This window comes from Equus quagga, chromosome 6 (assembly GCF_021613505.1).
Source record: "Equus quagga isolate Etosha38 chromosome 6, UCLA_HA_Equagga_1.0, whole genome shotgun sequence".
NCBI lineage: Eukaryota > Metazoa > Chordata > Mammalia > Perissodactyla > Equidae > Equus > Equus quagga.
In genome coordinates this window covers 132,483,331-132,627,194 of record NC_060272.1, presented here as the reverse complement: position 1 = coordinate 132,627,194, position 143,864 = coordinate 132,483,331, and the positions used below count along the sequence as shown (strand labels likewise).

The 143,864-nt window shown below is 47.7% G+C and overlaps 1 protein-coding gene across 2 annotated transcripts; it reads left to right on the top strand.

Annotated features, from left to right (window-relative positions):
- The first annotated feature begins 34,304 nt into the window (after positions 1–34,304).
- On the top strand, positions 34,305–129,091 carry LOC124241139 (tyrosine-protein kinase SYK). Of its 2 annotated transcripts, XM_046664747.1 has the most exons (14): positions 34,305–34,575; positions 72,875–73,330; positions 75,524–75,684; positions 89,523–89,661; positions 93,238–93,319; positions 93,691–93,740; positions 95,386–95,454; positions 103,912–103,999; positions 105,369–105,546; positions 109,250–109,459; positions 110,415–110,604; positions 120,505–120,645; positions 121,286–121,398; positions 127,386–129,091. In XM_046664747.1, the coding sequence occupies exons 2-14, from the start codon at positions 72,917–72,919 to the stop codon at positions 127,456–127,458; spliced, it is 1,908 nt and encodes a 635-aa protein (XP_046520703.1). In that variant the 5' UTR covers positions 34,305–34,575; positions 72,875–72,916; the 3' UTR covers positions 127,459–129,091. The 2 variants fall into 2 exon arrangements, with proteins under 2 accessions (XP_046520703.1, XP_046520704.1); XM_046664748.1 differs by lacking the exon at positions 95,386–95,454.
- Positions 129,092–143,864: the final 14,773 nt, after the last annotated feature.

Genomic DNA, 143,864 nt, shown 5'->3' with positions numbered 1-143,864 from the left:
TTTATTGGTCCTACTGTGTAGCAAGTAAATGAACCTGTGTTTGGATCTGGTAACAAGATGTGGTAGGCAGAATAGTGGCCACCCAAAGATGGCCACATCCTAACCCTTGAGAGCCTGTGAATATGTTACATTACATGGCAAAGGAGAATTAAGTTTGCTAATCAGCTGTCACTAAGATATGTGAAAGAGTGGAAGAGAGAGGCAGCAGGGTCAGTGTCAGAGTGATTTGATGTGAGGAAGATTCATCCAGCTATTTCTGGGTTTGACAATGGAGGGAAGGGCCATGAGCCAAGGAATGTAGGTAGCCTCTAGAAGCTGAAGAAAGCGAGGAAATGGATTCTGCCCCGTAGAGACTTCAGAAAGGAGTGTTACCCTGCCAATACCTTGATTTCAGCCTTGTGAGACTCATGTCAGACTCCTGACCTACACAAAGGTAAGAAAATAAATTTGTGCTTTTAAGCCACCAAGTTTGTGATAATTTGTTGCATCAGCAATAAAATTTAAAAAAAAACTAATATAAATGTTGGTACCTGGATATAGGGAGCTGCTGTAACAAATACCTAAAAATGTGGAAGTAGCTTTGGAATTGGGCACTGAGCAGAGACTGGAAGAATTTTGAGGGACAAGATAGAAAAAACTTAGATTGCTTTGAACAGACTTGTAGAAATACAGATGTTAATGACTCTGCTGGTGAGGAGACAAAAGGAAGTGAGAAGTATGGTAGAGAAAACATATATCATCATGGAGAATACTTAATCACCTTAAATAGATTCTTAGTAGAAATGTAGATGTTAAAAGGACTGCTGGAGAGGGCTCAGAAGAAAATGAGGAACATGTTATTGGAAACTGGAGGAAAAGGAGTTCTTATTGTATAGCGTCAGAAAGGTCAGCTAAATGTGTCCTGTAGTTATGTGGAAAGCAAAACTTGTAAGCAATAAACTTGGATAGTTAGCTGAAACTTCCAAGCAACGTGTTGAAGATGCATCCTGGTTTCTTCGACTTACAGTAAAATATAAGAGGAAGGAAATAAATTGAGGGCAGAACTGTTAAAAAAAAAAAAAGGATCCAGAGCATGATGGCTTGTGAAATTCTCAGCTTTTCAAAATTGCAAATCATGCTAAATTAAGTGATTCACTCTTGGGAAATAACTTGGGAAATAACTATAAAGTGCTAGAGAAAAAGTCAGAGGTGTGGCTGGACATCCTTTTTCTGGTAGCCAAGAAAGATCTAAAGGTCAGAATATTGAATCACACAAAAGACTTTTTGAAGAGATTGAGAGTATGACTGATAGAGCCCCTTAGTCATCTCAGTGGAAGCCAAAAGTAGAGATGAGATTACCTAGGAATTATCTGGGGAGGAGCCTCTGTTTAAGAGAGTGAATCACCATGGCATACATGAGAGACCCATGAGGTTCTTGAGAATTTTATATCAGTAGAAACACAGCCATCTTGGACCCAAAAGTACAGAGAGAAAGCAAAATAAAGGGTTGATGGACTCTTAAAATTCTACAACCAGAAAACATGCTAATAAACTTGTTCAGCTGCAAACATGTGCTACTCTTCATGACAAAGAAAGAATGACTCAGAGGGCAGATGGACAAGCCCAGAGGGTGGACCTGTGACCCCAGAAGGAAGAGCCGAGAACTACATATGACTCTTCCCAGGTCTTGAGATGGAATGGAGTTTGCCAGGCTGGGTTTCAAAATTGCTTAAGAACAGTTACTCACGTTTCCTTCCATTTCTCCCTTTTTGAATGAGCATGTATATAACTGCTATCCTATGGCTATCCCATCACCATATTTTGGGAGCAGATAATTTTTTTTCCTTTAGTTTCACAAGTCCACAGTAGGAGAGGAGTTTCCCCCCCAGGATGACCAATAAGCAGAGTCTCACCCATACCTAATTTAGATGATTTAGATGATGAAATTGGGGACTTTTGAGCTAATGAGGCTTAGATGAGATTTTAGACACTGAGTTGATACTGTAATGGTCTGAAAATGTGGGGGAACTTGAGATGGGGTGAATATACTTTGCATGTAGGATTGACGTGCATCTAAAGGGGCCAGCAGGCAGACTGTGTGGTAGGCAGAATAATGGCCCCCCTCAAAGATGGGCATGTCTTATTCCCTGGAGTCTGAATATGTTGATATCGCATTTCTTAATCTCAAATTTGTGTGTCCGATGTACAGTAAGCCAATCACTGAGACATCGATGCTTGCAGGTGGAGAAAGTTTTATTCGAATTGGCCAAAATGAGAAGGTAGAAGGATATGTTCTCTCAAATCCACCTTAATAAGAGAAGAGAGCAGGGGGTTTTTTAGAGCTAAGAGGCTTGGTAGGAAGAGTTTTGGAGAAACAAAGGGGTAATCCATGTTTCTTTAACTCCAGATAAGCTCCTGGGCAATCTGACTTCTGGGCATCAATGGCAGCTGGGAGCTGGTTATCTGGTGATGTAACTTCCTTGAAAATATTCTTTTCTTCTGTAAAACAAACTTATAAATCCTTGTGACCCTTGAGTCACCCCTCAGGTCAACAAGAATAGAGCAAATTGACAAGATTAACTTCTTTTCATCTGTGTCTGTGCTGGGAACAAGGTCAAAATGTAATCTTATTGACTATTTACAGTAACCCTCAGGTACCAGGCTTCAGTGTTATGTTAAATGGCAGAGGATTGCTAAGTTTGCTAATCAGTTGAACTTATGATAGGGAGAGGATCCTGGGTTACCCAGGTAAGATTAATCTCATCACTATTGTCCTTAAGGTGGAAGAAGGAAGCAGAAGAGTTAAGAGTCAGAGTGATGCGATATGAGAAGGATTCCATCAGCCATCGCTGACTCTGAAGATGCAGGAAAGGGGCCAAGGGATGCAGGCAGCCTCTGGAAGCTGGGGAAGGAAAGAAACACATTCTCACCCTAGAGATTCTAGAAAGGAATTGGTCCTGCCCACACCTGGTTTTTAATGTAGTAAGATCTTGTCCAAGTTCTGAACTGTAAGGCAATAAATCTGTTCTCTTTTAAGTCACTAAGTTTGTGGGAATTTATTGCAGCAGCAATAGAAAACTCACACACCTTATCTTTGCATAACTGAGAGGCTGCAGACTGCCTCCTCACAGAACAGAGTTCCCAAGGTGCCTCTCCAGCCCTGCCTATGGAGAGGCACCTGGCAGATAATTTAGACTGTGAAGGGGCCCCTTTGTTTAAATTTGGAAGTAAAGTGATTATTTTCACCGGTGTGCACAGCTTCTGGTTTCCCTACATGTGCGTACATGCTTATGTCGGGGTGGTGCAGCCTCTTTTTTGACTAAGCCTTGAAAAGAAAAAAGAAAACCTTGAGAGTTGAAGTCCAGAATTCCCAAGTTTCAACTTGCTGCCGAACACCAAAATGGAATTTTGCTTCAAGGGAACCTGTGATTCCGCTGGCCCTCCTTCCACTGTGACGGCTGCTCAACCACTTAGGACGGGTTATCATTTTGTTCTGAAAACTTCTTTGTGAGCATCTTCAGCTGAACACACAAAAGCAGCCCGTCCTCACCATCCTGCCTCTTTGCATCTTTGTTATTCAGATTATTCAAGTGGGCAGAAAAGAAGTATTTACTCCTCTAAAAGGCAAAACATTTGCATGGTAAAAGGATGGAAGCCTTGTTATTAACATCATAATGTAGAATTGTTCTGCAAATATAAGTGGAGCTGTGAATCTAGAACTTTGTGGGACCTTAGGGAAAAACCGAGAAGTTCCTTCTTACGAGAAATGTAGCTTACCAGAGAAATTAAGGGACTTTTTTTTTCAAAAGTTTTGAATACAAAAACATAATTGACAGTGATGAAACTCTACCTGGGTTAGAATGCAAAATGTAAGAAATATTAGGAAAAAAACTCGTGGCTGCAAGCACCACTAGAAGTTCTCAGTTTTTGTTTTTTATTGGAATAATTAGGAGCTACTTGTAAATGAGCCTAAGTTGAGTAAAGGTAACCAAAAGTTCGGTCTCTGAACCTGATGCCAATCCAAATAATGAGAACAGAGTCTTGAGTGGAAAGGAAGGGCTTTACTTTGCCTGGCAAAGGGAGAAAGCAATAGCTAGTGCCACAAAAATTTGCTAGCTCCCCATTAAGAAACAGGTAGGGATTTTTATTTGGAGTTTCAGGTAAGGGAGAGAGGCTGTAGCCTTTCTGGCCAGAGTTTTCCCACCAGCCTGCATTTGGCCTTAAGAGGCTGCCGGCAGGGAGAGGGGAATGGTAAGACAGGAGGATTGCAGGTGGGCATCCTTGGCCATCTTGCCTTCAATGATGGATGGTGGATTCTGGCGTCAGAGAGCCGAGGAGTTGAGATCTGGGAAGCCTCAGCTTTCTGACATTCTCTAGGCAACACTTTCCCTGTGGTAGACTGCAAGGATGCATGATTAGCTAAAATTGTAATGTGAGCCCAGTGCCAGATCACCTGAGTTTTAACAATTTGTAGCTTCTATTTGGTTGTAAAGCTCAGGGAGGCAAAAGTTAAAGAGACAAATATTTACATATGAGTGTAACTAAAGAAGCAGAGAAAGGGGATGAGTGCTTTTGATTTTAATCCCATATATGCTGGGTTCAATGTAGGGGAACCCATATCAGGGCTGATATTAACTAAGAGCCGGTAACATAAAGAGTGTTGAGACATAAAGTCTGGAGAGTCTCAGAGCTTCTTTATGAGAGCATGCTCCACCGAATCATTTTGGAGGAGACATGGAAAGAGGCAGAATTAGGGAAGGAGGGAGCTGTGGGAGGGTTATTTCAGAGGGAAATCTTCCGAGGCATTTAATCTCAGAGAGAAAGGGTAAGGAGACTCAATGTTGAGTCTGAGCAAAGGAGGAAGAAATGGAAAGAGAGAGGAGGAGAAGGTGAGATGCAGGAAGCAAGGAGCCTGGCAGCCATCTCATCTCTAAGCTGCAGACCCCCACTAGGGTGGTGGCCCCGTCTCCCAGCCCGGCCTCCTGTCCAGCAAAGTTTGCTGTCCTGCTGTTTCACTGCCCAGATTGAGGTGGGGACTGAAAGATGCTAGGAACAGCCTTGACATGATGGGAGCAGGGCCAGGGGCCCCTCCTTTGGGAGGTGTTAACCTGGAAGGAAACACTGTCAGAGCTTCAAGGACAGTGGAAGTTTATTTCGTCCAGTTAGTCTGTAGGCTGGGGAAGGGGACCCCACCCACCCAGGGGGTCCTGAGTGCGAGTTCTGAAGGGGATGGGGAGGGAATGGATTACGTACTCTGAAACCACGGCATTGGTTCAAATTCCATAGTGACCGTTGACGAAAAATGGGGTCTGCAGGCCTGGTCCGGCGGTGTGACCACTGGTGTCACTCTATCTTCGGCTTTATTTTAATCAACATGCCAGGAACATTGGTAAAAAGGTCAGTTGTAAAATGAAATGTCACAAGTTAGGGATCAATGGTTACATAGACATTGCTCAAGTTTCCGTTTCTCCTGAGAAACTGACCTGGGGTCAACTGAAAAGAATTTAGGCCTCAGTCAGCAAGAGAGGGTCTGTTTTCTTTTAAAAGATTGGCCCTAAGTTAACATCTGTTGCCAATCTTCCTCCTTTTATTTTTCCTTCTCCCCAAAGCCCCCCTGTGCTGACACTGGGCTACTGGGGTAACCCAGCACAGTCTCCCTGACTCAAGAGCCGCGTCTGCCAAGTGCCCTTGCCATGGAGGGTGACGTGCTCACAAGTTGTGAGCATTGATGCCGATCTTTTTGGGGACCATTATTCTGCCTACAGCAGGTAAGAAAACAAAATGCGAATGTGATGAGGCTGGATAAAGTTGGTGCAAAGACATGGTTGGAAGGAACCGAGCGGGAATTCTAAGAGTGCTGGCCCCACTCAGCTGGGAGGGGGTGTGCAAAGTGTGTCTGGACGTACATTTAAATGGACCAAACGAGACATAGAGGCTGGAAAAGTTGCTAGAAAACCAATAGAAAAACTGAAATAATTCATGCCACAATTGGAAGGAGGCGAGGACAGGTAAACAGCAGGTAAAAAAGTGAGCTAACACGTCATCATTAAGAGTGTGAGATCAATGCCAAAGTATCAGGGAACAAAAGGAAGAAGTCAAGAAACAGGGCAAAACTACACATCCCCCTCCTTGTGTCACAAGATCCCCTCTCTCCCTCTCTCTCTCTCTCTCTCTCTCTCTCTCTCTCTCTCTCTCTCTCGTTTTTTTGTTTGCTTGTTTGCAGTTCCCTTTTGCTGGAGTCAAACCTCCAGAGGGAGGAAGCGTCTTCTGGGGTTCCGGCTTATTGACATTTCCCCTCTGGCTCTCCCAGAGCAAGACTGCATCTTCTGGAAATGGAAGGAGCACAAGTCTATTGGGGATGCTCTTCCAGGGGCCTCTGCCATCACGTTTGGCTCCCTCCTTTCAAGTCCTCGTTGGTGGGCCCTTTGGTGAAGAGAGTTAAGCACACCTGCTCAGCCCACCGCACTGAACCAAACATTCTGGACGTGCAGCTGTGCCGGCGTGCCCCTTGCAGACAGCAGCTGTGTGTCACTGCTCCGCACCTTCATGCCCTGTGCTCTGCGGGGACACCTCCAGCTACGGGAAGCAGCTCTTGAGGCTGTACTTTAAAAAAATTTTCCTATTTGTATGCACTGGTTTGATTTTGAAAAACTACGAGCACAGATGTTTTACTGGAGAAAGAACTATGTAAAAGACATCATTGGGGGCATTACTGGAAAGGGGTTGAGCATGAACAAGAAAAAGAGGAACTAGGGAACTTCTGCCTCTTGTTACATTTCTCCCACTGGAAACTGAAACAAAGTGGCAGAAAAGTGGTTACAGACCTGGGACCTGCCACAGGCAGCCTGGGTTTGAGGCCCATCAGGCACCACCTGCACCATCCTTAATGGAAGCAACACACTTACGATGATGCCTGGCATGGAGTAAACCATCAGTCAATGCTGTTAGAGAGACACGGTCCAGAAAATCAGTGGAGTAACTATGACCATAAATAATGTGTTCCCCGCCCCCCCCCACCAGCAGCAAAGTGGTCATCAAAGGCAGCAGGCGTTTGAGTTCTGAATGCAAGCAGAAGAGTCTTCCCTCCCTCCAGAGATGTCCGGGCAACTGCGTCCCGGTCCAAGAAGGTGGGCCACGCAGGCGAGAACGGGGACCACGTGTGCGGAGCAGGGCCATGGCTGCCGCAGCCAGCAGCCATTCCCTGGGCCAACAGCACAGACGAAGGTGGCTCCAGGATCCAGAATCAGGCGCGGACGGTGGAGGAAGGCGAGGCCACTAAATGACCACCAAGGCCCTTGGGACATGAGGAAGAGGGTCTGGAGTGATGTGACCCGGACCCCACCCCCTAACCACTGGGACAGGGGAAAGCTTCCTGCTAGAGGATGCAGAGACCCTGATAACCTTCTTCAGATTGTCATTTTTATTAGTGTTTATTTAACTGATGCCAGCTCTTATTCCAGAATGTGAATTTAGTCATCCCCAACAAATCCTTTGATGTCTTCAGAAAGTCCCAAGTTACTGTTGGATGTGGACACTCACAGCCCTGACATCCTCTTTCTCCAAGAAGCAGAGCTGAGCCCCCAGAGGAAGGCGTTTATCAGCCAAGTGCAAGGCCCCCCAGGGGAAGCAGGGACGTGAGACAGCGAAGGAGGGGACTAGGAGGCGGCAGTGGAGGGGTGTGAGGAGGCCAGATCACTGCGGGACGCTGGAGCTCCAGCCCTCCAGGAAACTGGAACCCGCACCTTCGAGGGGCGAGGGGGCTGGGCGTTCCACACCAGCCTTCAGTCCCGCTGCAGACACTGCTGGGGCCATCAAGTCCCGGCACGCGTGGATGTGGACAGTGAGGCCTCCTGCGGTCTAGCAGAAGGCTGTCAGGCAAAGAGGAGATGCAGCTAGAACTGGGGTGGAGCCCACAGGCCAGAGTGTTGGTGACCCACCAACTGCTTCTGCAACACTTACGTCTAGAGAGAACATTCCGGAACCCACCACAGACAGATCCAGGTAAAGACCACCCCTTCCAGAAGGGGGCTTGGATATCAGCCTCACAAGCCATGCTGGTGCTCACCTCCAGGGCGGGAGGAGTAGGAGGAGGAGCAGAGCTCTGCAGGCGACTGTCTGAGGCTGAATCCTGCTCTGCCGCCCACCTGCCAGTTCCGTGACCTTGAGCGTCTCTTAGCCTCTCTGCGCCTCATTTTCCCCTCTGTAAAGGGGAGGCGATGACAAGACTTCTCTGGGAGGGTGGTTGGGAGGATTTAATGTATTCATACAGATAAAGCTCTTAAAAAGTTCACGCCATAATAAGCGCTCAGACATTTTTTACTCCATATCTTTTGTGAATTGCCTTTGTTTATACACACTCTGATATGGTGGGTGCTCAAAGGTTTTAACAATAATTTCCTCACTATAACTAACCCAGAATTGGTGGAGGCGTTGCTGTGAAAATGAAAACAAGGTGCCCATGGTATCGTGAGCTGGTCTCCAGAGAACCCGGGGAAGGCGTGTGGCCCATGAGCAGTCCGGGGAGGTCACCTGTAGAGTAGATTTGTCACCCAAAGAGCCTGCGACGAGCTTATTATGGGAATCTGATATTCAGTTTGCTAGCTTGTAGATATAAAAGAAAATAATCTAGAAAAAATAAGGTTTTAAAAACAATGCGTGCGAAGTCTTTAAATACGTAGTTTTCCACACAGTTGACCATATGCATGCTGGCAATAGTGAGGAGGATTTTAGGCTGGTTACTTTTAAAACTACAGATGAGAAGCAGGCTCCGAGGACTGGAATTTTGCTTGCCCTTTTGAGACATTTGCGTTTGTGAAGGAAGGGGGGATGACCTTGTAGGGACCTGAAATTGGCCACCCCAGGATATGACTCTTTGGCATCGGGATTGTTTTGGGCTGATTGCTTTTCATAAACTGGTACAGGGAGGGCAGCTCTGGGGAATGGAACTTGCCCTTGTTGGGACACATTTACATTTGTAAGGTAAATCTCTATCTGTAAAAGGTGCCTCCCTCTCTGTACCAGGAAGAAGAAGAGAGATGACCTTGTCCCTAGAAACTCTTAATGGGGAAGGCAAGAACTTAAGTTGGTTGCTGTCTGGCAATCTCATGTAACTGATTTAGGGTGGTGGCTTCTGACCTTTCTAACCTTTGCTTAATCCGATTTGATTCTTGTCTAAAAGTCATGGGATCACCCAACGACCAGACCCCACCTGCACTGGTACCATTTTAACTTTTTTTTCATGTTCTTTCCTTTGTCTTCGTAAAGAGATGACTCACATACCTATGCCTTAAATTTAGCCCTAACCCTCAACTCGGGGCAGCAGCAGGAGCTCTGCCTGACCATGGGCCCTGTCCCCATGCCAGCGGGGACAGCAGAAGGGGCGACAGCAGAAGCTCTGACTGCCCATGGGTCCTGTCCCCATGCTATTCCACACTATTCTCTAAATAAAAGAGCACTACTGCCAGATCTTAAGAGTCTAAGAAATCTTTCTTTCAACTCCTTGGCTCACCGACCCCACATCAATAGGGCATCCCTGTGCTCTGTCATTAGCATCACCGTCAGTTCCAGCAAAGCTGAACTGGCTTCTATTCCAGGCATGGTAATAACTTCCATAAAAAGAGGTGAGAAAAAGCACAAAGCTTTTATCACGTTTTCTCATGCATGGAATAAAACGAGAACTCTATTTTTTTAACGTCTTTCTAACACCTTCCAAGGAGCAATGTTCAAACTGTGCCTCCTAACAACATGGGATTTGATCTGAATCTGTGGCTGTGCACTCTTCAGAGTCCTGTCCAGGTTGATTCGGCCGTTTCCGGCTGAGACTGGTTTTCACTAGAAGTGTTAGATTTCGGCCCGGCCTGAGCCCACACTGCCCTCTGCTGGACGCCTGAGGCCAAGTCAGGCAGGGAAATGCTCCCAAGATCTAGTCTTGATTTTTAATAAAGTTTGTGAAAAGTAGACCGGAGAGCTGCAGGGCAAGCGAAGTGAGGCTGATACAGCTGCACAGTCGCTCGCTCTTCAGAGGTAAATATAGGAGGCCAGTGGTACATTTGGAGCTGGAGGGACCATAGGGGTTGCAAGGATCGCTGGGTCCCAGCACGGCCGTCCCGGCTGTGCCATCTGAGGCAAGTTGGTCAGTGCTCTAAGCCTCAGTATTCTCAACTGTGAAATAGGATAATCCATAAGGCTACCCAAAGGTTACAGAAGAAAATATATGCAAAGTCGTTCTTGGCAGAGTGTGACGCTTCATGTATCAATTATCATTGGTTATCATTCTTACCTCAACCTCCTCCTTAAAGAAGCAGAAATTCCAAAAACTTGATCGAGGGTCCCAATGTCATATGTCTGCTTAGGGATGGAGGAGGGGGTAATCCCAGGCCAGAGCCACCCCCTTCCCCCAAGCGTCCTGGGCTCCAGTGAGCTTGCACCCCCCGCCCCCCACCTTGTTGCTGGCTCAGTGGACACCTGGTCTTGACCTCTTGCCTGACTAGCCCCATTGCCCCACACAAGGGGATGTTGCCTCCTCCCCAGCAGGGCAGTTCACCAGGAGGTCCTACAGGGCCTGTTCTGCAGAGGGCAATGTGAGCCTAGTGCACTTCTCCAAGTGGGGAGAAAATTCCGTATGTCATGAGCAATGGGGTTGAGGCAGTGGGGTCCGGGAGCAGGGACCATCAACTTCCTGAACTTACTGAACCATAGGAAAGTTCATTCGTTCATTTCGTATTCATTTATTCACAAGTATTTACGAACACCACTTGCCAAGTAAGTCTTCTCGGCACTCTCATTGAAGAAAAGAACAGAGTGTGACCACGAGGCTCCAGATGGGCCCTGCAACGCCCTCGAACACCTGGTGGGTGGACCGGTTCCCCTTTTGTGTGGTTTGTCGCTCCCCCAGGACTGTGACTGAAACCCCTACTGGGGCATTCCCATAAGATCCTCCTGATGACCAGCAAACAAGGTTGAGCAGGTGAGGGTTCATCTTGACTTAAAACTTTATGCCACCAAAATAGCACATGAGCTAGCAGGGGCCACCCAGGCATTGTCTCAACATCATGGCCATCCTTTCAATAGATCCCACAGGCGTAGCCACCACCGAGCACTGGGCCCTCACAGCACCTGGGGGTCATTGTACAAGTACGGATCTAAATCACCGCCACCAATGGGTTTGGGTTGGAATTCCAGAAATATCTCCAGCTGGGCCACCTTCAGTAGACTGTTTAATCTTTCCTGTCTCCAACTGCTCATGGATTATGGGAATGATGATATTTATCTTGAAGATTGTTGTAAGAATTAGAAACAGTAAGTGTCAAGCCCTTGGTTGCCTACATAGAAAGGGCAGTAAGTAAGTGACAGCCAGTGTCATTATTTCACAGCTCAACAAAATACACATATGGGCTGCGTATATATGAGTCTACATACACACATTCATGCCTAGAAATATGTGCATGCCGATTTCTGTTTCTGAGGTGTCAAATATTTAGTCTAATACTAGAGGAGGGGAGAGAATGGATTGCAAGGGGTAAATAAGTTTACTTAGCCAAATGAAAAATAAAAAAGATACTCCTTTGGGTCATGAAGACAGCTGCTGTCTCATCTCTTGAGACAAGAGAAATATATTTTGTGGAAAGCTGTGAAGATAGGCATTAAATAAAAATAAGATTTAAACTTGTTCTGAGGGATGAAATCAGTGTTTCTCCTCAATTGTTTTCTTAAGTATCCTGAGGAAATAAGAGAGAAATCACATCTGTGAGTATGTATTTTAGCTCGACTTGCTTACACTTCTTCAATGCGGGAAGTGAGAACCATGCTGTAGAGAAACACTGCTACTAACACACTTAGCAGCCATGGCCTCCACACCCCCAAATGGAGGTATCATTCAGTAGCATCTGCGACTTTCAGATGGGGAGTGAAGGCAGATGGGAGTTAGAATGACAGCAATCCCAGGCGTGAGGTTACCAGGGAATCCAGCCTACCATCTCAGGAGCCAGACTGTAAGGTTCTACCACTCCCTAGCTGTCTGACCCTGGGAAAGTTCTCCACCAACCTGTGCCTCGGTTCCCTGTCCTGTAAAATGGAGATAATAGCACCTCAACCTTATTTCAGGATTAAAGCAGTTAATACTTAGAGAATAGCGTGTAGTTAGCACTGCTGCTGAAGTAACGCTTTTGACTTTATTGGTATTTTAAAGGCCCTTCAACTCAAAACAGACCCCAAGGCCTCTTGGAGAAGTCTTACTCGACAATGATAAGGAAACTTTCCCAATCAAGAGCGTCTATGGGAAACCTATAGCTAGTGTCCTATTTGATGGTGAAATAGTAAATGCTTTTCCCTAACCCTGGGAAGGAGACAGGAGAGTCCACTTTCACAAATTCTATTCACCGCTGCATGAGAGTCCTAAGCACTGCAAGAAGGCAAGAAAAAAATTTTTAAAAAAACCTATAAAGGTAGGAAAGGAATAGATCAGGCAAAAATTGGGCTGCCATTGGGCAAAAAGGAAAACTGCCTTTATTTGTACTTGACATAATTGTTTACATCAAAAATCCTAAGGCGTCTACCAAGAAACTACTATAACACCCAAGTGAATGCAGTAAGGTCTCAGGACACAAAGTAAATCTACAGATTTCAACTGTGTACCTAGGCACTATCAACAAAAATTGGGAAACAAAATTTACAAAAATGTACACCATTTTACAATAGTATAGAATGCTTAGAAATATATAAAGAAAGTTGTGCAAGACCTGTACACTGAAAACTACAAAACACTGCTGAGAGAAATTAAAGAGGACCTAAATTACTGGGGATAGACTATGTTCATGGATTGGGCGAGTTAATATTGTGAAGGTGTCATTTCTGTCCAATTTGATCTACTGCATCAGTTCAATACTAGGCAAAATCCAAAGGGGATTTTTTGTAGGAAATAATAAGCTAAATTCTTTTATGGACATGAAAAGGACTTAGAACAGCCCAACAGTCTCAAAAAAAGAAAAACAAAATGAAGGAATTACAATGCGTGATTTGTCTTACTATAGTACACTGAGCATGCAGCATGATATTTGTGTAAAGATAAGTAGATCATTAAAAATGAATAGAAAGCCCAGATATATACAGTTAAGCAATTTTTGACAAAGTCCTCGAAGCAATTCAAAAAAGCAAAAGAAAATCCTTTCAAGAAATGATGCTGAAACAACTGGATATTTGTACAGAAACAAAGAACACTTCAACTCCTATCTTACAACATAGACAAAAGTTAATTCAAGACAAGTCGGAGTTTTATTAAAGCTAAAAGTTATAAAGTTTCTTAAAAATATAAAAGAATATCTCATGGGGAGGCAAAAAGTTCTTAGACTGGTGAAAAATAGCACTCATCTTAGAATAAGAAAATTCATCAATGTGACTCAGTCAAAATTAACAACTTCTGGGGGCCGGCCCTGCGGCCGAGTGGTTAAGTTCCTGCGCTCCGCTTCAGTGGCCCAGGGTTTCGCTGGTTCGGATCCTGGGTGTAGACACGGCACTGCTCATCAGGCCATGCTGAGGCGGTGTCCCACATGCCACAACCAGAGGCACTCACAACTGGAATACACAACTATGTACTGGAGACCTTTGGGGAGAAAAAGAAGAAGAAAAAAAAGAAGATTGGCAACAGTTGTTAGCGCAGGTGCTGATCTTTAAAAAGAAATTAACAACTTCTGCTTATTAAGAGACAACAGTAAGAAAATGAAAAGGGAGAAAATATTTGCCACATGTATATCTTACAAAGGGCTTGAATCCAGAATGTATTTTTAAAAGTCCCACAAGTCAAGAATCAAAAGATGAACAGTCTAATATTTTTTAATGGAAAAAATATTGGACAAGCACTTTATAAAAAAAATAATGGAAGAGTCAATAAGCACATAAAAATATGTTCAAAAATCATTGGCTATCAGAGCCACTAAAATCACAGTGAGATATCACTACATCCCTACAGAATAGTCGAAAGATAGTCGGGAAACATCATGCGACGGCAGGGACGTGAACCAACTGGACTCTGCACAACGTTGTACGTAAAATGGCCCGACCACTTTGAACTTTTTTGGCAGTTTCCCTTAAAGTTAAACAGAATCCATAATTTGGCAATTCTACTCTAGATCCCAGGAATTTACTAAAGATGAATAAAAACATAAATACACAGAGGAGACTCATAAGAATATTCATAGCTGCTCTATTCAGAACAGCCAGAAACTGGAAGCAGCTCCAATTTCCATCAATAGGAAAATGGACAAATGAATACACATCCGATAAAAATAAATAAAAAACATGGATGAATCTTAAGAGCATGAGGTTGAGGAAATAAAGCCTGACACACAAGAGTACATGAGTGGATGGTTTCATTTAAATAAAGTTCAAGAACAGAAAAAACTAATTTAAGGTGATAGAAATCAACACTGCAATTGACTCCGGGTGGGTGGAGATTTGCTGCAATGGGGCAATTTCTTGGCGGTGGAAATTCTCTATATCTCCATAGTGGTGGTGGTTAACCAAGTACATACGTTGGTATACTCTTGTCAAAGCTAATGAAAACACTCACATGAGGTTGGTGCATTTACTGTATCTGCATGATGCTTGAATTTTATAAATAGATCAGGGTCAACCCAGTGAAATTAAAATTTTACAATGCCATAGTTTTCTATGCCTAATAATTTGGAAACTAGTAATCAGATGAAGTCCCTCCCTTCATCAAAATCTTCCTTTGGCTTCTCTTTGGCTTTGTAATAAAATCAAAGTATTTACTGTGGTTTACAAGGTGGGCCTAGTCGGGTCTCTCTCCTTCTCTCCACGCTCATCTCCATTACTCCCCCTCAAGCTGGCTCCATCCCATGCACCCTGGCTTGGACATTCCCCGTCCTTAGCACTTCCCTTTCCCTCTGTTTAGGACACTCTTGCTCCCCATCTTCCTGTGGATGATTAGCTCATGAGTCTCTACGTTCATTCCCACCCCAGTTGTCTGTGCTTCACAGATGCCTTCCCCGACACTCTCTCTTCTCTTCCACTGTACATAATGCCTCATAACAACTAATTCTACCTGAAATTAAACTGCATATTTATCAGCTTACTTGTCGATGGTCTAGCTGCCTGCTCAACTGTTAGCTTCTGGAGACAGAGACCTTGCTTGTCTCGTAACCCCAGGGCTAGACGTGCCTGGTACAGGGTAGACATGGCATACATACACACACGTCAAATAAGGAGCATGGCAGAGTGATGTAATGATAACTCCCCATTGGTTTGTTAATGTAAAGTACTTATGTTTTCTACTGGAAAGCTGAGATGTTGTACAAATACGTATGTATACGTCCCCGCAGGTGCACCTCTGTTCTCTGTTTCTCCATAAGGGGCTTCCACTTTTCATGTCACAGAAACGTACTACAGACTAGATTACACAGTGTTTTGAAGATAAAGAAATGTGCCAAGTTCATATCAAAGTTCAGCTGCTCTTAACCTCGACAGGGAATAAAAACATTTGTTGGCTAAGAAGTATCTGACTTGGGTCATTTTTCTTGAAAAATAAAAAGATTGTTTCAATTATATCTCATCTGAAAAATAAATAAGTAAATAAAAGGGAAAAAAGGATGGTTTAATTTGTAAGAATTCATCTAGGAGAGGCCGACCCTGTTGCCGAGCGGTTGAGTTTGTGCGCTCTGCCTTGGCAGCCCAGGGTTTCACTGGTTCGGATCCTGGGCATGGACCCAGCACTGTCCATCAAGCCATGCTGAGGTGGAGTTCCACAGAGCACAACCAGAGGCACTCACAACTGGAATATACAACTATGCACTGGGGGGCTTTGGGGAGAGGAAGAAGAAGAAAAAAAGGCATTCATCTAGGAAAGTTAGGTGGTAAGTTGTAAAGAAGCTGCAGGTCATGGTAATTGGCCTGCTGACTAGCTGATCCAGAGTTCAACCAGCAAATCTTATCAACCCTACGTTAGTAATAATGTCCCTTGTCAGCAATACCCAGGATATTTTCCAAGGCAAAAGTTATTGGATTTCACAAAGAAACAGCATGCTTTGAAATAACACTCCCAAGGCTTGATAGGAATATAAGAAAATCTAGTTTCCAGGCACATTTCCAGAGAGATGGGAAAATAGCTGTGGAAGGTGAGCTACAAAGGTGGCCATCATTCTGATCTGGGTGTTTCTCTGATCTCACAAGAAGAATGATAATGAGCTCTCTTCCCCCAGCTCCTCTTATAGCCCCCAACACGCACCCTGGACCTCAAGAACCCTTTCTGGCTCCTGCATCCCGATGGAGGAAGTAGACTCCTGGTGTGTGGTGTGCTTGGGCCCAGGGGTCTCCCCCGGTGAGAGCCGCAGCCCACGAGGGTGATGAGCACCACGGTGACACACCTCCACAATAACATCCTTATTATTTGTTGAACTAATCCAAAGTGATTAGTCTGTGCTTTGAACTGTGAAAATACATGACAGATGTTCTGAAGCAGTTGTACGCTTACTCCTGGAAACTCTTCTCTGGGTTGTCACGTACACACTCTCGGGTCCCCGGAACGTTTAAGAACAAAATTGGGAGACCCGGGTTCAAATCTCAGTTCTACGACTTCCTGCCTGTGTGACCTTGGGCACGTTGCTTCACCTCTTCTCCCTCAGTGTCTTCATCTATAAAATGGACACAATAATGGTACCCACTGTACAGGCTATGTTGCAGAAAAATTAGATAATACATATCAAGGATTCAGCAAAGTGCCCAGAGCTTCTATAAATATTTATTTAATATCTCTTATAAGCACAGGGCTACGTTAGGTGCTCCAAGAACAATGAAAAGAAGGAAGTTCCCTGTCTTGAGTAAAAAAAGCTGTAGAAGTTGCTATGTAGGCTATAAAAAAAAGGGAAGTGGCATCTAGGGAGGTATAAATAGAATAAAGTAATACTCATTGACATCAGGGATGTCACACAAGTTACCCCTCTTAGTTTTCACAACAGCAAAATATAGTGGCATACTGTTCAGGACACTCTCAACTACTGGGGAAGTAAACCTAATTCAGAATGGCTCGAAACAAAAAGGAGAGAGGCTGAGGAACGGAGCGGGAAAGTGAGAGACAGAGACAGGCAGAGGGAAAGGAAGTGTTGGCTTCCACAACCGGAACACAAGGTGGAGGCGGGGGTTAGACGCAGCCAGAAGACCCACAGGCTAGGTGATGGTTTTCTCTCTCTTTCCTGCTTTATTCTCCCAGATACATTCTCCTCTCTTCCTTATTTGTTGGTCTCATTCCCTCCTACTTCAGACAGGCTTTCTCTGTAAACCAAGAAATATGGCTCTGGAAGCCCCAGGGCTATATCCTCACAGCTCAGAATCCAACAGGAGGAGAGAACTTCCTTTTCCATGATTCCTATGTCAAATCTCAAGGAAGCATCTAAGTGACCCTAATTGAGTCCCATACCCATCATTTGCCCAGTCATTGGGCTCAAGGGCATGGGGTGCCCTATTGGCACTAGAAAAAGAAGAACGAGCCAAACCCAAAGTTAGCAGAAGGGAGGAAATAATAAAAACTAGAGCAGAAACAAACAAAATAAAGAATAGAAAAAAATCAACAAAACTAAGGGCTGATTTTTTGAAAAAAATCAACAAAATTGACAAACCTTTAGCTAGAATAAGGAAAAAGAGAGAAAACTCAAATAGATAAAATCATAAATGAAAGAGGAGACATTACAACTGATGCCACAGGGAAAAAAAAAAGGATTGTAAGAAATTACTATAAAGAATTACATGCAAACAAATTAGATAACCTAGGAGAAATGGATAAATTCCTAGAAAAATACAACCTACCAAGATTGAATCATAAAGAGAGAGGAAATCTGAACAGACCAATAATGAGTAAAGTAGTTGGATCAGTAATCAAAAGCCTCTCTAAAAAGAAAAGCCCAGGATCAGATGGCTTCAGTGGTGAATTCTAGCAAACATCTAAAGAAGGACTAATGACAATCTTTCTCAAACGCTTCCAAAAAATTGAAGAGGAGGGAATACTCTCCAACTCTGACAACATAAGCATGGCCTCTGATACCAAAGCCAGATAAGGACACGACAAGAAAAGAAAACTACAGACTGATATCCCTGACGACTATAGATGCAAAAATCCTCAACAAAATACTAGCAGGCTGAATTCAACAGTGCATTAAAAGGATCAGACACCGTGATCAAATGGGGTTTATCCCTGGGATGCAAGGAGGGTTCAACATACACAAATCAATCAATGGGATACACCACATGAGCAAAATGAGAACAAAAGTCACATGATCATCTTAACAAATGCAGAAAAAGCACTGACAAAATTTAACTTCCTTTCATGATAAAACCACTCAACCAAGTTGAAATGGAAGGAAATGATCTCAACTTAATAAAGTCCTTATATGAAAAGCCCACAGCTAACATCATACTCAGTCAACAGTGAAAAACTGAAAGCTTTTCCTCCAAAATCAGGAACAAGACAAGGGTGCCCACTCTCCCCACTTCTATTCCACAAATACTGGAAGTCCCAGCCGGAAATCCAGAGTCTATGCCCTTGACTATGCCACTACGCTGGTGACATCAGTCTCTAAACTAGACTGTTGTGACAATAGAGGGTTAAGGCTTAGCTCCAGAAGGCAGCCTTAACCTCCAGGAGAAAGGTCTTGGGAAGTGAAATTGTTAATCATTATGAGAAAGAACTTTATAAAAATTGGAGTTCTCAAAAGATGGAACGGAGATTCTAGGACTCCTCGATCTTACGTGTAGCCCCCTAGGAACAAAATCACCAGATGCACCTCTGGCTCCGTGGATGGAGCAAACAGGCCCAGAGCAGAGCTGGGTTTCCAAGGGGACCCCACATGCACCATGTGGGCACAAACACTGCACGCAGAGTGCCTGCTGCCTCACAGAGCTCGGAGGCGACCCTGCTCTGCTCTCTAAGAGAAGCACAAATTCCAACAGGAGCCAGCTCCTGGGAGGCTGGGCTGTGGGAGTTCCCCGGGGAGGTGGTGCCTCCCATGAAGCCCGGGCTGGCCAAGGGGAGTGGTTTGGAGGCAGAGTGAAGGCTGCGTTTTGCTCCCCTGACCCGCACACCACGTTTCCTGGAAGCAGAACCATCGTCCTAAGCAGAACCATCGTCCTGAGGGAGCGTGAGTGGATTCAGCTGTCTCTCCCCACGGTCATTGACAGAATGATGTCGTCTGGAAACATTAGAACATGTGGTTTCTTCAAACCCGGTTTCCCCCACTGTCTTAAAACGGGAAACGACTTTAAATGCAAAAGCATACGCTCGATGTGAAGGCTCAGCTGGCACGAGGAAGCTGAGACGCTCCCTGTGGTGTAACTGCCACTTCTTCTGAGAGGTTTTCGGGGGGATTTGGGGCAAGTGTTTAGGTTTTTGGCTCCTGACTTCAATTTCCAGGCTTCTGCAATTAAACAAATGCTGAAGATTTACTGGCCCTCCTGAGACTGTTCTGAAGGGGAAACACCACCAGCTATGACGACGGGGTCAGCAAAGCAGTGGGGCCAGCGGCCTCCAGGGTCACTGATGCTCCCAAGGTGAAAGGAGGGGATGTCCTGGCAAAGCCAGCAGCCCCACCCATGGGTGCTCACCTGTCTCTCCCACCACAGCCTGCTCACGGCTCTTGACTTTGTCTCTCTTCTCTGATGGCCACCAAGCCCCCGCCAGGTCCCTGGTTCTCAGGACAAGTTAAACCAAGCCACCAGTGATTATATTTTAAACCATTACAATGATAGACTCTTTGTTTTTCCTGCTGAATTAGACTGCCACAGAAGGGAGTTAATCTGGAATTTAAAAAGAACTTTCTAATTATGAGAGTTTTGAGTCTCTGAGAAAAATTATTAAGAGTTTCCTTCTGCCAATTGGGGCTGGGTGTCTATCCAAAGACCCTTGGTTATCTAAAACCGCTTAAACATAAGCCAGGGAATTTTTTCATCTCCTTCTCTCGTGTGGTTTCTATGTTACAGAATCAAAGAACATCAGATCCGAGAGGAAGCTTCAGAAGCAGGAGGTCCAGTCTTCTCACTGTGGAAGACTGAGTGTGGATGCCGTGTTGTCGGCAGTGAGGGTTAAACGTGAAAGGACACTGAGGGTGGCGGTGTGGGATCCTGCACCGGATCCGGAGACAGAAAAAGGACACCAGTGGAAAAGCTAGTGACGTCTGAACGGAGTCTGCGATTTAGGCAACAGTATATACCGGTGATGACTGTTTCGTTTTGTTGGACGTACCGTGGTTATCTAAGATCTTAACATCGGGGAAGCTGGGAGAAGGATACATGGCGCTATTTGTGCCATCTTTGCAACTTTCCTGTAAATCTAAAATTATTCCAAAATTAGAAGTTTATTAAAAAATAAAGGACTGATTTCCACGTATTAATATATTTCTCTGAGTCAAATGTGTTTTCTATATTGAATAATAATACATTTTTGATCCTTTAATATGTGTTTAAGTCAGGATCTCCATTCAAGATTTCCAAAGACTAAACAAATCAGCAAACGTCTTTCTCGTTGTCATCCATTACATAAAGTGAAATATTTTAAAGCAATTAGAACCTTTATATAAGTTTAAAAGGATGTAAAGAGAGCATGACACATCCATATAAAAAATGACGTTTGTAAGAAGCACGCGCCATAATTTTTTGAACAGCAGCATGCTTTTCAAAAGTTTACGTAGTAGCAAAACCTCCAATGAAAAGGAAACAGAACTGTCTGCTTGCCTTTGATACTTGTGTGTTTCCTTCCTTTCCTTATTGTATGTGAAGGAGCAAGAGTTGGCAAGCCTGCAACAAATATTTTGTATTTAGTATAAGATTTAGTGTAACCCAAGAAATAACCTCTGGCTTCTGGGGGGTGGCAGGCAGGGGGACCGGGTTCCTGCAAGGGTCACATAGCAGAAGGCTGGAGATGGCAGGCTTGTGACCAGAGGCAGCCTCGGTGGGCTCTGAGGGCGAAGATGCCTGTGAGGCTTTTTTCCTGATGGTGTCCGGGGTAACCGAGCTCAGTCCTGACTTTGGGGCTCTGACTTCGGGTAAGGGGTACATGCACTGTACAGAAGGATCATAATTCTCTTGCTCAATAAGCTCCTTGAATAATTTAGATTATCTATGTCAGAGGTTGGCACACTTGTGCGGTAGGGAGCCAGACAGTAAAAGCGTTAGGTTTTACAGACCATACAGACCACTCTCTGGGGCAGAGTCTACTTTGTTTAATCTGTATGTGTGTTTTAGCAACCCTTTAAAAATGTAAACACCCTTCTTGGTGTGGGAGGGCATGTAAAAGAGGCCACTGGCCAGACTTGGCCAGCGGCTGTGGTTCGCCCATACCTGATCTCTTTGACAATATCTTAATTTTTATTTTTTATAAAAATATCTCCAAGGAAGAAAAGAATTGAAAGTCCCTGTTCAAAACCTTTCCCCGAGATGACAAAATGTTTGCAGATTTGCAGGGCTATTTCACGGGCCAGGGCTCAGTCAGACAGCGGACCTCTGTGGGGTCCTGGCCGGAGGGCTGTGGGTTTGCGGGGGTCTGTGCAGAGAGCCAGAGGGCCACAGAGCACCAGCAGAGGATCTTCCTCACGGGCACAGAGGGTCCGAGAGCTCGCCAGGCTCTGAGGCTCCAGTACCCGGAGCCTGGAAGACTGGTGGCCTTCTATCTCAGGCACGACTGAATCTGGAGGTGGTCGCCTGACGCTTGCTCCCCTGAGCTCAGTGGCCAGCCACCTCCCCAGTGTCCCCTCCCCTGCCTTTATGCCCCTCCCCTCACCACTCTGCTTGGACAGCACATCCAGGAAGGGCCTTCCAGCTCTAATCCCTGCTTCTCCTCTGAGACCACCTGGACCATGAGGACCTGAGACCAGGCAGACTGTGGAGGGCTGTCCAGTCCTGACGGACCACCATCGGCTTCTCAGCGATCATGAGTTCCCTGAATGCTTTGCTCGCTCAGGCTCAGGATGCTTTCAGCACCCAGTGCAGCCTCTGACAAGGGGAAGGATACAGAATGAGGGACGTGTTTTGGAACGCCCCAAACACACCTTCCAGGTTACTGAGGTTCATGCCCTTCACCACTGAGAGCTCTGGGTAGCTCCTAGTCACCCGGCAAGAACTTAGGACACGGACACATCCCCTGTTCCTGCTGCTTCAGGCTGCCCATCCTCTGATGGTGACCACAGACATTGCAGCTCAAGGGTCCCAGCCACATCCTAAAATTAACCTTCTCTAACACAGAAAGGTAGAGTAGGGAATGTGTCTACACACTGCCTTACAAGCTATAGTCCTCTTAACTGTGGGAGAAACAAATAGCAGGAGCCAGCGAGTACTTAGGTGTCATGTAGTCTGTGTATCTGTTTTATTTAACAGAAGTGTCACTCTGATGTATACTTGCTATTAAGAAGTGTCTTCATGTTGTCAAACGAAAGGGGGGAAAGCGAGTTAAATCAGTTACTCAAAAAGATGTGGACGACAGATCAGCCTCTGAATTAGAACGTGAGCTAACATAAACACATTCGACACCATAGTTTAAAGAATTCATCATGAATATATATGTGTCCAGCGGCATCTGGGAAAAGACAACAGGGTGTAGACTGATCTGTGATTGCTTTTCAGCTTCTAACCCTGCTACGGGTCACCAGGAACATCAGGAAAATTTAACACTCAAAATGGGTCACTGTTGGGGCCGGCCCCGTGGCCGAGTGGTTAAGTTCCCGCGCTCCGCTGCAGGCGGCCCAGTGTTTCGTCGGTACGGACATGGTACCACTCATCAAGTCACGCTGAGGCGGCATCCCACATGCCACAACTAGAAGGACCCACAACTAAGAATATGCAACTATGTACCTGGGGGCTTTGGGGAGAAAAAGGGAAGAAATAAAATTTTTTAAAAATGGGTCACTGTCAGAGAATTGTGGTGTGTCACCATATCAGACTCACTTCTCTACTCAGCGGCCATGACCTGGAGGACCATGTCCCTCCGCTTTCCTCCTTTATCCCCTCAAAACAGAATCAGAGAATCTGTGGTCATACACAAGTGTTTTCTCAGTCTGCTGATAATAACAGTAAAAATCCTATGATGTTGGGGAGGGGCCTTTCCCACCAAAGAAGAGTTTTTCAAATCTTGAAAAAGAAATACAATGAAGCAAAGTTACAAAGCTATAGCAATTAAAGTAGTAATGTCCCAGCAAATTAGACCGATGAGTGAGACAAAAGAGAAAGGCCAGGAACAGACCCACGTGCTCATGCAACTCAGCATTTGATGAAGTTTAATTACAGACCAGGAAGACGACAGATTGTTGAATAAACTGACTAACCATTTGGAAAAGAGACTGACTGTCTATCTCACTCCTCAGGACCAAATAAAATTCCGAATGGATTATACAGATTTAAATGTAGAAAGGTGGGAACATTTTTATAGATTTGAAGATAACAAAGTCATTAAAGCTAGATGTCCTAAGTGATTTTTCTATATAAAAAAGTGAAATACTTTTGGCGTAAATAAACAAATGAAATATAGAAACTTGAGAGACGAAGAACTGGACAAAAGGTTTACAACATAATTAAACATAGACAGGAATAAAGTTTATGATCCACTAAAACTTTTTATAAATCAACAAAGAAAAATCAGAATCTGGTGACAATATTGAGAAATGTAATGAAAGGCGTTTCACAAAAGAAGTAAATATGAATAGTCAACAAGCATGTAAAATGACATTCAATCACCCTGGATAAAATGATACAAATTAGAAACAAAAAGGAGATTTCTTTCTCCTCTTGGACTACATGGGATATGAGCATCGACAGTACTTGGAGTTAATTACTCTCTCTCGGGAGCAGGACAGGACACCCTCGCAGACTGCTGGCTGGCACCAGGCCCTTGCTTGCCCATGTGGCACCTGTGTACCAGGAAGGCTCGGGCGCCCTTCCCCTGGGCAGATGCAGCTCCACACACTGCAGAGTGTGGTCTAACTTCTGTGCCACCTGACCCATGCCGGGCGCCACCCGGGCAAGGTGCAAGGATGAATCTGAGCCCCATCTTTCCAGGGCGCAATTCAGCCACAAGCACCACAGATTAAGCTGCATCCTCTCTTATCCTCTATCACCTTCTAGGAACTCAGCCCAGAAAGATCCATCAAGCATCAAAAATGTATAAATAGGGGTGTTTGTAGCTAGGTTGGCCATAAGAGCAAAACCCTGGAAACAACTGTGTATCAGTCAGGGATTGGTTATAACCCATGGTTCGCATTCAAGAAAATACTATGCAGCCGATAAGAAGATGGTATAAAAGTATTTCCACTGCTTGCTATTTAACCCAATAATTAGGTGACACAACAACAAATATAACAACACTTGTGTTTCTATGTCTCTGTGTGCAGACAGGTGACTAAAACCACAGGAAGAGAAGTTTAAGAGTAATTGGCTCTAGGGGTGCGATTTGGGGGGACTTCTATATTTTACCCTCTTTATTAAAGTTTCTATTGGATATGTATCATCTTTGGAAAACCGGAGTTCTTCATTGAGCCAGTTCTACTTATAAATTCTGTCCTCATTATCCCCATCCGTCTAGGGGCCCCAGACTTTCCTTGCAATCTATTTTCTCTTTGACTGTTTTGACTCAAATTAAAGAGCCCCCGTTCAGAGAGGAGCCTTGAGGGCCCACAAGCTCCAAGGTCAAAGTGTGTAAATCGCTTTGGTTAATTACTCCTTTCTTCAATTTCTATTTGGCATCAAATTTTACAGCAAGCTGCATTAATAATGACAAAAGGTACATTAATTTGAAGATACATTAATTTGATGCACAAAAAATACATTAATTTGATTTAATTTTAAAAATAAATACAATTTATTTAAAGTAAAAAAAACACAAAAACAGTTCACCCATTCCCACCTCCTACTCCCCACATCTGGCAACCACCAACCTGTTCTCTGTTATCTACGAGATTGGTATATATATATTTTAGATCCCAAATATAAGAGAGTTCATATGGTATTTGTCTTTCTCTGTCTGTCTTATTTCACTTAGCATAATGCCCTTGAGGTCCATCTATGTTTTTGCAAATGGCAAGATTTCATTCTTTTTTATGGCTGAATAATATTCCACTATATTGTATACCAGAAGTTCCTTATCTATTCATCCATAGATGGACACTTAGGTTGCTTCCATGTCTTGGATATTGTGAATAATGCTGTTGGGAACATGGGTGTGCAGATGTCTTTTCAAGTTAGTGCTTTTGTTTTCTTTGGATAAATACCCAGAAGTGGAATTGCTAGATCATATGGTAGTCCCATTTTGATTTTTTGAGTACCTTCCATACTGTTTTCCATAATTGCTGCATCAATCTACATTCCCACCACAGTGGGGATGCAGTGGTGCACAGGGGTTCCCTTTTCTCCATATTCTCACCAACACTTGTTATTTCTAGTCTTTTTGATAATACCCATTCTAACAGATGTGAGGTGATATCTCTTTGTAGTTTTGACTTGCATTTCCCTGATGATTAGTGATGTAGAACACCTTTTCATATGCTTGTTGGCCATCTGTATGTCTCGTGTACCTGGTGGTCATCTTTATGAATGAAAATTTTTGATTCTTAACTGAGTTTCAAGGTGGTGACACCAGCCCCAGATCAAATCTGAAAATTCAAGTCAGTCAAGGTTTCAAACATTATCAGTGGAACAGATGTATAGGTAAGCAGGAAGTGTCCATTAATGGAACTGAAACACATTTTGAGTCAGAAAATATAATTTCTGTTCTTTGTTTCTAGGCATATTCTTTTCTAGGTGCACTTAAAATACATTATGATTCCCAGGGTAGTAATATGTAATAGGATTTCACACCAACACACTTAATGTTACACATTAGAAGATTCTCCTAAAATAATGTCATATTGCTCATCGTTAGTTACTTTCTATTTAACTTAATTTCCCCCATGAATCATTCACTATCCCCCTAAGATTACAAATAGACTTAAAGAAGCAAAATCCACGTGGGTACAGTTAAAAGAAAAGTACAGGTGCTCTGTCAGACGTCATCAACCCTGTAAGTCTGATTTCCACATCGAGGATGGGCATTTACAATCTCTAGTGCACGTGCCGAGGAGGCACAAAGACTACCTGTCTGGTTGGGCATGAGCAGACTGCTACTGAGACTTCAGCCCCAAAAATATCAAAGTCAGGCGGCCTGTGTCCTTGGCCCTCTTCCCGCCTGGCTCCCTTTTCCCTGGAGTCCTTGAAATCTGACTAGCCAAGGCTCTCTTCCCCCACACCCTCCTGCCTGTCCGCCCTTCCACAGAGAGGCACAGGCTGCTCCCTGCACCCCTACCCCCTCCAATAAAACCCTCTGCCTTAGGTGCCTCAGGACGAAAAAGAAGAGTCAGATTCTAGAATGAGGAGGAGGAGGAGATCGGTAGAAACTTTCTCCAGTGAAACTATTGTTTAAGTGATGAGAATTAATATATATATATACACAAAACCTAACAATTTCAAATCTCTGGAACTTGTTCTAAAGACATAACAGCAAATAGAAAAATATTTATTCAAGAAAACCGTGAAATCTCCGTAAGAACAGGAGAGTGTGTGTCATCTGAGCTACGACCCGCTTCCATCTCCGCCCCAAAGCTCAGCAGGACAGAAGCCCTACTCTGTGTGGTTGCAGCCAAGAAGGGGGAATCCCTCTGGCCAGCTCCCAGTCTACAGCTATGGTTTCACCCAGAAGGGACAGGCCACTGGCATCTCACCCCTCCCACTGCCAGATCCCTGTTGCAGAAGTTCCCCTCCAGGAAAGTGCATTCAAGAGAACTAGGGCTTCCTCCCCCCACCCAGCCCCACTTGTAGGGCAGAAGTTCCTCACGGAGAAGACCAAGGCTACCGTCCCCACCCAATGCTCTGCTAAGAGAAAGTGTCACTCTCAGAGAAGCAGGCCACAGGCCCCAACCCCAGCCACAGTGCAGGAACACAGGTTCCTCCCAGGAGAGGTAGGTTGTAAGAACAGGGAGCTCCCCTGCTCTCCCTAAGGGGGCTTATGTTAGTGTTATCAGAATAGAACATAAGGATGTTTGCACTTCAGAATGCTGTTAAAAACGGAGGTCTTGGAGGTGAGCAACTGCAATGAGGCTGGCAACTTGATAGTACTAGTGGCAACAAGCAAAACATAGGCCAGTTGTAAGATTAACAGAGAGAGCCAGGACAAGTGCTGGCTAAGAGGTGCGGTCCTGGGTAGGAAACAGCCTCAAAGACCAGCAACACCTGTCCTGCAGAAGACCAACTTTGATTGGATCAGACAGTGGAGCAACTTATACCCCAGGCATTGTTGAAAGCAACAGAGAAGTCAGCAGGAAATCAAAAGAGGCTAAAAACTTAGTGCACTACCAAGAGCAAACAGAGAAGCCCCCCAGGGAGAACAGAGAGAGAGAGAGAGAGAGAGAGAGTGTGAAAGAGAGCCCCACTCAGACCTCAGTCATTCCCGGTGTCAGAGATACTGTCCCTCACCCAAAGTTGCATCCTTGGAGGGGAAACATCAGAGGCTGCCCAGAGCAGGGAAATGGTCCAGCCAAAACACTAGAAAGATGCACAAGCAAACAAGTGAGCATCAGAAAGCCCTTGGGGAGAGGCTCAGTCTCCAAACTTGCTATATGTTACCTAAAATGTCCAGTTTTCAACCAAAAAGGGAAAGTGTCAGTGTGCACAGGAATAGAAAGCAGGCAATAGAAACGGTCTTTGGAGAGACCCAGATGGTGGATCCAGTGGACAAAGACTTCACAGGGGTTACTGTAAATATGTTCAAAGAAGTAAAGGAACCATGCTAAAGAAATTAAAGATCTAAAAAGGATGGACCATGTTCATGGGTGAGAAGATTTAATATTAAGATGTCAATACTCTGAAACCGATCTCCAGAGTCAACACAATCCCTATGAAAATCCCAACTTCTGTTTTTGCATAAATTGGCAAGCTGATCCCCAAATTCTTATAACAATGCAAGGGAACTATAACAGCCAAAACAATCTTGAAAAAAAATAATAAAGTTGGAAGACTCAAACTTCCCAATATCCAAGGTTACTACAAACCTACAATAATCAAGACTCAACAGTTCCTGTGTAAGAATAGATACACGGATCAGTGAGATGGAATTGAGAGTCCAGAAATAAGCCTTTATATTGATGTTCAACAAAGGTGTCAAGATAACTAAGTGTGGACAGAATAGTTGTGTCAACAACTATTGCTGTGCTGGGACAACTGGATACGTGCATGCAAAAAACTGAAGTTGGACCTCCGCCCCAAACTATAGACAAAAATTAACCCAAAACAGGTCTGAAAGATAAACGTAAGGGCTAAAACTCTAAAACTCCTAGAGAGAGACGTGGTAGTACATATTCATGACTTGGCTTAGGCAGTGGTTTCTTAGAACACCAAGAGCACAAGCAACAGAAGAAAGACTGGATGAATTGAACTTCATCAAAATTAAAAACTTTTGTTCTGCAAATGAGACCATCAAGAAAGCAAAAAGACAGGGGGCTGGCCCTGTGGCCTAGTGGCTGAGTTCGGCATGCTCTGCTTCGGCACCCTGGGTTTGCAGGTTCAGATCTTGGGCACAGACTTACGCCGCTTGTCAGCCATGCTGTGGTGGTGACCCACATATAAAGTGGAGGAAGACTAACACAGACGTTAGCTCAGGGCTAATCTTCCTCAAGAGAAAAAATAAAGGAAGATTGGCAAAAGATGTTATCTCAGGGCTAACCTTCCTCAGCCAAAAAAAAAAGTGAAAAGATAGCCCTTAAAATGGGAGAAAATCTGCAAAACCTATATCTAATAAGGGACTTGTATCCAAAATATGTAAAGATAAAGAACTCTCACAACTCAATAATAAAAAGATAAGTGAGTCTACTGAAAAGTAGGCGAAGGACCTGAATAGACATTTCTCTAAAAAAGATATACAATTAGCTAATAAGACATCAAAAGATTCTCAGCATTATGTCATAAAGGAAACGCCAATCAAAATCACAATGAGATAGCAGTTCACACGCATGAGAATAGCTATACTCAAAGTGACAATAGCATGAGTTGGCAAGGATGTAGAGAATTGGAATCCACCCACACTGCCAGTGGGAATCTGAAATTGATGCAGCCACTGAGGAAAACAATCCAGCAATTCCTCAAAATGTTAAGCATAGAGTTATCACAGAACTGAGCACTTCCACTCCTACTTCTATATCCAAGAATAATGAAACATACACCCACATAAAAACTTGTACACAAATGTTCAGGGCAGGATTATTCATAGTAGCTAAGAGTAGACATCGATGAGTGGATAAATAAAAGGGAGTACGTCCCTAGAAACGGTCTTTATTTCACAAGAAAAGGAAATGAAATACTGATATATACCACACGAATGAAACTTGAAAACATAATAAATGAAAGAAGTCGGTCACAAAGGGCAAATATTCTATGATTCTATTTATATGAAATGTCCAGAACAGGCCTATCTATCAAGACAGAAAGTAGATGAGTGATTTCTGAGGGAAATGTGTATGTTGGGGGAACTCTTGGAAAGAGGGGAGAATGAGGAGTGACTACTAATGGGTACAGGGTTTCTTTTTGTAGTAAAAAAAAGTTCTAGTATTGATTGTGGTGATGGTTGCATGACTTTGTGAACATTCTTAAAATAATTGAATGGCACACTTTAAACAGATAAATTGTATAATATGCAAATCATATCAAAAAAGATGTTAAAAATTGAAATGCACTTCAAAAAAAAGAATTAAAAGATCTTGGTATGAGAAAAGCCATTTTCTTGGAGTGATTTTCATTAAGACAAAAATAACAGCTTGAACTATCTTCCAATTAAGTAATTATATTTTTAAAGAGGGGTCAGCTGGGCAAATGCATGGTCCCCCGTTGAAAGATAAGAAAGGGGAGACATTTTTGAGCATAGATTTTCCCATCCTTTTTAATCAATCTCCAGTGCTCAGGATCATGTCTGGCAATAAAATACACAATAACAATTTGCTGACTTGAATTTCATGAAAAATAAGAAATCAGAGGAGCAGACAGGAGACCTGACTTGCTCGGAGCCACGCACCCAGGAAAGGAGCAGCACTGGGACAAGAGCCCACGCTTTCCAACCCCTGGCCCATGTTCTTAACCACTGGCTTTAGATGCATGTGGTCTAAGTTCAAATGCTATCCTTTGTCCTTAAGTAACTTTTCTCTTTTACTGCTCAAAACCTCGCTGACAGCAGAAAAAGACGGAAGTAGGTAAAAAGTCACTTTCAAATCCCAGTTGCATAGGCGAGGGAACCCAGCAGCCCAAGGAGGCTGTTCGTCCTGCCACATTCTGTGGCCTTTTGGCAGATAGATAGATGTGACCAGGCAGTGGGAACCACTAAGATAAAGCAATTCCTCTCACGATTCTGTCAGCGATGCTGCTCTATCAAGATCAACTTGCCTTCATAAGACAAGATATGGTTGAGTTGTCACATTTTGTAAAAGGTACATCTGTGCTTTAAAATGATGGACTTTGTGTTGTGTGACTTTTATCTCAGAATAATTTGTACAAAAGTACCCCTGATGCTGTCCCAGCTCTGGGGCTTTCTCCTTCGTGTGCCAATGAAATTACGATCTCAATAGCTGCAGTCAAATATTCTTTTACTTGCAGCCTGAAGCATCCTATCATATATCATGTGAAACTTGGGTATCTTTAATTTGAAAGAGATGAAAAATGAGGAGCTTGCATTCCACATACTAAAATGTACAATGTACATTCTATAGGAAAAAATTGGTGAGGCATTAAATTCTGGATAAAGTGGTGAAATATTCAAGGACTATCTACAAAAAAAGAACCCTCCCTCCCCGTCTCCCCAAGAAAAAAGGGAAGGGCGAGAAAACAAAAATGTCCAAGTTACCAATTGCAACCAAAAGGAGAAGCACTTTAATGAGGTAAGCTTTGAGAAGTGCTGGCTCATATAAAAAACGGAAGCTTGAGAGCATCCTGATGGGGTCACGCTCCCACCTCCCAGAAACCATATCTTATGAGTCTACAAATTCCTGACAATTCTCACTCAAATCTCAAGAGAAGAGAAAGGAGTAATTGTTAATCCTTAGCTTTTCCCGTTTTTGCTGATGGGGTCATAAAAATGGCTGCGGTGGAGATGAGGGAAGAAAAGAATGGCCGCAACCTGGCGATACTGTTGGGAGCATGAGGACTCGAGGGACCCACAGTAACTGGGGGACTGAGCTGATGAGCAAAGGGGCCCCCCAAAGAGTGTGGTAGGCTCTCCGCTCTCCCTCTGCCAGGAGGAGTGAGCCCTCCCAGCTTCAGCCCAGCGTCCTGTGGAGGCAGGAGGCCAGTGAGCACAGCACCACTCCGCTGGGCCCCGCCTGCAGAAAATCAGGCTAAAGCGAGTCCTGAGCCTAAACTGTAACCCAAAGAGGGAAAGAAAACGGCTCTGATATAAGGATCCAGGAGCTGTCTCCCACAGAGGAGCAGAGCAAAAAGGTGTGGAGAGAGCTGCCCAAGCGTGGGCAAGGTCAAACAAGGACCTGGAGCTATGCTGAAAGGGATGAGACGTCAGGACACAAACATAGGGGATAAGGATTCAGAAGGGTTTGGATTTCTCAATAGCAACACTCGCAGCAAGGAAACAATAGAATAACGACTTAAAAATTGTGAAGAAAAGGAATTTCTGAGCTAGAATTCTATACAACCCAAACCATCAATCAAACTGGAGGTTACACTCTTTTGGGATATGGAAGGTCATTTTTCTTTTTTCTTTCTTTCTTTTTATTTTTTTCCTGCTTCTTCTTCCCAAAACTCCCCAGTACATACTTGTATATCCTACTTGTGAGTGCCTCTGGCTTTGCTATGTGGGATGCCGCCTCAGTGTGGCCTGAGGAGTGGTGCCATGTCCGTGCCTAGGATCGGAACTGGAGAAAACTCGGGCCACCGAAGTGGAGCGCGAGAACTTAACCACTCGGCCACGGGGCCGGCCAGGAATATGGAAGGTCTTTAAAAGAGCTACTTGCATTTCTCAGGAAACTCCTGAAGATTGTGTTCCACCAAAATGATAGAGCAGACTGAGGAAGAGAAAAGCATGGAATACAAGAAACACAGACTCCAAGATACAAGAAAAGTGAAAGAAATCCCAGAGCAGAAGCAGAAGAAATGAATCCTCAAGAAACTGTAATCACAGGTTGACCAAAATTGTGCCCAAATTTCCAGCTCAAATTCATATCACCTTGGGGGTCCAAAAAAACCATAAGCTGAGAACTTAAATTGTCCAACCACTAGTTGCACCTTAGGCTCCTGCTAGAAGCAAAGGCAAATCTGCTCTGAAAGAAAATACCCTCTTCCTAGGCCTCAACAAAGCTCCACAAATAATTTTTCAAGGATGATGAGTGATGCACAGTCAAATGTGACCAAGAACCTCAGGAACCAGCACCAGGAACGAGCACCAGCGGAACCCTCGACAACATAAGCAGACACCGGAGACTTCGCAGGGTGCGATTAAGACAGCGAACCCAGAATATAAATCTATTTACTATTTTTTAAGAAATAAAAAAATAGCAAATCTACAGAGAACAGGAGACTCTCAGGGACCGTCGAGCGTCCCCGAGACGCTCCGGGTGCAGCGTGCTGGGAGGCCTTCCAGGACTCGGCAGGGTTACGGCTGAGATTCATCACAATGAGAAACAAAAAACCCCACGGCAAAGGGAAGCGGCACACGGGCCCACGAAGAAAGACTGGGAGAAACGGGTCGACTTTTAGGAAGATTTGTTTCTAGGTATTTGTGTTTGTGTTATGATTTTTTAACATTAAAGAAAAATCATTGCAAGCATCCTAATTCACTATTGATGACTCTAAGGTGGGAAAGACCACAGCAGTGCTAGGGGGGGCTTGGAGAGGGATCTAGAACTTCTCCTCCTCTCCATTAGCCTCAGCTGAGGAAACGTGTCACCCTAGCAAACACAGGACAGGTCCACAGGTGCCCGCTGCCCTCAACCCGGCCAGCTCAGAAAGCCCTGTGTGTACAGACACCTGCGGCCTCCTACAGAGAACAATGGCGATTTCGCTGGCTGTTTGAAGCAAAGTTAAGTCCAGTGGTTAACAAATATAACCATAATAAAAATCCTTCACTAGGCTTAAAAATTTGAAGGCAAAAATGAATGGAAGAGAATGTCCAAGTGGGAAACACGGAGGGGCCTGGCAGAGGGTCCACAATCCCGATGACTGTATTTGTCTCTGTGACAATTATAGTCTAACACACTTATATTTTATTTTGGGTCTTGTATTTTGGCTCGCAGTACAGGTTTTTAAAACAGGCACTGCCAGCCAGTGTTCTGAGAATGTGAGGGTCCAGAAGCTGTTTTACAGGAACATTTTTTTTTTGAGGAAGATCAGCCCTGAGCTAACATCTGCCGCCAATCCCCCTCTTTTTGCTGAGGAAGACTGGCCCTGAGCTAACATCCGTGCCCATCTTCCTCTACATTATATGTAGGACGCCTGCCACAGCATGGCCCGATAAGCCGTGCACAGGTCCGCACCGGGATCGGAACCGGGCACCCAGGGCTGAAGCAGACGTGGGAACTTGACCACTGGGCCACCCTGCCGGCCCCTACAGGAACATTTTTAAAGAGAACCTTTCAAGAAAAAAAGGCGGGAGGGGAACCAGGTAGGTATTTTTAAACCATTTTAAGGACTACAGATAAGGAGTAAACTTCTTCTATTCAGATCCAGACGTCAGAACTGGTTGCAGGTACAAGGAAGCGAGTTAAACTCGCTGTCAAGAGCCTCGTAATGATGAAAGCCCTCAGAACACGGCCGCCTGGGACAGGCTGGGCCCACCCAGAGGTGCGCCAAGAAGTCTGCCATCCACCTAAGGCAGAGGCCACCTGGCGGATTCCTAGGGCCTCCTGGTCACCGGTCAACAGGGGCGTCTTGGGGTGGCGGCTGGGAATACACTGCACAGTGAACACGAACCTCTTCCTGAGCAAATGCACAACGAAACGGGCGCGCCCCCCTGGGCGCCTGTCGGGCCTTAGAAGGATCCGGCTGCAGGCGAGGCGGCGAGAGGTTCCTGCTGTTGGCAGTGCCCCCTCCTTGCATATGGCCGCCCTTCTGCGCCTGCGAGGAGATCAGAGCGACCCCAACTGCACTCCCCTCTGCCCTCACGCCTCCCGCTTCCCAGGCAACCCACACCGGCCTGGTCCCCGCGCGCTCCGGCCACCGCTGCTCCGCCCAGGGCGCACGCGGCGCTGGGGCCGCTGGGGCCATCGGGGTGCTGGGGGTGCACGGGGCTGGGGCCGCTGGGGCCATCGGGACGCTGGGGGCGCACGGGGCGCTGGGGCACTGGGGCGCACGGCGGCGGGGCGGGCCCGGGGCGGCGGGGCGCGGCGGCCGGGAGGAAGTGCGGGGCCTGCCCGGGCGCGTTAAGGAAGTTGCCCAAAATGAGGAAGCGCCGCGCGCTGGGCGGCTGAGGCGACTCCGGCGGCGGGAAGAGCGAGGAGGAGCCCGCGGCCCCGAGCTGCGCCCGGAGCTGCCCGCGGACGCCCGCCCGGCCGCCCGGCGGCCCCGGAGCCCAGCGCCCCGCCCTCGCCTCACCTGGCACAGGTAGGATTGGCCGCGCGCTGCCACCGCCTGGCCGGCGGGCCGCGGGGACGGAGGACCTGTGGGCTGGCGGCCAGGGGAGGAGGCGGCCGTACTCCTGCTGGGCCCGTTTGTGTGCGCCCAGCACCCCGGAGCAGGGACCCCAGGGCCTTGGGCCTCTGAAGTCAGAGGGAAAATGTGATGAGCTCATTCGGATAAAAAGATGGGTTGTGCCAGCTTTCCTCCTAAGCCTAGTGCCCCCAGGGTTCGGCTCCCGGACGGGGCGCGAGGGCCGGGCCCGCCGGGCACTCCAGGGGCCCCCGAGCGCGCCAAGTGCGGAAGCGGCGGGTCCCGGGAAACGCGAGGGGCGTCCGCGGGCACAGGAAGCTAGATCTCGGAAAGAAGGCGTTTTCGTTTGGCTGAGTCTTACATAAATCCATTGGAAAATTCCACTGTGTTCAGCGAAGTGACTCGATGGAGAAGTGTTGCATGCCTGCAAAGGTTTTTGTATACATTTCTTTTCCTACAGAAAGCAAGCAGTTACGTAAAAACACGAAACTCTCTGAACCACTGCTAAAATTTAGCATGATTCCTCTTTGTTTGACACATTTTTACAGTAAAGTAACTCGATTAGCCGGTGAGTGACTTGGAGAGCAGGGAAGTTTCGTGTAGTAAAATGTAAATTTGAGTTAAATATTTTTTTAGGAATGTGCTCCAAAACCTCAGACCCACTTACATAACTGTACAAATGCTTTTCATTTTTCTGTTTGTTTGAATGTTCAAGAACGAGAAAGATAAGCGTTGGAGAAGTTAGAGTTTGAATCTTTTTATGCTGGAAACAGTGTCGCAGGTTCTTTTAATGTTTGCTTGACTCCCCTAGATTGCATTGTACCCAAGTAAAACTGTTGACTGGGGGAGTTGCTCTTTTTCTTAAACCCTGAAGAATTTCAGCCTGTATTTAAACAGTTGGAGATGCCTCACATCTGACTCTTCATGTTAAAAAAAAAAAATCACGTGGTGCCTGAGAATTTCTGGAAGAAATGAAATTTATTCTAGTATCTGACTTCTTTGTTTTAGAAACAACAAATTCATTGTTCTTACGAAGGCGGCGTTTTCATTAAATGTAATTAAATTCATTGATGTGTGTCCCTCTGGTCCCCTACACCTCCCCCCGCCCAAAACAAGGTTTTAATACTTGTAAAGTATTAGATGTTTTAAGTGAGAAATCTTGTCTGCTGAATTATCTTATCAAATCACTTTATTCTATCTACATCATACATTTGATGTATTTAGAGAAATTTGGCAGTAAAATAGAAATTGATTTGTATTATTCTCTGTATTTGGAGTGCTTCCATATGTAGGATTTTGTAAATAGTCTTAATAACTGGAATATTTTTAATGTTTTAAGCTAGGATAAAAATAAGGTGGATACTTTAGGTCTCTACCATTCCTGAGGGGTGAAATTGGCAGAAAGATCATTTTGCTAGATTTCCATTTCAGAAGTAATTCGCCATAGCCTTTTTCAGGCTCATGTTTAATAATCTAAGCTCAGGTCTGATTTCTGTTTTTAAACCAAAGACCTCTTAGTAGGATATCACGTATGGAGCACATAGCATGTCCATGATCATTATCCAAAACCCTGTGCCAAGATATGTTTTGGAATTCAGGATTTTTCAGATTTGGAATTCAAATTTAGAATCTGAATTTCAGCATTGCGTGTGGAGGGGTGTGCATGCATGCTGACGCGGCTTGTGCCATAGCCCTTCAGGACGATCTCAGCAGCATCCTGTTCTGCTTCTGCACTGACAGTGTGAATAGTCTCGCTAAGTGGAGTAGAGAGAGACTATAAATAGCTGTGTGTCAGCTTCGGGCAGATGTTGTCACTAAATGAAGTTCCCTAAAACTTAGCAAAAAGGCTTGTTTTTCAGAGCCTTTCAGAGTTGGGACTTAGGGACTCAGCCTGTGTTAGATCCCGTTGAGCTACCATTTGCTTTTGAAACCAAATTGCGTTTCTCTTGCCAGTAACTCACACTGTCGCAGACTAGATGGGCAGTTGCCCCTTCTCAGGGGCCCTGAAATGGCAGGACCTCACTGACTTTTCAGTGATAATGACCCAAATGCAGATCCTCCGAGCGGGAATAGGATGTTTCGTCCCGTCCTTCCTGAGATTCTTTCAAACCGCAAAGTTCCTCACAGAAGGGGTCTTGTCCCCGCCCGCAGCTGCAGTGTGTCCTGGGAGAAATAGTTCCTGTTCCCGTTGTGTGGCTCTGTCCTGTCCGTCATCTGTGCCCACGGTGTGGCGGGCTCCTTCACAGTCTGAGCTCATTTGACGTTCTCTGCTTTCACTGTAGAGATTTTTTTCAGTTATCTCTGAACTCACCTCTTCTCTGCCGGTTTGTAAGTTTTAACATTTTCTTCCACTTCTAGATTAGATTAGCTGTAAATGAATGGAGAAAAAATTATGAATTTAGGCCTTTGGGGGAGAATTTTTTAAAAATGTCCACCTACTGAACTTTTTTTTTCTTTTAAAGCAATTGAAACCAAAAGGTAGAGTCTTAAAGAGAGATTGGAGTTGAATGGCCTGACTTATTTACGTCTTGTCGTCTTCCTCTTCTGCCTTCGATTTAAACAAGTTGGTTCTTTTTCACTTGGAAAAAGAGGTGGTTTTTTGTTGTTGTTTTCTGTTTTAACCGAGGAATTGTGGGAAGATAAGAAAAAACTAGGCTGATTGGATTTTAAAGGAAAAGTTCATTCCTTCATTTTGATATTATGTTAGAAGGGAAGTTTTCTATTAGCTTATAATTGGGTCTGACAAAACGTTAGCTTGCATCAATTTGAAATTTCTTTTTGCCTTTAAGAATTATGGAAGGCTTGCCCGATGAGTCTTGAAAGGTGGTTGAATTGGAATCTTGAGTGCAGTTGAATTTGGCCAAGGCCAAAGATGCCAGCAGAAAGAAGAATATTTAGTTTACGTGACAGTTGGTTTAATGACTCAAAAATGACTATCTCTTGGTTCTTTTATTTCTGGGAAACCAAGTGTTTATTCTCGGAACCTTCCAAAGGCTGATGGTGGCAGGAGGGGGGTGAGGATGACTTAGAATATTGGTGATACCTTGATTGCTGAGGAGGGTGTACTGAAAGCTCTTATGATGGCTAGTACTTGGTAGGCAGCATCCTCTGTCCTGGAGGTACCTAGCTCTGACACTGGGGTCCTGGCTCCTGAAGCTGGTGGCAACACCCCTCAGCGCTGTGCTGGAGCACTGGAGGGGAGCACGGACGTGGGAGGGTGCTGGACTTCCAGATTGGCACGCTGAGTGCAAGATGCCTTGATCTGAGCGGAGGCTGATGCATCAATGGGGGAGTGTAGCAGGGTGGAGGAGGACCTAGCGCGGCATTGTAGGAAAAGCCGCATTTAAATATTGGTTGGTTAGTTATATTCCACATGGCTACAAAGAGCATTGGAATGTCCAACATGTGACCTTGTCCTTTTTCTCTCCATCTGTTTGTCTTCGTCGATAAATCTGCATTCTGTCCAGGTCATTCTGACAATTTATTAAATCTATCCATTGTGGTTAAGTTGTCACGGAAATGTTTTGGTGCAACCAAAGTTAATTTTTCTTTTTATTTACTTTGAATTTATAACAATACCTTCCCATCCTCTAGTACTGCTCCCCAAAAGTAATGTTTAAAATTTTTTTTAGCTATTTCTTCTAGAATTCTCCTCCTTATTTTCTGAAAATATGCTCCTTTGCTTTTTTTTTTTTTATGTATCAGTTTTAAACAGTGTCTGCTGACTTCCTACTCCGAGAGAGGAGCACTCCCACACCCGGGATGATCCTTCTATAATGGGGGTTAAGACGCCATTTGGTGTCTACTGTGATCATGTTTGCTGTGGAAGCAAGGCGCGTACTCCAGCTCCACCTTCTTCCTCGTACCCCGTTGTTTTTTCCCAGAGTAAACTCTTGATGCTGTGTTTGCTCACTTGGCCTTGTACCTATTACTATGATTGTCTACTGACCGTCTGATATTAAGCTGAAACCCCCCTTGACTCAAACCCCACTGAGTCAAGATACCAAGCCATCTATCAGTTTCATTCTTCTCTCTTTTTTTCCTGGAACCCTCCATCTTCTTGCTGCGGTCTGGCAGTTTCTCTTCAGTCTCGCTACACACGTGTTAACAGCTGAAGTGTGCTTTGGGGAATTAGTTGACTAAATGCATCTTCTGGGGTCTTAACGTACCTCTTCTCAGCACTCAGATACCTTTTAAATCCATTGTGAATCCGTCATCATGATTGTTGAAATATTCCCCCCCAAGCTCTATATTTCTACATTATTTATTTATTTATACATTTATCATTTTCGTAGCATAGGACTTTTATAATTTCTTCCATCGGGACCCATTCTATATCATGCTTAGTGAGAGACTATTTTTAACTCCCATTTAGCAGTGGGCATCTACATTTCAAATCAGCCTCAGTGTCACCTCTGTATGTGCTGGACACTCAGGTTTTGTTATCTGATTGATGGGAATGTGTATTTTCCCGGGGATGAGGAGTCCACAGGCCTTTCATTGGACAGCTGGCCTGGATGCCCTTGATTCCCGAAGCAGGCACTGTGCGATTTTTAATGGTATTCCCAGGGAAGCCTTCCTTGCTCAAGGACTTGAGAAATGCTGGACAGACGGGATAAAGTGAGTAAGCGGGATGGCTGTTGCGGGCCTCTCCAGGGCCGCTGTGCAGGTGATGTTCACAGGGAGGGCGTGTCAGCGCCCTCTCACACCTCCGTGATGCCACAGGATGAGTTTGTTCTTGGAGCACCTTGGGGACCAGAGCTTTTGAAGTCTGCTGGGTGACCTCCTGCTGCCCCCTTACAAGATCTTCAGGCTTTGCTTGGGTGGAGGCAGAATGCTGTGGTTATTTTCGTCTTTTTCTTTTTAACATATATTTTATTATTTTTATTTATTTATTAATTTATTTAATAATGGCCCTGAGCTAACATCTGTCGCCAACCTTTTTTTATTTTCCTCTTCTCCCCAAAACCCCCCAGTGCACAGTTGTGCATTCTGGTTGTATGTCCTTCTAGTTGTGCTGTGTGGGACGCCGCCTCAGCATGGCTTGCTGCGCAGCGCTAGGTCCACACTCAGGATCTAAACCCGTGAACTAGCGAAACCCTGGGCTGCTGAATCGGACGGAGCGCACGAACCCAGCCTCTCGGCCAGGGCGCAGGCCCCAGTTGTTTTCATCTTAAATGCTAAGAATGTTTGAAGCATTTGATTGCTATAATGCCTCAAAGCCGCATTTACTGAATATTTTTATTGACAGTGGTTGAGAGCAGGGGCTGAGGTGCCCTCGGGCTCAAATCCCACTCTGTGTTTTTAAGCTACTCTTTGAGTCTTTGTCACTGGAGCGATCGCAGGGGGGTTCACTGTGACGCACACTGGAGACCATGCGTGCAGTGCCATACCTGGCCTGTGGGAAGAACTGACGTCACTGCCACGGCCTCTCCCAGGTGGGTGGCCCTGGGAATCTGCCACCGCAGTCTTGAGTGGGGGCTCATGACAGCATTCCCAAAGGGGTCAGGGATAAGTAAATACCATTTCTAAAGTGAGTTTCTCTCACCTCCTCTCATTTTCTTTTTGAAAGTGTTCAAGTGTAGGGGCGGGCCCGGTGGCGCAGCAGTTAAGTTCACACATTTTGATTCTTGGCGGCCTGGGGTTCACCGGTTCAGATCCTGGGTGTGGACATGGCACCACTTGGCAAAAGCCATGCTGTGGTAGGCTCCCACATATAAAGTAGAGGAAGATGGGCATGGATGTTAGCTCAGGGCCAGTCTTCCTCAGCAAAAAGAGGAGGATTGGCAGTAATTAGCTCAGGGCTAATCTTCCTCAAAAAAAAAAAAACCAAAAAGAAAGTGTTCAAGTGCATAACTGATGCACAAGTACAGATCCATTAGTGAAGAATTCAGATGGGACAGGCAACACTGAAACCCTCCTTAACCACCCCCCTCACTCCCCGCCATGGGAGGGCAGTTTGGTGTATTTTTCATCCTCTGCATTCACACATGTGTATGTGTGTGTTTCAGTAGGTACAATGTTGGGGGATGGGTGTCTTCTTAATACTAATAACATTCTGCAACTTTCTTTGTTTAATTGACAGCATGCCGGTGATGGGGGAGCTCTTCTTGTCAGTGATCATTGCATTTTACTCCACAGAGTAGAAAATATGATCGTTTATTGATAGACATTTGGGATTTCCCCCATCTTTGATATTATAAACACAGCTGCGGTGAATGCACCTTTCCTGTCCTTCTTCCCTCTTTTGCCCTTTGCATTGTGTTTCATGCAGCCATCAGGTTAATCTTTATCTCAGGAAAGATCTTTGATCCTCTCTGTCCTGTCAGTCAGTCCATCTCTTGAGTCTTTGATATTTTAGCAAGCGCATGGTTGATTTCCAAGGAATGTGGTTAATTCTTTGTTTTTTAATTCTACATTAGGCTCCTGAATTTTGGTTGCTGGTCCCCCTGCAGACATTCTCTTCTTGCTCTGTGACCTCTGTATCCCTTGCATTGGCTCATCTGTTGCTCATCTGGTACCTTCCTTCATGGGGTGGCTTTCCTGATGTGCTGATATTTCCAGGAGGAGTGCTGGTCTTTTTTTTTTTAAGTGCCCTGGGAGTTAGTCTTTCAGGGCTGCATTTGTTGTGTGGTCCTGTCCCCCAGGAGCCAGGAGGAAGGTGAGAGGCATGGGGCAGGATGAGCCGGGGCCCAGCATGTGGGGTGCACATGCGGCCTGCCCTGCCTCTCTGAATGTGTGTCTTCTCTGCAGAGGCTTTCTGTTCTCTTAGTGGTTCAGGCAGCTGCGGAGTTGGAGAGGCTTGGCTGCCTGGCTGCTCCTCCACCACGCCACCCAGGCTCTGTCGCTTCCAAGGCATCACACCCTTGGGACTTCTCCCCCCTTCCCAGCCGGCCCCTGCCGCCTGCACTCGGGCTGCGGTTTCCCTCTTCAGTTTGAGCCCATCCTGCTTTGCGGCTTTCAGGGAGAGCGATGGTCCCCAGTCCGCTGGCGGTATGCTTCCTTTGCTTCCAGCGTGCTCATGGATGTATATTGTGTGTTATTGTTTTTAATGCTCTTTCTTTCCTTTCTCTGCATTTATAGCAGCCGCATATGCTTGGAGCGGAAGTCCACCACTTCCTTTCTTTTTTTTTTTTGAGCAACACCAATCAGCTGATGGTCATAGCTGTGAAGCAAGTGACAGTGAGAAGGAGGGAGGGGAGCTCGCTAGAGCTGGGCTGGGTCACAGGCTTGGGGCTTCTTTGGTCTTTGCTGGGGCCCTGGGTGCTGGGCTGGCCATCCTGTAGCTCAGGAAGGAAGTGTGTCTAAGGAGAGGGCTGCAGTGTCAAGTTCATACTGATTGTTAGGAAATGGCCAGTCCAAAAGCATGAAATTCTTGGAAGCATTTTAAGGACGCGTAGGGTGTGAGAGGCGGAAGGGGTCTTAGGACCACCTGATTCAGCCTGCTGAGAGGCAGTGACGCCCACAAAGCTGAAGTGACTTGTCCAGCCACGAAGGGGTGGTGCTGGGATTCAAAGCCTCAGACATAGGTGTTTCTAATCCGGAACAGAATTCTCACCCGCGACTCTGATGAGGAGTGTGAAAAGGCTCTGCTGTCGTCCTACTGACGAGAGGGTTTCGAGTCCTATCAGTGGGCACCAGGACGCCAGAGAAGGCGGAGGCATGATCTGAATTTGACTTGTCAGTTTCCCTCTTTTATCAGTTGTTAGAGAAAACTTACTATCTTTAATAGCTTTGTGTTGAGAAATTAAGCTGATTCCATAGGAATTGGATGAAAAATCCTTCATCACTGGGAGGTTAATAAGAGAACATCGGATGCTGTTGTGTATGTCTCCTTTCAACCCAGATGGAGCTTACGTCCAAATTCACCACCCAAAGTGAACTAGAGTCCCGTTTGGATGGAAGGATGCTCCAGGCCGTCGTTCACACATCAGGCCTTCATCTCAGAGACTGTCCCCACGCGGGGCAGAATTGCTGCTCTCTGCATGCGTTACTGTCCGAGGGCTGGGAGGGAAGGTGCAGGGTGTCCTGAAGGGTTGGAATAGAGCAGGCGGAGAAGGAGAATTTCAAACTCAGTTCCATTCCTTTGAGGAACCAGTTGTGACGCAGGTGGGATTTCAGTGGTTCAGTCGAAGAAAGGCAGCTTGACAAGTGTGGAGAAAGGAGGCATTCTAGAAAGAAAACAGAAAAGTCATGTATGATTTCCCCAAAGGAGCTACCAGTGTCTGCGAGATATTTCTTCTAGCTTATCTCCTCTAAGAAAACTCTGGAAACTGTGTCAGTATCCATTAATAGAGGAATGCTATAGTAGTTTGTAAGGGTCTCTGGAACAAAGTACCACAGACTGAGGGGCTTAAACAGCAGACATTTATATCATCTCACAGTTCTGGAGGCTGGAAATTCAAGATCAAGATTTGGCAGGGTTCTTTTTTTTCTGAGGACTCTCTCTTTGGCTTGTGCTGGCATCTTCTCCCTGTGTTCCCATATCGTCTTCCTTCTGTGTGTTTCTGTGTCCTAATTTCCCCTTTTTATAAGGACATCAGTTATATGGGATTAGGACCCACCCTAATGACCTCATTTTAACTTAGTCACCTCTGTAAAGACTCCATTTCCAAACAAAGTCCCATTCTGTAGTCCTGGGGGTCAGGACTCCAATGTATGAATTTGGGGAATGTGAAAACTCAGCCCATAACAGGTGGTTAAGTGAAGTCTGACCTCTCCTCACAGTGGCTGTGCTGTGCTGCCAGCAGGAGCATGAGGGAGCTCTCTGGGCATCATGATGGAGAGATGTCTAAGCTGAAGGGAGCACTGTGCACAGATGCTTATGGAACATTGTGTGTATAAGCACCAAACCAAACTCAGCAATTAAAATGCTTAAGATGCAATTTTTCGTCTACCTTAGATGGTAAAAAAATTTTAAAGGAAACTTATGAGAAGGGCCAGAGAACAAATGAAAAATAAAGGTGATAAGCAAAGGCAAATTCCACAGGATCTTTAGGCAAAGCTACAATGGATAGCAGAGCAAGTCTTTCCCAAATTACACGTGGAAAATTAGTGCAAGGCAAGGATGGCATCTCCCCACAGTCAGGGGAGGGAACGTGGGTTCTTAATTAATGGTCTTGGTAAAACTGGCTGATAATTTGGAAAAAATAAAACTTTTCTCTTTATACAAAAACAAGTTCCAGGTTGAACAAAGAATAAAAATATAACAGTGAAATTCTACAAGTACTGAAAGAGAACTCAGGCGAGTTTTTAAATAATTGAGGGGTGAAGAAGACCTTGCTAAATATGATAGAAAATATGAAACCGTAATAGAAAAAGCCCGATGAGTATGATTTCCTAAAATTTTAAATCCCTATGCAAATAAAAAATATATGTAAATAAGTGAGGAAAAAACCCATAAGATATATTATTTTCAATGCCTGTGGAAAAGGACCAATAGCCTTAATATGCAGTGAGTTCTTTGAAATCAATGAGAAAAATAAACACAGTCCAATAGAGAAATCAGTCAAAGACACAAACAGGCAGCTAAAAATGCCAGTGAACCCAAAGGGCAGGAATAGGCTCTGCCTCTCTGTAATTGAGCGTTGATTTAAGGGTTTGCTGTGGGCCGAGGGTGGGGAAGCGGGACACTCCCCCACGAGGGCCCTGGCAGGGCTGTAGGGCAAGAGCTGCTGACATTTAAACACGTATGTGCTTTGACTCAACAATTTCACTTATGGGAACTTATTACACACATAAATTGACAAACATGGGGAAATATATATGCATACAGTAATTCGTTGCAACATTTTATTTTGTAATAGCAAAAAGAAGAAAGGAAAAGAGAAATGCATATCAGGAAAGGGACTGGTCAAATAAACTACGGTGTATCTGGGCAGTGGAATCCCGTGTGGTCTTTTTAAACATGTGGAATCTTTGTGGACCAAGATATAAAGATGTCCAAGTTATATTCAGTGAAAAGGCAAGATACGTTACTCTATATTTTTTAGAAACAGGTACGTACACATAACGATCTGGGCTACTTGCGTTATTCACTACGTATAGAAGCAGGTCGGCCTGTACAAATGTTTGTGTGTGCACGCATGTGTGTAAATATGCAGAGCGGTCTGGAAGCAAAGTTGCAGACTGAACAACATTTATCTGGGGAGGGCAGTAGAATCCATTTGGAGAAAAAAGTGAAATGTGCATTTTCACTCTGCATACAGAAGCTTGCAGTGATCCTAACACAATAAAAAGCTTTGCTTGAGCAGGGGAGTAAGTAGGATGAGACCAGGAAGAAAACTAATTCAGAAACAAAGCATCCATCATGGCTGTTAGGCCCATTCTGTCTCCTACGAGGAGCTGGGCCTTGAGAAGTCGCGTGGCTTGCCAGAAGCTGTGCAGCCGAGGTTCTCAAATGGGCCTGCACACGGCCGTCCCCTGAGGCTTGGCTCACCCACTGATGCTCGGACCGCCTGGAAAGATTCTGATGTGTCTGGCATGTGGCCTGCCTTTGGACATTGGTTATTCAGGCCTCCCACCCTTCCCCCACCGCGGGCAGCGGCCAGGCTGAGAACCACTGGGTTAGAACAAGTTTGTAGGAGTTTATAGCACACGAGCACATCTTTGCAGCCTGACAAAGCTTCCACCAAATTTGAATTTATTGGTTTGCTGGGTGTGGTGGCAGCTGTGTGCCTTTGATTGTAGAGACTCTGAGCATGTTAGATGTTAGAATGGTGCATCCCCACTTGTGTGTGTGTGTGTGTGTGTGAGAGAGAGAGAGAGAGAGAGAGAGGGAGAACTCACGTGCCTGCCTTTGAGTTGCAAACACCCCGATCCTCGGGAGCCTGGTTCCTAAGGTCTGAGGTCTGTGGGAGTTTAGGAGGAGGCGTCGAGTGAGAAAGCTCAAGGTGTGCACACCCTGTGAGACTCGGGGGAGAAGAATGCACGTGAAATGGTCCTCAGAGAAAGAACGTGTGCGCTGGTGTGATAGAAAACCCACCGTAACGTTTCCTACGCAGATGCGGAAGTTGGGATGGTTTCCATCTTTCAGATCCATGTCCAACATTGTTCCACTGACTTATTTTCTGTCGGACAACTTGCCATCTGCCTGTTTCAGTGAGATGGTTTTTCTTGTGAGAAGGATGTGAATAGTTTCGCTCTGGCTTGACCACTGGGCCCACAGTTTCTTGGTGTCTGTGGCTTGGCTTCTGGGCCTCACAGGCCACAGCAGATGGGAACGTGGGGGCTGCGCTCTCTGTGGGCCATTTGGGGATGGTCTGCAGCTGTGCCTGCCCCTGCCTGACTGTCCGTCCATGCACACACGTGGGAGCGCTGTGCCACACTCACAGGGGAGCCCCAAGGGCTCATTCTGTGCATCCGTGTGTATATTTATCATCAAACTTCTAGGACATGGCATTGATCTCTAATGGTCCAGTTCCAAGAAGTGGCTCCAGAGCCCCTGTCTGGGGCGGCAGAGGGGCGGCATGGTTGGCGGAAGCAGACCAGGCATCAGGTCTGGCTGCTGTCACTCCTTGAAACTGCTTAGGTTCTCGCTACCTCATCCACAACAGGAGGCCGACCATCCCCGCCCCAGGGTGGTTGTGGGGCTCCGAGATTCTCCATGCAGAGCTCCAGGCAGACTGGCTTGCACAGATGAGGCCCCTGCAAAGTGAAGGTGGGTGGGTGCACCTGGGCATTGAAAAAGGGGTCTTTTAGGGGCAAGACGGTTTTAGAAGACTTTATGGGAGAGTGACAGAAACAACAGTGTCGCTTGATGGAAGCAAACTGTCTGTTTCCTGATGATGCGTTTGGGAGCCCTGCTGGGTTTTAACAAGCAACACTTAGGGAGAGTGTTTTCCTCAGCCGTCTGCTGTCCCCTGTCACTGGACAAGGACACCCTCTCAGGGGATCACGGCATCACTCTTACCCTGAAGTGCTAAAACACTTTGTGATGTTATTTTGGTCCTTGTCATACTCTTTTAAAGTGTCTAGGCTGTGCTAGGGGCCGGCCCGGTGGCTCAGTGGTTAAGTGCGCACGTTCCGCTTCTGCGGCCCGGGGTTCCCTGGTTTGGATCCTGGGTGAGGATATGGCACCGCTTGGCAAGCCGTGCTGTGGCAGTCACCCCACATATAAAGTAGAGGAGGATGGGCACGGATGTGAGCTCAGGGCCAGTCTTCCTCAGCAAAAAAAGGAGGATTGGCAGTAATTAGCTCAGGGCTGATCTTCCTCAAAAAATAATAAAATAAAAATAAAGTGTCTGGCTGGAGACCATGCCGCGTGCTCTGTGCTCCCAGCGTGGCACCCTTTCTGCGTCTGTAGGCACTCTTAAAGTTCCTTCCTTACATTTCAGCCTATCAGATATGACTTGGGTACAGTCAACTGGATATTGGGAGGAAAATGTGTCTCCCCTAACTAAAAAGAAAACTAGAGCCCTATGTTTGGGCCAGGTAAGGGAGACATCTGGAAGGGAGACGTATCTGGACCACACAGCCTGCTCCTTGGGGTGAATTTATAAGATTCCCTTTGTCGACCTGCAGCCCCATTATGTCGGTCCCAGGGGGTTGCTGCGTGCTGCTCCACCTCTGACACCTGGCCCAAGTGAGGACACAAGGCCTCTCCCCAGCTTCCCACCAAGGATCTAGAACTGAGCTGTTGCATAGGTCGTCACCAGCTGCATGTGGCCAGTTACATTTCAAATACCTAAAATTAAGTAAAATTTAAAATTCACATCTCAGTAGCCACATTTCAAGGGGAGTAGCCACACATGGCTCATGGTTCTGTGTGGGGCAGAGCAAAACAAGCATCTCTATCATCACAGCACCATCTGTGGGGCAGGTCTAGAATGTCGTGTTATTCCTGAGCCCCAAGCCATCCTTCCTAGGAGGCAGAGGTGGCACCAGCTTCCGCCCCTCCCACCTCTCCTACCTCTGACGCTGCTGTGTGAGGAGAGTGCATGGTAACATTCGCCACTTGTCCATATGTGGACCCCAGGTGCCTCCTGGTTCTTTAAGGGGCTCTGACCTCGGCAAATGATGGTGGCACTAGGACCCCCTCGCCCTTCAGATGAGACCTCGAGTCTTGTTCACAGATCTGACCTGGCCCTTTCATCCCCAACACACTGACAGTCTCCTACTCAACACAGCAGCCTCCCCCAACACATAGACACACACACACAGATGTACACACCACACATATGTGCGTACACACAGGCATGCACCCACATGTGCGCATACCACACACGCACAAGCACACATGCATGCATGCACACATACCATCCACATGCACAAAGCATGCACACACAGAACACACACACTTGCACACGCTCCACGACCATCTAGCTTAGTGACAGGTTAGTCATGAGTCACATAGGGACTGGAATGGTTCCCATTTGTGGCCTTGGAGCTGTCTAATGGGAACCCAGCCTTGGAGAAAGTTACTGATTGATGTGTCCTTGGATTAAGCACACTTGCTGCAGTATAGTTTCTGTAAGAATAAACTAGTTTTTTTGTTCAAGAGGACTTTGAGGTAAAGCAGAAAACATTAGTACTTGTCCGTTTCTCTGCAGTTAAAAAAAACAGTATTGTTTTCTCAGAATATTTGGAACCCAAGGTTCTGTCCATTTGAAGAGGGAATATGGTCCTTATTAAGGCAAAATGAAGGCAGTGTAATGCTGATCGCATGCCCTTGCTCTGTCTTTTCAAATACAAGAAAGCAAGACTTTTATTTCTGGGAATGTGCACCCTGGGCTCATCTGGGGACTCTGAGGGCAGTGGAAGAACCCCGGGCCTGGCTGAGAGGCAGGTGCATCCTGTGGAGGCAGCCCCCGGGGCCTGTGACGGGTGGAGGGCACGCGCGTGGGCCCGCCCCAGCCGGGCGCCTGCACTGTCCCCTAGGCCCCAGCTCTGCCTCATCCCTGTTCTGGGCGGTGGGTGAGGGCTGTGCAGCGTGCTGTCTCTGGAATTCCTGTGCTGCCTAATTTGACTAGAGATAAAATACCACAGGAGAAGCCATTTGGAAGGGTTTGCGAATTATAGAACTTCCTTTCATGATTCAGCCCGACATCAGGAAGTGTAGCAACACGCACTCTTCCTAAAGGCACTCTCGCACCCCAGCAGCATGGCCTCGCGATTGACAAGAAGGGACACGGGCAAGATTCTGTCACCTGAATTACTGAGTTAGCACAATCCATAGACCTGAAAATAGAGTCTGTGTGGGGGGATTTATTTAACTACGAGTGTGTCCTGAGTGATGCCTTCAGTAATACTTCTCTGGAATCCTAGGTAAAACTTCGAATTCTTCACTCCACTCTGCATTTTGCCCTCAGTTCCACAGCCTGGTGGCCGTCACTTCAGTCGTCAGCTCTGTTTGGGTTAGAGCCCCGGAACCTTCCATGGAGGCAGTGATTCTAGAGCCGTGAGCTCTGTCCTGGCTACGCGGGAGAATCCCTGGGAGAGGTGGTGAAAGTGCTGATGTCCGGGCCCACCCCAGGGCGCTGAGTGAGTTTGGGGTAGGACGCCAGCACCGGACTGTACTTTAAAAACAAAACGTCCCCAGGTCACTCTCACCTGCAGCGGTGGTGGAGAACCACTGCTCTGGTCTAGAACTTTCCGTTGTTTTGCTGTTCACTGAGCTTGCTAATGAGAGCAGTCCTCTTGGGTTTAACGTGCGTGAGAAACACCTGGGGCACCGTGCAGGCCCCGAGGCTCTGACTCGCAGGCTGGGGTGGGCAGGCGTCTGCATGTTTAAGAGGCACCCTGAGTGATTTGGAAGCAGGTATCTAGAAGGTGAGCTGGCCCTGGTCTGGCCTTCTGATTCCTGGTCGAGGCATCTGAACCTCCCCACACACAGTCATTTCAGTCCACGTGCTGAAATTGCACTGCTCGCCACCAGCCCGTAGCCCAGCTGGACCATTTGTCTCCGGGTTGCACACGCTTGCCCCCTCTGGGGACGGTGCTTCCTGTCTGCTGGCTTGGAGTGAGGCCGAGGATAAGTCTGAGGTCCAGTAATTTCCTTTCCTTTATAGGCCCCTGGATGAAAGGATCCAAGAGAAAGTCCTCGTTTATTTCTGGAAATTAGTTTAATTATAACTCTAAATATCTTTTCTACTCCTTTATTTAAATTCTTTACTTTAGGACACCGGTCTTGCATGTTTTGGATCTCTTTTGCCCTTCTAGTACATTTCTGTTGAATTTTTTCACTCTTTGTTAATTTCCATTTCATTCTTCTCAAGCTTCCCCAGCCCATCCATCATGTTCCCTACAATGTTAATGCCTGTTCTCTTTTTGCTGTTTGAAACAGCAGCCATGATTTCTCTCCTGCTTTTCCCCTGATCTCCTGCTTTTTTCTGATGACTCTTCTTGCCTCCCCATCTCCTGGGCTAACTTGCCTATCTCTGGTGTGAGCTACTGTTGAATGAAGTGACTAGTCTGTAAGTTCTTTGCTTCCATGGCTGTATGCGTGGCCCTGATTTCATCTGCTCCTTGGGACAGCTTTCTGGTGACTGCTCTTTATGTGCCATTTGTTTCTTCTATTGCTTCTGTCTTATTATTTTAGTGTAGTTGTGTGGACCTGGAGTGGGTTCCTCCTCTTGGAAATGAATCATTTTCGGGAGTGGCCCAGGACGTGTTCCAGCCTAACAGAGCATTTGTCACGTCTTCAGCAATGCTGTGTGCATGTGTATGTGTTTATGAGGGGTAGAGAGAAAGAGTTGGTTTAAAATTTTTTCTTCCTGGGGAGGCTGCTAGCCATTCAGAGTCTCCGCTCCACCCTCAAGAAGTGGTTGGCTTCCCCACTTGGTTCTACCAAGCAATGGCAGAACCCTGAGCTCTGCAGGCCGTCTGAGGTCTGCCGCTGCCCCTCGTCCTTGACCACTTCCCTAAGGGGCTTCCTGCTCCCAGAGTGAGCCTTCGCTGCATCTGGCTCTGCTGCCCTCAGCTTGTTCAGGGTGACAGTGTCTACTAGCTCTGTGGCGTTTCTCGTTCTTGTTGTTGGGGTGATTTCAGAGAGAATGGGATCGTGACATCTTCACTCTGTCAACACCCAAGCTATCTGATATTTTGATATTTATCTTACAGAACAAGTTAGCATTTGGCATTTTCATTGAACAACTCAGTTTCTGCAGGAACAGTTAAGAACAAACAAATAAACAGAAAACAACTTCAGAATGACCAGGAAAGTTCATGTGGCACTCTGCACTTCTGCCAGCCTCTCTGATCTACGTGGCCAACCAGGGCTGTTGTGTTAGCTGGTTCTTTGATCTGTTTGTTATGTTGATTTATTGGCCACTTCCTAACAGCTAGTAACACTGCTGGCTGCTGGGGCCATTGCAGTAGCACTCGAGTTATTTGTGATCAGATTGAAAGAAAGAGTGGAGCCCAGCACCAGGCCTTGATCAGATGTAACCTCATTTATTCTTCACAGCAACCACTTTTTTAGGGGGGACATTTAAAAATACAGAAAAGTGCAACAGCACTTATAATTAACAAAGATTGCAATTTTACTGTTTTTGCTTTTTTTACTCCTAAAGGAGGAACATTCCAAATAAGGTGGAAGCTGTACCCTTTTGGTGCAGAGTGATTTGCCCGGGGCCACAGAGCTGGTGAGCGGCAGGGCTGAGGTTCGAGCTCAGGCTCCTCTGGGTGCGAAGGCTGTTTCTTCTCTCATGCCCTTTGCTGTGTTGCTCTGTGTGCACTCAGTGATTATGTGCGGTAGCTGCGTGGCTTGTCTACAGCAAATGCAAGACTTGTATCAGGAAACCAGACAGATCTTCTCATACCATGGGCTGACTTTTGGTGTATGTAAATAACATGTACCTTTTTGAGGGTGCCAGGACGCGTTTGTTAGAAAGACAAACAGGGAGATGCGGTGATCAGGGACTGAGGCTAACTGAGATATGAGTTTTCCCAATATTAGTATCTATTCACCCTTGTATTGATTGTTTCCAATAACCTGTACTTTCCCATCTCGTTGGTGACCATCAAGGCCCCTTGTGAATATTCCAGAAGTCACTCAAAATGGATAAAGAGTGAATCTGAGACTTACACTTAGCATTCTCGTGTAAGATACTGTCCTGTTGACCCTCCTTACTCGCAGGTTCTGTGTTTATGAATTCACCTACTCCCTAGAACTTAGTAGAGACCACAAAATCAACGCTCGTGGTGCTTCGTGGTCCTTTGTGGACACACACACAGCAGCCAAGCATCTGAGTGACCCGGCGAGGTGTTCCCAGCGGAGGGTGGACAGGTGTACTCTGCCAAAGCGTCCTTTGTGGGTCACCTGAGTGCCACGTTTTTTGAATTTTTGTGCTTTTTGTTGGTGATTTTGCTGTTTAAAATGGCCATCGAGTATAGTCCGAAGGGCTGTCTGGTGTTCCTGAGGGCACGAAGGCTGCGAGGTGCCTGATGGAGAGAACACGTGTGTTAGATGAGCTTCGTCCAGGGTGAGTCACAGCGCTGTTGGCTGTGAACTCAATGTGTGTGAATCAACAATGCACGTTAAATAAGGTGTCTGTGAACAGAAACACGTGAAACAAGGTCATGCGCGGATCGTCTGATGAAAATGCTCTGACCACAGCCTCTCGGGAATCTAAGCTGTCCTTCCCCAGGAGTGATGGCTCAAAATTCACTAGTTCAGTGTTCAGGGCAACTTTATAGAACATGATTACCACAAATAACAAGAATTGACTGTATTTTGTTTCTTTCTTGTACAAAGCAGAGAAATAATTTTTAAAACCCAGTTAAAGTTGATTGTTTTTATAAGAGACATGATTTTGAAACAGATGCACTATTTTATAATACGGTAGACACCTCTCAGCTTTGCATTTCGTGTTAGTTAAATCGGCCGATTTGTCTCGGGCTCTTCCTGTGGGCCTGGCACTGTTTGGGTCCCGGGAGGACCTCAGTGAGCAGGTCCAGAGGGCAGACCACAACCGTCAGGATTAACACCAGCATCGTCAACTTGATATTTCTGTTTAAACTTGGCAGCAAGTCCCGTGAGTTCTCAAAACACAAATTTTCTACTGCTCACACAAGGGTTTTTCTTATGAAAGAATAATTTTTTATAGCTAATACTTCTAAATAAATGTCTCTCTCATAACCAGAGACTGATTTTATGGCAGGTTTCCTTCTAGCTGCACAAGCTGGAGACTGGCGATGATGTGGTGTAACGCCCACCCCCCAAGAGGTCGCCATGGCTCACGGTGTTCAGACCCCAGGTCATCACGGGCCGCGTCGAGCGCAGGCTGACTGAGCAGGCTGTCAGCCAGAAGGCCCTCCTGCCCAGCAGGATGAAGCAGGCATCTTCCTTCGGGGGGGTCTTTACTGTGGGGTTGAGTCGAGCAACTGGGGCTCCTGTCTGGATAAAACTGCTGTCACATCTCAGCCACTGACTCACTCATTTATTATTCATTTGACAAGTGTTTATGGACCAGATAATGACATCTGAATCATTCCTTCCTTCCTTCCTTCATTCATTTGACATGGTTATGGACCATCTATTATAGAGTAAACACGTCTAATTACTTGTTCATTCATCTGACAAATGTTTATGGACCATCTGTTATAGAATAAGCACCAGGTGAGGGTGAGTGAAGAGAGACACAGCCTTCCAGTTTCAGCTCCAACAGGTGAAGAGCTTAGAAGTTGTCAATTCCATTCTTATAAGAATGAAAAAGAAAAAGCTGGGCTAATGGAGACTCAGTGACTTTCCTAGACCATCAGAGAACCGAGGGCTCAAGGCAGATTGCCACCTGGAAATCTGGAGAGATCGGCACATCCAGAGACACCAAAACCTGCTTAGGTGAGCAGAAGCTGCTGGCTCCAGAAACCGACGGGCACTCTTCAAGGGTCAGGTTGGTGAAGTTCTGGAGGCTGAGTGGTTTTTTTTTTTTATTTTTTATTTTTTTTAAGATTGGCACCTGGGCTAACAACTGTGGCCAATCTTTTTTTTTTTTTTCTGCTTTATCTCCCCAAACTCCCCCTGTACACAGTTGTATATCTTAGTTGCAGGTCATTCTAGTTGTGGGATGTGGGATGCTGCCTCAACGTGGCCTGACGAGTGGTGCCATGTCCGCGCCCAGGATCCGAACCGTGGGCCACCACAGTGGAGTGCATGAACTTAACCACTTGGCCACGGAGCCGGCCCTGAGGCTGAGTGTTTTAAAGAGAAGCTTCAATGGATCAGTCCCAGGAGGGTCTCCACTTTCTTGGGCTTTACTCTGGAAACCTTCTTTTGAGGGTACCTAGGATCTGTTCTATCAGGTGTGGTAAGACATGCAGACAGAAATGACTGCCATGAAGGAAGAAGTTTTATACTCACAGCTCCCTAGAAGCAGGAGGCGGGCCACGCAGGGCCACAGGGGGCAGCACCAGGGCCGGTCAGGGGGCAGACGGAGAGGAGGAAATGTGGACAAGAGCCTTTATTGTAGCTTCTGCCACAATAAAAAGGAAGGAACAGGCAAGACAGGGGGAACAGGCTTGGGATTGGCTAGTTGGAATGATTTCAGCTGGCTCTGGAGCACAGGCACTGTCCTTGGTTGTCTGGTACCTGGCTCTGGGGGTCTTGGGCAGGGAGATAGTGGCCTGGAGTGTGAGAGCAATAGAAGGGGTGGGTGGGGGATGGGTTGGTTTGGATATGAAAGACACGCTGGTAGGAGAGTCCTTTACTCTCTGCAGAAATTGGCTGGCCCTGGGAGGGGCAGTCTTTCCAGGGTCAGCAAGGCCCAGATGTCAAAATGTCAGAAATACAGAAAATTAAAAGGCATGAATCATAGAAACCTCAGCAGGTTCTCATGGTAAAAATCTGAGAAAGAGCCCCCGTGACTGGCAGGGCGAGGGGAAGAGTAATTATTGTGAAACACACCCAGAGGCTTCTCTGTAACAACAGGCTCCTCTCCAGGGAAGGAGCCGTATCCCAATGATATCCCAGCTGGAGTAAGGGAAGTCCTCTGCTCCAGTACCCTCCTGACATCCTGTGTCACTTAAAGGACAAAACCCCCACAACAGACCCATCATCAGCAGGGGTTCGGCTTCAAGTAAATTGATTGGAACGTGGCAGGTGGGGAAGGGGTGATGGGGCTTGGAGAAAACAAAGCTATACCACTGCAGATGCACTTGTGAAGGTCACAGCCCCATAGGCCAGGCTCCTGAAAAGATGGAGAATTACCCAGAATGTTATGGAAGGCTCCCCTTCCCACATACCTTCCCACCACTAACAGGGAATTATGGTTGAAAGAGCTGCAGGACGTACACACTTTCTGAGAAAGAGTATTTGGGGGAAGACCAAAGTCAACAGAGGAGACAAAACAAGTCACAGGAATGTGAAGTCTGGCACCTGCAGCTGCAGAAGCTGCAAACCCCTACACAGATTGAGGTAAATCCTCCCACTGGAGGCCTGCTTACCCCAGTGCGTGTTACCTGATGCAACCTGTCCAACTGTCAACCAAAAAAGTGCAGGATCGGTCCAGAAGGGAAGAAAAATTACAGTCACACAACATAGATCCAAGAAGCTCACAGAAAGAAAACCAGAGACAAAGAGAAAATCTTGAGAAGAGCCAGATGCAAAAATAAAAACCCCTTATGTACAGAGGAAGAAGGAGACGGATTATAGCAGCCTTCTCACCACAAACAGTGCAAACCAGAATTGCAGCAGTGAAATGTTGAAAGTGTTGAAGGAAGGGGGAAAAAAAGCACCAACTTAGAATCTTATATCCAGCAAAATCATCCCTCAAAAGTGACGGAGGGGGCCACCTGGTGGCGTTGTGGTTAAGTTCACTCACTCAGCTTTGGTGGCCCAGGGTTCAGGGGTTTGGGTCCTGCATGCACACCTCTGCATTGCTCATCAAGCCACACTGTGGCAGCATCCCACATACAAAATAGAGGAAGATTGGCACAGATGTTAGCTCAGGGCCAATCTTCTTCACCAGAAAAAATAAAAGTGAAAGAAAGATAACTTTCTTAGATAAACAAAAACAGAAAATTCACCACTAGCTGACTGACCCTACAAAAACACTAAATGAAGTTCTTCAGGCAGAAAGAAATGATATACATCTGAAACTTGGATTTTCTGAAGAAAGGGAGAGCATTGGAGAAGGAAAAGGACAAGCTAAAGTGTTTCTTATTCTTAGTTGATCTAAAAGGTAGCTATTTGTTTAAAACAATAGGAATAGCAGTATATTGGATGATTAGAGTGCATCAATAAGTGAAATGAATGGCAGCGTTGTCATAAAGGGTGAGAGGGAGGAACTGGGAATACTCTGTTAGCAGGTGCCTGTGTTATATGTGAATCATGATGGTGTTATTTGAAAATGGAATTTAGATTTTAAAATGTATATTCTAAACTCCAGGGCAATCTCTAAAACGTTTTTAAAAATATGCTGGGGGGATATAAAATGGAATCATATAAAATGCTTGATTAAAACCAGAGAAAGCCAAAAAAGAGGAGGAAAAAACCTAAAGAACAAATGAAATGAATAAAAAAAACAGTTAAAAACATGGTAGGTATTAATCTAACCAAATAATCACTTTAAATGTAAATGGTCAAAATACATCAATTAAAACACAGAGTTTGTCAAAATAGATAAAAAAATAAGGCCCAACTATATGTTGTCTACAAGAAACTTACTTGAAATATAAAGACACATAGATTAAAAGTAACGGGATGGAGAAAGATGCTAACATTAATTAAAAGAAAGCTAGAGTAGCTATATTAATTTTAGACAAAGCAGACTAAGAGAATAGAAGATTACCAGGGATATAGAGGGATGTTACACAATGATAAAGAGATCAACTCTCCAAGGAGATATAACCATCTTAAACATGTATGCGCATAGCAAAGAGCATCGAAACACACAAGGCAAACATGATAGAATCAAAAGGAAAAATAGACGTCTACTATTAAAATTGGAGATTGCCATCACCCTCTGTCAGTATTTGTTAGAGTAAGGAGATAGAAGATCAATAAGCTTATAAATAACCTGAGCAGCACTGTCAATAACTTGATCTGTTGACCTTCATAAAGTATTCAATCCAACAACAGAAAAACACACGTTCTTCTCAAGCCCAGATGGAACATTCACCAAGACGGAGTGCATTCTTGGAAAATATATGTTAACAAACTTAAAACAATAAAAGATCGTACAAATTATGTTCTCTGAGCACGGTGGAACTGAACTAGAAATCAGTAACAGAAAGAAAGCTGTAACATCCCCAAATATTTGGAAATTAAACAGACTTCTAAATAACCTCTGATCAAAAAAGTCTGAAATTTTAAAATATTTTGAACTGAATAAAAATGAAAATACAACTTACCAATTTGTGGGATGCAGCAAAAGCAGTGCTTAAAAGGATATTTACAGCATTAAGTGCGTATCTTAGATACAGGAAGATATAAAATCAATAGCCTGGGCTTCCATCTTAGAAAACTGCAGAACGAAGAGCAAATTAAGCCTAAAGCAGGAAGAAGAAAATAAATAATTAAGATTAGAGCAGAAATCCTTGAAACTGAAAACAGGAAACCATAGAGAAGATCAACAAAACCCAAAGCTTGTGCTTTGAAAAGATCGATAAAATCAATAAACGTTTAGCCAAGGTAAATAGGAAAAAAAGAGAAAACACAAATTACCAATGATAGAAATAGAAGAGAGGTCATCACTACTGAGGCTGTGGACATCAAAGGACGATAATGGAACCCTGTGAACAACTCTATACTCAGAAATGTGATAACTTAGGTGAGATAGACAAATACTTGAAAGACACAAACTACAGAAACTCACAGAAGGAAAAATACCTGAATAGCTCTGTGTCTTTTCAACTTAATTTGATAATTAATAGCCTTCCCCCTAAATAGCACCATGCTCAGATGGTTTCATTGGTGAATTATGCCCTACAGTTAAGGAAGAAATTATACCAATTTTCAACAATTTTCTCTTCCGGAAAATAGAAGCAGAGGCATGGAGACATCAGTGTGAGCTCATGTTTACATTAATATAGCTACAGATGGATACGTATGGAAATACCTTAGCTGTGTGCACATACACAGGTTAAGTGTACACACATGTATCTCCTTGCTCTGTCATTGGAAAAGGACTGGAAACAATGACACCATAGTAGCAATGAGCACACCTCGTCTCAGATCTTGGTTTCTATGACCATTTTCCAATAAAAAGAATAGAGATGTGATAGATTCCAGGACCGGAGCAAGAAATATATAGGATAAGTCTGGAGTATCTCGTGGTGCCAGAAGTAAAGAAGTGCACAAAAAACAAAAACAAACACAATGATAGAGGTGTGTCAAAAGGACACAGAAGCCAGCTGAAAGTGGTCACAATGGCCAAGCTGGGACAATTTGAGCAACAAAATTAAGTCGTATTGGATTTATAACCCAATGTATAAAACAAATGTCCTCGAATCCTTCTTACATAAATAAATGGTTGAACATATAAATAACGGGGAGGGGAGACAAGTCTACTCTGCAGAAGAATTCCAAACAGTTGCTGTAGCGACCCCACCCTCCCGGAGGTGGAACATACCCCCTCTCTTGAAGTGCGGGCCACGCGGGGTTTCTGCCTTCCGATGAGGATGGGGTGGAAAGCAGATGGGGCAGGGGAGCAACTTGGCAGTGGAGAAACCTGACCTCAGAAACACCACCTTGGGCGGGTGTCAAAATTCACATCAACAGCAACAGGTCGTGTCGCTAGCATGCACCCTTGGTCAAATGTGAAGAGAATGGCACTTCACCCCGTGCGCTTCCTCCCTAAAAAACACATAACCCCAGTCTAATAACTGTGAGAAAAACATCAGACAAACCCCAGTTGAGGAACATTCTATAACATTTCTGACCAGTATTCCTCAAAGCCGTCAAGGTCATCGAAAACAAGGAAAGTCTGAGAACCTGTGAGAACCAACAGGTGCCAAATACAATGTGGTATCTTGGGGGATGGGGGTCCTGGAAGAGAAACAAAGACATTAGGTAAAAACTAAGGAAATCCAAAGAAAGTAATAAAGTATGGGCTTTAGTTAATAATAATGGGTCACTCTCAGCTCACTAATGGTGAGAAATATACCATAGTCATGTAAGATGTTAACAACAGGGGAAACTGGGTGTGGGGTATATGGAAACTCTCCACTAGCTTTGCAATTTTTCTGTAAATCTAAACACATTCTAAATTAAAAGTTATTTAAAAAGTAAAAAGTAAAAGAGAGAAGTAGACACAATCTCTCCCCTCGTTGGGGAACCAGCCATGCATCAAATTATCACACACATCTAAACAAAGGTGAATTAAAATTAAGTAGATGGCTCCACCACCTACTCCTTGTGTGTTCTTCTGGAAGTAACTGACCTTCCTGAGCCCGATGTCCAGCTCTGTGAACTGTGGGTAACGGCAGCCACTACCTGTGGGGATGCTGTGCAGGTCAGCCGATGCCCTGTGAATGAGTGCTCATGGAGTAGCTGCTGCTTGCTTCCATCCTTGTCATCTTTGTCATCATCGTTCTCAGGGACATCCTGGCCTGCAATAACGATGTGTACCTAAACTGTTTGTGACTCAAGTTTATCATCTGTAAAATGGTCATGCTTTTTGCATAGAGCTGTCATTTTTGCAGGTTTTTGGTGCAGATTGGCTGTTGTTACCTTTCTGAACACATCCTTGTGCGTCTCCTAGCCTCACCCCAGTAAACCTATCCACCAGGCTCATTCCACCTTCAGGTACTGGAGATCATGCCTCTCCATCTTGAATCTCCAGTGGTGTCTCTGAGTGAAGCCCGGCTGGGGTTCCCCCTGCTCCTTTTCCAAATGTGGGAGATGTCAGCCTGGAATGAGGAATTCAAAAGTCTGCTTACTTCATAGAGTAGTGGTAGATGCTAGATGAGTAATGGGAGATGATGAAGGGGCATCTCCAGTCTCAACTGGAGGGACCTCACCAGAGCCCGTCTCTAAGTTGTGTCTCCTGCTGGGACCACAAGTGGCTGTTTGCCAGGAGATGTGGGATCAGGGTCAGGGAGAGGGGGCACACCTGCTCTGACCCTGCACCTCAGCCTTTGTGCCGTCAAGGCCATGGCTGCTCAGCCTCGCCAGCCCCTGGCCCTGAGTTTGCATCTTGAGGTCTCTGGTGGAGCCTTTTCTAGGATTCCTTTCCTATTCAGTCCATCTTCTGGTAAAATTGGATGCTTATAGTGTCCTAAGGTTGATTTTTCCTTAATGTAAAATAACGAAGAAAATTCTCGTATGCCCTACCTGGCGATTCAAGACCCAGTTTGTTTAGGGAGATCTCCTGGGAAAGTGTGTTTCCTGGCTGGCGCTCTTAGACGCGAGCCTGTTTTGGTGGGACCCGTGTCCTTGGGGTTTTGCTTCATTTGAATGTGCAGTTAGAAGACGCCGCTTCCTCGGGGAGCTGCGCTTCTGCTTTCTGCTGGTTTTGCACGTTCGCACTGGAGGAGAGGCCACTTGCCTAATTACAGATGCGGCAGAGGAAGTGCTCCGGCTTGCAGGGGCTTGCCTGCTGCTTTCTCTCCATTTCCGCTATTCTCTTTTCAAAATACTTCTCTCCATTTTTGTGGGCTTTTTTCCGTCCCACACTCCATGTTGTCCTGGGCTTCTGATCCCAGACCAGTGTTTGAATCCAGGAAAGGAGGGTAGGTGAATGTGTAGGAATCAAGTACATTCAGAAACCGTGACCTCAGAACTCTCTACCCGCTGTGGGTGTCCAGAGAAAGGACACTCTACTCAGTTTGGATGAGTTCGTGTCTGTTTGTGTGTCTTCTCTCCTCTGCAGCTGGCACTATCCCGCTGAACACAGGCTAAGAGCTGGGGAGTCAGGCTTTTGCCATCCTGGTTCTTGCCGCAATTACCATGTGGCCAAACCAACTTTCCCCTTCTGCCATCTACTTCACGCATTGGGTATATTTGTGTCACAGGTCTGTGAAATCTAAGGACACTATCATAAGCTTCTGTAGTATTTTGCAGTCATGAGTCACCCATGATTATTCTTTAACTGACTTGAAAAAAATGATGGTGATTTCCTTATATGTATTCAGTATAACTTTCTGTAGATTTCTTAATCCCCCTTCAGTACTCCCTTTTTGTTTAGATCAGGTGTTTTGGTTCCTCCAGCAGCTGCAGGGTCCCTGGAAAGGCTGTGTGGCTGCGGTGGAGGGATGGGGCCATACAGCAGTGCCTGGAAGCTGCAGACCCTAATAAGGCACCCACGGAGCAGAAGGAGAAGCAAGTCTCTGTGAGGTGACCCGGGCCTTCCTGGAGCCTCTGTTCTCTGAGAGCAAAGGGCCTTGGAGGGTCATCTGGAGCAGGACCAGGGGAGCTCGGTGACTTTGCCGCCTGTCCGTCTCCCTGTGTGGTCTGCCCCTGTGAAGAGAAGGCCAGTGAGAGCTATCAGCCGCTTTCAGTCTGAGCTCTCCTGCCTGTTACCTTGTCCAGAGGAGAGTGAGTGATGAGGTGGCTTTTGGGACACAGTGGGTGAGATTCACTGGAGCCACGTCCTGGGACCCACTCAGGGTCATCCCAGGCCTCAGCCCACTGGCTGCAACCCCACCCTTCCTCTTCTGCTCAAGAGAGCGAGAGGGACATCATGCAGTGACACTGTGGGTGTGACCCCCTGTTCACTGGTTCTTCACTGCAGCTAGTTCTCTTTTTAATAGCCAGTCCCTCGTGTGCCCTCGTGCATGCATCCCTCTTGCTCATCGTGAGCACACTTTGTGAGGGATGCAGGGCCTGGGTGGAGAAATGGTACAGGAGTAGCCATCTCCCCTGTGGGCCCGGTTTCGACCCACCCCCTGACTCCTTTCCCCCCTAGATCCTAGAAGTGGATGTGGTCAACTTGCTTTACTCTCTGCCAGTGTCACTTGGGGAGTGAAATATTGGATTGGGGCAGAGGTTCTCAAATGTTAGTGTGCTTGAAAATCGCCAGGGAAGCTGTTTAAAATCTAGATTTCGAATCTCTGTGCTGTAACCCTGAGCTGGGATGGGACCCCCATTTCCAGAGCTGAGTCTGGGGTGGGGCTCTGAGGGCCACACTCAGGAAGCAACGGGCATTGGTGAGCAAGAGCTCCCACCAACAAGCTGAACTACAAGTGGCTTTGGCCATTCACACTGAGCGGCAAGGAGAGGTGTAGACAGAGGGACCCAGGATTCTGACAGTGCTGGGGATGAGAGGGGCGCCCCTGAGGCAGACCCCTCCTCCCACGAGCCACTCCTGCCTGCGTGCTGTCGGGAGGCAGGGTTCACCTTCTGTCCCACACGGCACCCGACAAAACGACTTGCTCATAGTAGATGCTCAGTACACGTACTGAATGAATAAACAATTTGTATTTCAAAGTTAAATTCGTTTGTTGGGTTGGTTGATTATTCATAACCAAATATATTGAGTCACCATTTATGTTGACATCAAGGCATAATGTCCGTGAATTGTGCTAATTCTGTTGAAGGAGAATTATTTGATGGACATAGAAAAGAGATTCTTGAATCTTTCTTGTGGAGCCTGAAAATGCCCTGGCATTGGCTGAGACACGTCAGTCTTTACTGGATGTATCTTCAAGACTCGAGTTCTGAAGCTGCAGCACGAGAACTCAGTTGGGAAGGTTTGAATGATGTTTCCAAGTATTCGAACATCCCCTCTATGCCTCAGAGTCAGTAAAGTCATGTTCTCCAGCCTCAGATTTACTTTTTGTTCTGGAATGTGTGTCTCTATATCCTAAGAGACTCCCTGTGCTTTCCCACTAATGCCAACCCCGGCCGGGCGCCATGCGCTCTGTTTCTCCATGTTTCGGCCACAGGTCTGTGTTCATGAGTCTTCTTTGGCTCGAGGGCATCCTGCCACAGAAGGCAGCCCCCATGGCCCTTTGCAGACCCGTCAAGGGCGGGCTGGTGCTGTTAGGGGTGGTCTCGTTGTGTGTCCCTCTGCCTGGTCACTTCTCTGTAACTACTCAGCCAGTCCCTGATCGGCCCATGAAGATCCATTCTCCCTCGAAGCCAGGCTCTTTCCGCTTTCTTATGAAAATTAACCGAACCCACAGATGAACTTTTTCCTTTTACTCAAGTTCTGACACTTAATTTTCTCAGCTTCAAGCTGCAGAGGAAATACCCAGGCAGTTTTAACAGGGCTGCTTTGCATTGAGGTGCTTGCGCGGCCGTGCGGCTTTGAGCGTGATACGCCGGGATACCTTTGTGCATCTTCCTGATTTTGTTCCCCTACATGGTAGGGCTATGGCAGAAGTTGTCCCCACATGTTGTTTCCCCAGAGTGCTCTTTACTTCTGCCACCGCCACCTCAGTCCATGTTATATGGGGGTCTCCGGGGCCCAGTGATGCGAAATCAGCCACCGTAACGTGCCGCGCACTGTTGGAAGCACTGTCGCTACAGAAGGTTGAACGGGCTGCACCTGCAGGAGCCATGGGTCGATGGGTCTGAAGAAAAGCAGAAGCCTTGAATCACATGTCTGGGCCTCCAGTAACCAAGACAGATAGAGTTTAAAAAAAGAGGTACAAAGGCGTAAGCTACCTCTTCTGGTTCCACGCCAAGTTTAAAAACACTGAAATGGGGGCCGGCCCCATGGCCGAGTGGTTAAGTTCATGCACTCCACTTTGGCACCCTGGGGTTTCACTGGTTCGAGTTCTGGGCGCAGACATGGCACCGCTCATTAGGTCGTCCCACACGCCAAAACTAGAAGGACCCACAGCTAAAAGAAAATATACAACTATGTACTGGGGGGATTTGGAGAGAAAAAGCAGAGAGAGAGAAAAAACGGAAGATTGGCAACAGTTGTTAGCTCAGGTGCCAATCTTTAAAAAACAGAAAGCTTTTAAAAACACTGAAATGCACACAGATTTAGAGAACAAGGATAATACATTTAAGAGTAGTCTTATGCTGAGCAAAATTGTGTATCTTTATCAATGAGGTCGGTGGAGAGTAGATGAAAATCACATACAGTCGATCCTCATTGTTCACGGATTCCGCATTTGTGAATCTCCCTTCTGGATAAAATGTTTTTGCAGCCCCCCATGTCCATACTCAGTGCACTTGTGCACTCGTTTGTGGACGTGGGCAAAGTGGTGAGAATTGTGAGTCACCCAACATCTCCGTTCTCAGCCCACGTCAAACAGACCATGCTCTGCCCATGTCTCAGCTCATACTGCAAAGAAGGGTCCATCCCATTGTCTATTCAGTGCCATGTTCTTTGCATTTTTTGTGGGTTTTGTGGGTGATTTTGCTGTCTGAATGGCTCCAAGCATAGTGCCCAGCACTGCCTACTGTTCTCAAGGGCGAGAAGGCTGTGCTGGGCTCATGGAGAGAGTATGTGTGTTAGATGAGCTTCGTCCAGGATGAGTTATAGCGCTGTTGGCCATGAGCTCAGTGTGCGTGAATCAACAATACATGTTAAATAAGGTGTCTGTGAATAGAAACACACATACAACAAGGTTATATATTGATCAGTTGACAAAAATGTCATGACCAGAGGCTCACCGGAAGCTAACTGTCTTTCCCCAGGAGCCACGGTTCAGTACTGGAAAAGTCATGGTTCATGGCAACCTGATGGAACATAACTACCGCGAATAATGAGAATTGATTCTCCTTTTCTCATGCATAAGGTGAAGAGGACAGAGCCAAGAGTGGTAGTATTGCTGAAATGGAGGGAGGAGAAAGAAATGACTGTGAAGGCTGCTGAGCTGCAGTGTTGTCAGTGACAGTAAATTAGTCTGAACTTGGGGATCTGTCCCTGATCCTGCTTCCTGGGCTCGGGTGTTGTGAGCCTTGCTGGGCATGGGGGCCATGCCTCTGGGCATCTCCCCAATTGGAAGAGGAGATAAAGGAAGACGGTGAGGCAGCAGTGTCCAGGTGCACCCTGGGCACGTGTAACCCAGCTCCCTCCTTCCTGACCCTCGAGGTTGACCTCCTCCTCCTTCCTCGTACCAGAAAGTTTGATTCTGATGCTGCCAGAGTACAGCCTCTGCTTACCTTCTCTCTCCCCAGATTTTGGGGCCTTGTTTGTCAGCTAGTCACTTAAATGTTTTTTCATCACCTCTGCGTCTCTCCCTTGACCCTGTTCCGCAGGCTGTGTAGTTATCTGTTCCTATGTAACAGATTAACCTGAACTTAGTGGCTTTAAACAACGATGATCATGTCTTATCTCCCATCATGTCTGTGGGTCAGGAATTTGAAGTGGCTCAGCTTGGCTCAGGGTCTCCCACGAGGCTTCGGTCAGATGGGCTGCATCATTGGAAGGCTCCATGAGGGCTGGAGGACCCTCTTCCACGGTGGCTCCCTCTGGGCTGGCGAGTTGATGCTGGCTGTTGGCTAGAGGCCTCATCTTCCCAAAGAGATGCTTGAGCATCCTCATGACATGGCATCTGGCTCCCCACAGAGAGAGCTATCCAGAAACCAGAGGTTGGGGAAGCTGTAAGGGCCTCTGTGGGCTGGGCTCGGGCATCCCACGCTGTCGCGGGCAGCCGGCCCTCCATCAGGGTGGGAGGGGCTGCACAGGGTGTGGGTACCAGGAAGTGAGATCAGAAGGGCCGTGTCACATGAACATGCTAACCCTCCACCAAACTTTGCTGGGTGAGACCTGTTCTTAGGGTGGCCTGTGCTCTAGACAGCAGGGAACAAAATGGCAAATATTCTTACCCTAATGCGGTGTCTATACTAATGGCTTTGGGGACAGAGCAAAGGAAAAACTAGAAGGTTATAAAGCTGAGGCGGGTCAAAGAGTGGGGTGGGCAGGCGCCAGGTGGGCATGCAGAGCTCAGCTCCCTTCGTCATGCTGACTTCACTCCGGCTGTTCCTCTGCAGGGGACCGAATTTCCTCCTCCCAGAGCGTGGGGTCCTGACAGCTTTCTCAGCCACTAGTCTGCTGTGAGCATCTGTACCTAATTTTCCCCTCAGCCTGCCCCCAGAAACACGACTGTTTTTTCAGTTAGCCAAATGTTATCTTAAAACCTTGTGTTTATGATGGCAAGCATGAGCTATCCCTCTTAATCTTTGAAATTGCCACTTGATAAGATAGAACCACATAAGTGATATTTTCCAGGCTGAATGCATTTTAAAGGGCAAAGGTTGTGCAGGCAACCTTAGGTCTGGGACGACGGATGTGGACCATGAGAGTCTAGTTGGAAGGGGGGATGGCACCACGTTAGGAAGTGCAAAAGGACCCAGTACAGCTTAAGAAAAAGCTGCGGGAGGCATGAGGATGCTAGTTGGCTAGGATGGGGCCCGTCGTCAGTCACAAGAATCATTTCTGCAGGCTCCGGGAGGGCCGCTGGAGGGGCTCCTGGGGGAGGACCAGGGAGAATCAGACCCAGAGAAGAAATAGGCTCTTTTCTAGAGGTGACCCCTCAGAGTGCGCTGAATGCAGGATGAAGCCAGACTGGCACAAGGCAGGATTTTGAGGTAAGAAAACATGTCTCTGGTTCTCCATTATCCTCGTGGGAGTGTACCTATCTGGGGCTGGGGTGGGGGGGTGTGCACACACATGCACGCGTGCGCTTGCTCTCTCCTTCCAAGTGCAGGCTGCCAGTGCCTCTCTTCAGCATCCCACCATGACCCAGTCCTTCTCTTTTCGATTCAGAGCCCCCACACTCGAGGTACCAGTTGCCATGGGCATCCCTCCACACTCTCCATTATGGCCATGACAAGTTACATCAACTTTGGTAGTGCTGTCCTGCCTTTCACAGGTGTAGAACTGCGGCACTCATGTGTGGGTCACGCGAGCTGGGATGGGATGCCAGCCCTCCTGACTCTCGGTCTCTGCTCTGCACCCCCAGCTCTTGCCTCCAGGGCTGGTGCCTGCTTGCCTCCGCTGGGCTCCACGCCCTTCCACCCTTCCTGTCTGTTGCTCAGAGTGATGACTGTAATAAATTAGATAAGAGATATTGGAACGTCTAATTTGTTGGCAAAGATGCTAGAGCAAGGGCAGGAATGCATCAGATTTATGGGCAGGCCAAGACAGCTAACACACTGGTTTCCAATCAGGGCACATCTGGGGACACTGCTCCCAGGGAACATTTGGCAGTGTCTGGAGATGGTTTGGGCTTGTCACAACTGGGGATGGGAGGTGCTACTGGCATTAATGTGGAGGCCAGGGATGCTGTTAACCAGCCTATAATGGACAAGACAGCCCCCGCCACAGAGAAGGATCAAGCCCAAATGTCAGGGGTGCTGAGGTTGAGAAACCCGGAGCTAACATAATGAGAGGTGACAGATGGAAATGGGTGAAGCCAACAGCAACAGTGTGAGGGGTAGTGCAGCCGTCTTGGTATGTAAATCAAGGGTGGGGGATTTGACTGCAGGTGAAAAGGGAAGTTTTTCATTAGCCAGAAGCCCAGCGTGGATGCTGGAGAGCTGAGGCCACCCATGGCGGCATTTATGAACAACCAAGCACACACCCAGGAGGGGCCCGTGTATGAGGGTGTTTGGATCCCGGGAGTGGCGGCCTCAAAGCCAGCTGCACTTTAGGAGGGTCCTGGGCAGAATGGAATTGTGTGGGGCCCAGTGACCAGGATAATGTACGCTCTAGAAATAATGTCCGGTGAGGGGGGATGCACGAACTTGGAGCAGAGCTGTGTGTGTTTGCTCGCTGTTCTGGGGCAGCAGAACTGCAAGTATTCTGTGTCTGTGGGCAGAGGGAGGAGAGGCAGGGAGTCAACCGAGAAAGCCTTTGCTCCCAGGTGCGTCCGTCTCACTCTGGAACAGGTCTTCTTAGGCAGCCGTGAGCTCCATGCAGATACTGTGCTCTGTGGGGGGCTGGGGAATCCAGAAGGAGGTTGGGATCTCCTGGGTTCTTTGCCTCCGGCACTGTGCTCTCCACCCAGGCGGAACAGCAGCTGTGCATTGAGAGTTTGTTACGAAAGCCGTGTGTGTTCACTATGGAAACTCCAAAAGGGACCGATCAGCATGTTGCTATTTAACAGAGATTCTGCGAGCCCCTGGGAGGCCCCTAAGTGTCGGGGATGCAGGTCAACACTTCCAGACCTTAGAGCTTCCAATTTAGGGCCAGAGAGGCAGCTTGTGGTGAACACGGTAAAGGAAATGAGCCCCTTTTGTGAGATAAAGGGGGACCTGAAGTCACCCTGGACTCGGCCATCAGCCTACACCCGTCTGAGGAGGTGACATGAGCTGAGACCACAGGCCTGAGAAGGAGGAAACCAGCCAGGGGAAAGTGCCATGGCCAGGACAGGAAAAGTCCTCACACATCAGGACAGGAAGAAGGGCCGAGTGGCTGGGGATGGTGAGCGCTGGCGTCAGTGGGCAAGGTGAGGTCAGAGGGCTCCAGCCAAACCAAGCAGACCTCGGAGGCTGGGGTACAGAGTTTGGGATGTGACAGGGAAGGGGAGATGGCTTACCAATGTCTGCCTGCCTGCTGTGTAGGCAGTGGACCACAAGGAGGGCCAGGTGGACAGGAAGAAGACTCCCATCTGAGAGTTGGTGGGCCTTCCACCAGGGTACCATCAGGGGAGACTGTGAGAAGTCATGGCTTTGGCATATGTTTAGAGGAAAACTGATGCGAGATCCCTGGAGACCAGCTGGCCCAACCTCCTTCTAGATTCCGCAGCCCCCAATGGAGCCGGTCCCTGCATGGAGCTCACTTCCTAAGGGAACTCGTTCCATCGTGGGATGGACGCATCTGATAGGAAACACCTTCTTTTCTGACCCAGTGGATTAGATGTGCCAGATGAGTCACAGGGAGGAATCCTGAAAGTTTCTAAGGTCTTGTCTGGAGCCACTGGTTGGAGCCGATGTCATTTGCTCGGTTAGGAGGGGCTGCGGGAGGCGTGAGCATGAACTATCTTCCGGAAGCCCAGTTTTGGGCATGTGAAGGTTGAGCTCCCTGTTAGACTCTCAGGTGGAAACGTCAGGAAAGCAGCGATAGGATCAGGAGCTCAGTGGAAAGAGGAGAACCCGGGGTCCGTGGGCAGGCAGGTCGTTGGTAGCGGGGGTCCATGTGGAGGGAGAAGATGCAGCGAAAGACCCAGCGCTGGGTTGGAGATTAAGTGAAGGCAGGAGCCAGGGAGGGGAGAGGGGGACAACAAGGAGCGGAGATGGACCAACCGACGTGGGCTGCGTCTGGGGCTGCCAGGAGGTCAAGCAAAAGAGGGCCAGAGGTTGGTGACATTGGCAAGAGCAGGTATGTGGAGTGCAGGAGTGAAGACTGAGCGGACGACGGTAGGTGGACGAGCAGAGGAGCAGTGCAGAGGCTTCAACAGTAAAAACAAAAGAAGTCAGTAAAACCGCCCCAGGCCCTTCTGTTCTACCCGCCATTCCTTCAGACTTTCCCTCCTTCTTTGTCGCTCTCGTGTGTATATTATTACGTATGTACATTCATATAACCTTTGTGAACAAAACTGGATTGCTCTGTATGCATTATTTGGAAGTCTGCTTTCACTTAATAATACCTATTAATCAACAAATATTTTTGACCTTCTGCCGTGCGCCAGGAACTGTCCCGGGCGCCGAGATAGGGCAGTGAACAAAGGCACCGATTCTCGCCTCCCAGAGCTGGCTCTCTGGTAGGAGGACCGGGATGAGAATCAAATTCAGCAGTAAGTTACGGTGTGTTAAGGGATCGTTGTCTACGGAGATAAGCTGTGCAGAAAAATTAACCGGGAACAGGGGTCTCCTGCCCCCGGCATCACACGACATTACTTCATGTCATAAAACGCTCCTGTATTACGAGGTGCACATTTAATCTATGTCGTACAAAGGCCCCCAAGAGCAAGTGATGTGCAGGGTTTTGAGGAACTCATCTGGCCTCACCTTACTGGAAAGCTACCTGTGCAGATGTGCAAGGCTGAGGGGCTGGTGGAGCTTGGGCGGAGCTGGGGGGCCTGGTCTGTGGTGACCAAAGCCCTCTTTTGTTTCTCAGTTTTGAGCTTTTGAATAAGGAGGTTTCACACATGGAGAAAAATAACCGGGAATGTTGAAATGGAAAAAAAAAGGTAGCGAGTTCTAGGCACCGTGGAGGAGAAAATTATCCCGGTCGGTGGGTGTTAAACAAGAGTCTGAGCTGCAGACTTCCCCTGGGTTCCGAGGGAAAGGCAGATGTAAGCAGCACCTGTAAGCGAGGGCCGGGGGCTGGGGGTAGGTGGCGAGTTGATGGGTGTGGAGGAAAGTGCACAGTCAGGGAGCCGCTGTCTGCACCTGTCTCAACGGTGATAGGAGTTTTGGGATGGCAGCTGTGGCCCAGACTAAGGCCGAGTGCAAGGGCGGAACTCGGGATTTGCCCTAGTGAGTGACAGCTCGCATCTGAAAAACAAGGCTGAGAGCAGCGCTGTGGTGACAAGGCTCTGTGGACGGCAGCTGGAACGGAGGTGACCGTCTGTCACCATGGCCTGTGTTGTGTCTAGTAAGTTGGAGAAGGCCCTAGGTGGGTGCCAGTGGGAGCCAGTCCTGAGAAGGCACCAACAGGGCATCCCAGACGTAGTTGATCCCCAAGTTAAATAGCCTGAGAATGTGCCCTAAGCTGTCCTTGCAATAAACCATTTCTACTGTTAGAATCACCGCCGCCACCACCAGCCAAAAGCATCTTCCCCCGGCCCGCACCCAGTGTCACCTCAGCGCAGGAAATCACACCCTCAGAAAAGGGCCATGGCCGTGGCGCTGCTGACATGGAGCACAGCCAGGCCCTTGCCCTCCCGGGGAAGCCGAAAGGTGCCACCTGCTTGTGGATGAGCCAGAATGGACCGTCAGAGCCGTACGGGAGCATCCTGGCCTGTGTCTGGGGACCAGGCCTCACAGGCTGCCTCCTCACGCCCTGTCTGGTGTCACGTCCCCTTCGATATGGGATTCACAGCAGAGGGCCAGCACCGATGTAGATATTAGTGGCAAACTGATGACTTTTAAAAATGATAGTTGTGTTGTTAAGATTTATATATTAAAAAATATTCAACGTTTAAAATATTGTCCTTGAAGACTTATGGTTTTAATTGAGGCCAAAGGTGGGCAGCAGCCAGGTAAGGGGTCCTGAGTGTAGGAACAGCTGACAGTGAAGTGTGTCTGAGGCAGGCCTGCAAGACAGTGCACCCCAAAGCAGAGAGCGTGTGAGCAAGAACACTGGAGAGGGAGAGCTGGGGCACCCCTGGGTGTGGTCCAGCGGGCCTGCCATGAATGAGGCTGACAGGCAGGGAGGGACAGGGCCGTGCTGCAGGGAACTGTGGGGCCACAGGACAGGGTGGGCGGAGGATGACTAGGAGGGAGGCGATGCAGGCAGCAGGCCAGCGGTGCTTACAGCCCTGCAGCTGGGGGCGATGCGTTACAGCAGACTGGTAATGGATACGGACAGAAAGGAAAACAAGCCTGAGAGAAGGGGCCCCAGAAGGACTCCCGGGTTCCTGGCTGGGGAAGGCAATCAGGCAGCACGTGGACATCTTCGCCTCTGATGCGATGCGGGGGTGTACCATCAGCATCACCGAGATTGTCGGCTCTGCAGGCTGCAGGTCCCTGCGTTTTAACCACGCCCGGGGTGATGTGCATGCACAGGGCGGTTTGACAAGCACTAGGCTGCAGGGGAGACAAGCTGGAGACGCAGGTGGGGCTCACAGCTGATGACTGAGGCCCTCGAAGGCCCGTTGCAGGAACAGAGCAGAGTGTGAGAAGGGGCGTTAGCGCCCTGGCTGTAGGGGGGTGGGGGGCTGGGCTGGGGCCGAAGCTGCAACACAAGCATCATGGAAGGGTCAGCCCGAGAGGAAAAAAGAGGAGAAATATCCTTTCCCAAAGACACATCAGCCCACTGTCTTTCCAGAGGTGTCTTTTTGTCAGTAGCATTCTTAGACTTAAGAGCAAATGTGGAGACTGCACTTAAAAAAGGAAAAAAACACCTTGCTGACATATGAATTTATAGAAATTTGAGCAAAGGTAAATTAGTCATTGGTAGTCGATGGTAAGTAGGGTAAACAAGAAAATTGTTTGTACCATCAAATTATAAAAGAACTCGTCTTATTAGGGGCTCACTTGGGAGAACTTATTAGGCAGTATTGCCGAGAGAAAAGTCTGTTGCCTCTGTCAGACATGTATCCATATGTTTTACAGCCACTTGTAGGATAATTCATATTGAGAAGAGGCTGTTTCACACGGTTGTGTGTGTGTGTCTGCGTGTGACTATAAGTGTGTCTGTGTTTATGCGTTTATGTGTGTGTCCGTGTCTCTGTGTTTGTTTCTGTGTGTCTGTGTCTCTTTGTCTCTGTCTCTGTGTGTTTCTATGTACATCTGTGTCTCTGTGTGTGTGGTGTGTATCTCTGTGTGTTTCCGTGTGTGACTGTGTGTGTGTAACACAACGGGACATGCACTTTTCTCCCGAGGTGCACTGATGGAGTCATGTAGATAATTTTCCATCGATGACAAGCCCCTTTTGGTCAAAATGCACACCTCTTTAGATACTTTTGGACTGGTAGTATACATCCTTCTCATCTACAGCCACGACAGAGGGAAAACATTCTCCCTATTAAAAGTGCGTCCACTGCCTTCACTCTCCCCTTCTGAGTGTGTGTGTGTGTTTAGTGCTAGAAGTATCCTCACCAAATGTGGAACCTGCAGTATTTCTTTAACATCAGCCACGTGGATGGTGCCTGGCGGGTGTCAGGAAGTGGTCTGGAGGAAGCAGGGAGGGCACAGTGGGCCGACCAGGGGCTCTGGGAGGATGTCACTCTTCATGCCTCAGGGCAGTGGCTTGTCAGTCCTGTCTGCCAAGCAGGGGTGGAGAGGCCATGGGGACCATCATCACGGTTTTACGTGGTGTGCACGCATGGCTACCCCATTGGTTCTCTGGCTCTAACTGCAGCGTAGGACTAGGCACAGCAGACTCCCAACGTCAGGCAGAAGAGCGTTCAGTAATGTCTTCACTGCAAGTACTTCTGACTACAGCAGGCGTCCTTCACAACTGTCTCCACCGGGAGAGCACGCTGCGCGTCAGCTTGTCTGGGTCCCGCCCTGGGTGCCTGCTGACCATCGGGGCCGGCTCCTCAGCCCTGTGTGCAGTGGGATTCTCTTTTTAGTGTGTCTCTTGGAATTCTCTGTCCCCACCAAAAAAAAAATTGGTTCATTTGGTCATGTTGACCCAATACTCCATTTTTGGGTGCAATATTGAAAGGATGTGTTTGGAAATCTAATGATTGTGTGATTAGAAAGGAAGACAGCAAGTTAGGGATCTATACCCAGGTCCCAAGAGGGAAGAGCGTCCCCCTGATGGGAGGACTTGTCTCCACTTCTGGGGGGTTGGTGGTTGGACACCTGTTCTTGCTGCTCAGATCCTGACCCATGTCCCGTCTTTGTCTTGCCCAGGCGGACACCGTGTGCCCTCGCCCGTGAGGGGAAGGCGCAGGCATGGCTGGAGGCACAGCCGACGGCGCCAACAACCTGCCCTTCTTCTTTGGCAACATCACCCGGGAGGAGGCAGAAGACTACCTGGTCCAGGGGGGCATGAGCGATGGGCTCTACCTGCTGCGCCAGAGCCGCAATTACCTGGGCGGCTTCGCCCTGTCGGTGGCGCACGGGAGGAAGGCGCACCACTACACCATCGAGCGGGAGCTGAATGGGACGTACGCCATCGCGGGCGGCAGGACGCACAGCAGCCCCGCCGAGCTCTGCCACTACCACTCCCAGGAGTCGGATGGCCTCGTCTGCCTCCTCACGAAGCCCTTCAACCGGCCGCCTGGGGTGCAGCCCAAGACGGGACCCTTTGAGGACCTGAAGGAGAACCTCATTAGGGAATACGTGAAACAGACATGGAACCTGCAGGTGGGCTGCAGCTGGTCCCACTGCCATGCACGGTCTTGTGTGCTCTGGGGCCCTGGAATTCCACAGGCACCCCAGTTCCATGCACAGCCACGAGGTGGTGCCTCGGATAAGCAGCCATCTCCCTAGTCACTAACTTACCTAAAACCTGCCTCACTCCAAGAAGTCAGCCTTGCCTCCTCTGTGGCCACACTTGAGAGGGTGGGGTGCTTTGTGCCAGTGATGTGGGTTTCTCCACCCCAGGAAACCACTGTCCCCAGTCTTGCTGGGCCCTTTCAGAGAGGCATCCAGCCATCCCCTGTTTTATATTTACCTAGGGAGTCAGGCAATGTATACTGAGTGGCACTGGGTTTCATAGCTTCGTAACGTCTCTTGCAGAACTCTCCGTGTCAGCACACACATAGCGTCACCAGCCTGTTATTGGTTACCTGATACTCCCTCCTACGCACCATAATTTATTTAACAAGCACCTAGTGAGGGGCACTTCCATTGTTTACAAATAACGCTGCTAGTACATACTTCTCTACCGATCCTTCTAAGCTTTTATGCAATATCTGTAGGATAACCCTCAAAGGTTGGGTGTGCCCCAGTGAAGGAAGTGTGTGTTTAATTTGGATGCATCGAGAAGTTGTCATCCAGAAAGGTCCCAGAGGTTGTGACAACTTACATTCCTGCCACATTCTCAACAGCTTTTGATGTCAGGAGCCAACAGGCTGGTGGACAGTCTCCTGCTTGGAGTTATGTGTTCAGCCATTTCTCCTGCGTCTCCTGGATGTTTGCTTCATGTGTTTTTCTGCCTTCTCTGACACGTACAGGTGTAAGGCAGTACGGGCTTTCTGAGGATTGCATACGGCGACTTCTTTTACTCTTTTAACACGTTCTGCACTAAATTCAACCTTGCAGACAGATATTAATACTTGGTGTTGAGCGTTTTTCATTAGCATTTATTGGATATGTCTTAGACTATTCTTTTACTCTAAGTCAGATAAATCAGATTTATGGAGGCAGAATTTACACACCATAAAATTCATCCTTCTTGGGTGTACAGTGCTGTGATTTTTGACGAGCACGTGACATCATGTGGCCCCCACCCCAATCAAGACATGCAGTGTCCCATCACCCTTTAAGCACCCGCACACCCACCCCCCAGCCGCTGCCAGCCCCTCATCTGACTGCTGTCCCTGAAGCTTTGCATTTTCCAGAATGTTGTGGACAAATAGACTCACACAGCAGTAGCCTTTCTGGACTGGCTTCTTTACTCGGCATTGTGCGTTTCTGACTCAGCTGTGTCACCGCACTGTCCCTGGTCCATTCTTTGTTATGACCAAGTAGTATTCTACACTGGTTCACTTTTGACCTCTGCTCAGTTCATTTCGGATGCCTCTCTGGTGTGTGGCCTGTCTGCGTTTGTTTTCACGCCATCTGTGAAGATGACAGCATTCCCATACTCACCTTCCCCCCCGTCTGCCCCCCTCCCTCCCACCGCCTGCTTTAGGTTGCTTATAGCTTTAGTTTTACTTCTTCTGATTCTTTTATAGCTTCAAATAACCAGACACTGGGTCTTCATTTACTACTGTTGAAAACACCGATTTCTCTCCCACTGAGAACAAGGAGCATGTGAATTCACCCAGCTGTCCAGCCCTCTCGCCATTTTGTTTTCTGCATTGTCATTTCTGCATTGTCAGGGTTCACCTCCTCCACCTTCTGTGGTCACATCTGCAGTTCCAGGCAGCAGCGTGTGCAAGCGCTTGGTGTGAAGCCTTGTAGGGGCAGACGGAAAACGTGTGTCTCCTGGATTGCACACATCTTAAGGCTTCTTAATTGTTGTTAAATGATTGGGCTCAAATACAGGCCAATCAGTACTAGCAGACAGCTGATCTGAAGAGCAGGAGGCCGACTCTCTAGACCTCATGGATTATGCCAGATGGTTTCTAAAGCCCTGTCTGGCTTTAAGGCCACTCTCTGTATTCTAAATTAGATTTTGTTATTTATACACTTGAAGGTATTTAAATAATGTATAAGATCTTATTGGCTTTATTTATTGAATGAAAGATGAATGAATGAATGAACCAACCAACCAACCAACAAATAAATTAGATTGTATTTTACCATGTCAGGACTTAGCACAGATTGGAAATGATTTCTGTGTCTTTTTTTTCATTTTTACTGAGTATCACTCTGCTCTCCTGCTGGCAGGGTGAAGCTCTGGAGCAGGCCATTATCAGCCAGAAACCTCAGCTGGAGAAGCTGATCGCCACCACGGCCCACGAAAAGATGCCCTGGTTCCATGGAAAAATCTCTCGGGATGAATCTGAGCAAGTCGTCCTGATAGGATCCAAGATAAATGGGAAATTTCTGTAAGTATTGTGTCTTTCCCTTCACCTCCTACTTCCTGCTGGACCATTTGGAGTAATGGGGCCTTTCCATTACTGGACTCCCTAGACCCCGGGAAGGGGTCACACGCTGTCATCTGACGCGCCTGTTGGCCTGCCGTAAAGACATTTCTAATTGAAGCTGTTACCTATAATTCAGCATTTGTTTTACCCAGTCTGACCCCAAGGTGAACACTCCTCTTGGGCACTGAGGGACGTAATTTAAAGGAAATGTTGTTCAGCCACATATTCTGCTTTTAATGGCAAATACAGGAAGTGTGGCAGTGTCTGTGTCTATCCATCTGGACTGAGGACATCGCTGCATGTTCGCTCCCGGTTGCCCTGAGGTCTCAGACCTGACTTCTGTCTTCATTTGGAACTAAGTGCCATTGGAGTGGATGTTAGAGAAAACTTGCTGAGGCGAGCTCACCGGGAAGGTCAGGCAGGCGTTTGAGCATGAGCAGGTTTGCAGACTTCAGCCCCACTGTCTCAGAAATGAGGTCTGTGTCCCGAGCACTGTTCATCGTTATCCTTAGTGGTCACTGGGCCCCAGGACTAGAGGTCCCAGAGATGCAGGCCACCTCAGGCGGGGTCAGCGGTCAGGAGAAGGTAGGGCACCGTTGTGGGCAGGTGTCAACCTTACTCCCCTGAGGTGCCGCGGCCAAGGGGCCGCAGTGGTGCTCAGGAGGGGCACACTCACCTGTCATCACTGCTCAGTGACCCTCCAGAGATGCTGACAGGGTACCTCAGAGGACAACCGCTCCATTCTTGCCTTGGACGCCTACGAACAGCGATGCAGCCCCATCCTCAGGGATGCAGAGTCACATGCAGCTCACTTTGCAAACTTCCTGGAAATAGAAGAGTGCTCTCTGAGTATCCACGTGTTTAAAGAATTTTCCTCTGACTTTACCATAATACTTGTTACTTAAGAAATAATCTTAAACACAATACTCTTTTTTAAAAAGTGGTCCTGAAATCAAGTACAGAGCCGCCCGGGCTGGCACAGCAGTGACTGGAGCAACGGTGTAGCAGGCAGTCGCAGCTGCCCATAGAAATCCTTGGGGGTTGGAGGGGGGTGCGTTTTTTCCTCCGTGTGGCACCTGTCAGCTCATTTTCCCCTGAGGTTTGGACTTTTACCATCTTCTTAGGAATAGTTTCCAACACAGAGGTTGTGGGATGGTGCATGTGGCGTCTTGTGTTGTCAGCCCCAAATTGATGATCCCAGCAGCGAGGCCCCACCGTCCCCTGGTTTGGCCTCCTGCTCTGGGCACAGCCACCCACTCCCTGTGGAGACAGACCGGGCTATGGCAGGGAACCCCAGCCTGGGCAGCTGAGCCCGCGAGCTGGGGTTCCTTCCCCACTGCTCTTCTCAGGCTTCGTGCAGGTTTCCCCGAAGAGTGTGTCCCCTGCCTGCTTCCCTGTCATTGAAATGGCTTGTCCATCCACGGACCAGCATTTCCTGATGTCCATGGTTGTGTGAGGCACCGAATGCTGACACCGTTCTGGGCGTTGGAGATGGAGGCCCGAGCCACCCAGCACCTCCCTCCAAGCCCACCTCTGGGTGGACAGCAGACCCCCCGAGTGAGCAGAGCTCACGGCAGGTCGGTGCAAGTAAGGCAGGAACAAGCCTGCGTGGCTGGGGCCGGGTTTCTGTTTTGTGGGGGGGATGAGGAAGGAATGGATGCATCAGAGCCCCGAGGCAGTAGGAAGCCATCCAGGCGAGGGAACTGCACGTGTGGGTGCCGTGCTCGGAGGGTCTGGCATTGGGGGCACTTCGCTTTGGGTGAGTGGGTCCATCCACCGTCGGGTGACGTTCAGGTGGCTGGGTGTAGGAAAGAGACAGGGGTTCAACAGTACGCCAGTGCGGAGGCCACACTGTGCGCTTCCGTGTATGTAAGCTGACGTGTGGTGTCCATTCTGCTATGGTGACCTCGGGGTCCTGTCTCTGCCGGACACTGGACTGCAGGTCTGCTTGCTGGAGGGAGGGTGGGGGTGCTGGCTTGCGGCCCTGCTCCCTGCAGCCTCCGCCCCTGACCTGGAGGCTGGCTCGGTGTCTCTCTTTCGCAGACATCCCCTATCGTTGGTGGCGGTGGTCCACCTGCGTCCTTTGCTGTCCCCAGCCCGCGCTGCAGCGAGGAGGAAAGCAGAATTCAGGCACATGGCATGTACTCGGGGAACAGCCTCCCTGACCCCCTTTTGTCCCTGTGTTTCCCATTCCTCATCTTACTGCTTGACTCCGCCCATCAGTGCTGACAGCCCCACTCTTGGCTGCTCACGGCTTCCGACTAGGCCATTCTCAGCCTTCCTGGATGGGGTTGGGCTGCGTGTGGCGCCCACCGCATGCCCCGCGCCCGGTGCTCCCCTGAGCCTGCGTCTCCCGCCTGAGCCGGGAGCTCCCCGGGGCGGGAAAGGCTGAGATGCTGGCCGAGGCAGAAGCAGAACGGAATCTCTGTGATTCCCACTGCCGAGTGGGCTTCATTAACTTGATGTAAAATCAGTTAATGGCTGTGCACCTGCCGTGCACAACGCCAAGCACTTTGCAGAAGCTTAGTAAATATAAGCGCATTTTGAGTCGTTAGCGAACTCAGGAGTGAAGGCCAAGGGTGCCCACAGGGGATGTTGACTGCCTGCAGCTCCCATCTAGGGAACAGCGGGCAGGTCAAGTGTGGAAACACCAGAGCTCCTTCTGGAACGTCTGGTCTACATTCTGGTTCGGGGTAGAAGGCCGCTGTCTTGGGAAAACACTCTCTTGCTGCCCACAGAACACACTGATGAAAAGGCAGCGTATTTCAACAAGTTTGAGACCCAGACGAGGTGATGCATCCTTACTAATGCAGTTTAAAGTGCAGAAGATACACCCCAGAGACTCCTAGCCACCAGGACGGGTTGTGTCTGTGGGACGCTGGCCAGCTCAGATTCCAGTTTTCTCTCCTCATGAAGCATGGTGTGAAATCCAGAACATCTGAACCAGAAGGGGCCTTTCTGCTAGTGGGTCTAAATCCCTTTGTTTTCAGACAAGGACTTAGCCACAGGGGAGCTTGGCCAAGGCTGTCAGGCAAGTGGGAGATGAGGGATGCAGCCCAGGGTCCCTGCCGTGTCTGGGCTGAGGGGAGGCGGTGGCTTAGGCCACATCCAGGGACCCAGGGACTCCACCACCACCAGCCCCACCGCACTCCCCATGCAAAGTGTGATGCCAGGTGCCTCCGTGCGAGACGTCAGCTCCCCCCTCCTGTCTCCGGTCCGCATGGCTCAGCCAGGACGGTTCAGGGCGTGGCTGTGTGGAGGCAGCCGTCAGGGACTGGACTGTGCTTGGAGAATAAAGCATGTGGGCGCCAAGGCTCTTTACGGAGGACACGGACAGTGTGGGTCTGCCCTCTCACAGTCATCTGTGGTGTTTCTAGAGATGGCTGTTCATCACCTGGTGTTATTGGCTGGATGTTTGTGTGTCGTCCCCCCGCCGACCAGATTCATATGTTGAAGCCCCAGCCCCCAGTGTAACGGTATTTGGAGGTGGGGTCTTTGGTAGGTGACTAGGGTTAGATGAGCTGATGAGGGTGGGGCCCATGGTGGGATTATGGCCTTATAAGAAGAGGAGGAGCCCAGAGCTCTCTGAGTGCTCAGACCGAGGCCAGGCGTGTGAGCACACAGCCAGATGGAAGCGGGCTCTCACCAGACACTGAATCTGCCAGCATCTGGATCTCAGGCTCCCAGCCTCCAGGGCTGCCAGAAAGAAATGCCTGTTGTTGAGGCCCCCCTGTCTGTGTCTGGGGTCTGGCCAGCCAGATGGGAACACTGGGTGGACAGGGAGCCGCCCGCCCGGGTCCTGGGAGTAGGGCTCAGAGGTCTGCCTCATGAGCAACACCAGGGACCAAGGCAGAGTGCATGGGCTTCGGTGGGGGGCACATCCCATCAGCAATTTGAGGCCTCATGTGACAGCACCATTTGCCATCCTGAGAAATGTCATAGCTCAGGTGTGACTGAAAATGAATCTGTTAGAAAAGAGAAACAAAGCTGATTTTCCAAAAATGATGTACCCCCTCCCCCAAAGGAAGGATCCAAGATTGGAGGGATCCAAGACAGATACAATTTGGAGAATCTCTTTTAAAAAAAATACAAAATTAGGAACAAAATATATTTTTTTTAGAATAAGAAGAAAAATCACAATAAATTACAATTTTTTAAAGCTGGTAAATACCAAAAATGTGGCAATTTTTTTAGAATAACATAAGTTTTTACTTAACTGCCTGACACGTGACGATTGCAGCTCTTATTTGCTATATTTTTGGACTGCACGGTGTTTGATCACCTCTTCACTTGACAGTAATTTGGTAATATTATTTTCTATATATAAAAAAATGAAAACTCAGTCCTTCCTCTAGGTTCACAACTCGTTCTTGGTAATGCCCGCGGTCTTAGGAGCATTGTCAACTTTGGGAAAGGGGGTGGGAGTGGAAGAAAGAGCAGTCTTCTCTGATTGTAATTAAATATCTCTTACCAGTCATACAAAACGTTCTAAGCCCGTGTGGCCATGTTGCTGGGCCCTGCTTGGGCCAGACAAGGCCATGGGGACAGGCTGTGGTCAACAGGCTGTAGGCCTCCCGTGCTGGAACACCTCCCACCGTGGTTCATGCGGGCGGCTTCAAGCCACGTGCACGATGCCTCCCCAAGTGCACGTCAGGTCGGCTGAGGTGCAAGGGCCTGGGCCCTTCATTTCATCGTATAAAGCATCTTAGAATGAAAATAGCCCAAGAGTTGTATGTCCTGTTAAAGAAAAGAAGTGGAAGTGGAATTGTTGCTTGCTTTGTGTTAGTACCCAGGTAAATATTTTATCGTTTTTGGCTAACAAGTCCTTGCAAATCTTACAGAGCCAAGAGCGAGTTCAAGGTGACCTTTCAAATACACAGATGGTGGCTCTCCAAAGAGTTGAATTAATGTTGCAAAGAAAAGGTGGTATTTCAGAGTTGTCGGAGTCAGCAAACCAATAAGTCACCAATGCTGTGTTCACCCCAGTTTCTGCTTTCTGACTTCAGAAGTATGCTGTTTAAAAAAAGAAGCTACAAAAGTAGTCATTCATCCCACAAAATATTAGTGCCTTCCACCAGATATATGCCGGGCATTGTGAGAGGAGCCATGGAGACCGTGACCACATAGGCCTTAGTCCCTGCCCGCACAGTGGTTACAGTCTGGGAGGAAGATGTCCAGGTCAGAAAGACATACTGCACAGTGTGTACCATACGATGATGGGTCTCATTCCATCCATCATGGGCAGCCGTCTAACTTAATGACCCTGTTGACTATCCAGTGTTATCTTTATTTTATTTCTGTTCCTTTGTTTATGATCCGTCAGTCCCCATTTGTTCTGAGTGCCGTGTGCGCAGGGATCAGCCGCCATCTTGACTGGTGGGACCCCAGTGCTCAGAACAGTGTCTCAGTGGGAGAGATCGTTCTGGGAAAGGGACATTTAAGCTGTGCTCTGAGAAGTGAGAGGAAGAGAGCAGAGAAGGGACAGAAAGTCTCCCGGGCAGCAGGAAGTTGGTGCAGAGTCTTAGGGACCAACCCCATGAACTGAGCATGGCCTGGTCAGGAGTGGGGGCTGGAGTGACAAGCTGTGCGATGGGGAGGCAGTCAGATCAGACAGGAAGTCCCTCCTAATCCTAAGCGGTGGACCATGTCATGGATTGTCCAGCAGGGACACTGTGATAGTGAAAGGGGGCCGCTGGTGGGATGGCAGGAGGAACAGCAAGGGGCAACAGGACTGACTCAGGCCGGATGGTCATCCTATTTATGCGCCCGTTGTAGGATTTGCCAAAGGTTCCTTAGAGTAAACTGGCCAATTAGATTTAGCTGAAGTTGAGGTCTTTCCAGGCAGCTGGGACAGAAGAGTGGAGCAGGGGAATGGAGGAGGTGGCAAGAGGTGGTGAAGGGCAGGCCTGGACTCCTCAGGAGGGAGGGAACGCCAGAGCGGGATGCATGCGGGGGGCAGGTGTGCTGGAGCCCTGAGGTGAGAGTGGTGGAAGAGGTGGTGGTCACATGGTGCTGACAGCAGGTGTTATGTATTATTTTGGGAATGCCTGGTGAGTGCCAGGCCAGTGTTGCCATAGGGATAGGAGGTGACGGAGTTGAAGGAGGAGATCACGGGAGAGCAGGGATTCCTGGGTGGTGGCAGACTGTCGGGATGGGGAGGAGGTGCTTCCACGCCCAGCATCTTGGACCAAACCAGTGGGCAGTCACATCTGTGAGATATGTTAGGTCCTGAGGAAGACCCTGACCTCTTGGCTGGCCCCCCAGAGTGTGGAGAATGTGGGGAAGAGCGGCCACGCTGAAGGTTCTGCAGGGGGAGAGGTGGCTGGGGCAGGCCTTAGGTCAGGCATAGCAGTTTGCAGAAGTCTAGAGACAGTGTTGCCCATGCAAGAGCTGAGTCATGTGGGCAGGGCAGGGAAGGTGAGAAACCGAGGCAGAGGGGAAGCCCAGGAGGTCTGAAGTTCAATGATCTGAAAGGCACACGTGTTGGGGAGCGAGGGAGGAGGATGGGAGGGAGTTGTGGCCTGTGGGCCTCGCTGGTCCTGAGGTCACAAGAGCGTTCTATCCCTTGTAGCACATTGCACTGGCCTGTGGTTGTCACACATGATGATTGGGACCCCTCGACACACTCCTTTCCCATGACAACTCTTTAATATGTCGGTTAAAGTCATCCCCAGGGACCCCCTGCTCCCCACATGCAGAGACAAGACTGCAGAGGCCCCCGAGCAGGTCCCAGGGAGGAGCGTGGCTTGCCTGGCAGGCCCTCAGCAATCAAGCCCCTTCCCAGCCTCCGTGGAAGCATCGATTTCCCTGTGTGGCAGGCTCGTACGAGCTCTACACCTGAAATTCAAGTCGTCCCCCCCACCCCTTCCTTCCCCTGGCCCTTGCAAGGAGAAACAAACACTTTAATCTTTGAGTCACCCTTCTTTCTTAGCCATTTCCAGGTGGAGCATGACACTCTCATTATTTCCTCCTTCCCCTCTCTCACACTATATCCTTTCGTATCATATCCCTACACCCCTCCCTCCCTCTCCCTCCCACACACACACACACACACACACACACTTTCACTCACTCATTCATGCCTCTTATTGCAGGTGAAGCAATGAGCAACATGCAGAGGTGGTCCCTGGAGGGTGCACACCATCCTGTACACAACTGGGGGCTGGAAGAGTTAATGACTCTGGCTCTCTAGGGAAAAGAGTTGTGTCCGCTCAGAATCAGGGTATGCAAATCGGAGCCGTGTGGTCCCTGTCCAGGAGTAGGCCTAGGTGGACCTGGTTTGGGGACGCCAGATGGCATACCTGTCACCCTTGAATATTATAACAGTACCTTCTGCCAGCGCCCTACACTCTCCCTCTCCAGGTGGACTGGATGGCAGATGCCTTGCTTTGGAAATAGGTATTAGTAATGGTTTTCAGTGCAAATGCAACTCAGTGTAAGGTGGCTTAAAATACAGTGTTCACAATATGGTAGACTTCTCAGAGACTTTGAAACGGCTTGTAAGAGTACACACTTGCATTCCCTATGAGCCAGGAACAAATGTAAATGAGGAGAAAGGATAAAGAATGAAATGAGGAGAAAGGATAAAGAATGAATGTACCTTCAGTTGGGTTCCACAGGACAATACAAAGTCCAGAGGAGAGGATGTAAGCAGTGGTTCTCAAACTTCTGGGCATGTGCTCACCACCTGGACGCTGGTTAAGGCACAGATTGCTGGGTACCCTCCTTTGAGTTTTTAAACTCACTAGGTCTGGGTTATGGCTCAAGAATTTGCATTTCTAAGAAGTTCCCAAGTGATACTGAGGCTGCTGGTCTGGGGACCACATCTGAACGTGTTCCAGATGCCAGATACCCACCTAGGCTGCATTAAGAACAGTGATCTCTTGAATTCTTTGGAGGGTCTGTAACCACACAGTAGGGAGTGTTTGTGAAGTACATCTCAAGTAGTGCGTAATTTGACTGGTTGAGATAGAGTTAACCTTAAAACGGCTTCTATGTATAGGAACTTAAGTGAGATAGTACAGAAACTCAGGCCAGCAAGTCAGACACACCCAGCTATTTAATAGCTCTGTGATCAGACAACATAATTCATCATCTCTCTGAGCCTCAGTTTACTCAATGATAAAATGGGGAAACTAACGTTTTACCTGAGTTGCTGTGGAGATGAACAAGGTAATGTGTATAAAGCTAAGAGTAGTTATCCTGTATCTGTTCTTCATACAACCATGGGTTCTTTTTTTTCTTCAGTTCTGGAAGATACTCAGCTATTTTTCTTCGTATATCACTCTCCTTCTTTCTTACTATTTCTTCCTTTGGAGGCTCCTGTTAAACATATGTTAGACCTTCTCAACTCATCCTCTATATTCTTTCTTATTTTCTATTACCTTTCTCTGTGTGTTGCATTGTGGGAATATCTTTATATTTGTCTTTCAGTTCACTAATTTTCACTTCATCTGTGTCTAATCTGCTGTTAAACTCATTCACTGATTTTTTTCCTCACCAACTGCATTTTTCATTATTTCTAGCAGTTCTATTTGTTATTATTTTTCAAATATTCCTGAGCATTTTTGAGAGTGCCTTCTTGCTTGCTAATTTTTGTGATTCCATCTTTTGTTTCTTTGAACAGTTCATCCACATTTAGTCTATAGTCTGTGTCTGATGATTCCAGTACAGAAAGTACTTGGGGTGTAACCTCTGTCTGTCTGCTCTCTTTCCCTTCCTGCCCTCTTTCTCATAACTCTTGTTTTCTTATGTTTGGGTGATCTTCTTGAGCTTGTATTTGATTGATATTCATCTGTGGGAATCCTGAGTGTCCTCTGTTGGGACACTACGCCGTCCTCCAGCATTTCTTCTCCATGGCCTGGGCTTTCATGTGGGAGTCTCAGGTTCCCGCACCCATCTTGCTGGTGACCCTGGGTGTCTCCCCATCCACTACAGTACTCATGTTACTATTTTCCCTGAGGACAAACTCATATTGTTGTGCTCTTATTTGCCGCTCACTTTTCCCTGCTCAGATTTCAACTCGCTTTTTGATGTATACTTAAATATCAAAAGCAAATTGTGGGTTTAGAAAAAACCTTACCCGTGTTCACTAATGAGGGAGACTGCATTTGGCCGTCACGAGCTTCAGATGCCACAATAAAAGCTAAGCCCTGCCAGCTCTCGTGTGCTGCCATCATTGATCAAAGTGCGCTCTTTTATTTGACTTGCGTGGTTCTGTGACCTCAGGTCAACAAAGGGTCACTGCTTGTCTGAAGTAAAAGTTCAAAGGGGGTTGTAGACTGATGTCTGTATCAGTTCGTTGTTCCGATCAAGGTCCCCGTGAAGCTAGAAGAGAAGAAGCGTGACTTGGTCCCATCTCATGAACTAGAGCAGAGGGAGAGAGTGCGGAACTGGTGATAAAAATTTCTGAAAGGCAGATGTGTGGAAGAGCAGCTTGCTGTGGCCCCAGATTTGAGCCTGTGCTCTGTACTGGTCCTGCTTTCATTGTTTGTGTGGAACGCACGTGTGCCTCAGTTTTGCCGTGAGACGAGACAAAGCACGTAGAGTCGCATTTTCTTTTGTCTTTTGTGGATTGTTAGGGCTGGCACCTCTCCTCAGTAGGGGAACTCTGGGCCTTATGTCGGCCTGCACACTCTTCAGCATGTCACTCCCATAACTTCTCCTTCCCGGTTCCCCAGCTCTCCCTCTTGAGAAGCCACTGTCGGGTAGACTTTCTGAGTAAGGCCTAGACTGAGGCCCCGTATGGCACTTATCTGACCAGCCCATACAGCATCAGCCCTGGACAGGAGGGTGCATGCTGGCTCTGGGAGCCCCTCCCTGTCTATCTGTATGGCCCACCCCGGCCACGGGGAGGGACCATCATATGCACACAGCCCACCCCAGGTTGCCCTCCTTCCCCTCCAGCCAGCCATGCTCTCATCTGCCCTGGACAAAAGCACGCAGGAGAGTGAGAGTGCCTGGTGGGCTAGGCTGTGCCCTGGCTGCTCCATTCTGTCTGTGGTAGACATAATGCAACATCCCGGGACCTTATGGGGGAGCTCCTTAGGGTCCCCCAACCTCCCAGGTCCTCACTTCCCCTCCAGTGTCTGGGCATCACCCCCTCACATTCTCTCTGATCCAAGAGGGCAGAGGGGTTGAACCCTCCAGGCTGTGCCTAGCAGAACCAACACTCCCCACTTCCCCTCTGCCAAGTGCTTTGGTGTCCACAAGGTGCGAGGCCTGGGTCACAGAGCCTAAGCCTGTTCGCCCTCCGAGGATGGTGGCTCTCCTGCCCTCTCGCCAAGGAAAGTCGCCTGCTGTTGGACATCAAGACAGTCTAAGGCCAGTTAGAGCAACTTCGCACTTGAGTGGCGGTTCAAAGCGCTGATATCCTATGCTCTTTCGTAGCAAAACACAAATCTGTTGTGAGCTGAATTCTCCAAGAGACTCATTGGGAAGAAATATTCTAGGGCTTCCATGAACGTGCCTGAGGCCAGCTGACCCCAGGGCGGAAGGCAGCGACCCAAGAGGAGCCGGAGACCAGCCTTTGCTCTTCCCCTCTTGGGCGTCTGTGCCACAAAGCTGGTGGGTGTTCCCTGACAGAGGGGGGCTCTCTGAGGAACAGGAGGGGGCAAGAGGAGGAGCTTTTGCAGCTTCCAAGCCTGGATTTCCAGTACATTAGATAAAAATAGCACAGCCCAGGACCTGCCTGCTGTCAGCAGACACCTCTCAGTTTCTGGCCGTTAATGTCACCAAGCCTCTGGTCTTTGCTACCTACAGATGCTGGGCCTGTGGGTTTCCCTTCTCTGCCCTTGTTTCCTGCCAGCTGCCTGGGGGACTGCTCAGGCTGCATGTCCACAGCCCGTCCCTGGGCTTGCTGGTCCTCGTGTGTGTTCACCAGGTAGCTCTTGCTGCTGGAGGTGGCACAGGCTGCCTGGCTGGAGCTCCGGGAGGGAGGGACTCTCCTCCAGGGCCTGGGGAAGCCTCGAGGAAGTGTGTGCCTTTGCAGAAATCGCTTGTCCAAAAGCAAGAGACATGCCATTTCCTCCTTGCACCAGCTCTTTTTATACTATTTTTATCATGAACAATAAAATATACAAAAAAGCACATCACTCTATATGTCCAGCTCAGTGAATAATTGTAGAGCAAGTGCCACCAGAGTCAAGAAATACAACACTAGCATGGCAGAAGGTCCCCCACTCAGCACCCCCCCCCCCCCCCCCACTGAGGACACCATTTCCTGGACTCTGTGTCCACCATGTCCTTGCTTTCTTCTTCGTCTTTTTTTTTTTTTTTTCAGTTTGACTACCTCGGACCTAAGTGCACATCTCTAAACAAAACTGTTTGCTTTGCCTGTTTCAGAACTTTGTGCACACGTTGTGTGTTTTATGCTCATGATAGTCGTCTGCTTTCTATCACTGCCATTCGTTCATTTCATTGTTCCAGGATATTCCATGGTGTGAATACCCCACGATTTATTTACTCACTCGGCCATCAGTGGACATTTAGGTTGTTCACAGTTTCTGGTAAACAGATAACGCTGCTATAAACGTCCCGGCATACTTTCTGAGCGCTGAGATCACAAATTTTGTACACCTGGAAGGGGAGTCGATTGCTGACTTACAAAGGATGGACAGGTTCAATTTCAGAAGAGAATTCCATATTGTTTTCCAAAATGTTTGGATGCACACTCCCACCAGCAGGATATGAGGGTGACTGCTGCCCCCATTCTCAGCAACACTTATCATTATCAGACATTTTCATTTTTGCCAGTCTGAAGGGTGTGTCATGGTATTTCCACTGTGGTCTTAATTTGCATCTCCCAGATTTCTAGTGAGGTGATTGCACCACCTCCCAGGGCAGTCGCGATCCACTGTCTCGGCTTTAACAAGAAAAAGTCAATCAAGTCATAAGGCAAGATGGAGTGCTGGGGACTGGATGTGAGTTCAGAAAACCAGAGTTCAGACTCCGTTTATTGTTTCCAAGACCCAGGGGTCAGAGATGTAAGGACTCTAAGTCAAAGAGAATGGTATTTTTGGATGGCCTACGGAGTCGTTCTCCCAGGCCACTTTTTATATGCATACGTGTAGATTCTTAACGCTTGGAGTTAAGAATTTGTATAGTTCTTTATTCCTCCATACTATCTTATTTGCTTGTCACTAATGCTTATAAAATAAATAAAATATAACTAGTTCCGCATTCCACGTGATAGAACAGCTTCCTCTAAAATAGACTCAGTTCTGCCCCATATGAAAATATATTTCACCTTTTCTGTGTGGTTATTTTTTAGTTTGACAGCAACGAACTGGCCTTAATGAGCCGTGTGCTCACTTCGGTGTGGACAACTCAGTTGAGTTGGGAGGGAGGAGCTATTTTCAGGGTGCGGGTTTCAGAAGCCGCCCCTGCCGAGGCCAGGAGGGTCTGGGTGTGTCACGCCACCACACCAGCTGCCCTGAGCTGTGGGGCGTGGAGGGAACCCGTCCATCGTGCACAGCCAAGCACGACTTGAAAAGAAATGTATTTTTAAAACAAGCTTCTCACCCTACACAACGCAGCTCAGCACTCAGGTCTTGGGTTAGCTGTTTGAGACCAATTTGCAAGGCCAAGGAACGTGTGACCACATCCGTTTCCAAAGCCGGTCTCCTGGAGGTGACCTCCTGCAACCGGGAGGAGACATCAGAAATTTCTCCCAAACACCAAAGTCCCCCAGCCACTTGGCACAGTTGAACTCTTCCCGAAGTATGGTGCATTTGGGCACATTGCTTAACAGTTTAGGGCCTCCATTTCCTCATTTTAGAAAATGCCCGGCCTGGTGAGGTCTCTGGGAGTGCCGTGACTCACGCTCTCTCAGATCTTGTGATCCAAAGGGCTTGAGTGTCTGAGAGGGGAAAATGGGCGGAGCATGGGGTGACTAAGAAGCTCAACTGAGAGATGGGGTTCGAGTCCACTTCATGCCTTTGCAGCCCCGGCCTGGACGGTGGCCTCCCCAGCAGCCTCTCTCCTCCTAGGCAGAAGCTACAAGATGTGTTCTCTGCTTGTTATGGGACTGGCAAGTCTCATTCCCCAGGATGAAGGAAAGGGGGCCACACCCCAGAGAACCCCCAAGGACCATGCAGGCAGAGCCTTGGCGTCAGCACAGCCGAGCGCAGCCCTAATTCTGCTTGCTGTTACTCACCCCACTGTGGATGACATTCTCTTCTCCCAGTGACATCATCTGATGGTACCTGATGGGACCACAATTTAAATCCTGGTTCTGTCCTCCCCTCTCTGCAAAGGGGAGAGTGTGAGGGGGCAAAGAGGACCCTGGGGAGTGGGAACTTTCACCCTGCTCCATCTGTGGTCCAGAAGGTCCTAATTAAAATGCCCACCAAACACCCCCAAAACAGTACCCTGGGCCAGGCCAGGGAGCTACACTGGTTGGAATCTGACCCAAAGCAGAGCTCGGTGAAGAGAGGAGGTGAGTACAGAGGCTCCACAGATGCCCCCCAGCTGCGGGGGCCTGTGGGTCCCATGTGCTGGTGCCCTGAATGGTGTTGCTGCTCCAGGTGAACCGAGACTCACCCGTGGAGCCCAGGCCTCTCCTGCTGCCCACTCAGGACTCCCGGGCCTGTTCGCCCTTGACCGCAGCCCATGCCCAGCCTGCAGCGTTTCCTGTGGCACATGTGCCATCGTCACTGAGCCGTGAGCCGGGCCTCCCTGGGCATGGGGGGCAGAGTCCTTGACCCCAAGGTGTGGATACTGCTGCAGGTGCCCGCCCAGGGCGTGTCTTCCCACGGGAACAGTGGGCCTGGGGTGATGCACCGTTTCCTGTCTTCCAGGATCAGGGCCAGGGACAACAACGGGTCTTACGCCCTGTGCCTGCTGCACGAGGGGAAAGTGCTGCACTACCGAATCGATAAGGACAAAACGGGGAAGCTGTCTATCCCGGACGGAAAGAAGTTCGACACGCTCTGGCAGGTACACGTAGTCCTCAGAAACCAGAGGAACTGGGCCCTGGGGCTTGTTAGAAATGCCCACCCAGGTCCCTGCCTCGGACCCACCCAATCTCAGCCTGCTTTTCAGCCTCTGGGCGCTCTACATGTGTCCAAGTGTGAGAATCGCCAGGCCAGGGGTCATCAAGTTAGGTGAACGGGGCTCCGGAAGCTTCTGTAGCTTGTCCAGGGCCACTTGGCTCTGGGTACCACGAGGCAGTGGCCGCTCAGGGCTGTGCCCAGAGTTTAGTGGGAGGCCCTGCCTGGGGGACTAGAAAACTTTTCTCTCTAAGACCTTCTACCTGGAACCCAGAGCAGGGATGTGTTCCAGTGTCCGCATCCGGCCAGCCAGCAACCCCACATGTGGGAATCGAGGGAAAGGACCACCTCAAAATCCTGTCTCTTTAAAAGTTGAGACCAGGGATCCTTGTTACCTTTCAAGCACTTAGGGTAGCCACCCCCTAATGTATGTTGGTTCCTAGTGCTGTAGTTGAAAAAAATAGTACTTTTGTCTGAACGCAGGGTATTATAGCATTTATCTAGATTAGTCATGTCAACGAAAATAATCCATAACCAATCTATAAATGGAAATTTGGGTGACTTTATTCTGAGCTAAAATGTGAGGACTGTGGCCCGGGGCCTTTCTTCCCAAAGGAAGAAAGGGCACTGAAGAAATAGGGCGCACAGAGTGGTTATATACCCCCAAAGAAGATGTTTCACATAGGATTGAAATGTCCCTTTTACAATAGTCGCGAGACTGCTCTGTCGGCACAGCGATTGATGGACACAGCAGATAGGTCTGCTGTCTCGGTGGACACAGCAGGGTGGCAGGTCTGTTGTCTCTAGCTGGGTGGTCACAGGTGTGCTGGGTGGTCAAAGGTGAGCTCAGCAATCAGTTCCTAGCCTAAGGAAAGATGCTTCTCCCTAAGGAAATGCCAATGTGGGGGGAAGTTGCACCTTTATCTTAAGGGCATTTGTTCTTGCCATAGTAAATGTTTACAGCAGATATACAATGCATGCTCAATGGCCATGTCAGCCCCTTTTGGAAAAAACAAAGTCAGGCCGAATTAGGTTTACACCAAATATCTTCCTCATATACTCAAATATATCCTATTGCTTGTCATTTCTATTTGTCAGTCATAACACTAACATCGCCTTTTGGTTTGTGGCTCAGTAGCATATGACTCATTATCAGCCACAGGCTTTGCTTTATTTTAATAGTATCGCTTTGAAAGAGTATTTAGCCTATTGGGGACTAGAGCCCAATGCAAATCAGAAAGATGAGTCGGGAATGCTGCCTTCCTGTATTCATTTCCCGTCAAAGTCTCTCATCTCCTACAAGACTCGTTGACAGTGCACGATTAAGGACACCAGATCCATGTGGTGGTCCCACGCTGGAAGGCCCAGCTCCATCACTGGTACACAGGCACTGGGCTTCTCCCAGTGACCGCTTTCCTCCTGTGAGTCCATCACAGTGTCAGTCTGTGCGTTCTCTGTAGTGCTGAGCATCTCCAACTGTTGGAAGTTCCTTCCCACGGCTCTTTCCCGTGGCCATCAATGCCTCCCACATCTCACAGCGTTCAGCCCTCCTTACATCTTTCCCATTGTCTATTTTCTATCTACTGTCTTTAAAAAGAGTATCAAAAATACCAGTAGTGCCTTTCATTTTCACTGGTCTTTCTTGACAGCGATGTAGGGTAGCTCTGTGCCCACCCCCACCAGGAGTCTGGTGCTCTTTTTCTGAGAGTTGGTGATTACTAGACTACTCCGGATTCCTTACTGAAGAGCTGGGGTCGGCAAACCCATGGGCAAAATCTGGCCCCCGGCCTGTTTTTGTGTAGTCCTTGAAGAAAACGGTTTTTACACTATACAAGGTTGTTTAAAAAAATAAAATATTATGTGACAGAAATGGTATGTGGCCTGAAAAAGCCTAAAATGTCACCATCTGGCCCTTTACAGAAAGTTTGCAGACTCCTGCCAAAGGGGAAATCCTTCCGGGTGTGTCTGCCCGCCTCCCCAGCCACCCTCATGGGGTAGATTGTATGAAAGCGGAAGCATTTAAGGAGATATTTGAATGACAGTTGGAGAAGGGGACAGGATGTGTCAACTGCTGTAGGACATCACTACTGTCGGCCTGAGAACACACTGTTGAGTTTAACGGAACAGGGAGCACTTAGTGTCCGTTTCAGTAGCGGGTCAGGGCTGATCAGATTGAGACCTTTGTTAGGAGGGTAGATCCCAGGTTCAGTCTTCTTACCACAGTAAAATAAAATTAAAACCAAAAAAGAGTGCTACCTGGAAGGGTTAAATATATTCATTCAGCAGACATTCACCCAAGCAGGTAAGTTTTGAGAGGAAAGACTCAGGAGCAAAGAGTCCTTGACTGGGAAAAAGTACTGAGAAACAGATAAGGAAGAGATACAGATAGGAAGATTTTAGGTTGTCTGAAGAGGAAGTGAGAAAAGAAAATGAGAAATACCAAGACCACCTTCCTATTGCATAATTTTGATTAGATATAAATAAATCTACTAGCCATTAACTTATTTTTTTAATGTGGAAACTGGATGTCATGATTCAGTTTTCTTGGAGCCATTAGCCAAGGATGCCCATGTTCTGTCAACATGAGGCTATTCTCCAAAAGATCACCTTTCCCCACTTCCCAGCTCCTATGTCACCTGTGCTGTGGAATCTTCTCTCTGAAACTTTTGGGCTGAATTACTGGGTCCCTCCAAAGGCTCTGTCCACAGCACTATGACAGCCTTGATCTCTCTACATCGTGATTCATTTGTCTGTCTCTCCACCAAGAACGTAAACATCTCAAGCGTAGGAGTGTGTCTCATTCACTTTAGCTCTCCTTTGTCCTGTCTCAGGGCCTAGCACACAGCAGAATGGTTCTTTTTTTTTTTTTTGTAAAGATTGGCACCTGAGCTAATAACTGTTGCCAATCTTTTCTTTTTTTCTTTCTGCTTTTTCTCCCCAAATCCCCCCAGTACATAGTTGTATATTTTAGTTGTGGGTCCTTTGAGTTGTGGCATGTGGGATGCCGCCTAAACATGGCCTGACGAGCGGTGCCATGTCCGCGCCCAGGATCCAAACTGACGAAACCCTGGGCTGGTGAAGCGGAGCGCGAACTTAATCCCTCGGCCGCAGGGCCGGCCCCCAGAATGGTTCTTAAATGACTGAATGAATGAATGTTAGCATGCTGAATTTGCTTTTATAACATCATGTGGATGTAGGAAAATATAAACAAATAAATGCAACTTGCTACAAAAAGAAGAAAAGAAAGAAACAGAGAGAGAGAGGAAAAGAAAGGAGGAAGGGAGGGGATGGGCCGAGAGTGGAGTAGGATCTGGAAGGGGCATATGGACTTCTGTCCAGAGCCTGAGGCGGAAGGAGAGAGCTGTGGGGAGGATCAGGAGGACCAGCCAGGGAGGGAGCGTTTGTTGTTAAGAGTTATTCTGGGATCACTTTTGAGCTGAGAGAGGAGTCAGCTGCTCCAGGTAGATTTCTCCATTTCCTGCCTCCGTTATTTATCACACTTTCTTACATTCTTCTCTTCCAGCTCGTGGAGCATTATTCCTATAAAGCAGATGGTTTGTTAAGAGTTCTTACAGTTCCATGTCAAAAAATTGGCGGACAGACAGGTGAGTCACTAAGACCTACGCGTCTTGGTCTTTCAGATATTGATAATAATCAGCCTCAGTTTAGATTTGGTTTGTTGCAAATTCAAGTGGGGTGAGGCCTTGTTTTTACTGACTGATTAAAAATGATGTCAGATCGCTCCAATTTTGTTTATATCGTTACTCAAGAAAGGGCTGACAATTTTAACTTTAAAAAACTAGTTATAATTGCATATGTGAGACAGTTGAGTGAAAGAGGATAAAAAGCAATGTATGCGTTATCTGTTTCTTAAGTCATAATGTTTTGTAATCACAATGATGGATCTGCGTGGGGGAGGGGTAAATAGGTGGTTTTCGCTGATTCAGCAGTAACTGTCCATGCCCTTTCCAACCAGGAAATATTAATTTTGGAGGTCGTCCACAACTCCCCAGTTCCCATCCTGCGGTAAGTGTTGTTAGACACAGCACTAAAGGGGAAGCGGTCGTGTGTTAGCACAGTGAGGAGCAGGCTTTAGCTAAGAGGAGTAGTGGTGACTGTCTTTATCACTCTTGATAAACTGGGATTGCTGGTGAGTGTCAGCCAGAATCAGCCTACTTTCAGTTCCAAGCCAGCCAAGCTAATTTCTTTGGTAGCTTAACTTCACTCCATTTTCTAAAAGTATCCAAAGTGACCATGAAACCCAGAGTTAAATCAGAAGTATGCCTCCTGGCAGATTTGGGAGATGGTGATGCGTTGTTCAGGCTCTGTCTGGAACCACCTGTGTGGACCTGTGCCCACGATCCAGGTGACCATGACCCGGTGTCACCAGCCTGGTCTATCAGATATCTCCCTGAGGTGGTCCACCCGACTCTTTTGGTTCAGTCAACCAAGACCTTGTTCTCAGAAGACTCGACCTCTCTGGGAGAGCTGGTTTGACAACAGCTGAGCGGAGAAGCCTCTGGAGAAGTTTGGAGTCGCGGGTTTGGCCAAGTGCCACCTCCCCCTTCACGTCAACACGAGATGAGAACGTGGCCTGTCCACACCTCTCCATGTGGGTTTGCCCGACATACCTGATGGCCCTGAAGACAGAAAATCCACCTCCCTTCCACTCCAGACTGTTAGGAGCTGATGCACGCATTCAAACTCAAAGCAGGAGCGGGTTTCCGGCTCCCTTTTGGGGACCTTGCTATGGACCTCTGACGCCCTTCAGCGCCCTCTGTGCGGCGTAGAAATTCCCCCATCAGGAGTGGTGCGCTCTGCGCCTCACTTTTTGCCTGTTAACCCTTAAAAACAAAATCCACAGAAAGCGGAATGTCCATGCTGCCCCTAGCAGGGACTGTTGATGCTCAGAAGTCACGCCTACGTTGAAACAGCGATGCTCTCCCAGGCAGCACTTGTCACTGGATTGGGGGAACTGGAATTTGCTAAAATACCAGTGGACTTTGGGATCAACGTTTAAAATATAGAACCTTTTTGAAGCCATCATTTTACTTTACCTTTTACGTGGCTCACGGGCCTGACCAGTCTCCTTGAAGGTCATGCACTCTGGGAGACAGGTCCATTTTCCCAAGAGACGGAGAGGGTATAAGGCCAAGACTGCTCAGAAGGACATCAGGCCCTGTATTTAGCCATGCATCGCCCAGTGGCTTCAAGAACTTAAATATTTTGGAAAAACTTATCAACTGGTGAGATAACATGCAGAAAAAAATGCATATACCCTAAGTGTCCAATTCAGTGAATTCCCACAAACAGCCAAAGAAGTAAGAAAATCGAACATCAGATTTCCTTTTAGTTTCTGTAGACCAGTTATTGTCTTGAGTCTGTGATCTAGTCATTCTCTATGAAACGTGGGCTATTTAACATAACAGCACTAATTGTATAGCCTTCTGTGGAAAATATTGTAAAATATTTCTCCAGATCCTTCTGCTCAGGTGGCGGGCTTTTCTGAAGCATCCCTAATGATCACGTGCTGCCCGTAGTGAAGGGCCTGGGCAGCATCTGGAGGGTGGCAATGTGATTGTAAGGCAAGTCACAATCGCGTGTTGCATAAGCGAGCCCGTGTTTGTTTTCTGAAACATTTACTGTTCCTCTTTGCCATTGTGGTTTCTAGACTTGGTCAGCGGGTGGAATAATCTCAAGAATCAAATCATACTCCTTCCCAAAGCCTGGCCACAGAAAGGTGCTAACGCGTCCCCTGCTTGCTGTCCCTGACTGAGTGGTAGGACTGACGCGCGCTCAGCACCGCGCTCCGCCCGGCTGCCCTGCGTGTGCCCTGCTCTGGTCTCGTGCCTCCTGGCTGCGGGGTGGCCCTCACGGGCAGCCCACGCCGGTACTCACTGTGCTTTCCATGTGGGTCCCAGTCACTTTGCTGCAAAGTCCATCACCGTGAGCCGGCTCGCTCTGCTAAAATGTGCGCTTCAAAGTCATTTCGGTCAGCATGACAGGTGGGAGCCAATGGTCATATCAGAAAATCTTTTCTAGGGGAGCCAAGGTACTTTTGAGTTGCCGGGATCACAGGTGGCAGTGTCATGGTCACTGACTATTTAATTTATGTGTGGATGAAAGGAACGCCAGGGTTTGTGGCACCGCACAGTGAGTGCTTAAGGCTGCTTAGTTTATAGCTGTCAAGTGCCACAGTCACTGCCTTGTGGCTGTAGATTTCCAACACAGAACCTGAAATAGAACTTGTCTAAAGATGAGGTGGACTTTGAGGCTTAGAAACGCCTTTTTTCTTTCTGAGGCAGTCGTTGACATATGACACGCTTGTACATTTTACTATACACATATATATATAGCAAAATATATATATAACATGTGTATGGATTGCTTTTTTCCTTGCTACTTTTATTATTGGTGGTATAAAATTGATTCTTTTGTTATTAATTCTTTCCATTTTCATGTCAGTTGGTATTTTTCCAAGCATTTCAGCAATAATTGGGCATCAACTCTTGAAGCAGGTTGCCTGATGTCCCTCTTAGAAACAGCAGAAATAAAAAAGCCTAAAAGCCCTGAGATTTTATTTATTAAAAATTTTCCAAGTGGTCAAGCTGTGCTCCGGACACTCTCAGTCTCGTTGGCCACGGAGCAGAGAAGTGAGTTTAACATGATGTTTGAAGGGCAGTTACATGAAAAACCTGGAAGGAGTGACTGTATGTTTTCACGTCACTTGTCCAGTCAGCATGGATCTGCTCTTGGGAAATGTCAGGCATCCCTTTTAGGGGGTGACAGGGAGGGCTGCCTGTGCCCGGGGGTGGCATGTTGAGGGGGGCCCGGTTGTCCAGGTGATACGTTCTTTGTGTCAGTATCCTTCCTCTCCCACCACTTGGTGTTTGTTTCCAGCCACCAGGGCCAGTAGGTGATTGCGGCGTTGGCCTTGCAGAGGTCAACGTTCCCCATGATCCAAGGCAAAGCTCTCCACAGCTGCCACCTTCTGGCCCACTGGGCCCTGGACCCTGTGGGCGTTTGGCCCTTCTCCTTGGCGAGGGCTCTGCTCGGTTGCCAGCATGGCGTCTCACAGGACTGTAGTCCAGTGGGAAGTAGGACAGACGGGGCTCCATCCACTGAGCTGATTCAAAAAGTATCCTGATTCAGGGAGCTTTTCAATCATCATCTTTTCAAGGTTATGTTACAAATTCGGCTTACGTCACTGACTTCACCACCATGCTTTGGCAGTCGAGCACGAGAAGCAGAAGGCCTTAACCCAATGCTGTGCTGCCGAAGCTTCATACAGCAACTCAGGGCAGCCCACACAGCATGCATGTGTCCCTTCTGCAGGCCCAGGACCCCTCACATGCCCGGCTTCCTTGGCCCCTCCACTCACAGGGTCTCCTCGCAGCCATTGGGGAGCCCCAGTGGATGAAGGCCACACGCCCGGTTCCCACGGCTTGTGCGTTCATCATTCTATTTATGATGGCCCAAGGCCTGTGTGCCAACACATAGCTCCCAGCCCATGAGCACTCCCAGAGATGAGCGGTTTCACTGTAAACAGAGGAGACACGGAGTTCCACGTTTATCTTAATTCTGTGGTTTCCCGGTGCATCACTCAGGGCCCAACCAGGTGGGCGCGAGCAGTCGGAGATTTGTATATAAAACAGACACACACGCACATAGGTACATCTATCACACACATGCAGACATGTTCATACATACACACATCTGTACACACATTCATATATGGATCTATCAAAAGGACTTGCCGCCCACAGTTGCAGGGGCTGGCTAAACAAGTCCGATGTCTGCAGGGCAGGCCATCAGGAAGGGACAATCGGGAGCAGGATGGAACCTTTCAGGCGGGCTGAAGCCGTCATCCACAGCCAGGGGTCAGTCGTGCCCACCGACCCCCCTTTCTTCTTTCTTGGGAAAGTCTCAACGCTCCTGTAAGGACTCTTGACTGATTAAGCCAGGCCCACCCAGGATCATCTCCCTAACTTAAATCAACTAATTAGGGATTTTAATTACATCTGCAAAATCCCGTCGCAGCAGATCTGAGGATCATGGTTTGAGTCAATCATGGAGGACTGGAGTTCAGGTTAGCCAGGTTGATACACCAACTTGCCATCAGCCCAGTGAAAAGTAACCCAGCATTGTGAGCATCAAGCCCCATTCCCACCCCATCATTGGCCCACACAGGCCAAAGCCAGCTCAGGTCACTCCCAGTGACTAAAGAAATATCCAGAAAATATGTTTAGTAGATCTTTAGACTAAAAGAGAACATGTCTAAAAGAAGTTGAAGAAAATATCAGGAAGACTACCTAAAGATAAAGAAAAATATGCATTAAATAAGAACCAAAACATCATCAAAAGAGAAATGATAAACTGGGAATAAGCATTAGTAATGATGATACACATATAAGGTTAATGTCTTTAATATATAAAGAGATTCTGTAAATCAATAAGAAAAGTTTTAACTGTCTAACAGGCTAATGGGTGGAGGATGTCAGTAGTTAGTTTATTGTAAAGCAAATATAAATAGCTCTTAAACATAGGAGAAACTGTTCCATTTTATAATAAGAGGAATGCAAGTTAAAACTATGGTGCTCTGTTCCATGCACCTGTGAAATTGATCCAAATAAAAAATCTCAGTGACACAGGGTGCAGCAGGGGTGCAGGGAATAAACACTTTCACACCTTGTTGGAGAAGTGTGACATGACACCATCCCTAAGAAGGGCAATTTCACAACATCCAGCAAAATTAAAAGTGCATATGACTTCTTAACTGCAGTTTTATTTCTAGATATTTATCATACAGATATTTTTGCATTTATGTGTAATCATGTATACATGAAAGTGTTTATTCCAACATTGTGTAATTGACAAAGTCTGGAAATAATTTAAAAGTTCATCAATGGAAAATAAATGAAATAAGGTACAATAAAATTCATACCATGGCAGGCAGCTGAGGTCTAGAATTGTTTCCAAAATACAATGTTAATTGCAAACAGCAGTCACGCACATATATATGTGCTCATATGGTATAGAATATTCTTGAAGAATACAGAAAGTACCATAACACTAGCTGCCTTGGGGGTCAGAAACAGGGGTTCAAGGAAGACCCACTTTTCATTGTAAACCCTGTTGTGCCTTTTTCTATTTACACCCATTAAAATTATTTAATCAATTTTTAAAAGAGAATTATGTATTAGAAAGTAATTAATCTGATTAATACTGTGAAAGTACTTTGCTGGCAAAAAAAAAGCTACTGTCAGTTTAAATTTATAACAACTGTGAAGAGTGCATTGAATTTTCATAGATGCCAAAATATCAATAGTAAATTGATAAAAGAGAAGGATAGGGTAATTTAAGTTATGGATCAAATATATTTTAACTGCTCATCAGAAATATTCTAGGAGAACTCATCTTCATGTTTTCACAAATTGAAGTGGAATCTTCCATTATTTAACCTGTCATGAGAAAAGGCTTGTGGGAATTAGGTCACATATTCCATCTGTTTAGCTAAGGTGTAAATAACTTTCTTGAATTTGTTAATTTGATCAATGTAAATAGTTGTTTTTAATAATTGGGGCACAAAAAGTACACGTTAGAACTTGAATTAACTCTAACGTGTAGGTAGTTAATAAAAAGTATGTTTTGATTTGGAGATTATTAATCAGATAATTTGAAATTTCATGATAACTTAAGGGCTGGCGTATTTTAAACTTTTCTTTAGGGATTGGAAACATTTAATAATTAAAAATATAAATGAATTTAACTAAAGAATACAGATGTCGTTCACTCTCTCCCTGCCCCCTGCCGTATACTTACCTTAAGGACTGGTTGTTCCTTAAATGACTAAAATCCCTCCTATTAACAGTACTAGAATAGTTTTCTGTGCTGCTTTAAGTACATAAACCTGTCCTTCTGTTAAGGAAAATTGGCAGAGTTTGAACAACAGCGTCCTTAAAGGCAGCATTTCCTTTTCACATTTTAAAGGCACGTTGTCTGGGCCTACCTGGTGGCACAGCGATTAAGTTCTCATGTTCCGCTTTGCCCCAGGGTTCACCAGTTGGGATCCCAGGTGCGGACATGGCACCACTTAGCAAGCCGTGCTGCAGGTAGGCGTCCCATGTATCAAGTAGCAGAAGATGGGCACAGACTTTAGCTCAGGGCCAGTATTCCTCAGGAAAAAAAGAGGAGGATTGGCAGTGGATATTAGCTCAGGGCCAATCTTCCTCAAAAAATGAATAAACAAGTAAATAAATCAATAAAGGCACATTGTCTGAGATGAGACACAGCATCACATCGTAAGTTTAGCTTAGTTGTGGAAATGTGTTCCAAAATTTCAAATCAAAACCCATTTTCCATGTTTTATTCCAACACATACCGTGGTGATTGGGATATTACAAGACTTATATTTAGCTACGCAATTCACTAGGGTTCAGCTGGGAGAGAGAACTAAGAAAAAGTTCTCAAGTCCTACCCATTTACTTGGTAATGACAAAGCAGTGGGCCAGACCCTTGTGAAAGTGTTTCCACGCCATTATAAAGGGCCAGAGTTTAGATCTCTGCTTCTAAGGTGAGGGAAGATCAATTGGGAAGGTCGAGTGTCTATTTTCATGGATCTGAAGCAAACCTGATATTACCCCACGTCCTGGCCAAGGAGGGTCTGCCCTCAGCCGTGGAGCCTTGTTCCCCATCAGACCACCGTCACTCCACCAGAGACCAGAACGCTGTCTGTTTATGGCGGCCCATAGTTCTGGAGCCTCCTGGCTCTTTTTGTTACTGCAATTGTGACAAGTATGTTGTCATCTTTAATACTGCTGTTACGTGATTTGAAAATGTCTTTCAAGAAGTCTCAAACTTAAGGTCTAGAAATGGACACGAGGACACACAGCAATACTCTCAAGTCAGGAAACTCTGGAACTTTCCCGTCAGCCCCACAAGGACAATACATATTCTTTTACACTTCTTAAACAGAGGCACTCAAACAATCTTTGTCAAATACATTGTCTACTTGCAGTTAAGCCTGGCCAATAAGAGATCAGGGATCATAATTTATAACCCAACGTAGTTTGTTTTTCATTATTATGGAGTGGTCTGTTTTTACCTGAATTGAAAAATCACAAATTGCTCCTCGGGAGGTAGGACGCTAAGGTCGCTAGTGCCATCTAGTGGTGGCCTGCCAGTCTGACGACTTCTGTTTTGAATGTCAGCAAAAATGGGAAAAAAGAACTGTCCACATTTTCATTCACACCTTTCACTACACCTGTTCTCTGTGCAGAAAAGGCGATCCTGAGGGTTAGGGCAGAATTCATCCTTACCTGCAAAGCAGAAGAAATATTGACAAACGATGTGGTGGACCAGCAGCATGTTTTTCATTAAATTGAAATTTCATGACATGTTAAATGCTAATCACTATTTCATAATTTATCGTTATGCTTCAGAGCATATTCTTTACAAGCGCTAACATTCTTCTTTTCAACTGAGCACTTGATTCTAGAAGGTTCTGTTGCCTTTGTTGTTCTACTAAACAGCATATCCACCAAGTGCTTTGGGAAGGATGAAAGTTGTGTTTTGTGTCTTCATCCTCATCATAAATTTGCACTGTGCTTTAAGTGACACAACAGAAAACCTCTGATTTCTTCCAAAGAACATTCTCCCGAATGTAGTGACATCCTCCATCCCAGTGAGGGCGGAAGGCCAAGGTGTCTGGGTGGGGAGCTGACGTGGTTATTGAAACATGGGGCTTGGCCGTCACTGCATGGTGGGCTGCATGGGCTGCATTGAAATGAAGCCCTGAGCTGACACGGCCAAAAACTTGGGGCCCGAACCTTTCAAAGAAGACCCCTGATCCCTTTCTTTATCCACAAGACTGACTAGGGGTGCACAGCGCCTGCCAATCAAAGTGGGCATTAATCTGTCTGGGGCTTTAGTTTCGCTCTGTCCATCACCACTAATTCTTGCTCCTGATGCCCGAATGTCCTTTCCAGAATTTTTACCCCACCCCTGTTTTAAAATTCCTCCCCACAGGATTCGTATGTGAGCCTTGCATCCAGGCTTCACCATAACAGCCTTTATGAAGCTCTCTGCTCTGGAGAACAGTCAAGAGCGTGGAGAGGCTGCAGCCCCCGGGGTACGGTCCGAAGTGGGCAGAGGGCTGGAGGTCTTGAGGTCAAGAGGAGGCATGCTGGTGCCCTCTCCTTGTCTGGGATGGCTGGTCCTCGTGTCTTCAAGTTTTGTCCTTGGATTGCGGGACTTTCCTGTCTGCAGGAAAAGTCAGAGAAGTTGAAATGATAGTAAATGTGAACCTAAAAGAGAGACTTTTTTTTAAATTTAAAAACTCTTTCCATCTTGGAGTTCGATTGCAGAAGGGTGCTGAGCAGAGGGGGAGGGTGGAAAGCCCTGGGAATTGCCTAGTTTCCCCTCAGACACTTCTGTCGAGACAGGGTACTTACATGACAAATGAGAAGTGAACTCACCACACAGGCAGGAGTCCTGTCATCAGACGTAAGGTGCTCAGACAGGTACAGTGTCACTGGGAATCGCCCACACCTGTTTCCTTCTGTTAGTATAAAGACTTGAGAGAGAACTCATTTTTAAATCACACTAGTTTACACTTCACATCTCTCAGTTTTAAGAAGGTTCTCCATTCCTTCCTTCCTTCCTTCCTTCCTTCATTCATCATGTGTTTGTTCGACACATTTTCATTGAGTGCCAACAGTGGGCCTGGCAAAGCTCTAATGCGGTGAATTAAGGACTGTGCCCTGGAACGTATATTCTGTTTCCATGCTTGATGTGCCATAGCTCCTTCTGTTAAACAGTTCGCTTAGGATGCTGAGATTGTCATGAGAGGATGGGTCCGACGACATCCCATTGACACATAAGCAGGATGTCCTTTGGCCTGGTCCGATGGGCCTTTGCCAGTGTGCGCAGTGGCTCTCCAGCCTCAGGGGACAGCCTGAAGCAGGAAGTTGAGGTTTTGGAGACGAGTGGTCAAGCGGCGCACTGTGACTACAGGATTGTGCTTGTGGTCCCCGGGCTTGTGAGGTCAGGAAGGCAGCCGAGGATTCAGTGTGGGCTGGAAGATGAGCGGCTGTGTAAAATTAAGCTTAATGTCTCTGTTCCTCTATATTTCTCCAAAATCTGACAGCATCTCATTTCTTCGTGGCCAGTGTTTGGGCACTGAGAAGGCAAATGGATATATAACGTTTCTACTCAACTCACACTGAAAGAATGGTTTGAATTGTGGTTTTCCCAGGATCCAAATTTAGTAGCAATGACTGTTTTAAGTTGGGAGTGAGGGTGGGTCAGGAATATTCAAGATAGCGACTTTCAAAAAGGAAAGGTTTTAAGAATATAAGGAGTAGAATTCTCCCCATTATTTTATGATGCAAATTGATGTATATCCAATAGTTAACAGGGAAGGTAGCCGTTAATGATGGCCGGTGAAGCTTTGTTTCGACATACTTCACTTACCTGCTCTGGATACAAGGCAGAATAACCTTCCTTAAAGTTAGCAAACAGGTCCTCCCCAACTCATGGGGCCCATGACGATGATGACAATTATTGTCGTTATTAGCAGCGGCAGCAGCACTGGGCCTGGGCTGGTGGCAGCTGCCTTCCTCCAGGGACCTCTCACTCCCTGGCCAGTGCTGCCCTCTGGCATCTGCTCCCATGTTGCTGGACGTCCAGCGAAGAGAAAGACACAGGCAGAGACCAGGAAAGCATAGACGCTTTGGCATTGGGGAATAGGTGGAGGCAGCTGGTGGATAGTTAATGTTTCTTTTAAAATAGCTTTTATATAAGATAAAATGGAAGAGAAAGAGTTAAGGGAGGAACTTGAACCTAAGGGGATAATGAAAATCCTGAGCATCCTTTGGTGGGTGGAGGTATGCTTTGCAAGGGCCTGTAGATAGGGAGGTAGTTCTACCTGAACACATGCTGTGCGTTCTCTCGCAGCCCCTCTGAGACCCTGGCAGGTCCCTCCAGTTGTCAGAGCTTGAGCCTTCTTTAGCCCTCACAGGAACCAAGCAGTTGCCCGAAGAATGAGATAAGCCATGTGTTTTTTTCTGTCTCTCTTCCTAATTCTTTCCTTCGTCTTCCGTGCATAAGTTTAAATGTGATTACTTGAGAATAAAAATAATTGCACAGATCAATTCCACAATAGGAAAAGTGACCTGTTATCATTTGTATGCTTCAGAGCTCCTCTTCCCAAGGGAACCACCCCGAGAGTTCTGCAACGTCCAACCCTTATGAGCTAGACCGAGGGACCTCGGCCACCGAAAGAGGTGAGAGATGCTCTTCTCGTCACTGGAAGTTTGTGGCGCGGAAACGCTTCCCGCAGTGCTCAGGAACTGTAGAGTTGGCTTGCCAGGTCACCCACGTCGGCTGCTGTGGCATAGCGATGCTGGCGATACGTGACACTATTGTCTGGTGGCGGGCGGCAGGGTCACAGGTTCATGAACAGTGATGTTCTGTTGGGTGAAGCGATCTGTGCAGCCCCTCTCAGCGTAGTTTGGCTGCACTGAGAATGCTCTCCAGTGCTGCTGCAGGATTTCTCAGCTCTTACCATGCTGATGCCACTCAAGGTTTCCATTTCTAGGAAGATCGTGTTCTTGGAAAAATGTGTCCACTAATAAGTTTAGCAGAAGGCGCAGTCATGGATGGCTGGTAAAAACTGAAGGAAGGCCTGAGTTGCTGGAATCTAGACGTGTCTAGGGAATTGTACTGATTCTGCGAGGCCATGAGAGGATTTCCTATGGGAAGATGCCCCCTCAAGGTTCTCAGAAATGGGGCCTCAGGATGACCTCGGGTTCTCTCTGTGGCCCCAGGTTATTTTTTCATTGGTGAACTTGGTCTGTTTGTTGCTACAAAAACCACTTCAAAACTTATTGGCTTTCACCAGTAACAATCCTTTAATTGTCTCGTTTAATTATCTTGGCAAGTCAGGAGTTTGAGCCAGGCTCTGCTGGGTGGTTGTGGCTGGGGGCTTCTCGTAAACAGATTGGGGCTGGAGCTGGGCCAGCTGGGGTGGAGGCCGTGGTGAGGCTGGGCACCGGGGGCTGGCCAGCTGCTCCTGTCTCCACTTAGTCTGCGGGTCCTCTGGCCTCTTCACGTCTGTGGAGGCTGGCTGGGGCTTTCTCACAGCATGGCAGGTGTCAGGGCGGTCGGACACCTTGCATGGTGTCTGGAGCTTCAAGAGCCGGGGTTCCTGCCAACGAGGCAGGAGGTGCCTGGCCTTTTATAACCTCGCCTGAGGATGTCCCAAAGTCGCTTCTGATATATCTATTAGTTGACGTGGTTACAAAGGCCACGGAGAGGAGGTGACACAGACTGTCTCTCAATGGAAGGAGTGTCAGAATTTTCATAGTTTAAAGCCGTCACAGCCCTTAGGAGGGCCCCATCCGCCTTCGCCTCTGGCGTGAAACACCCTTCCTCAATGCAGATCAGCACAAGAACAGGTCCAGTACAACGGGGATGAGAGGCTTTTTGCTGTCCCCTGTGAGCTGGGACAGACCGTGCCCAGAGAACTCGCTGGCACCATAACTGCCACGGCCTTGAAAGGGGAGGTGTGACCACGGGAGGTCGGAGCTGGAGATGATGGGATGTTCACAAGAGATCCAACCCAGGGTTGTGTGTTCCTTGACTGCACTGCAGATGCCCAGAGAGAAGCCATGCCCATGGACACCGAAGTGTACGAAAGCCCCTATGCGGACCCGGAGGAGATCAGGCCCAAGGAGGTCTACCTGGATCGAAACCTGCTGACCCTGGAGGACAACGAGCTGGGCTCTGGTAACTTTGGGACCGTGAAGAAGGGTTACTACCAGATGAAAAAGTAAGTCAAGGCTTTGCACCGTCACACCACACTGCTCTCATGTGAGCTCACATTCTAGAAACTACTGTGTGTAGAGATGGTCCCCAACTCATGATGGTTCAACTTACAATTTATTGACTTTATGATGGTGCAAAAGTTATACACATTCAGTAGATACCATCCTTCGAATTTTGAATTTTTGTCTTTTCCGGGGCTGCTGATATGCAGTGTGATCCTCTCTCGTGATGCTGGGCAGGGCAGTGGGTGCCGCTGTCCATCAGCCATGCGATCAGTAGGGAGAACAACCCATACACTGGGCACCGTCCTGTTGTTCACTTTCCGCACGGTGTTCAATACATTGCATGAGACATCCAACACTTTATTATAAAACAGGCTTTGTGCGAGATGATTTTGCCAAACTCTAGGCTCATGTAAGTGTTCTGAGTATGTTTAAGGTAGGTGAGGCTAAGCTAGGATGTTGGGTAGGTGAGGTGTATTACATGCATTTTCAACTTAGGATATTTTCAACTTATGATGAGTTTATCGGGACGCGCCCCATCGTAAGTCGTGGGGGATCTGTGGTACATATGCTGTGTTCATTTAATCTCAAACATAAAATGTAACTTTGCATGACTCAATCTTTTTTTATTAACAGTATAGTTTTTTTTCATTTCTGGTACAATTCCAATGAAAGCATCCATTATATATATTAACTATGTATATAATAATTATATAAGTTTACATGTAGTATGTGTGCCTTATAGAGAATTAAAAAATAGAAACAAGCAAAATGTAAGAAAATAAAAACCTCATATTTGTACCACTCAAATACCACTACGGTCTACGGTTACTAACCTGAGTGTATATATTTTTGGGTCTTTATATGCACACACATACACGTATGAATTATTTAATTAAAATGCAAGTATTCAATGATAACAACACAATGTTTTCACTTACTTTGTTTGATTTTTTTGTGTCTTATTTCTCTTACCCAGAAAATTCCTGATTACAAATATCATTGTATATAATAAGTGTAATTATTTATTTGCTTTATCCTATAATTTCGACTAACAATACATATTATACAACAATTAGAATAGCTAAGTTACTAAAATCTCTTTGTACTTCATTTGGTCTTTAGAAGGCATCCCACAGAGAATGTTTAGTAAAAATGCTGGTTTTGAAAGTCCTTTGAAACAAACCCTTTCTTTGAATATATGTTTGAATTAGTATGTTGCTGATGTGAATGTAGTTAGTTAGGTTTAGTTGTTTGATGTTATTTTAAATTTGAGGAATTTCTGTACATTTTTTTTCCTTGAATTGCCAATTTACCTGATTCAAAGGTCAAGAGTTTAGACAAAAATGCACAGAAACTCTTGCTTCCAATCCTGCCTCTTCCATATGTGTGGGTGTGTATATGTGGGTGGGTGTGTGTATATATGTATATGTATATAATTGACTGATATGCTTATTTTAAAATATATGCATGTATATCATAGTCATTTTGTAAAATCTATATAAATTATCCTGTATTAAGGCATAAATTTTCTCAACTAGTTTGATACTTAAATTCCTTGCTTAATTAAATATGTAAAGTAATATAGGCATGACTCTAGATGCATAATTTCATCTAGAGGATTTGGGGAGAGGAGAGGTCCTATAGGTCAATTTGGGGCAGAATGATGTCTTTGCAATACTGAGTCTTCCAATCAGTAAGCACGACCCATCCTCCATTTACTTGGGTCGCCTTTATTTTCTCCCAGCAGAGTTGTTTAGTTTTCGGCGAGAGGTCTTGCACAACGCTTTTTGTTAGATTCATTCGTAGGTATTTGGTACTTTTGATGTTGATATATATGGTATAATTTTTAAATTTTATTTGCTAATCCCTGGTGTGGCTTGAATGCAGACATATAACTGGCTTTGTCTGTTGATCTGATCCGAGCAAGCTTGCTGAATGCACCTGTTATTTCTCACTGATTGTTTCCAGTAGTTTATCTATGTGTTCCTTGACCTGGAACTGTGTCAATTGTGAGTAACACATTTACATAATGTTTTATTTCATCCTGTCTAATCCTTATACTTTTAATGCTTCTTCTGGACCTTACTGTGTTAGCTGGAAACTCATTCGATGTTGAATAAAAGTGCCAGCAGCCTCGCCCCTCATTCTTGATTTCAGGGGAAACTTGCAATACTTCACCATCGGGTTTTTGGCTTCTCGTTATCAGATTAAGGAAGTTTCCTTCTATTCTTATTTTTCTGAGAGATTTGTGTTTAATCATGAAAGTGTATCACATTTTATTGAATACGTTTTGTCTTTGCTCAGATGACTGTGTGGTTTTTCTCCTTTGTTCTGTTTATGTGGTGAATGACACTGATTGATGTCCAAAGGTTAAACCCATCTTGAATTCCCAGAATAAATCCATCTCATTCATGAATTGTATAATCTTTATATCTTTTTCATAAATCACTGAATTTAACTTGCTTATACTTCTCTTAGAATGTTTGCATCTGTGTTCCCGAGGGATATCAGTAAATTATTTTCTTGTGATTTCTTTGTCTGGTTGTGGCATCAGGGTAATGCTGGCATCATAAAATCAGTTGGGAACTTTCCTTCCTAGTTTCCTTTCTGGAAGAGTTTGTGGGTATTATTTCTTCCTTGAACACTGGGAAGAATCAAGAGGTTTTTGCTTGTTCATTTTGACCCCTACCTCCTACCATACACAAAACCAGTTTCAGATGGATGGTAGACTGAAATGTGAAAACAGTGAACTGTCTATGGATAGCACAGGAGGATACTTTCCATGATCTTGGGAGGAGGATGAGGGGGCTCCTTGGGCGCTGGTGATGTTCCGTGCCTCCATCTGTGTAGGAACTGCAACGTGCGTCCAACGTGTAAATACTCGTTGAGTTCAACACTGAAGTTGTCTGTGCTTTTCTGAATGTATGGTAGACTTACTCTGTTATTCTCTTATCTTACCTATTTTATTGGATAGTTCTGTTTTTATTCTCCTGTTTTGGAGTTCAACAAAAGAGGCAGACTTCCTGCATTCATGGGACCTGTATCACAGAGAGATGCAGCTTTTCAGATCATGTAGAGCTGAGTTCCATTCATTTATTTAAGCCCCACTATATTAGAAGATTTTCAAGAGTTCAAGCATGACCTGTGGGATGTTTTTATTAGAAAGTGAAAAATAATTAATTTTTTGTAAACTTGTGAGGCTTGCTTAAAATTAACAAAGTTCAATTTTAAAAAGTATTTTATAAACTATGAGCTTTAACAGTGTCTGCTTTTTAATTCTGCATCCAGAAATTCATTTTTAACATATATTAAAGCAATTTTTATATTCATATACACTACACATAATCTAAGATGGTAAATCTCAAGATGTTACAGGAATCCATGTATGTCATAGTTTTTAAGGGTTTATTTGGAAATTATTTAAATATTCTACAATATGTGGGCTTTCGGTTTAGAGGGGACATTATTTAGCACTCCCCCACTATTTTTAACGAGTAAGGTATTACTCTCTTTGCCTATAAAATGAAAGAATGTGGTTGGAAAACTAGTCATTTATAACATGGCTTCTTCAGATGTGTTTCCATTCTGTTGCTGGTATTTCCATAACACCGCTTCTAGCATAGAACTTCTGCTTCAAAGAAGGTGATTATCTAGAATGAGCCACTTTGAAAAGTTTCTTATGTGTTATGATTTCTTTTGCAGAGTCGTGAAAACAGTGGCTGTGAAAATCCTGAAAAATGAGGCCAATGACCCTGCTCTTAAAGATGAGTTATTAGCAGAAGCCAATGTCATGCAGCAACTCGACAATCCTTACATCGTGCGTATGATCGGGATCTGCGAAGCCGAGTCCTGGATGCTGGTCATGGAGATGGCGGAACTGGGTCCACTCAATAAATATTTACAGCAGAACAGGTATCTTTAGGTGCCCCAGAAGCTTATGCTGTGAGAGGCAGGGCCCACTTGGTTTCTCCGGGAAGCCTTCTCTCCTCCCACGCCTTCGCAGTGTTTGTTCACACTCAGGGACCTTGAGAGACGCGGGAAGGGAGCTGTAGTTAGTCTTCAGATCAAGTGTTCGTTTAGCTCTTATTGTGCAAAGAAAAACTGTAATCTAACAATTTGGTCTTTGTTCTCCTTCGCTCACTCTGTGTTGGCTTGATGAGAGAATCAGTCTTAGAATGTCTTGGCAAGTAATCTCCCCTCACTAGGCAGCACACACTCTTTTTAAAGAAATATTTAAATAAACATTTTATAAGGGGTAGCAGTGCTGTCTTCCACGTCTGGCTGATATCTACATTCCCATGATTAATTCTGAAAATGTCCATTGCTATTGACTGATTACAACCACCAATGGAGTAATCATGCTGTGCTCGTTGACAGCCATTGCCGAGATGGGGGCAGTCATGTAGACTAAGCCATCACGGTAGCCACTGATGGCTCATCCCATTTTCTACATTACATTTGTGCTTTACTTAGGTTGTGTCTTTAGCCTTCATAGAAGGGAGCTGTTGGTAGACCCACTTCACAGGTGAGAAACTGAGACTTGGGGGTGCCTTTCTTGCCTGTCCATATTGGAACAAGGATTCCAGCTGAAGCCTGGCTCTCCATGAGCTGGGTCTGACCACCCCGTTAGAATGCCTTTTATGCAATTCAAAGCACACCTTGAAAATCAAACCAGCTGAACACCAGGAGAATGGTGTTCAGTTTTGAACAACTTTGGTTAATGAGGTTATTTGTCACCACTCATGACTCTTTCTTAAGAAGAATAGGAAATGAGAGGGATCATCTTCTGACTGTGTGAGGAGAACATTTGGTTGTTCTGAAATGGACTGTTGTCCGCTGTCACTAATGACACATTTGCGACTTTCAGGCATGTCAAGGATAAGAACATCATCGAGCTGGTTCATCAGGTTTCTATGGGAATGAAATATTTGGAGGAGTCCAATTTTGTGCACAGAGATCTGGCTGCAAGAAATGTATTGCTGGTTACTCAACATTATGCCAAGATCAGTGATTTTGGACTTTCCAAAGCACTTCGTGCTGATGAAAGCTACTACAAGGTAGGAACACTTTAACCAATACCAGAGCAGCAGGTAGTAAAAACCTGAAATGCAAATGTGTGTTTGCTTTATTTTATTATGGTAGAGTTTCAAGAAGGAATTTCCCTATTTAAAAATAAGTATGTAAAAATGTTCTTGTTAAACTTTGATTCTGTTGTTTAAAAAAATGGAAATACTCTAATATATCTCAACTTGGGATTTACTCAGAATAGTACCTTTCAAGCTATGTTCCTTGGAACAATAAGGAATCAAGGCTTTCGTTGATGATTTATTTCAATAAAAGAAAGGAGTTCCTTCGTTAAACTACTTTGGAAAATATGGATTCAACAGCTTGACTCTTGCAGGATGTCTCAGAACCCTTCTCTGAACCCTCAAATGAACTCACAGCAACTAAAAAAGGCAAAACAATAAGAAAGCCCCATCCTCAGGGAAACTCAGTCACAGTGTGTATGTAGGGTCTATGTTGGTCAGTTGGAAAATGTAATGAGAATGGGACCCAGATAGCGGAAGAGGGTGCCAAGAACAGGGTGCCAAGAACTCTTCAGTTCTCTGGGAACATCCAGCGTTCTCAGAAATAGATGACATACGTTGCAGATCTCCTGTGAATGGCAGGTGGGGGCTGTGGGATTGCCCTGAGTTCCACCCCCTGGAGTGGCTGGAGACGCACACCTAAGTGACCACACCCACCCACTCACCCTTTCTCTGAGAGGCAGGCATGGATATGGCAGGTGGTAGGGGACAGTGGATCTGGGTCAGTTAAGGGTCAGCATGAAGGACAAATGACAGGAGCAGAGCTTCCATCATAGCTCCTTTTCACTCCATTCCTCATGGAGAAGCTGGCCTGGGAGTAGAGCCCCTTCAGAGATGAGCCATCATTAGAAGAGCATCAGGTGAGCCCTTTACAGAGACGCTGGGAAATGGAGCAAAGGAGACAATAGCCTAGAATGAACCACAGGTAGACACCAGAAAAAGAAGTAGGTTTTAAAGTTAGAGATGCTTTGGAAGATGCACTTTATCATGATAACTGAAGAGAGCAGAAAATATAGACTATCTAAAACAAGCACTCAGAGAGAAGATGGAGAGCTTGAAATAACAAATTGTCCCAAAACTTAGGGGGTTAAAACAACACAACACGTTTATTTACGCACAGTTCTGCGCTGTGGGTGGGGCTCAGGGGGATGGTGCATCGCTGCTCCACACAATGTCTTGGGGGTGGTCCAAGGAGGTGGGAGGATCCATTTCCACTCTGCTCACTCACAGAACTAGTGACTGATTTGACATGGGCTTCATCTGGAACCTCCACTGGGCTGACCCATTAAACAATAACACACCTGCTTGTGGCCTCTGCATGTGCCGCTGGGCTTCCTCACAGCTTGGCAGCTGGGTCCTGACAGCAAGTTACCCAAGAGGCAGGAAGTGGAGGCTGCCAGGCTTCTAAGACCTGGGCCCAGAAACTGGCTCAGAGTCCCGTCAACCTCAGTCTATTGGTCAGAGCAGCCACAGCCCACCCAGATTCAAGAGAGGAGGAGGACAGACCCCACCCTTGCGAAGAGAAGTGTCAAAGAATGCGAGGGCCAGTTTTTAAAACTGCCGCAGATGTTAAACAACATGCCATTGAAAAGTAAACCAGTGAATTTCTAAAAATCAGTGAAGAAGAGGAAGAAAATATAGAAGACACTATAGAAATAAAAGCCATAGAATCTGGACCAAGGTGTCCGGGTAGGAGACCCAAGCCTCCATCCCCCAACAAAAATCAACAATTAGACAGCTAGCCATGAGGGAAACAGCTCTGGGAGAGCTCTGGAGTCCACTTAAGAAGCTTCAGCAACACAGTGGGACAAAAAAACGGAGAATAACTGCACAAAAAGGGTAGGAAAACGGCTTCATTTTGCCTGCATCATCCCATCCCCAGGCCAGCATTACTCAGCACCAGGCGAGAACCACCCAGCTAGAAAAAGCTCCCCGTGCCAGGAAAGGGAGAGTGGTGAGCAACCAGCTGCCCCAGCCTTTCAGGGCACTGCATGAAGGACCCACTTCAGTTTTACCCTATCCAGAGACCAGCAAAGCTGAGATGTCTGGAGACAGCTAGGAACAAGGAAGAAGGGCACGGGGCTGCCACCATCAGCCACATAGCAGGAACGACCGTGGTCCCCGGTGAGCTGCTCTGCAGACCACCCCAGCAGCCTTCACTGCTAAGGACTTCAACAGCCCTTGCAGGTGCCGCAGAGCCCCCAGCTCTCATCACTGAGGATTTCATTGTGGACCCCAGCAGACTGCTCTGCAGAGGCCCCCAACAGCTTGACCTGCTGAAGAAACCAATGCCAGCACGGCCTCTGCAGAATCCCACAGATTTCACTGCTGAGGTTTTCTCTCCTCAGGTTTTCACATTGACAGATGCCAGCTGCCTAAGTCCTTCTTTGCTCCCTTCCACCCCCTCACCCGCCAGAGTGCAGGATCTACACCAGCAGCCAGCCTCTGCCACTGTGGCTGCATGTATGCATGCAAGACGACAGTCCATACCCCCATGGATGACCCCCACCACTATGTGCACACACCTGTGGCTGTCTCCTGCAGCTGTGCACCTGTATACCTCCAGCCCAACTCCCACCTCTGGCCCCCACTGCTGTGCATGTACCTGGGAGGAGCCCCTACAGCCGCAGGAGTTCACGCTGACAGCCAAGTCCCCTATGGCTCATATGGGCTTGTATCTGACCTTGTCCCTTGTCACTGGTCTGCACCACTGGGCTCACTAGCAGCTGTGCACCTACATTCTGCTGACCTGACTCTCATCACCAGCCTCCACTGCAATGGAAGTGGATGTCAACAGCCAGGGACCCTGCAGCTGCTAGGGTGACCACAGATGGCCCCGGCCCCTACTGCTGGGCGTGGCGCTTGCCACTACATGTGTGTCTGCAGCTGGGCCCTGTCACTACATGCGCACCTGCAGTCAGGCCCTACAGCTACCACTGGCTCTGGCCACAACTACCACCTGCCTGGTCCCTAACTACTGGCCCTGGTGGCACTGCTGAGGATTCCAACAACCATTGAAGCCACTGCAGACCCCCCACAGCTATCACCAAGGATCATGCAATTGTCGTTGTTCTGGACCCCAGAGACCTAAGCCAATGAGACATCATGCACCCCCCCTGGACCTGGAGCCATCACGTAGCCCCACACTTGGCACCCTGCACCACTAGACCCAGGGTCAGAGCATGCTCCAGCATGTCCATACCTACCAGCGAAAGTCTTTCTTTACCAAAGTCAGTCCATCAAGCTTGGAAGAGGTGACTGCTTCTTCAAATGTGCAGGTGACCATGTAAGGCTACAAGGAATCACAAAAAATCATGGAAGCATGACACCATCAAAGGAATGCAGTAAACTTCCAGTAACTGCGCACAAAGAAATGGAGGTACACAAATTGTCTCACAAAAAATTCAAAATAATTGTTCCAAAAATGCTCAGAGTTACCAATGAATACAGGTAAACAATTTAACAAAATCAGGAAAGTAATACCAGAACAAAATGAGAAGTTCAGTGAAGGGATAGATAACATAAGAACGGAGCAAACAGAAATTTTGGAGCTGGAGAATACAATGATTGCACGGAAGAATTCGAGAGAGCTTCAACAGCAGAGTGGACCAAGCGTAAGGAAGCATTAGTGGACTTGAAGACAGATCATTTGAAATTTATCCAGTCAGAGGAGCCAAAAGAAAAAGAATGAAGAAAACTTACAGGGCTTTTGGGACACCAATAAGAGAAACCATCTACAAATTATTTGAGTCCCAGAAGAAGAGATGGAGAAATTGGCAGAAGGTTCTTTAAAGAAATAATGGCTGAGGCTTTTCAAATCTGGGGAGAGATTCAGACATCCAAGCTCACGAAGCTCGTAGGTCCCCAAATAAACTCAATTCCCGTGGATCTTCTCCAAGACACGTTATAATAAAACTGTCAAAAATCAGACCAAGAGACAATCTTAAAAGCAGCAACAGAAAAGAAGCTTGTCACTTACAAGGGAAGGCCCATAAGGCCATCGGCAGATTTCTCAGCAGAAACCTCACAGATCAGGAGATAGTAGGATGAAATATTCAAAGTGCTGCAAGGAAAAAATTGCCAACCAAGAATACTTTATGTGGCAGGGCTGTCCTTCAGAAGTGAGATGACATAACGACTTTCCCAGATAAACAAAAGCTGGTGGAATTCATCACCACTAGACCTTCCTTACAAGAAATTCTGGAAGGAGTTCTTCAAGCTGAAATGAAAGGACACTAATGAGTAACATACAAAGATATGAAAATATACCACACATTGGCAAAGATAAGTTTATAGTCAAATTCGGAACACCCCAATACTGTCATATGGTGGTATGTGAATCACTTAAAGGTTAAAGGACAGAAGTACTAAAAATACCTATAGCTACAATAATTTGTTAATGGACACACAATATAAAAAGATGTAAATTGTGATGTCAAAAACATAAAATGTTAGGAGAGGAGTAAGAGGGTAGAGTGTTTGTATACAATTGAAGTTAAGTTGTTATCACCTTAATATAGAGCCTTATATTTGTAAAATGTTGTATGTGAGTCTCAGAGTAACCACAGAGCAAAAGCCTCCAGCAGATACACACAAGACAAAGAGAAGAGAATGAAAGTATCCCACTATGGAAAATCATCAAATCACAAAGGAAGACAGCAAGAGAGGAAGGAGGAACAAAGCAACTACAAAACAGACAGGAAACAATAAGATGGCATTAGTAAGTCCTTGCCGTCAATGATTGCTATGATTGTAAATATATTAAGTTGTCCATCAAAAAGCATAGAGTGGCTGAATGGGTTTTAAAAACAAGACCCAACTATATATGCTGTCTACAAGAGGCTCACTTCAGCTTTAAGGACACACATAAACTCAAAGAAGGGATGGAAGAAGATATTCCATGATAATGGAAACCAAAAGGTAGCAGAAGTAGGTGTATTTATATCAAACAAAACAGACTTTCAATCAAAAACTGTAACAAAAGACAAAGAAGGTCATCATATAATGACAAAGAGGTCAATTCATGAAGAGGCTAGAACAATTATAAATTTATATGCACTCAACATTGGAGAGCCTAAATGTATTAAGCAAATACTAACAGATCTGAAGGGAGAAATTAGACCATAATAGCAGGGCTCTTCATACCCCACTTTTAACAATGGATAGGGCATCCAGACAGAAAATCAATACGGAAACATTGGTCTTGAAGTATACTTTAGACTGGACAGACACAACAGAATTCACAGGGGAATTCTACCAAACACAGAGAGAATCAACACCAGCCCTCTTCAAACTCTTCCAAAAAATTGAAGAGGAGGGAACACTCTCAAACTCATTTCACAATGCAAGTATTACCCTGATACCAAAGCAAGATAAGGATAATACAGGAAAAAAAAAAACTACAGGCCAATATCCCTGATGAACATTGATGCAAAAATCCTCAATAAAATACTAGCAAACCAAATTCAACAACACGTTAAAAGGATCATGCTCCATGATCAAGTGCAAGGATGGTTGAACATACACAAATCAATAAATGTGATACACCACGTTAATAGAATGAAAGATAAAAATCATATGATCATCTCAATAGATGCAGAAAAAGCACTTGACAAAATTCAACGTCCTTCCATGATAATCTTAACAAAATAAGCATAGAAGGACTATGCCTCAACACAATAAAGGCCATAATGACAAGACCACAGCTAACATTAAACTCAGTGGAGAAAGGTTGAAAGCTTTTCCTCTAAGATCAGGAATAAGAAAAGGGTGACTGACTGATACTACTCCTATTCGACGTAAGTACTGGAAGTCCTAGCCAGAGCAGTTAGGCAAGAAAAAGAAATAAAAGGCATCCGTACCTAAAATGTAGACGCAAAATTGTCTCTATTTGCAGATGGCATGATCTTACACATAGAAAACCCTAAAGACTCCATCAAAAAACTGTTAGAATTAATCAACGAATTCAGTAAAGTAGCAAGGTACAAAATCAACATACAAATATCGGTTGTATTTCTATACAGTAACAATGAATTATCTGAAAAGAAATAAAGAAAACAATCCCATTTACAATAGCGTCAAAACAGTAAAATATTTAGTAATAACTCTAACCAAGGAAGTGAAAGATCTATACACTGAAAAACTATAAGCCATTGATGAAAGAAATTGAGGAAGACACAAATAAATGGAAAGATAACCTGTGTTCATGGATCGGAAGAGTTAATATTGTTAAAATGTCCGTAGTACGCAAAGCCATCTATAGATTTAATGCAAATCTGCATCAGAATTCCAAGGGCATTTTTTACAAAATAGAAAAAGCAATCCTAAAATTCATATGGAACCACAAAAGACCCAGAATAGCCAAAGCAATCTTGAGAAAGAACAAAGCTGGAGGCATCATCCTTTCTGTTTCAAGCTATATTATAAAACTATAGTAATCAAAACCGTATGGTACTGGCATAAAAAATAGACACATAGACCAATGAAATGGAATCAAGGGTCCAGAAGTAAACTTGTGCAAATACGGTCAACTAATATTTGAAAAGGGAGCCAACAATACTCAATGTGGAAAGGATAGTCTTCAATAAATGGTGTTGGAAAAACTGGATATCCACATGCAAAAGAATGAAATTGGACACCTTTCTTACAACACACAAAAATTAACTAAAAATGGTTTAAAGACTAAATGTAAGACCTGAAACCATGAAACTCTTAGAACAAAACATATGGAGAAAGCTCCTTGACATGGGTCTTGGCAATGAGTTTTTGTATAACACCAAAAACACAAGCACTGAAGCAGAAACCAACAAGTGGGATGACATCCAACTAATAAGTATCTGCACGGTAAAAGCAACAATCAACACAATGAAAAAGCAGCCTGTGGAATGGGAGAAGATATTTACATGTCACATACCTGATAAGGAGTAAATATCCAAAATATATAGGGAACTCATACAACTCAATATTAAAAAAATAATAATCTGATTAAAAAATGGCTAAGGGACCTGAATAGACATTTTTCCAAAGAAGACACATAAATGGCCAAGAGGTACATGTAAAAGTACTCGACATCACTGATTATCAGGGAAATGCAAATGACAGCCACAATGAGATATCACCTCACACTAGAATGGCTGCCGACAAAAAAACAAAAGATAACAAGTTTTTGAGAGGGTGTGGAGAAAAGGGAACGGTCATGCCCTCTGGTGGGAATGTAATTCGGAGCAACCACTATGAAAAACAGTATGGAGATTCTTCAAAAAGTTAAAAATATGCTCCAGCAATCCACTTCTGGGTATTTGTCTGAAGGAAAGGAAATCACTATCTAGTAGAGATGTCTGCACCCCCATGTTCATTGCAGCATTATTCACACCAAGATGTGTGAATAATCTGAATAATAGATGTGTGAAATAATCTGAATAATAGATGTGTGAAACAACCTAAGTGTCCACTGATGGATGAACGGATAGAGAAAATGTGGTATATGCATATAATATGATATATATAATTTAGCCATTAAAAAAGAAGGAAATCCTGCCATTTGCAACAACGTGGATGAAGCTGTGAGGGCATAAGCTATGTGAAGCTTAAGGGCATTGTGCTAAGTGAAATCAGTCAGACAGAAAATGACACTCTATGATCTCACTTATATGTGCAGTCCAGAAAAACTGAATTCATCACAACAGAGAGTGGGAGAGACTGGTGGGAGAGATGGGTGAAGGTGCTCACAGGGTACGAACTTCCAGTTATAAGATGAAGCAGCTCTGGGGCCCTAATGTACAGCGTGGTGAGTCTAGCTAACGATACTGTATTGTGTACTTGGAAGTTGCTGAAAGAATAGATATTAAATGTTCTCACCATAACAACAACAACAACAAAGTGGTAATTATGGCAGGTGAAGGATGTGTTGATGAACGTTATCATTATAGACACTTTGCAATATATATGTGTATCAAATCATCATATTGTACAAAAAATAAAAGCCATGTTAGGAGCAGCAAAAAGAGACTGAACACTACCGACAAGATGGGGACATGGAGAATTTCTTTAAGAAAATAAAGTGAAATGGAAAAGAATAAAATGTTAAATAAGATTATAGAGAAATGATCGCGATGAAAGCAAATGTGCTGGGCTCTCGGAGAGCAGTGCACGGCAGCTGGATCTGTGCAGCACCAGGACTGTACACGCAAATGCCCTTTGACCCAGCACCTCCTTATGAGTCCCCTGGACATGGGGCAAACACGCACTGGCAGGAAGGTTCATTCTACCGTGTTGTGTAATAGCAAAACCCAGGGCGCTACTCTGTGTCCTCTCAGCAGGCAGCTGGCTAAGTGAGTCATAGGAGAAGAGCGTGCTATTAACTCTTCCAAAAGTGACTTTGTTTTTGTGTGCTGACTCAGAAATATATCTACAACACATGGGTAAGTAGGACAAATAAAACATAAAGTGCAAAAAACATATGTCCCTAGCTTTATTATCCCTCCCCAAAATTATACATTACTTATTTATACTGATATATAGATTTTTCTGGAGAGAGTCGAGAAAAAATATCAAATGTGGTTGTCTCTGTGGATGAGAGTTTGGAGAAAGACTACCCTTTTATTGTATTTAGGATTTGTCAAAGGTTTCTCTCTCATCAGTTCAAAGTTCAGATTAAATTTGAAATAGCACACATGATTGTGTTGTTCACAACTTTTGAAATAAAAATCTAAAAACAATGTGTCACATGACTGAGACAGAAGGATAATTAAGTATAATCAGTGTGTCATTTAGGGACGTGTCATGCATCTCTGGTCTCAGATTGCTGTCCCCCACTTGCCCAGCATAGGACCGCTCAGCTCCCTGCGCCTAGGTTAGAGTGACAGTCACAGGAGGCGGCAAGACATACCCACACCGCGCCGAACCCCAAGCCCAAAGGAAGGGGTTTTGCTAGGCACCGTTTGGTCAATATACTACCACTGCTATTTTAAATTACAAAGTTTTAACACTTTTTCAAATGATACTAGCAAACAGTGTATGTCAAAACAATTAGCATTGGCTTGAAAGTGTAGACAAATACACAGAAATGGTTAAATATACTTAGGACAGCTCAATGTTTCTTGGAGCGTAACCATGAAGTAATAGCCAGGCTTGACTCTTGCTTCGTCGCGACAAGCTCCGTGCAGTTTCGAGCAACCAAAGGAAGAGGTGAGAGAGACAGACTGAAAAACACAAGAAATTGGGTCTGAATCTTTAAAATACAATTAAATCTTAAAATGTTAAGATTTAAATACATATTTTAAAGATTCAGACCGAATACATACATGCACACACACACGGCATTTTGTGAGTCATGATTTTATTCTTTTTTTAAAAATTGTGGTAAAACACACGTCACGTCAGTTTTACCATCTTAACCATTTGTGAGTGCGCAGTTCAGTAATCTTAAGTACCTTCACCTTGTTTCCAGTTGATCTCCAGAATTCTTTGACTCTCCCAAACTGAAACTCTATCAGCATTAAGCAACTACTCCCCATTCTGCGTTCCTCCTGCGGCCCCTGGCAACCGCCATCTCCTTTCTGCCTCTGTGAATTGGGTCTCAGATGCGTGGAATCATACACTGTTGGTCCTTTACTGACTTGGCTGGCTTGTTTCATTCAGCATAATGAAAGGTCACCTCCTGGTTCATCTGTGTGATAGCAAGTGCCAGGATTCCTTTCCTCCTTCAGGTTGCATTCCACTGTGTGTGTAGACCTCATTTTGTGTCTCCGTTCATCCACCCGTGGGCACTTGGGCTGCTTCCACCTTCTGCTGTTGTGAATAGTGCTGCTATGAGCATCGGTGTGCACAGTCTTACTCTTAATGGAACATCTCCATTCTCTTTGCTTTCAGGCCCAGACCCACGGGAAGTGGCCCGTGAAGTGGTACGCTCCAGAATGCATCAACTACTACAAGTTCTCCAGCAAGAGTGACGTCTGGAGCTTCGGCGTGTTGATGTGGGAAGCCTTTTCCTATGGGCAGAAGCCGTACCGGGTGAGTGGCTACTGTTTCTTTTCCTAACGTGGCCATCAGAACAGATAAGCATCAGATGATCTTTACAGGACCCTGAAAATCATAAAATCCGGACACCCTCACCGAGTCTTTCTGAGGCAGTTAACGTGACCTCAGTTTATTCTAAACTGGAAAAGAAATGTTTGATGCTAATTGAACAATGTGTATTTTTTCATTGTGTGTTACACATATAAATATGCATAAAATATATACCCAAATCAATCATATTAATTAGAGTTGAAATAGAAATAATGACTGTTTCCAGTATCAAATTTGCAGCTCAGTTACATTTTTTTTAATCAAAATATACATATGAAAAAGTGCACAAACCCTAGGGTACAGCTTGATGGATTTTTCACAAACTGGACAGGCCCACGGAGCCAGCCCCCACAGGAAGAAATTTCAGGAGCCCAGAAGCCCCCATCTCCCTGCACGCACCAACCTTCCCCCAGGGGTGACCCCGTCTGACTTCTAGCATCCTATTAGGTGGCCCTTTTTTTGTACTTTATATAACTGAAATCATACAGTGTGCACTCTTGTTTTTTGGGGGGGGAGATTTATTTGTTGTTTTGTTTTGCTGAACGCTCTGTTTAAAGGTTCGGGCGTATTTTGCATGTTTTAGGGAATGAAAGGGAGTGAAGTTTCTGCTATGCTGGAGAAAGGAGAGAGGATGGGCTGCCCCGCGGGGTGTCCCAGAGAGATGTATGAGCTGATGAAGCTGTGCTGGACCTATGAGTGAGTACCCAACACTTCCTGCGGTTTATCCAAACGCTCTGGAGGCAGATGGAGTGGCTGGGCACTAAGAAGAAGCATAAATTCTGTCTTTTCATGAATCAGGGATGTGTTCCCTTCTAAGCAAACAATGGGGGAGATATCGTGCCTCCTGGACCATGTGCCTGTATTCTTTAGTCTAAAGAATAAGTTTAGGGGCTGGCCCAATGGCGTGGTGGTTAAGTCTGCTCGCTCCACTTTGGTCGCCTGGGGTTCACAGGTTCAGATCCTGGATGTGGACCTACACAACGCTTGTCAAGCCATGCTGTGGTGGCATCCCACATGCAAAATAGAGGAAAATGGGCATGCATGTTAGCTCAGGGCCAGTCTTCCTCACCAAAAAAAAGAAGAAGAAATTTAGACAGTTACTCTAATCCAGTATATCAAAATTTAAGTGTGGATAATACCAGCTTGGGGGTGGAGGGGTGGTCACAGTGAAAAGATGTTGGTAAGAGTCTGGTCTGGTGCTGTGTGCCATTTTTGGTGATAGAGGATGACCATGGTACTCAGCACAGGAATGTTATGCTTTTCGAATTCTGGATCCCCTTTCATAGTGAGTGTGGCCACCAAGTTGGCCAGCTCACAGATGGATTGGCTAAGGTAGCACTTCCCGAGAGGCGACTTGGACCTTGGAACAGTGGCCCTCGGAGTCGGCCCTGAGTGCCGTCGCGTGTCCTGCCTGGCGGAACGCACGTGATGTTGTAGTCGGGGGATGTTCAGGGCAGCTCAGCTGGCAAGGGAAACGCGTCACACCTGAGACTCAAGGAGGCATCGCACCTGAGATTTCATGAAGTGGCCTCTGACCTTGCCCGGGCTCAGCAGCCTGTAAGGGCTTCAAGGGGAAACCCTGAGCCCCAGTGCCTGTACCTCTGGCATGGAAGCGTGCTCATGGAGCCCTGGCAGCTCGGCGACCAGGCGGGCCTGGGACCGGGAGGAGCTCCTATACTTGCCACAGATTTTCTACTTTGAGGACCCAGTTTACTCTCAGATACGATGGCTGAGGTTGCAGGAGCATCTGAAGGATGGGGGATGTTCCAAGTGCTTTCAGATGCCACCTGGGATTCTCCAGCGTCCCGGGAGTGTTCCCCACCTCCACAATGCGAGTGGAAGTAAAGAATCTCATCGTTATCTAGAAGTGACCCAGCGGTCAGCCCCAAAGGGAGAGGGCAGGTGGTTCCCTGTCTGCTGCTGCTGACACTGAGCAGGGAAAAGCCCTATGGGGGAGCTTCTGTAACCCTAGTCGTTAGTGCTAAAGGGACGTCAGAGTGTCCGCAACAGAGGAATGCTAGGAATAGATTGGGGGGGCCAATCTTTGTCCATTCTTTGAAGTCTTGACTGAATTCTCCCCATGCCCAAACTAGAATCGTTAGAACCTTTGACAGGTACCCAGCCATTTTTGAAATTGGAATTGAAAGTCTAGGCTAGAAATTAAGGGGGACACGGAATATACAGGAAACAGAAGACGAATCCCCCCAGGGCGATGTTATAGACCTCACTATTGGGTCTCCGGGCACCTGTGCTGAGTGTAGTCCCAGCTGCCTCACTTCGTGGCACCCAGAGGATGGAGAGGGATGCAGGGAGCTCCTGCTGACACTTTCCAAGAATCCTGTGAATGCGCGCAGCCCAGCGGGCTTTTCCAAGCAGCACAAGGGACCTAGAAAGCCGCTGGGAACATCACAGGCTTCTCCTGGCTTTTCATAGGCACCGTGCACCTGCACCCTGCCAGTTTTGGAGACTGGTGGGCTGTGGGGAGTCACGGGGGGCAGAACAGGCCCCCAGGCCTGAGCTCACGGCGTCTTCCTCAGTGCCCTTCATTGCCAGCCTCCCATCTAACTGACCTCTCCTTCTTTAGAGGGACGCTGGGTCAGGTGACCCTAGTGGCAGTGCGAAGCCACAGCAGGGCAGCCCTGGGGGGTGGGTCTGTGAGCATTTGCTAGACATGTCCTCCCATCCTGCCTGCGGCTTCCTTTGGAAGATTTCACTTTCTCAGGGAAAAAAGAACTTTAAATCATTCTGAAACAAATGAAAACAACTGGAATTCCAGTGAACTCTCAGGGAGGTAAAGTTAGTGTGTTTGCATTTAACATTGATACTGACATATTTATTTCTGTCGGTTGTTCTTTGTGGGGGTGTTTACCAGTGAGGACTGGGAGGGTGGGCAGGGGAGGGGCTTTGGGTGGGGATGGGTGCTCAAGGGATGTGCCTGGCGGGGTAACGGTGGTGGACGGGGTGATGCAGCCAGGGCACACCCCTGCTGGGCAGGGGGGCGCAGTGGGCATGCTGAATGCCCTCGTGCCTTAGGAAACCAGGACCGGGTCTGCTGCCGCCTCCATCCTTGAGGACACGCACAGCTCTCTGTGCTGTTGTTGCCGGCATGGTGCCCGAGGGGAGGAGGATGTGAAGGGAAGACAGTTTTTGGTACTCACTGGAGTCGTAGCTAAGGAGAGCACTCTTCCGTAAGGGAACGTTATTTCCGAGGTATTCTCCCACCTGGAGATGCAAGTCACGATCTGAGTGAGGAGTACGGGCTGGGATGTCTTTCCCATCGCTTCCAACCCCAGGAATGCTTTCTGGTGAGTTCCAAGTCAATATGTAGGAATCAGCCACAGGCTTCAAGTGTCAGTCGAGTAGAAATAGTGACGGCAGCCCATGCCTAAAATTAGAAATGGTGACCCTTTATTAAACTTTGATATTTTTCCAACACAGCTGTATTTCTGAAGGTTCAAGTTTTCCTAGTAGTGACCTGCAGTGGGGATTGGGGTGGGAGGTGTGCAGAGACTTTGTCTGAACATCAGTAGTCAGATGATGTGCCGCTGAGTGAAAACAGCCTCAGCAGCGTTTCCCCGGGCGTGCCAACCAGGAGGACTCACGGGCGCCAGGAGCTGGTCGGCACGAGCCACCTGCCCGAGACTGTAGGGAAGACGCCCATCCAGGGCAGCCGGGGTCTCCGCGTACCTCGCCTTTCATCGGCTCCAGACATGTCCTGGGGGGACTTTTGGTGCCCATGACGGAACCCTGAGGAGGCAGATGTCACCCCTGGCCCTCTCGTTTTTTGAAGAGGACGCAAGACACCCAGAGCAGTACCTGTAGAGGTTGAATGGGGTGGGGGTGCATCGCCAAAGACAGGAAGGAAACACTGGCCCCGAGAAAAACAGGTACCAGCAGCAGGGGTGGGAGGGGACTTCATTCATAAGTGTGTTCCAGAGTCAATTCACATCCTGTCCCAATAATTAGAGAAGCCTCTGGGAAAACCCCATGCAAATTGGGAAAAGTTGGGACTCTTCCTCCTGAAAAACGAGGCTTCTGCCTAACCGAGGAAAATCTGGGCCATTCGGGATTCTCTGGGTCAGGAATGATCTGGACGGAGCTCAAATGCTATTTGAAGATCAGTAAGCCCAAGGCCCAGCAGGGTATTGCGAGGCCCAGGCTCCCCACCGGCCCCAGCACCTGGTCCTTTCCCCACCCTCTAAGGACCTTCACGTGGCTGCACTCACCACCCAAGCCTGCTGTGTCAGGCCACTGTCCCCAGTGCCTGGGGTGGGGGTTCAGAAAGCTCACGGAAGGCCCAGCCCTGCCCTGTGAGAGCCTGCAGGCCAGGGGAGGGCGGGCAGGCAGTAAACAACAAGCTAAGAAAATAAGTGTGTTCCATAGCGTGTCCTCAGAAGTGACGAGTCCAGCAGCCACTGAGAGCCGAGGAGGGCCCAGGCGGGGCGGGCGCACGTGTTCATGAAGGCCTCTCGTGCTGGGGTAGTTTCTCCGCAGAAGGAAATGAAGCATTTGCCTGGGGCGTGGGAGCAGATGGAGCCTCCAGAATCTGGCGGATTCAATGAAGTGATTATAAATGATCCCTGTATATTTTCCGTCCGTTTTGAGGCTAGTTTTTTTCCCATCGTTTTCTCCATTGTCAACAGTCAGCCGCCTTCCGCAAGGTGATAGATAGATAGGGATACATAAATGGCTAGATAGATGCTGGATTGATAGGTCATAGATTGAACAATCAATACGTGATGGATGGATTGATGGATGGATAGATATTTAGACAGACAGACATACCATACACACTTAGATTTATCACTGACACTCTGTTGACTGCCCTCCACGTATGGAGCATGGTGATAGCACTAGTTGACACTTTCCTCATGGAGGTTCCAGTTCTGGTCTGGGCTGGGGGCTGAGTGTTGCTCAAAGACATGAGACAAATTAACCCCCATGTAAACAGCTGAGTACCTATTGTGATGGGTGCTACAAAGCAAACTGTGGGGAGTTTTGAACAAGAGTAGAGATTTTGGGGGGGTCATACTTCCGTTAGAGGATTCATCCCAGCCTCTTTAGGAAGCAGTGTTCTACCTGAGAACTGCACGATGAGGAGCCTGGGTGCGGGAAACGAGAGGAGAGGAAGGGGGCCTCTGGGCATGAGGGCAAGAGCCGGAAAAGCACCCCGGGCTGGAGAGGCAGCACAGGAAGGCCAGGGGTGGACCGGAAGCCAGCGTGTGCCCTAGATGCTTGGGCACGCTCCTCCGCCGACGCTCAGCATCGTCCTGGCTTCCTGGAGGCAACCTCACCCATAGTGTGGAGGGTTCCCTGGGAAGCCTGACCAGGGGACTTTGCCGAGGCCCGTCCGTGTTCCTGTTTCTTTCTGTTAGTTTGTTTGGTGCTTGGCTGCGGGGTGGATGAAGCCCTCACAGCAAGACTCAAAGGGGCTCTTGGTGCATTTGGATGCCACCCTTGGAGCAGAACGCCCTGTTTGGCAAATATGATGAGGTTGTGTTCTCTTTGGCTGTAGAAGTTTAGGAGCAGCACGAGGCTGCCCCTCTGGTGGCCAGAGACCCGGCCTCTACAGTGAGGCCCAAGGAGGCCTGGACCCCCAGCTGTGACCTCAGATGGCTCATATTTTCAAGCAGTTTTATCATGGTTTTGCTTGCTCTTGAAAGCTGTAGGTACCCCATTATGCTGATGCCACTTGACAAAACAATCCATTTTGGTTCCGTAGAAACCTCTCTGCCCTTATAATGGTGAGCGATCGGTCCTCGAGCATGCTCCCTGGCTGCTCCATCCAAGAAACTGCAGCTGCTGTCGGTCCAAGCCGAATGTGGGCAGTTCATCCAGTTTAACCTCAGGTTCTATTTCACTTATTGGGCAATTTTATCCACTTGCACTAGAGCCCCAAATCTTGCAAAATAGGAAAAATAACTTCTAAGTGAGGACAGATTCTCGGGTTTTTAAGAAATACTTGTTTCCATCTGATCCTATTCAGGATGCCGTGTTAGAGAAGGCAGAGATGTCTGTAAAAGTTTGTGTAGAGATTGCAAATTGTTGAAAACCTGCACCCATCATTTCCTTACATCATTGCCTCACCCGCCAACAGTGACACAGGAGTGAGGCCGTGTTAAGATTTGTAGGAGACAGCACCTGCATCCTTGTTTCTGCCCTGGCAAGTTCTGGGTTTTCATAGGAACCCATATCAATGGCACGAGTTCAGGAAATCCAGAGCCATCCGATGGGGGGGTGGGAGGGGAAAGTTTAAATTGTGCCCGTATTGTTTTTCTTGAGGTTATGAGTCAAACGTTAAGTATATGTCTGCAGCACGTTGCCCAACTAAGTGTTTTCGGACACGTTCTGTTTTGCTGAATCACGAGGAGACGGTCTCTGAACCTGGGGATGATGCATCCCGATGTGGAGCGCACGATGTCTCCATCTTTAGGGGGGACTTGAGTCACCTGGCGAGCCTGTTGAGAGTAGACTGGGTTCTGGAGGTCTGGGGCAGGCCGGCCACTGTTCTCACCCAGGCCTCTGGTCACCCGGTGCAGGGCTTGGGGACGCGCTGTGAGCCCCAACTCTGGAGGGGGCCACCAGGGGGCGCAGCCTGCACGCTCGACCTGCAAAGGCCGCGGTGTGAGCCGCGCTTTTTCAGAGGCCCATGACAAACAGTCATGCATATCTTCCCTTTTCAGGGTGGAGAACAGGCCGGGATTCGTGGCGGTGGAGCTGCGGCTGCGCAATTACTACTACGACGTGGTGAACTGAGGCTCCCGCGCCGTCGGAGGCTGCCTCGGAGCGGAGGAGCAGCCACAGGGAAGCGCACTCCAGTGCGTTGACTCTGAGGCTCCCTCACCCTCTGCCTGCCGGGAGGGCCAGCCTCCTGTGGGACGTGCCCTGACTGTTGTTCCCCAAAGCCCATCCGGGAACACGCGCTCCACCCGGAGCACACGGTCCCAGGAGAGCCTGGGAAGACAGGCAGACGGCCGGCAGGGTCAAAGGACCTGTGCATTCCCTTGTGTTTTTGTCTGTGTGGTTTTCATGGCAGGTTATTTTCAGGATGTGTCCAAGTTCCCTTTCTTCCCAGTCCTCTGGCTCTTGGGCTACATTCGAATACACAGCAGCCTGGCGGCGGTGCCCTGTGGTGTCAGGGCTCTCGTCCCTCCAGGGGTCTTCAGCGGCCAGCGGGCGCAGTTGGCATGGGAGCCTGCAGTGGAGGGAAGGCTGGGAGAGGAGGAGGCGCTTGGCGGCCCCAGAAGAGGCTCCAACAGGCCGTACGTACACGGCGCCCTGCCGCTGAGAAGCTTTCCTGACCGTACAAGTGCCTCGAGGCTTGAAAAGATCAAACTGGACCAGTGCGGTTTCTAAGTAGTAGCCAGTAAGGGGGAAAAGGGCTGGATTCTGCTTTTGCTCTGTGTTCTGAGACTGAAGACTCACGTCCCGTGAAAAGTGGGCCCTGCTGGGATGAGTTGTTGGGCTTACTTTCCCACTGGGAGCTTCTGTCCCAGGCTCGCTGAAGACTCCACCTGAATGGAGACCCAGCGGGGGAGGACGTCCGTCCTCTCAGGGCTGAGGAGGACAGAGGCAGGGTGCTGTGGGCTGTCGTCTCTGTGGCGTCTCCCCCAGAGGGAGAGTGCGACCAGAATTCCCCGACTTTTTCTGTATTCGTAGTAGGGGGGGCAACCTGGTGGCCAAGGCCATCTAAAGATGAGTTTCTAAAGAAAGTATGAATTCATAATAAAGCCACAGACCCTGACTCTCGCCACCAGTGGGCCTCCCGGAGTGTGACATTGGGTTGAAGACATAAGCCCCAAGGGTTCTCTTCTAGACCCCTAGCGTGAGTTAATCCCTGAGTAAAGTTTGACCTTGTGCAGCCATCGGCCCATGGATACCAGTTTTGCTGTGGCCCTTGGAAGTCAGTATAATGAGCCCTTCTGATGGCTCTACCCATGTCTTCACCTGGGCCTGGGCTCACCCCATGGGCATCACCTCTTTCCTTGTTTAGCGGGAACAAAAGGGCATCATGGACAGACAGACAGCCCTGGCCAGCACCAACTGATGGCCGATGCCGCAAACACTGTGTCCCCCAGCGATCCCGAAGGTTTCTGTAGCAGAGTCGTAACCCCTTAGTCGTAAAATAATTAGGTGTGTTTTCCTTTGAGCATGTCCTTCTGCCGCACTTGCTGTCACCAGCCTTGTTTTCATTTGTTGGACAGTGAATTCTTCTTCGCAGCAGCCCAATGACTGCACCCCACCTGGATCTTCAGAGGCAGGGGTGACGCCAGTTTTTCAGGACCCCAGCCCCACAAAGAGCACTCTGGACCAGTGAAGCAGTGTTCTCCATCCATCTCTGAGGAGCTACCTTTGGTCACTGTACTTTTTTTTTTAAAACTGTGATTTTTAATAAAATTTTAAAATTAGCTTTGTGATGATTTTCATGGGTTTTATTAGAATTTGATAAGTTGCACTGTCAAATAAATGGTGTTCAACAGCACTGTCAAATGCACAATGTGTTTTTAAAAGAAATGTTGAGTCCCTAGCTATGCCCTAAAAAGGCTGATGTGTGCAGGCCCTTGGCGCAGGGCCGTGAGCTCCTGCTGTAGGCGGAAGGGAAAGGCTGTCAGTGAGGGCCCGGCTGGCCCCGGGCCTCTGTTCACGGGCAGGGGTGTGCCACCGAGAGCCTGGCAGCCCACGGCCTCCCCTAATGGCAGGCGAGCTGACCAGACCCAGAAATCCCGAAAGGGGCCACAGCAGGGTCGTGGGTTGTGAGCTCTGCCTTTCTCTGTGAAGACAGCTTACACAGCATTGGGGGCCGAGGAAAGAATTCCAGAGCCCCTCATTCCTCCTGTTTTAAAGGGGGTTACACACGCACACCACATACATATGTACACATCACACACATATGTCACATACGTACATCCACCAAACACACCACACACATGAACACATATACATACCACACACTGGGCCCCGTTCCAAATGACCACTTGCATGCCAGTGTGGGCCAGTCGTCCTGCCCAGGGACGCCTGCTGGTACCTGTATGCATTTTTCTTCTGCCCGCTCAGGCCTGGGGTCCAGCTGGCCACCAGCTCCCTCCCGGCTCCCTGGAGGTCCTCTCATGGCATGCAGAGGCTTGGAGGGCTCCTGGGTCAGGAAGCCCCACACTCCGTTGGTGAGCCCTGAGATGGGGCATTCCGAGATGGGAACGACACAGGATGGCAAAGAGCCCCTTGGCGTTTTGTTCTGGAAGCAGTGAGAGAGCATGAAGTCGAAATGGAGAACACTCCAGACAGCTGGGTCTCCAGCTCTGACCTTGGGTGAGCGAGTCATAGAACCTCCCCACTTGCACAATTGTGGATGAGGGTTACCCTCCGCCTATGCAGACACGCGCAGAGGCCTGGGGCCGCATTCTAAAAACGTCAGTGGGAACCACGGTCTGTGCCACGACGGCTGGGGGTTACCTTGTGGTGGGGATACTGTGGGCCAGCAGATGGCACTGTGTGATGGCTTGGAGGAGAGCCAACCTTTGGCCCAAACCTTCCACCCGGAGGAGGGGGCAGAAACCAGGGTGATGGGTATGTGGTGGTCCTTGGACGCAGTGATGTACAATGGCGTTATCGCTGAAGCAGGCGGGGGCAGAGCGAGATTCTCAGACCCGCGCTCGTCTTTCCAAGGTCAGGAGGGGACTTCAAACCGGTCGATATGACGTTCTCCTTTCTGGGAAGGAAGGAAGCATTTTAAGAGAGCCAGAGTGAGATTCTGCTTTTCCAAATTCTCTGTTCGTTTGGGATAAGCAATGCTGGTGTTTCCCTTTCCCAGTTAGGAGCAGTTTCCTTCTCCTGGAAACTGGCTTGCGGCCTCGGGATGGACATCATCCCTGCTCCAGAGAAAGCAGGTGCCCGTGAACCACTGCGTTTCCTCAGGTGTCGTGAGCCCAGCCAAGTCCTTCTCCAGACCCTGCCGTCCACTAGAGAGAAGCCCGAGACAGCGTCTTCCAGCGACGCAGGCCTGGGAGACAGAGCTACGCCGGGCAGCCAGCAGCTTCCCTGATGAAACAACTCTGGAAAACACGGCTGAGCGTGTCCCACTGAAGGATCCCAGCGTGCATCGGCCCACTCGGAGTTCGAGGGGTATTGCAACAAAGACCTTTGAACCCATTTTTTTTCTAACTCAACATTTTTCCAACTTCTTTGACCACAGAAGCACTCTTGTGCTGGACGCCTTTAGCAAGATGGAACTGGTGTTGGTGTTCCTCACGCACATGGGGAAACTGGGCACTGGTGGGAAGGGAACTCTGCCAAGGAAGCAGCTCTCCGTGCTCTCATTAGCTGAAGTCAGCCCTGCCGTGTTCTCAATTGTTGGCTGTTTACACATGATGTGCTCTCTCCCTCTCATCCGCCCACACACCCCAGGATGCATATAATCAATCTTCCCTTCAAAGAAAAAAAAAAAATGATGGCATTTGGATACAGCAGGAGGGCCCAGGACTCATACTTGATGTTTCATTACAAAGCGCTCTTTTGAAGGCCACTTGCTTATTATTTTGTAGTTTTACAAAATTAACCCAGAAGAAGAAAGAACGCTTTTCCAGGGCTGTGGCCACAGACCCCGGGCGGCATCCAGCTGGAGGCCCCGCGCATCCCGAGCTCAGGCTCAGCACGTCCTGCACATGTCTGAATTCACCGTCCCACGGCTGGGGGCCGCGGCCACTGCCCCCCGGGGGGCACTGGCTGACCAAGTGCTGCTCTCAGCCCACGTGCCACCCAGCTGGGGACGTTTCCAGGAGCTATTTTTTTAGCTAAGCGTTCTTTACCAAAGCCATGAGTCACAAGACTTGACGCCCGTGCAGCCTTTCAAGTCCCTGAATGACTCAGTTTTCCATGACTGTCATTAAACAGTGGAACAATGAGTGAAAAATGTATCTTGTGCATAAACAACTCTTCCTCATTCATAAAAATAAAGAGCCAGTGTTTGGCAGTATTTTTTTCTGCACCGCTCAAATCAAATGACATCATGAATTTCTCTAAACCTTGAGGGTGACACAGCCCTTTGGAATCCAGTGCTGTGAGCGCTCAGTGCTTGTGAGTAGCCCGGCTGCGTCCCTGCCTCCCCGACTCGGGCAGAGCAGAGGCCTCAGGCTCGCAGGGAGTGAACAGGAAGGAAAACACAGGAGCCAGCAGATACCGAGAAAGCGTCTGCTGAGTTTGAGTCCTGGCCCGGTGGGTTGTGCCCGCAGGAAAGTGACTTCCATGGGACGAGGCGTATCACCTGCACCCACGGCGCAGGGAGCGGTGGTCACATTTCGTGCACCTAGAGATTCTTGGGGACCCTCAAGAGCTGCGTCTCCTCTCGTCCTGATGGCACCTGGTGCAGCATGACTTCTGGACACATCCCTGGGATGCCAGTGAGATTTCTGCCCATCAAGGGCGCCCAGGTGGGCAAACTGACACAGCAGCCAGTGTGCTGTCCCACTGGGCATCTGTCCGAATTTAGGGACACGAGCTGCCCAGTAAAGCCCCTCCCCACTACCTCCCCCCTCCCTCTTCTTGCTTCTTTAATCCTCATGCGATCATGTCAACAGCAGGAAAATCCAGCCAGAAGGAAGAGAGCTAAGCACACAAGGATCCAAGGATCTGAGCAGGCCCCGCCCGACTCAGGGGTGAGGCCGACCTCCCAGGACGGACAGAGGAGATTACTCCACAGAAAAGCATTGTGGGGTCAAAGCAGAGCAGGGCTCAAAGAGCCATTTTAATCGACTTTTTCTGCAATCAAAACATTCAGCCGCTTGCTCACGCTAGGACACTCTGTTCTTCGAGTCAGTAAGATCCCCATTCCAGAATGTCCTGCCGTGAGGTTTTCCTCAGTGTCCCTCCAGAGCTTTGTTCCTGTGCACGAAGGCATGTCTCCCACAGGCTTTCCCACTGGCTAGGGCTGGGCTGCGCGGCCAGAGTGCTTTCTGTTTGGAGTCCCTGCTTCTGGACATCATCATCCACAAGCACGTGGTCCACAGGCAGCGGCTGGGGGGGGGCCTGGGTTCTTTTGTCACGTTGCCCCAGGACTCTGTGTGTGCCCACGTGTGAGTGTGTGTGTGTGCGAGACTCTGTGAAACAGGTGTCATTGGCCTTTTCTCTCAGATCTTCTTGTACGTCTGATACTCCTCTTGCCACAAACATGACTTTCCCTTATGAACCGAGTTGATCTCGGAATCTCCCTGGTCAGTCCACAGTGTGCAGAAGCGGCGTCCCCCCTCTTTCCAGCCTCCGACCTCCCCCGGGGCCCCCATCCCGTGGGTCTGGACCCCGGCCCTGACCCGCTTCCACTCAGGTCTTTGTAAGAGCCGAGCGATTCAGTTCACAGGGAGAGGTCTCTTTGCCTGCGCTGCTCAGAGCCTGACCCCTGCTGGCCCCTCTGGGAGTGGCCAGGGTGGGTGGATGCCAGGACAGACAAGGACAGGGACAGGGACAGGGACGGGGGAGACAGGTTCCCGAGCCAGCGCAGAGGGCCGCCTCTGCAGCCCCGCAGGTGCTTTCTCAGTGGGACTTGGACTTTGGCCGTGAGGACCTGTCCTCCTGCCCCCTGAGCAGCCAGCCTAACCAGCGGAGCAGGCTTTACCTCTTTCGCGTGGTCCCCTGAGGGGTGAGTGGCCTGGAGGAGGGGCGCCAGCCACAGCCCAGATCGTCCCTGAGACTCCACAGGGTGGGGTCTCAACCAATGCCTCAGGCCACCCGTGATTCTTGGAGGCTCCACAGGAGAGAAAGCAAAGGTAGACCACTTATCCACATCACCAAGAATGACTTCAGAATCCGCGGGTGTCACAGTCTTCCTCTGTCCCCATTCTCAGCCTTTGGAAACTAGCCAGGGGAGAAACGATGCCCCCAGCAGCCCGCTGGCTGCCCCCTGGGCAGACCAGCCAGCAAAGGGCTTTATAACAAACCCCAGAACAGCATGTGAATGAACAGGGCGTCGCTCACGCACACAAACGGTTTAGTTTACTTCAGTAGACTAGATGCGTGCAGTGGTGTTCATGGGCACTCTGGAATACAACTTGCATTTGCAGAATATTTTACAGCTTGCAAAGCCTTTTCAGGACCCTGAATTCGTCCAGTGAGGAGTTTAAGCGCCTGGCAGCTTTATGGCATACAACGGGTCTTCTGATGGACGCTGGGAGGGGGCTCTATCGAGATGGGGTTGGTCTGTGCAGTTGTGGCCATTTGGGCCCCTGGGACAGCTCTGCTGAGACAAGCTAGCCCAGAGTCCCCCGGGGCCACCTGAGGCTACCTTGCACCGTCTTCTGTCCACGCCCGACAGACATGGACCCTCGGCCTTGCTGATGAACACCTGCCCCCACACTGCCTCTCCCGCCTGAGCTTCTTTCCAAAGACCCAGCGCACACAAGGCTTCACTCGTGTGTGTCGTGTGTTGTGGTGAGTGTCCACTATGGTGGGGTCGAGGACACGTGCAGTTGCATACGGATGGGTGCTGCCCAGCAGTCCCCAGGACTCCACCGTTGGTCCGTGAGGGCACCTGGCCCGTCCCCCCCCAACACCCCAGCTCCCTCCTGCACTCTGGTGCTTCTCGAGGCCTGAGGAAGGAGAAGAAGTCACTCTGTCCCCACAGAGCCCACGAGCCCACAGGGCTCAGGGTCAGGGTCACGGGTGGAAGGGAACCACCGTGCGCCCTGGGTCCTGGCCACTGTGAGCCATGCAGGAGTGCAGTGTGCATGGACCATCACTGTGGCATCCTCCGGAGAAGTCAAAGGGCCAGCACCGTGTGGCAGTGTGTTCTGTCCCTCTGTGTCTTTCACCCTCCACGGTGGCCCATGGGCTCAGAAATCCTGATCTTTGAGGAGTACTTGAATTCAAAGAATCTGTGATTCAGCCAACCTCAGACATGACTACATTTGTGTAAACAAATGCTTTTTACTGTGGGCGGTTGCTGACTTTCAACTCAAACAGTCTGCCCTCCAGGACACCCCCGGGCCCCCTGCTTCCAAGTCTAAGCAGGCCCCAGGTGCTCCCTATCAGCCAGAGAGTTGGGGGCTGTCTAAGGCACCAGCTTTGAGCTCTCAACGTCTGTATCTAACAACCTAGATTATCCCTTCACAGCTATGGCCCTTTTTCTGGTCCCGGTGGACACCTCCCTCTGGCCAGCTGGGACCCTGGGCATGGTGGGCGGAGTGGAGGCAGGTGCTGGTGTCACCTGGACGGGGAGGGGTCTCTGCTAGAATCCAGGAGTCCTCCCCCTGCTCCCCCGGGGTCTGGCCCATGGGCTTTTCAGGGACAAGACCCACTGCAGGCCTGGCATCATCCACACGGAGCCACTGAGAGCATGAGCAGGAGGCCGGGCCCAACCAGAGAAGGCGCCCAGCATGGATGTCTAGCTGCCATACCAGCCAGGCCGTCCAAGTGGGGAGTGGACAGATAAAGGCACTGGCAGGTGTTTCCCGAGGTCCCTGCCCACCTGGACAAACAGAACAATGGCAGGATGGATGGACAGTTCCACCAGGACTGTGTCCCCACAAGCTGCGGCTCCCTGGTTGTCATCAGGGTCTCTCCACGTGGATGTGTCCAGCCAGATCTGTGGGGAATTACGCTTGGTCCAGCTGGCATGTTCTCGTTGTCCTCTGACCCCACAGGGCCCCAGAAATCCCGAGGTCCTCAGTTCTAATCCCACGACGCAGGCCCCGGGGATGGAGCCCCCTCTGCTCTCCAGTCCTGCCCCTCCCAAGTGAACCAGCGGAGGGCTTTGGAGGCCACAGGCAAAGGTCACACTGCCCGCCATCCTCATCCTCACTCAGTGGGACAGGGCAGCCCTCGGAGGGCAGGGTTATGCATGGGGATCTTCAAATTCTGGGACTGAGCCAAGTGTGTATGTGTGTGTGTGTGTGTGAGAGAGAGAAAGAACTAGAAAAGAGAGAAGAAAAAGCCAGCAGGGAGTTTCCTGCTGCCCAGAGAAGGCCCAGAACTAACAGCTGAAGAAGCATCCAGGTGGCATTTGTTTCCAGTGAAGGTGAATTCCGGCCCCCTAGGGAAGGGCGGAGGTGGTGCAGGGGCCCAGAGCTGGGGTGACTTTCCCCCAGCCTGCATGCGGCTTGTGGAGGTGGACCAGGTCCCACCGCCTGTCCTGTGGGCCCCGGAAGAACGCCCCCTCCCTGGCCCTGCTCTCCTGTTAAATCAGTAACCATCATTGCACCCGGGGGCTTCTGGGGGGCTCGTGGGGGCTCTGGTGGGGGAGGGAAGAGACGCTGTCTGGAAGACTGGTCAGGGCACGAAGCAGGCGGGGAACCAGGCATGGGACCCTCGGCTCCTGCCCCCAGAGCCCGCCCGACTCTGGGGCCCACGAGCCTGTGTGTCAGCCTGCTTCTCAAGCTGCCCAGCAAGGCCCACAGGCATGCGCTGGGCGGTCCGGGCACGGGGCCGCGCTCTGCATTGCCACGCTTAGGGAGGCACCCGCCGGCCCAGGCTGTGGGCCCCTCTGTAGCCTCCAATTGAGCACTTGGTCAGGCCAAGTGCTGAGCCCCTAGGCACCTTGTTGTCACGCCTAAGGAACTAGGGGCGGGCAGAAGCGCCATCCCCAGGTGAGCCTTATTCCTGAAACCCGCAGGGGCGGGGCCTCCCTGCGGGAATCTGGAAGCGTAGACCGGATGGTCTGAGGCTGTCTGCCTGCGTGCGCTGGGGCCGTCCCCAGGGTGATTTCCCAGAGTGGGCAGCCATCCTCTCCATCAAATCCTTGCCCTCTGCTGCGGGAACCGCCTCCCATGGGGCTCCACTTCCTTGGCTTGAGCCTCTTTCAGGAGGCGGGAGGGGAGGAAGGAAGGAGGAGATGGGTGCATGGTCATAATGCCGAGTCTCTAATAGAGGGCGGGCTGGCCGGACGACGGCAGGAAGTCAGGGGGCTGGCTGTGCCTCTTGCACGGGCACAGCAGCCGCCACCAGTGTGGCCTGGTGGGCCCCAAGCCCCTGAACAGCAGAGCCACAGCCCCTCCCCAGTGCCCACTAGATGGCAGCCTGACACCTGGGCAAGGGCTCTCCCGTGCTGGCAACAGGGACCTGGGCTCTGCCTGTTCTCCCAATAGCAGGAAAGCCACCAACTGGATGCGCTATTGGAAATCACATTTTGACAGGTGTAAAAAGATGGAGTCCGTGATTTATTTTCAAAGTGAGTGGTTGGCAGCTGGCTACACTATTCGGGGAAGCAATTTCTAATCTGTGCCATTAGGAAATGGCCAGTAAAAGGGACTTGAAAGGTTTCTTTATGTCCTCTTGTTAAAGACGTGCCTGGCACGTGATCTTTCCTGCTAGCTGAGCTTGCAGTGGCTCGTTTTGAGGTGGGATGCTCAAGGTCTGGGCTGGAAGGGCCCCTCACCCAGGCCGGTTCATCACCAGCCCAGAGTCCTCAGGAACTGAGGAACAAGTCCCACGTTCCTGGAGAAGGTCACCTGGACACAGAAATACCCGTTTCCTTAACTAGGGCTTGAATAGTCCAGGCCGTTGATTAAGGGGAGGGAAATAGTGGATTCACTGCGTGGTCACCGTGGTCTGGAGGACTGGCCCTTTCTTAACGTAGGTTCTCAAGAGGTAATAAAGGACCTCGGTCTGGTCCTCCCTGTTTTACTGGGTCCCCAAACCCCAGGGGGACTGGACGGGTGTGGATGGAGCCCGTGGACTTCACCTTCACCTGCTCGGGGCCTAGTCCATCCTACCCAGCCTTCCATCCCCCACCCCACACACCCCCATCCCCCCAACCCCCCCACACCCCTGCCCCGCACCCCCTCCCCTGCCCCCGGGACTTGGAGCCTCGGCCAGCGGAGGAGACCCCACTGGCCGAGTCTTTAATAGATTCCCAAAGAGCACGCAAAGCCTAGGGTGAGCCACCCCCTTGACACACCCAAGGAAATATTTGAGAAATGTCAACAGGAGTGATGGTGACCCTTCTAGGTCAGTGAAAAGATACATATTTGTACCTAGTCTCTCCCTCATTCCAGTGAGCTGGTGACACTCTAAGGTTTGGACCACACGGAGGTCGGGACTGAATGAGCGTGTTCTCTCCTCCAGCTCGCCTGCACTTGGGCACATCCCTGTGGAGTGTCAAGCGACCCACTCAAGAGCCGCATTCCAGCCCTCTCACAGCAGCTGGCCTGTCCCTGTGTGGGGACTCGGCACAGGACGTGGTGTTTATAGTCCGCATCGCAGGTCCCGCCTCACCACGCGTTTCTGCAGCAGGAGAGAGCGAGGTGAGACAGCACCACGTATGGGGCGGAGGAATGTGCTGGAGGAGGAGGGGCGGACGTTCAAGGCAGAGGGTGGAGCCTCCGCAAACTCTGCCTCCCAGGCGTCTCCCGTGCTCCCCCTGGGCCAGGCCCTGCCCTAGGAGTCCGGGTGGTCCTCAGCACCCAGGGGACACCTCTATGAGCTCTGGACACGTAAGAACCAGGGCTGCTGCCTTGTGGGTCCTCTTCTGCCCGGGCTGCCCAGGCCTCCCAGGATGGTGGTCACCGGGCTCTCCATCCACGTGGACCCCGAGGCGCGGGGGGGGGGGGGGGGGGGGGGATGGCAGGGGATGTGCCTGGAGCGTAGATGCTACCAGACTTCGTTCACCCCCTTGCGCAAGAGCAAAGCAGCCCTCACGGAGTGAGCGCTCAACACACATTTGTCTCTGCCCTTGGATGCCTGGCCATGGAGATGTTATCGCGCCTGTTCTCTTTCCAGCCACATGGATCCTGACCGTGAATGAATAAGACTCCTTCCCTTGCCCATTAGCCCCGGAGTCAGCCTTTGGTCATCTAAGGCAAGTCCTCGTCCACAGCAAACCAACCAAGAGCCACCTCAGGAAGCCACTTTTTGCAACAGTCTTCACATGTGGATGATACAAAGGCATTTGAAAAGTCAGGATCAATGACCACTCTGCTGCCACGATTTCCCCCTTTCCGCATGGATGTTGACCCTTCAGAAGTTTGGTTGTGTTAGGACGGCGTGCCATCTCCTCCCTGAGGTCCCGCTGCCCTCCATCCAGAAGGCAGGCTCCATGGACACGCCCTATACTCTGCTTTTCACCGAGAGTGGGCAGCAGGTTCACCCAAGAGCTGTGAGCAAATCCGCTGAGGGACCGGCTCCCTCCACCCCCAGGGTTCCATCCTTCAAGCCCACGATGGCTTTCCTGCTCCATCCACGGTTGGGCTCGCAGGGTGGGTCAACTGCGCTGTGCGGTGGAATCCTGTCTCCCAGCTGTAACCTGTCACCTGCCCCATGACCTGCACGGCCTCCCCGATCTGCTCACATCGGTGTTTACAGACTGTGTTCTGCTCCGCAGAAAGGAGTATCCCGTGGTTGAATACTTATGGAAGCCTCTGGAGATTATAGTCCCCTGTAAGAGATCCAGAAAGCATACTCAAAATGCACAGAACTCCCGCCACACGGAAGCCCGTTCACGTTCATGTCACCCCACACGTCCTGGGGGTCTTTGGACTGGAGCCATCTTGCCCGTCTGCCCCAAAAAGGGTGCCTCTCTGCCCACCGCGCCTCCCTCTCTGGCCCTGCTCTTCCAGCCTGAAAAGTCAGCCCACGCCTCTTTCCCCATAAATCTTCCCCTCCTTTCACTGCCGACCGTGCACTCCCTCACATTCCCTCAGCTCTCAAGGTCCCTGTAACACGATGTACCATCCGATCTGAGATGCATGTTTTATGGACGTTGGGCCAAGAGTCCTTTGAAAGTGGGAGTCACGTTCTGTTCCTTCCCTGTGCCTGGACCAGCACGGAGCAGGCACAGACCGGCCAGCACTCCTCAGCTGCTGGACCTTTTCCCAATGCTTAGTCGCTCGGCGTCCCTCCTCCTGCATGGCTTGGCTGGGTTTGCTCATTAGTGCCTCTACCAGGGATGAAGGGCGGGGGATGAAAGGCAGAGCTGGCGCCCTGTGTCGTTAGCCAACTCCTAACGTGGTGCAGGGGTTTGCTTGGCCAAAGGGAATTGTTTGTATATTTCTGTATTTGAAGAGCCGAAGGAGAAATTTCCTCTCCAGTGTGTGTCTGTGTGTCTGTCTGTGTCTGTGTATATGTGTGTCTCTGTCTGTGTATCTACAGATGTATGCATGTCTATGTTATGTCTGTATATGTGTCTGCGTACATGTCTATGTAAGTGTATACGTATGTCTGCACATGTCCATGTGTGTCTCTGGATATTTGTGTGTGTCTGTTATGTCTGTGTATGTGTGTCTCTGTATGTGTCTGTGTGTCTCTGAATGACTCTGTGTATGTATGTTTATGGATGCATGTTGTATATGTCTCTAGGCTTCTTTGTGTGTCTGTATATGTGTGTGTGTTTGTAGATGTGTGTGTGCATGGATGTGGTGTCTACACTCATGTGAACCCAGGGCACCCACAGTTGGTCCAGCCTACTCTCTGACACAGGACACCTGAGTCTTGCAGGCATCCTGAGTGTCCTCAGTGATGACCATGTCGTCGCAGCTTCCTCATCCTCCCGGCCTCTGTCCCCTGGGTTTTCCGCTGGACCACGGTGTCCAGACCCTGGAGCAGTAGGACACTGAGTTTCAACATGTCCTCCAACTGCAGCCCACCGCTTGCAGCCTGGAGGGGACAGCCCAGCTGAGTTGCATCTCTGCATGTCCCAGGAACCCGGCCTGGCTCCAGAGCCAGCCCTGCCAGTTCTGTGGGGAGATGCCTCTAGAAATGTCACAACCAGCATGTCACTGGCTTCTCCACCTCCTTTGCTTTCTAGACCAAATGATGACCAGACGTGGGCCTGGGCCACTCAGCTCTTCAGAGGCTCTGGGCCTTGCCCGCACCAATTCACCGAGTGGGGAGCCCTGGAGGGGTGGCCCTCAGTGCCCACACCACATCGGTCCATGATGGAAGCCTGACCTGCTCGGCCATCCCTTGGCGTGGCGACTTTCATTTCTTGCAAATGATGATGATCTCTTCTTTCTTTCCCTGGAGACCTCAAACATTCCTCTTTACATTTGAAGTTCCCAAATGAATATTTTTAAAATGTATTCTGCTGTGAATTTGCCTTATAAATAGGGCCGGCTACCTCATTTGCAGGACTCAGTGCGTTTTAAAATGTGGGACCCTTGTTCAAAAGGCAGGAAAACAGCACTTAATGATACCAAAATATAAAGCTCTCCTTTCCTCCATTTTTTTCTTGACTTGCCGTGGTGTTTTTGTTACTTAATGTCGTTGCAAGTAAAGAAAAGTGAAAATTTTAAATTATTAGCATGTCTTAGCATTCACCTTTATATTGTGCAATGCCAGTTTTAAATGCAAATTCGAGTGCATTTAACTCGCACGAGGAACCATTGAAATTACGTAGTTTGTATTTTGTAGCTTGTACACACATGAGTATTTCATTTTTACCAGAACAGGGGAAATGCTGCACAAAACCCATCCCATCATCTTTAGTTCACGTCTTGACACCGTGGCTTAGTGAGGAGAAGGGCAGGACTGAAGGATAGGCGCTGTGGGCCCCCTCTTCCCTTCCCTCCTGCGTCATCACTTTCAGACAAGTGGCTGTCTGACCAGCGACGTTCAACGGGGAGAAAGAATAGGAGAAGTGCCTGGGCCATTCGTGTTTCTGAGAAGGTCACTGCCTTCTTTTGCATTTGAAGCGAGTTCAGCTTCAAGTGGCGCGTCTGGCTTCTCAGAGCTGTCAGTGCCCCACTTACTCAGCTGTAAAGGGGACGCGCTTACCTGTACTCGCTTCCAGTCTTGCCAAACTGCATGCATCTTTGGTCCACACTCTGTTTATGGGGCATTGTGAACACAAATGGGACAGCAAGAACCGGCAGACAGCAGCTCCACGTGGCTTCTTCTCTGCTAACACACACCCTCCGTTGTCTCATAGGACTTCACTGACAAAACAAATCCCAAATCAAATTATTAACAATTCCAAGATGGTGTCCACAGAGCATGATGTCAGGTGGAAGCCCTTTTGAGTGTAGAGCCCGTCTGACGGTGAAGGCCACACAGCTGTGAGGCCGGCCCCGCACAGAACTGAGAAAGTCCTGATACGCGCTCTTCTGTTGGTTAGCTGAGTACCTTCTTCCCTGGATTCTGCCTGTTCCCTGGGACTCCTGGTAAATACATGACGAGACTTCTGGCCCTCCCCTTCCTGTGCCCACTTCTCCCTCTGATCGTGATCTCTTTGTCCTTATGAACATTCTTCAAGAAACCCTTGATCTTTCAGTTCAATACTTCATCCTTCAATGTGTCTGTTCAATCATTTTTTAAATTTTGAAGTTTTATAGTTCTTTTTCTAACAGCCTCGTCTTGTTTTGCGGATGGTTTATATTCTCTAATCTCCCGGACTATATTAATGATAATTACCTTGAAGACTTTCATCTTAGTCTGCGTTGGCTCTTCCAGTTGTTGAGTTTGATTGCCACTTTCCCATAGCGTCCATTTTGCTCCAACTATCCGTTCATCTTGCTTGGCTATCTACTTTCCTTTCTGTTTGGGAATCCTCGGCCAGCATGGTTGTCTGGGCTCCGTTTTCTCATTTGTAAAATAAGGGCCTCAAGCAGATCAGCGGCTTTCCACTCTTTTTAGCTTTGGGAAATGTCAAATGAGAACTTATTTGTGAAAGCACAGTGTGTAAGTGGAGGGGGTACAGCAATCATCACGGCAGGTGACCTTGGAGGTCCCTCCTGCGACCCCACTCAAGACAGGCCTGGCCCTGGGGCTCCTGGGCCCTTCCACACAGCCTGACCCAGCAGCTAATGGACCAGGTCATCCAGATGGTCATTTCAGGCTCAATATTATGGGATTCCTTGTGGGGAGCACATAGATTGGAACTTCTGTGAAATGCCTCCCTGCATGTCCATTTTGGCATGGTTCTAGAGATGGAAGGGTCCCCTGGCAGACAGACTCCCAACGACTTGCTCAATACCACCCTCTGGGTGGGAACAGAACTCCCATCAGTGGCTTCCAGATAAAGTCTCGACAAAGAAAGCCACACAGAACAGTGGTGACGTCAGTTCTGTAAAACTCACAATTACATTCTTTTCTTTAAGTGGACCTCCTGATTTCAAAGGGATCATTTCCAAAAAAGACTGGGCCGGGCTCCAATCTTGGCCTCTGTGGATAATATCAAAGTAGATGCTATAAATTAGTAAATTCATGGCAGTCTATCATAAACGAGACAAAACGGCCTTTGCTGCGAGACCCCATGGCTGCTCTTCCTCAGCCCGTGCGGAGCAGACGCCAGGTGGGACGGGGCTCCGTGGACCTGCTGTCTAGTTTCCGATCTAGAAACAAGTCAAAGCACCAGTGTGGAAATACCTGCTGTTCTTAAAATAGGTCTATGTGGCTCAGTGTTTTTTGTTTTTCCTTAAGGGCACTTGAGATTCAACACAAAAATGAGGAAGTGAAAGCTTTGAATTGGTTTGTCCTCTTTTATCATCTTGGGGAGGATGGTTCTTTTTTCTAAGTGTTTCTGGGAGGAAAATTGAATTTATTTCTCTTAAGAGGTCAGTTTTACATGAATCAAACTAGTAACAACAACAATATTAATAATAATAATAATAAATCCTGTTCAGAACCTCGAGAAAGTCTGCAGCTGGAGACTGGTCTTCCCTTGGCTCTGGAGGTGTCCGGCTCATCGGCCTCCCCAGGGTCTCTCCTCCTCGCACCCTGGGACGAAGGGCTGCCCCTCACGCCTCTGCTTCATCTTGAACTCTGATCTCTTTGTCCTTTAGCACACGTTCTGGAAGAACCCTGGAACCTCTCCTTCAAATGCTGAAACGTTCTTGCGGGTTCCCATCGTTCTGGATAATCCCGAGAGTTGGTGTTGAAAACAACCACGCGACATATTTTCGTTTTCCCTTTTGTCAGCGACCTCAAAGCCATGTTCCCAGTCAGGATCCCACCGCAGCCTGCACGGGCTGTCCCCTCTTGTCCCAAAGCTTGTCACTTACAGCCCAGGGAGAAGAAATAGAGACCAGAGCACTGAGCAGAGAGAAGTGCCCCTGGGTGGAGCAAAGTGGGGTCTGAAGAAGGGCCTCTCCTTCCCAAAGGCCCGTGTGGATCTTCCCGTCTGTTCACCCGCAACAGAGCTGGTCCACCCTCTTGTTTATTTTCAAATCTAGGATACAAACACGATGTACACATTTCCTCAGTGCATGGATTGTTGAAGTCTCACGCACTGCTCATCCCACGTTTCCAGC

Bases quoted from the DNA above. Each gene is read 5' to 3' on its own strand.
- LOC124241139 (XM_046664747.1), top strand. From the start codon at position 72,917: ATGGCTGGAGGCACAGCCGACGGCGCCAACAACCTGCCCTTCTTCTTT. The intron at 73,331-75,523 runs GTGGGCTGCAGC...TCCTGCTGGCAG, and splicing joins AACAGACATGGAACCTGCAG to GGTGAAGCTCTGGAGCAGGC. The intron at 89,662-93,237 runs GTACACGTAGTC...CTTCTCTTCCAG, and splicing joins AGTTCGACACGCTCTGGCAG to CTCGTGGAGCATTATTCCTA.